The following is a 144,179-nucleotide window of genomic DNA, read 5'->3' as shown; positions in this document are numbered from 1 at the left end:
TTGTCTTACTGCTTTTATTTTGTAAACTCCCAGCTACCTTGTTTGTACCACGAATTTTATTTACTGTAGAGGTTTTTAATTGTTATGAAAAATATAATTCTGCAATAATATCTAGTAATCAGCATCATTTTATCCAAATACTTTTTGGACATTACATGTATCATATTTGCTATTTTTTTAAATTATGTATATTTCCATATACAACGTTAATCTTGTTTAAAAAAAACTCATATTTTTGCTTTACTTGCACCTTAAATGGAACTGGGTTACACAACTCCAGGACTATTCAAAAATATTTTTATCCATATTGACGCAACAAGCATTTAAAACTTGATATTTCAAGTTCGTACAACCTATAATCTTTATCAAACAGAGTCGCTGTCACCAAAAGTAGTGGTTTTCATTGTTGATAGTACCATTGCTTTACACAAGAAAAGTAGATTGCTAATAAGTATAGTATCCAGTAAGTGACATAATGGTATCACGTACACAAATCTATATAAACTATATATGAATATATAAAAACAGCAATTATAACACTGCTGTAGATGACAGATTTCTTTAAAGTCAGATACAAAATACTCCTGTTTCTTTTTACTCGGTCAGCCTTCACGTATTCGCTACTGCCTATGGTTATTGTATATATAACATTCTTTACTCCATCATAAATTAATTTGTATTAAAATTTATTTGTAGTCACCATAAGCAAGTCATATCTGGGACTCTACCGGTTAGTAATTAGCATTTATGTATGAAGGATAAAGCAAAATATAGAAAACACGCCAATTTCAGAGGCTTCCCTCGTCCTTACGTATGCCAGATTTATATCGACCATACACGGGACTATTCTTCGTACCTCTTGTTGAAGTTAGGCAGTGTTTCCACTGGACGACTGCATCCGGTTTATAAATGTTTAAAAGTCAATAATTGGTATTGACGGTACTATTTTTCACACAAACAGAAATATGTTACTTAGTTTAAAATTTTGTGAAATCGTCTATTAGAATATTTGGTCGTTCGAATTCAGCTGCGACACTTGAATATAAGATGATTGTTTGCTTGATAGTGATGACTGTCGCGACAAAATTTTCAACTTCTGTTAAACTAATATCGGATTTGAGGACGCCAAAACAAGAGCCATATATTTCTGGCAAAACACGCCCGTTGTTGAACACTTTTGTTATGTCCCGGATATATAGTAGTCGCAACTTGACCGCGATGGTTGACCTTCGGCTGATTATTCATATCGATTATTTCATTGTAGAAATATGGGGTGCTTAGGGTAGCCGTCAGTTTTAAATTTATGAATGTAAACAGCTGAAGCGTTTTACTTACACTCCTTTTCAATAATAGGTTGTATTTAATTATGTATTATAATGCAAAGGTCAACCATCGGGGTCAAGTTGTGTCCACTACGTATACTTATAGTGAAGCAGCGGGTGTATAGTTTAAACATATTTAATCCCAATAGAACATTACAGATTTGTACACATACAACAAGTTAACATTAAGGAAAGGATAAGAATGAATGACAATGTCTTATATACAATTCTTCTCGGTGTAAAAGTCAGTGACAACACTATCCTAAAATCATTCAAAATGGGTAAAAACAGCCTATACAAGCAGCTTATCAAAGCAGGTCAATAGAGCGACGATGAAAAGCAGTGAAAATGTTTGGTTTGGAATGTCAAGGCGTAGTAAAACTTTCTGTTTGTTGATATTTGTAATTAAGACATCCTGCTTGCTTTTATCAGAGACTTAAAGCACTACAAAGTTCCGAATAACGATATCAAATGTTCATGTTTGAAACCAAAAACAAATACAAAAGCAAAACGTTTCAATGGTGGGGTGATTAATTATTATAACCAATAGAATTTTTACGAAATACACATAATTACCTTTGAATAGATGATGTGAAACTGAAAAAGTTCATTAAGATTCCTAATTTGGTTTTAGGGACGATCTCAGTATAACAGACTGCATATGTTTATTACATACTATTATTCAGAATGTATTGCATACTATTATTCAAAATGACACAAAAAGAGAATTACATAACATCTACTACATTCCCTTTTCTGTGACAACAAAGGGATAGGACCTGTAGGACAACAGTAATTTGTGACACGCAACGAGACCAGCTGCAGAGTCTTCTATATGTCACATTCTGTTTTTGATCGGATTATATGAAAAATCTTTGTTTAAACAAATTAGTCACAGGGTGGCACGAGGACTGCACCGATACCTATTAGCTAAATCAGCGGTATTTTATTTTGTTCATAAAAGAAGTTAGTACTGTCAAATTTCAAGAGCAGACCATTTAAAGTGAAATAAAACCAGGCTATCATGTGGGACATAAACATATCCACTGCCTTTATGAGTACAAAACATTAAGACCAAATGACTAACACAGTATGACCGATCAGATTTTTGTTCATTTCCTTAATGGAATGACAACCTTACGGGCGTTACATTTCTGTTTCGACTTCGCCAAACAACGTTACTAATCTGATGTGGAACGATTGCGAATGCGCTCTGTTATATTTTTGTGGAACAATATATCACGTGCGTTTCCGCTCATACGTTGATGTCAAGTTTGTTGAATGATTCATTAATATGTTTGTATTAATGTTACATACAGAAAATGTTTTCCATTTAAAGTTAAAAAAACATGCCTAGAGTATTTATTTTGGTTGTTGCTGTTGTTGTTGTTTTATTAATACCCATTAAACGTATAATGCCTTATAATTGTTTACTGAAAATATTTTTTATCACATTTTGCTTTTCCACGAAGTTATACCCGTGTTCGACTTAGCTCTGTTTGGTTAAGTCATTGCATTAAAATAGGTATCTCAATAACCACCTGTTCGAATGAACTTAAATTTCACATACTTCTGCATCGGCAATAATACAATTTGCAATGTTTATATTCCATAACTCAGGTTTGTTTGTTCACAAAGTTATGCTTCTTGTTCAGTTAAGTTGTTACATGTAAGCTAGTATTACAGAAACCAACAGTGTGATAGAACTCTTCTGATATGAAATACACATATTTCAAAACTCCAGTTTTTTTTTTTACAAAGTTATACCTATTATTTCGACACTGCAATTTTTGTTTAAATCTTGTGTCACAGCTTTTGAAATTCCATACGATGCTGTTTTCAACAGATCTTGATATTTAGAAGGACTTCGCTTTCATAATTTTCCAGGAGAATTTCTGTAAAGGTCTGGTACATATGACCCATATGGTTTTGCCGTATAGAATATAGTTTGTTTCGTTTTTCAGATATCGACTGACCAATAAAATTTCCATCTAAAAGTTTACTTTGATCTTGTAAAAAGCCAGCACTGTTATTTGTAGTAAAATGCTCGTGCACTTTAATGACCTGTAACAAGGAAGTTTCCTTCTAATATTTACAGAATAAACTGTCAAGAGGGCAAGACGTAAGTATCAAAGTTGGATGGCTTACAACTGAAAAGTTACTGCAAACAAGTAGCATGGTCAGTACATATTTTAGACTTTAGTTATCATCATATTTCATAGTTATCTTTTCTGTCAATATCAATAAATTTACCTTCCGATACATCATATTATTCTTAAATATAGTTTAATCCCCATGACAGTCGGGAAACTGAGATTCAAGTGCAGGCATGTACCTTGCAAATAGTTTGATCTTGATGCATGAGCATTCAATTTATATACTCGTCTGTCAGTTACGGAAATCAGCATGATTTGTTTTACCTTGTAAAGATCATCTACCTATTAAATTGCTTCATAATGTGACAGTGGCTGCGATAACGCTATTTGTTTCTTTGAAAAAATGAGGTGTAATTATATTCATTTCATGATTTTAATATCATTCTGTAATTATACGTTTTCATTTTAATTGCCATGTACAAGTAAAACATATTTCAGTGCAAAGTGTATCTGTATTTCCGCCAGCTGTGTCAATGGATTCCTGGAGTCGGAGTCCTCAGTTACTATGGCAAACACAAATATATCAAACCAATCAATATATACAATTATTACCTGTTTTGTTTGAAAATTGTTTGCGCATTGTAAGAAATATTTTAAAGCATATTTGACAAACATCTATTACAATAAGCAAAATATTTCTATATCATTTCATCTATATCTCATATAATGTCATGTAATGTCAGAGGTGAAATTTAAAGAATAAAATAATAAAATATATAGAGACGCTGTCGGATATCGAACCTACACCGACAGAATATAAATTTTACAATACTTGCACTTGTCTGCACTATCACGAGTGTTAATGTGATATATTTTGGTGTTGTCCGTATACTGAGTATTGACCTGGCAGTTATGAATATTCCGCATGCTTTCCGTAAATTAATTTCAGTGTCCTGAATTAATTAACATCGTCATGTCGCATGTGCAGATATAGCTGTGTAGACAAAACATTCAGCTATCAATCTCGATTGAGCCCTGTCTGGCCATATTATTTTTTATTTCATCTGTAATCTTAACAGACAGGAAAATTGTCACATTCAATATGATTTATCGTTCATGAATGCGCGTTAAGCATTCGTTTAACTGTATATTAAACACAAATGTTATATTAAAGAGTTCACAAAACATTAATATGCAACAGAAACAATGCCATCTGATCTTGTTTCAAAATGTTTGAGGTTTTCTCGAGCAGTTTGCGTGCTGAGCTGCTCAGTATGGCGCCAGGTTTTTGTAATTATCGACAAGCAATGCGTTTGTCGATAATAAACATTCAGTAAACAAGAAAAAGCAGGATAACGATCGATAATAAACAAGAAAAAACAGGTCAGGAAATCGGGGTTCTTCATATGAACTCGGTATCGCAAATTATCACAAAGTGAACATTATTACAGCGCTCTGTAAAACAGAAGCGCGGCGAATATGATTTTATAGCATCCCCTGTCCAAGAATTCAGCTAAATATCTATTGTAAACATGTAATTTTGCTGAATACCCAATAGTGATCAATTTACAGGCAGGTACTTACTAGCGGACAAGATAATTTCAAAGCTACGGCGGACCCAGATCACCTTCTAAAACTACTTGAACAAGAATAGTCTAGATATGAAATCCCATCTAAAGTGGAGAATCGTCAATATATAAAACCGTTTACTTTTCTTCTTTGATTCGACTTCTAAAGGACGAAAACATTCCGCTTTTAGCCGAAAAGAAGTATGAGAAAATGGCAACAAAATTAATTTTCAAAACAAAGTCCATTTTCAGTATTAAATGAATTTGCTAAACCATAAACATACGTTATTAACTTATTCTTCTATATGCTCTTTTAGGACTTGACAATGTTTATACTTATTATTCATCTAAGACATAAATTTCTATGCATGTGGATACAAGGATATTGCTTGAATCGTCTTAGTTCACTTCACGTAATAAAGGCAAAAAATTATGTTTCGATTTTGATACTCTGTTGTTCCAGGCAGTCATTATTTGCATTATAACAGCCAGGAAAGTTCAACAGCAATTTCCCAATTCAGAATGTAAGCTCATCAGAAGAAAAAATAAACTAAAGTATAAAGTTTTGTAACACTATTTTTTTTTTTTTTTTTAAATCTATCCTTTATTTGCCCAAAATCAAATATAATTTACACAGTATTCTAACGGTATTCTAATCCATAGAATATTCCTGTATAAGGTATTGACCCTTGAAAAAAAATGTTTTCCAATTTTTCCCATGGATGTGTCATGTAACACCCTCTATGGCTCCCTTCGGATATAGCTCCCCTTAAAGCTATATTCAGAGCACGTTTTCGTATATAGCTCCTTCAAATAGAGGAGCTGTATGAGAACGCAAGTATGTGTGAATCCAAATATGACACCCTATACATTAAGATGCTATAACATTAATATCAGTCAGTCAAACCAGAGTTATGGCCCTTGACTTATATGCATAAAAATGCATAAAAGTTGCTTCACTCATATCCCAAAAAGTATATGACATAGGGTTACGAAACATCTATTATTCAGCATGTGAAGTTGTGTATCTGTGGTTTTGCTTTAGATATTTATCAATCAGACCAGAGTTATGGCTTTTGATCGTCAAAAATATGTATAAATGGGATACAAGTTTGTGACACGTGTATCTCATAAAGTATTTGACTTAGAGTCATAAAACATTTGGGGATTGTTATATAGCTTGTGAAGTTGCACACCTGGTGTTCTGTTAGGGATTTCATTTAGTCAGATTGGAGTTATGACCCTTGACTTTGTGAAAAATACACATAAAGTACTTGTGTTGCATATATCTTAAAGAAAATTTCACTTACAGTCATGAAACCATTTAGTAACATTATTCAGCATGTGAATTTGTGCATCTGGGTTATTTTTTACTTCGCAAGACCAGAGTTCTGGTCCTTGACTTAGTCAAAAACTAAAAGTTTGTGCCGCATGTATGTCAAAATGCTTATGACCTAGAGTGATAAAAAATTAGCTCTAACTTGGCAATCGACACTTAATCTTTCATAGTAATAAATGCATGCCGAGATAGAAGTTTTGCACCAGCTGTTCTCTTTGGGAATTTACCCAGCTAGGGCAGAGTTATGCTCCTTCACTAAGTGAAAAATACACATAAACTTCTTAACAGTTTGTCTTGCAAACACCTTAAAAGTGTTTTACCTTGAGTCATAAAACCATGTGCAGTGACAGGAGGTGAACACGTTTGTCCTATGGACACACATCTAGTTTAATATCACTTTCGATTTCTGTTGTTGCTGATTCTCATAAATGTTTGTAGACATAAAAGCATGGCAAAATCGTATAGAAAAGATCTTTTTATTAGTAAACACAGTAAAATGCCTAAATAAGTAGTAAAACGGCACTCAATAAAATGTGGTATTGTCACACCTATAGCTCCTTTAGGATATTACTCCTCTGGGAGCTGTATTCGAAGCACGTTTTCGTACATAGCTCCTGCGGAGCTATAGTCTCCGTATATGGCTCCCTTGCTAAAATTGGAGCTATACACGGAACACATGTAGCTCTGTTCCGTATATAGCTCACCGGTATCATTATGCAACATAAACCACGTTTTAGATGCTGAGGGCGACTTGACATATCTGCATTCTATGTTCAATTATGTTTGTGAAGTTGGCTCTAGGACTTGCATTATTGAGTGAAAAACAAATGCTGAACTAGAATGCCACTTGGCCATCGGTATTCGAAATATATACAAATTTATATAGCAAAACAAAAAAATACAGAGCTCTAATGCCTAAGTTGGCAATCGACACTTAATCTTTCATCTAATCATTTAAATGTCTAACCTGTAGTCATGCTCATTGTGTCACGACATTGTAAGACATACTTTTCACTTTTACAGAGAGTGACAATTTCGACAATTTAAGATATCATTGAAATATCGTGTCATCGTAAATGCAATGTCGCGTGTTCTTTCAAAGAAAGTAACCGCATTATTCCTGTGCAAACAAACAGTCTGGTTGTTTCTCCATGCAAAACTAGAATTCAGCCGATATGATACGGATGCCCCCACTTTGCCACTTTTTCAAAGAACAAAAACATTGATATTCATTCTCCTTGAGACTACATGCAATTTGTGTTAAATAAAAAGAGGATATTTGTTTGTTTTGAGTGAATATGGAATATATCTCACTGAGAAGTGAGACAATTTCAAATGTTTTCATGAGCGCGTAGCGCCAGTGAAAATGTGAAAATTTTCTTACCTTGAGGTGAGATATTTTATATTTACGAAAAACAAACAAATTTTCTTTTTATTTTATGCTTAATTACGTTGAGATATGCATTTGTAACAGACGCGCGTAAACGAACATGATGTCAGACGTGTTGTGACGTTAGAAAGACGCACACGACATAAAGTTGCAGTTTATTTTATTTCTTGCAACATTACGTTATGAAATTCTCATTAAGTAAAATAATTTTAATCGAGAAATATACTATAAAGAACAAAGTGCGACTACAATTTTCATCCTGTTTAACGCAAATAATTTAAAATTTATACACAATGTACAAGTATAGAAGATGTGTCACAGTATGATCAAGTAGATTCTATGTATTTGGGCTAAATATATGGCCACGACTGCCAGTCCAGACCCAGATGCCTAACTTCACTTGCCATTTATCATTTCTGTAAAGTTTGGTAGGTACCCATTTTCGAGACGTGCGTACCTCTCTTGCTCATTCGTACGCACGCACGGAGAAAATCTATATGTCTCCCCCGCATCCCGAGGTGGGGGGCGGGTGGTGGGGGTGTAATATCATATGTCCAAAAAGCAAGTCACAAGAACAAATGATGAATGGTCAATTTAGAAGCCAAATTCTCTCAAAACACTTTCGCCAAACTAAAAAAAAATTAATCGTGAAACTTTCAACAACAGAATGTTCACATACAGCTTCTAAAAACAATTAGATATCAACGTAACGCTTACTTGTGAGCTTGTATTCAAATGAAAACTATTCTGGAAGACCAGTATTATTCCAGGAATGACCGACAATGCGATGATCCTCCACATATTTCCATTTTCCATAATGGTTTTTGAACGTTTACTCTCCGCTTTAACAACTTTTTGAAATCCAACCATAGATATTCAAAACCAGCATTTCTGAAACAAAAGGTCAATTACATAACACAGCAACAGTCATGTTTTATTTTTAACTGTCAGAAAAAAATTCAGTTGTTGCAAATTGCACTAAAAGTGGACGATGTTGAACATTACTTCTAAAATTATTTCACTTCATTAATAATAACTATCACTCGAATGAAATTACAAAGACACTAGATAACATCGCAATACCTACCGCAAAGTAAAGTCAGTGCGTTATGTATCACAAAATATCTGTAGAAATCCAATATCGCGCCTAATGAATCAAAGCTTTATTGAAATATCGAGAATTGTATCAGAGTGCTAATGTTATGTAATTGTCAAGAATAATGCAGCATTTACAACATATTCCGTAAGACTTTTCATTAAATGGGATGAAGTTTACAAAATAAAAAATAATAGTCGCTTCACTGAAAGCTTTGTTGTTTGTTTTAGGTTTAATGCCGTTTTTAAACAGTATTTCAGTAATGAAACAGTGGGCAGTTAACAAAACCAGTGTTCCTGGATTTTGTGCCAGTACAAAACTGTTCTCCACAAGTCACTGCCAATTTCCCCCACATGAATCGTAGGTGGAGCACGAATGATTTCAGACACAATACATTTTATCAAATCGTCACGGAATACATACGCCTCAAACAGGATTCAATTCACAACCCCGCGATCCGTAGATCTGCGCTCTCCCTATTGAGCTATGCGTGCGGACTCCCTGGAAGCATGGGCACAACAAACACAATAAATCCCACAGGACAAACCAGGCTAACGACATATTGACACTGTTGTGGAAATATGCAACACAATAAATGCTTCAAAACCTATAAACAAGACATGTTTTTCATGTCTCATGAAACTTATATGAAAGAGGAAGTGGTAACAACCAATAAAAAAGGAAATGCATAACATATACTGAACAAAACAGCAGATCCGTCATTTAATATTAATTTTTGGCAATATCTTAAAAAAGACATATTATTATTATTATCATCATCATCATCATTATTTTCATTATTTTTTTTATTTTACCAGATTTATATAGCGCCCTTTTCATAAACATGTTCAAAGGCTTCACATATAGCAAATGCAGCCACACATGGCGCGGAATTCATCCTCTACTAATACATACACAGAATGATCTGACCAGAGTGACAGAGTGAGGTAAAGCCCCAAAAACAGATAAAGAGATATCCTTTTTAGATACAGGCCTGTCCGGCTAACTTAGCCTAGCTCTTTGCGAATAGACAGCCTGGTTCTTTAACGTGTCCGGTATATAGCACCGATACACGGGAAGTTGTCTTTCCTGGCAAGAACCAGTACAGGCCTCTTAGTTAGAAAAACGACAAACGACGTCGAGGTAATAATGTCTGGCGCATGGAAAATTCAGAATTAAACAGGATGTACAGACAGAAAAGATTTGGAGATGCATCTATGAACATATGATTCATTTGAAAATATTTAAAAGAAGCAGCAAATTCAAAATATCAGTAAGTATCCTTTCTTTGATAAAAGGTCATAATGGTTTGACGCCCTGTGCCTCTGTGGGCAGTTACCCTAACCAGTGTTCTTGGATTCTGTACCAGTACAAACCTGTTCTCCGCAAGAAACTGCCAAATTCTCAACATGAATCACCGATGGAGAACAAATGATTTGAGACACAATGTCTTTTATCAAATCGTCACGGAGAACATACGCCTCGCCCAGGGCTCGAACTCCCTATTGAGCTAAGCGGGCGGGTTGAAGGTTCCATGTGCACCGCCGTATGAATACATCTGCGGATGTCTCTAAATTATATTCTCGTACTTACAACATGTGTAAATCTTGAGTTCAGCTCAACTCGGGGTTATAGGGCGTTGACGGTAGTTTGCATTTCCACTACCGTCCATGAACAGGCTCAATCAAACCGAGCGTTTATGTCGTGTTGGGCGGTCTGTGGTGTTCCACATTTTTATTTTATTTTAACAACCTCGCACTTGTGAGAGGATCCGTTGTCGTGTATAAGATGGACTCCTGACCATCCTTTGCTTGGACGTTTCTTATTGTACAACTTTTTCACTTTCTTCAGTACATAGTTCTTGTAGAATCATCCAGTGACTGTATGACCAGATGGACAAGACACTTGAACGACTAGCCCACTAAAAGCGTACTACATCTTTTTCGAACTTATGGTTCTATTAGCAATACAGGGGCGTTTTTAATCTTTTCTTTTCCATTGCTTATTATCAGCCCTTGTCTGTGGTTCGAACATGTGCACCCAGGTTTCGTCACATGTTAACAAGTTAGAACCCGACTACCACAGCTTTTGTATGTTTTCAAAAGTTCCCGGGCACATTTATGGCGTTGTTTCTTTTGCTCCTCAATGAGCAAATGAGGTACTCATCTAGCTCAAACCTTTCTCAGGTCCAAACCCTTTTTCAGAATTGTTTGCACACTGCCTTCTGATATGCAAGTACAATTGGCTGTATCTTTCACCGACAATCGCACATCCTGTTCGACCACTGCTTTTACAGCAGCGATGTTTGCCTTGGTAACAGAGATTTTAGGCCTACCAGAACGGGTATAATCTTCGGCAGATAATTTCCCAGCTTTAAAAGTTCTAACCCACCTAAAAGATGTGCGCATTAAATGGCCTGATGTCCATATATACCACACAATTCATCAAATATCTGCTTTGAATGTATATCAAGCCTAATGCGGCAAATAATACAGCTACGAATTTCAGTCTTTTCGTCCATTTTACAATGTGACAAGTAAATTGGTCCGTGTATATTACTGCATGTATTTGGCCTAGAGTTACGACTCCAAGCCTCCGTATTGTTTTCGGTTATTTTCCCTTCCCAAATATAGTCGTGCCGGGAAGTAGAGTATAGCGGCAGGATGTAAGGAGTCCACTTATTGGTCACACCTACATGCTTCGGTCCAACGGGCGCTTGCGTTTTATGACAGTCTATTATTAATTCGAGGGTGTTTCACGAACAATAATATGATAACAAAATGTAAATCAATTACATATATTAAGATTTTATTGAAAATGAAGCTCGTTTCATTTCCGACTTTGCATATTTCAGTTATTTTTTTTATTAATATTGTAAAGATTTTTTATGGATATACCTGTCATAGTAAGTACATCCCTGAAATAATGTAATCTCCCAAATGGGTATCTCAGAGGAAACTTTTCGCCAATTTCTTCGCTCACAATGTGGCCGAATACATTAGTGTTTAAAGTAATATTTTAGCGAAAGATTGCTACTACACCTTAACTAGCCAAGCCATTCATTTTTTAAAAGGAAACTTTATTCAATTTGAAATAACTCGGTCATTTGAAAAGCAATTTACACGAAATAAACGGATATCGTTAGCTATTGAACACACCATTTATGTGCAATGAAGCGTTTGAAAAAAAATACCTGGAATAAAACTACGGAAGCCCATTAGTGTAAGAACTTTTTGCAGGATCCTCGTATGCTTTAATGAATGGAACTGAGGTGGGAAGGTTGGTGGGAGAGTGAAACGCGTTTTGGGATTACACTACATTCGACTTGTTAGTCGAGACAGTGAAGATAAAGCTATTTTCTTCTTAGCTGAGACCCAGTGCACGAAAATAATATTAAATATAACATATAAAGAGGGACAACCAGAGGTATCAGAACACAAATGTACTTTGGAAGTCAGATCACTTAAGCTTAAGCATGCATGACTAGGCAAGTCAGCTCTCTCCTTTCGTAAAATGAAAAGCATGGTGAACTACTGTAAGTATTATCAAATAGGAAAGCTTAGTGATTTGAATAGTCAGAAGCCTAGGACTTGCAGTGTTATTTAAGATATTTGCAATACATCATATCTAGGGATGGCAACGAATAACATTTTTTGGTATTCGAATTTTCGGTCAACCTTCCGAATGCATATTCGAATATTCGGTCACCAACACTGATAAACAAATCAACTCAAAATTTGATGAGATTTTCATACCTAAACCGGCGATTTGAGTAAGTTTTACTTTTGTTTACATTGGAAATAATTCAGACATTGACGAATTAAGACTGACTTATCGTTCTCATCACTTGTTCAACATACTCGTAATCTGCCTTCATGTAGATTATAAAATCTTAAAGAAAGAAACAAAATCTTCCTTTATTTACCAATCCCGCTTTCATTTCAATACACGCGAAAATGGTTTCCGTTATTGTCTGACATATCATTTCCAAGACTGTACGTCGTCATGGTGATGACAGTGCACCCTGTATAGTTAATTGTAAAAATTGGAATACAAACCGTCTTTTTTCAGTACGTGCGATCCATTGATAATTAAACCATTGATCAGCACTTGATCTATTAACACAGAGATGTATTTTCTAGTAAAGAAAAATGTCAAGAAGTGTAGAAAACAAGCCAAATCTAATGTATATATACAAACAAAAACAGTGTACCTAAGCCAAATGTTCATTTATATTGCCATCACCAGGTCTCCCACAGTTGGTTGAAAGTAGTATTCAAGCTATTACGTTTATCTACTGTCAAAATGCTACCTACATACCTTCTGCCATTAGGAAGTATTTAAGAAGTCGACTGCGTGGAATTTGTGTAAAGAGAACCTTACTTACGTGTGAGCTATATCCCTTTCAGAAATAAAACTCATAAAATTTAAAGATAGCATATGAAAAAGGACAAAATATTATATAAAGAGACATTTGTTTCCTCTATCGTGGCATATTTTTAAATTTTCGTCCCTTCCTAAGCTTTTTCTCTTTCTTCATTATGCAAGTAAAAGCACTACATGAACTACTTTGTTTATTGTGTTGATAGTTGTGGGCGCCGCTTTACGAATTAAGACCTTTAAAGAAATATTTATTTTGTATTATATTTAAAAATAAAATAAACATATACATTATGGAAAGATCCTTTAAATCTCTAAAAGGTCAAAGTATGATTGATCTACAGAGCGATATACCTTACTAATTGGAACATAAGCATGTAATTTTTATTGTATTTGATACAGCATTCCCTGCTCGTTAGAACCATGCCACAGACTGTCAATCTTTTAAGTCCATATACAAGTATATGTTAAAACGGGGTTTATCATTCCTTTAACCATACAAGAGAGGTTATAAAATTGAAACAAGTCATTTTTTGAAATATTTGACGCGTCCCCAGCAGAAAGAGACTACTGTAAAATGCAGCAAAAACTTTTGGATGCAAAGACATATTTATTGAAACCTAATTTATACAAAACGAGGGCAAATAAAACTATAGAGTACCGTTTTGAAACGGCCAGTGGCATAACGCTATTGAAAAGTACACAAAGGTTAATGGTGCATAAAATCTCACTCATAGTCCTGAACATGAGATAAATGTAATCTTCCGTCTGAACGGGTGTTGTATACCTATACAGGTTACAGATATGACCCCAAGGAACTGATTCGTTTTGTTCACTTTCAAGTACTAGACCAGGTTAATGTCTCGAAAATTTACTTTAAATTATGTTACACTGGCATTAACCAAATAATGTTCGTGCGTTGTGATCGCCTCAGTGTGTAATCAACAAATATTGCAGACAGTCACAGCATATGTGCGCACGGAAGGACAATTTTCTGAAGTTATAAACATTGAGATTGCTTTTTTCTCCCGTTACGTTTTCTAATTAATAGTCTAGCAAAAAAGTAATACAAGTAGGCTTTCTGAGCCAGTTATCATATCACTCTTGTCATTTTTTTGTTCCAGTGCATTCATTACTTTTGATAAAATGTAATGTGGTTAAACAAAAGTTTAGAATGTCAGCAATATATTACGCATACATTGACTTTCTTATATAATCGTATTTTAGTTAAGACATGTAAATTAGTTTACTAATGCTAGAAATACTACCTGTCTAAAATCTGATTCTTCCTTTTTCCTCGCCAGTATTCATTTAAATGTAAATAAGTGCAATGTTCACCTTAAGCTTCTTAACGTTCCGGAACTTCCCCAGGGAAGTTGAACGGAAATTAAGCTCGCTTTGAATGAACGTCAGTCGATCAACCGGAAGTTTGATGATATCAGAAATACAAGCTTTTATGACAAAGAGGGCATAAACGAGAACAATGTTATACAAAATGGTGAGGACGGTTTTCCTGTCTTACAAAAAATAAAGAGAGTTGTTGCATTGTGTCGTCCTTTCGCATCATGGAGCCCTACGTGGGGGCGAGATCTTATTGCCTCCCGTGAGCACAATCAAACCAAATCTGATATATTATTTTGCTTTGTTGTGTTGTGTACTTCCAAAGATTGTTTAAATAAATGATAAAAGCACGTCTTCGTTGAAAACAGTTGGTTAGACAGCATGAAGGAGACCTATAGTGCAATTTTATTCAATTGTCGATAATTATCATTATTATTCATACATCCTGCGCATGTCTAGGAAGCAGAATGATGGAAGTATTATCCTAGTGCGAAGTCAGTCGCTTTCTTACTGGACATTTACCTTTCTTATGAAAAAAAAGCCTAGCAGGAGGTGGATGCCGACCTATGCTTTTCCACTTTTTTATTCAAACATAAGTTAAAGCACAATTATTGTTGTCATAGATTCATTTTGTTAGCTTTCTTTAGTGACAAGGCACTGAAATAGTCGAACTTTTGTTGTCCTCATTTGGGTTTGATATTTGCCCCTTTTCAACGGGCAAGATGGATACAGTCGTGAACTGATTTTCAAATTTATAACAGAAACCTATATATAACCAAACAAGCAAGCGGATAATTATGTTTTTAAAAGGGTCTACCTATATGCCCTTAAAATGCATGATCGGGAGACAGCAAAGATTTTTAATGAGGCCCTATCATTAGGTAAACTAGCCGCAATGTATAATTGATAATATTATGTATTCTTGCAACCTTTCATAGGGTAAAGTACTAAGCTTGTGCGTTTGAATTTCCAACAATGATGAATGGTGTTCTCTATTGCTTTTCTTAGCTGTCCCTCTCCCACTTGGTTTTGGGTGAGGAAAGTTCATTGCTACGCAAATGAAAATTATAAAAAAGGAACATATTCAATAGTAATAGCAACGTTCTAAGACCTCAGTGACTTAAAAAAAAACTTACAACAGTGTATACATGGATGTGTACACAAAAAATGCATAGACAAACCTTAACGTAAATATAACGTACAGGAAATTAGGCATCGCCTTGGAATTGTCATTACCAAAACCACGCCTTGTAGAACACATGGAAATGTGATCAGGTAAACTTGTCACTAAATTTTCAACCTATCGCTTAAGGTATTTCTAGCAGACCAAAAGCTATCTCTTTACTGTTTTTACATACGTTCATGTCATCTGGTATCCATTTCAAACAATCTACCAGTTTGACAGCATTAACGTTGGTTTTATTTATCCTTGTTTTTTTTATTATTAAATACACTAGTTAAACAAATCACAAATTTTGACAAATCATATTGATCAATATATGAGTATTTCTTTGAAAGTATACGTTTCTATTTTATATGCATGTACATTTAAAACAGATCTAACGAATGATTTATAACTATGCTTCGTTTGTCGGTAGATATGTTGTGCAGTGAAAAATCAGAAAAATCGTTAAAAAATCAGATAGCACAAAATTGTATATCTCTTAACATAGAAAGCACAATAAGGATAAATTATTCAATAAGTTTATGTTGCTAAAATTTTAAATAACGAAAATTCTTTTTATGTTTTCATGACACTTGTCAAAACTTTATTGTTGTCTCAACTTTGACACATTTATGCACTTTAATCTTTGATAGTCCAGAATGTGCTAAAAGGCTTCTAAATCTATTTGTGATAGGGTCATTGTGACGTCTGGATAATTTAAATGTTAAGACTTCCTAACTGATAAGGCGTTGATTGCTGTCAAAACTTGTTGATATTTTAAATACTTGTAATTTTATTACCATGTACGCTTTCTTGAATTTGATTGGTTTATACTGTTAATTACAGTCACAATAAGGGTCATTTTAATTGGTCAGTTATTATATGGTGAGAAAAATATATTTTCAAGACAGCAGATTTTTGAGCAGAATAGATTTGGATTTCCAAGTTGAAACACTGTGGTTTTCCACTAGAACACTAGAATATTTTAATATTTAAAGCTTTTTTCTAATTGTTATATTTTACGGATATCCGTTGGAAAACTGTTAATTGTGACTTTTAACTGTGTGGTTTTCCACTGAAGAAAAATAAAGAAGATAATCTGGAACCGTGTTTTATCATTTGAACATAACAAGTAGTGCCAGTAACTTCATAATACCTTTAACATCCATCATAATTAATCGGCATTACAGATATATCCGAACATGTGCTAACCGATTATGTTTGCAAAATGTGAAAATGTTACCCAGAAACAAACATTAAAATCTTAAAATTAGCAGTTAGAAAAGGTAAGTCCAAACCGCAAACATCCGAAGAGACTAAGTTATCAACACTGCTGACACTTGTTATCCAAACCGTCACATTTATGTTTCCACGTTAACGTTTAGTGTCCTTTTGAATATGTTGGTGCTTTGCACATGTCACAGTTCATGCATACTAGAGATTATCATCGAGTATATTCACACCAATTAAGTCGAATTAATTTCATTTAACTAACAATGAGAACGAAATCTCGGAACATCTGACACGAAACTGTAAGATTTCTATGAGGTAAGAAGGTATATCTATCGCAATGCCAGGGTTACTCATTACAGTCTGTTAACAGAATTTGAAAAAGACGTAGGGCGCATCTTTAAGAACTTTCGTTATGTCCCATTGATTTTTGTTTGAGCGGCCATATTGAACAGATCCAAACAGACTGCTACCGTTATAGTTACCACACAGTGTGAATGTGTAATATATCCACTTTTCGTTTCTACTATTCAAGAAACAAATATATTACGTTCAAGCACGTGTGCAAGTAGAACCTGCCCTTTAACAATTTTGGCCTTTCACAGAGGGGCAAAGCTCAAACTTTGCGGATAAGAAGACAAGATACAAAGTCTAAATTTAAGTCATAAAATTTAGTTACGTATCTCTAAATTTTAGGGCTACGTTAGGCAAAATTTCAAGTTACTTAAGTATCTCAAAATTTCGAGTAATTTAATAGCATGCATATAGCACTTATGTTTGGCCGTAGCAAATAATCTCTACATGTTTTCTAATACTATTTTTATGAGAAACTGTCATAAAATTGAAATAGTGCTTACATATTGATCAGTTTCAACCCGCAAATATTTATTTCAGAAAATGTATTGTTTCTATATTTAGCATTTTAATGGAAATTACAAAATGATAACGTGCAGGCTAATATTATATGACTTGTAAGAGTAATCCTTTTTTTCATCTTATAGTCACTTATTTTGCCATGACATGTTTTTTCTTTTACACATTTATCAGAACCGGTTTAACAGTTTCGTTTCGTTTGATGGATTATCAAAAATATATGGTCAGGTATTTTTATACTATCAGCTAGTAACAATGTGATAAAATTTGTGATAGTCTGACTGTGATAATTTCAATTTGATAATTTCAATTTGAGATAAAGACGTAATTTTTCATTTAAATAGTATGTTTTAATGTGTCTCTCTATGTCATGCCACTAATGCTAAGGACCACAATGGAAATAAGAGCTTGCTCTTTATTGTGTTATCCTTGGTATGCCATGGTTTTCTTTAGCATAATGTAGTATTTAATGATGCTTATTGTTTTATTCTATATTGCGATTGTTAATCATGTAATTGTTATCCTTTGCCTAAATAAATCTATCTATCTAATCGCCAAATATTGTTCATAAAATCGCAAGCGGATTGAAACTTTTGCAGTTTCATTTGATATACATAGAATCAGTTATGCGCTTAATGTACTTTGTAAATCAGTTATCAAGTGATTACTTTTGTTGTTGTATTTGTTTTTAATTTAAAAATGTAGATTTTAAAATGTTTTGTTGATAAGTCATGCAAGAGCATAAATTCAGTATACTTATTTGCTGCAAAAGAAATGCACTTGAAGAAGCTGTCCTGAGGGTTTTAAACATTTTTTGTGAAATATATTATTTTTAGTAGGCACGCAAAGACTTATTTTCTATTTAGTGTTATTATTTCAACACACCAGGTCTTGCAACATACTGCCACGCCGATATTTAGTGCCTTTTGTAGACAATCTATCATGCCAAGAACTTTCAAGCTTGCAACCAAGTGTTCGCAGGCTTCGTTATGGATTCTGTGGACTTTGAACAATTAAAAAGACACTTGATATTTACATAATATCAGGAACGTTCAATTATGCATGAAGTACAAACTTCTTCCGCGTGTACTACAGTAAACACGCGTGCAACAGTGCACTTGTATATTTTTCTTAAATAAAGAAAGCTTAAAAATATCATTTTAAAAACTTAAATTTATTTGACAGTCGTGATATGGCTAATGTCCAATAAACAAGTACAGGAGTTGTCGTTTTCTGTTTTGGCAATGTCGCTCAAACTTAAACGATAACAGATGTAAAATTCTATGTAACCGATTTTATTCACGTCGGATGATTTACTATTATTTATGTTCTTAAAGCACTTTATTCAAGTTACTGTTTTTATTTCATTAATGTTAGCACCAGTGTACATATATGGAGTGTACCAATTAAATAAAGTGTGAAAGAAAAACATTTAAGAGCTTGACACTTAACCAGGTCATTTGAAAACAACAACAGTACAGCCTCTTCAGAACGGCCCTCTATTAAGCAAAAAAAAACTCTCTATAACAACATCATTCAAATTTCCCTATGCTGAAATATACTATCAAATTTACCTCTCCAGAGCAACAACTTCTACATAACAGTCAATATTTGTATTTCCCAAACGGTGTTGCTCTACAAAGGTTGCACTGTACTAATTTTGTATTTTAAATGACTTATAAACAACAAAGAACACATCGAAAAGCAGTATGTTCTAATGGATATTTTTTCTCTTTGACATGAGGTACTTCTAATGGCAACAGCCGAAACCTGTACTCGAATGTAGTCCATATCAGTATATAGTGCCACTTCCCCGTCTAGTAAATGCCCTTTTCATGCAAGATGTAAGATTTATTGATGCTTTGTTGCACCTCAAAATGATAGCAGCACATTTTGGTAGTTACTACCAAATTCGGCCAAGTTTTATTAGTCGCTACCAAAATGCGTTTACACTCAACGCAATTTGGTAGTTTACAAAAATGTACTACCAAAATTCGTTTGATATGTACACATCTAACGCAAAATGGTATTAATAATAATCTCATGATTTACAAAAAGAATATTTTGTGACGAATGGACAATTAAATTAATCAAAGAAAGCCATTATGGAACTTAGTCACTCATCTGACCTTTACCTTTTGACCTTGAAAATATAACGGCCCTAGATTTAGTGAAGCATGACCATTAGAACACACGTGAGAGAGGTCAATGCAACTCTAACTTTGACATACGTCCAGAGATATTGAAGGAACTTGGCACAACTGTCCACCACTATTTGATGTGTCGTTCGCATGACCCTGGGACAGGTTTCACAAACGCTCATAAGTAAGTATGGACTGTTTGAGATTAAAATTCAGGAGATTCACGAGAAAAGGTCACATAAGATGTATAATATCTTTTAAGGTATATGCAAGGTAAACATGCAACATTTATCCACCAAAAATCTTTAGAATAGTTCAATGTTGTTTAACATAGTGAAATACAATTAAATAATCCAACCCTGTAATGAATTTAATTCCGAGGGTTACCGAGGGTCGAGTAAATATCAGGACATAACTTTCGCGTATTTTCACCTGGTGCTGGAAAATTTTTTCTTACACCCCGGGGTGTATGATTGCCGTTGGGCTGAATGCACAAATGTACGCTCCTAAATTGTTATATCTGTTTTAAAGTTGAGGTTCAGTAGCATAATTTATTAAGAGACTGTCCATTAATCGACTAAATGTTGGTACCTTGGAAACATGAGCCTTATTATCATAACTGAATATTCAGGCTAAACTCTTTATATAACACATTAAGACCTCCAAATAGTTTTTAGCTCAATTATTTCATTTTTTCCAAAGAAATGAGCACAGCCTCTGATGTAGAATAAAAGTACCAAATTACGTCCCATTCCATGATCCTTAACACATCAAATGTACACTTGCAACGCATTTTGTCGCTACCAAAACTCGACCGAGGTGTAACAATGCTTGATTGTAAAGAGGATTATCTGTGGATGATTTTAAGCGACTTTATATGCTTCCACGTTTGTATCGAAACTTCTGGGAACAACTGCAAGCCGGTATTTCCTGTTGTCTACCTACGCAATATTAGCGTTTTATCACGTCTCTCCGTTACATGTCAATGGTTTCCGTGCATTATAATTAACTTCTCTTGACTACCTAAAGACAAATCTTCAAAACAAGTGTAGCCTCCGAAGACTTGGAAGGCTGAAAATGCTGATAAAGAAGATATTATACATTGTTATTTTGACATAAAAAGTAATAGGCTGAGCATTTTAACTTTTTGAGTTGAACTAATTCCAACATAAACATTTTGTGTGGAATAAGTAGTATGTAAGAAAATAAAACGTAGAAAAAAAGTCCTCAAAAATATCATGTCAGATTTTTGAGATATATGCATCTGGAATGCTGAACTAACGTCTAATACGTATTGTGGTCATTACTGCGGATCATATGCTGTATTGTTCTTCTACTGATAAACTACAGCATAAATGTGTTCTTTGGATATCAGTAAAAAAGATTTTTTAAGATCTCTAGCACTTATTTAAAAAATTGGTAGCCTACCATCTTTGCCATAAAGCGTTTGGGTGTCAAAATTCAGAACATTGAACAGAATTTCAAACCAAATTTATACATACGTATTTCAAAAACAGACTCGTCGGCATTTGAGTTAATAGGTTTAAACATCTAACATGTGCATCTCAAGGTCAGAAAGAAGATCAAATATTCATAGGGGATTCGTGAAACAAACATGTATTAACAATGTCAATGCAGATGGGTGGGGTATCAATATTTGCACGAAATTTATAAACGGTAACGACAATTATATATGCTTCTTGAACTGCTTTATTATGCAATGTATGCATGTGAATAAAGAAATGATGCTTATATTTTGTTTAATTGATTTTATTGTAGATAAATCTGCAATACGTTGTGAAATTAAAATCTAAAGGAAGCCGCCCTTAAATATCACCTAATTTTCAGAGCTTGGCTTTGATTTCTTTTGAGGACCTTTTTCCTGCATTGTATACTTAACTAAAGATTATGAATCAGCAATAGAACTTCATACTGGAATTAGTTTGAGGTTCGGATATTTTGCCTAGCTAAACAACCGGTCTATAATAACAGCGGAGATAGTTAGTACAGGTATAATTTAAACAGTTTCAACAGTACATGTACAGCGTATAGGTAACGTTAACCGTTTCGATATATTTATCAGGCTCTGTCGACTCTTAAAAATTCAAGCTAATTATGGTTACTTATTTTGCTAAGTAATAAATATCCTTCAATATATAAACATTTAGGCCAGACAAAAGACAGTGACCTTGAAATATCTGATCTAAAAAGATTCAGAAATATGTCTTGTAACGGACACTTTCTCTTGTACAGTGGTAATTGTACAAAAGTTATTTTGAAATCCAATTATACGTGCTAAAAGCCGAACACGATTTTCGCACACACAAACACAGGGACGTACTCCCCCTCCCCCATCCACCTAACACACACACGAACAGGAGAAACAATATATTCTACCTTCATTTTTTATGGCTTAGACATAAAAATATGTTCAAAATATAAATATTTAGCAGACAGAAAGTGTCGACAGTATGGCGATTGGACAACCAGAAAAGAACAAGACATGCCCAGACATGTTAATGTTAATAGAGAGTAACCATCATTTCTTCTTCGAGTGTCACCACTATGATAATATCAGTTCGTCTTCTTGAAACTACTTCCAGCTATTGCACTATAACACTTCATACTCTACTGAATGGAGACCGAAATCACAGCGATGAAATAAATGTTAAAATATTCCAAGCAGTCCAAAGCTGCATCCGGGAAAGCAGACGATTTTCATGAGCATTTGTTCACTGAATGCTATATGCTATACTGCTCCATTGGCGATCCGAATGAATATATTTTTCTATTCATCTTTTTTCGTTCTTTTCGTCTTCTGTGTTAACGTCATATAATTTACCTATTAATTTAATATATATATATGATCATCACTCTTAAGTACTTTAAAAACTTATGTTCTAATATTTCGTTCGTTGATTAAAGCTCTACTACTCCTGTGTTTTTTGTTTTCCATATTAAAATGTGTTATTTCAGACAAGATAATAAGCACTGCCATAGCGTATTTATTATAGTACTTAATTATAGGAGAAGACCTTTATAAGCTTCAGCTTTCGGATCTAATCTTTTTTCATACATTTATCTTTTGTACTGCGTAATGTAAATTTGTATATGTTGTACCATTGTTTGAAATAAAATTATGTTTAAAAAAAATAAAAATATTAGCTGAAATCTCAATAGATGACTGATCTTCCTCTAGTTGCTTCTTGTCATATACCGTACAAGTGCTAAAGATGATACTTTTGACTCCCATAACATTTTTGCAAACTCAGCTAAAAGTTAATTCATTTTCTCTATTCCCCTCAATATGTTTCAGCCAGTGTTGTAAATATGTATTGCAGTTCAATTCAACTCATCTAGGTCATACTATCAAAATTCTCAAAAGCATAAATGGCAATCTATAAATCGCTTTAATGTAGGGATAACGCATGCTTTTTCGTATTATAACATCTGCAGAATCCCAAGGGATCGGTTTTGTGAAATGCGAGGGAATGTCTGAATTTTTTTCACGTTGACGTCATTTGTTTTAAATTATCCGTTTTGGGGCCGTAATACGTTTACGCTTTGCCATGGAACGCGCATATATACATAGGTGTTTAACAGCACGCGAGCGCTAGAAAAACTCGTTTTCTTTCCTATTAAAAACACCCCTGAAAGGTGACAAGAACAGCAGTTTTATGGTAGAATTTTCCATATATGATTTGTTTTGATGCCGAAATCCTTTCGTCTTCATTTCATAGAATACCTAATCACGGTAATTTACAAACTATTCTAACAGTTGTCTGGATATATTTTCTGCTAAAGTTATGTATTTGCCACAGTAACATGACAGTTTTAATCAGTCTTCCATTTCATACAAGGCTTCCTTTCTACATCTTGTAATCGCTAGTGAAACCTCGCTAATGAGACAGAAAGTTATACAATTAATTCGTTTTCTTCGAGTTCAATTCCTTGCACAAGGTTCCCAAGAGCGCTTGTGTTTGGCCTAAATCTAGACTTCAGCAATTCAATGTTAATATCCTTCACTCGAAAAGCCTTCGACTGAATAGATTACGACAAATTGTTCCATTATTCATGTAAATGTAGATAAGTACAGTGTCTAGCTTAAGCTTCTTAGCGTTCCGGAACTTTCCCAGAGAAGTTGAACGGAAATTAACCTCGCTTTGAATGAACGTCAGTCGATCAACCGGAAGCTGGATGATATCAGAAAAACAAGCTTTTATGTCAAAGTGGACATAAACGAGAACAATGTTAGACAAAATGATGCGGACTGTTTTCCTGTCTTACAAAATATAAGGGTTGTTGCATTGTGTCGTCCTTCGGTGTCAGGATACGAGTTATAAGACCCAGGGAAGTGCCTACGTCTTTAGTATCTTGAACAATGAAATGGGTCCAATTGCTAAAGTGACTATGTCTTAGACTAGCTGACCAACGAAATAGAATGTCCTTTGTTAAAACGTATAGCTGGTGAGACCAAATACCTCATAAAATATAGAATTTTCCTCTGGCTACCTTGCCTAAATGATTCGTGTACCAATGATTTGTGAATAATTTCTATTATGAGCTAAATAATTTCAGGGATCAGGCAAATCACTAAATGTTTCAAACCAACAATCTTCAATAAATTGATTAGCTCAAACTCCTGAGTACCATGTAGGTATATCCCCGATGTATTGGCTGTACTTCGACAATAATGCTGAACCGTCTATAAGCTTGAACTTTCCTACTATGTCAGTAGATTACCAAACTCTGGGTCTCTGTCTCAGCTTTCCGATGCTCAGCCTATATTTGCTATCGTCTATAGCATTCAACTACCCTTAAGGCTGAACACCACTAAATCCAGCTGTTCTTTATTTCATATAAAATCCACTCACTTCATAACGCTGTTTCGACATTTTCTAGCATATCAGATTTCAGAGACTTATATTCCCATAAAGAACTAGATCGCTACTTTAGAAAAACAAAAGAAAAGGGGTGTTAACTTTTTATATAAGAAAACTACAGTTCGTTTAAATACAACCCGCTGAATTACTACTTTTCGCTTCTTCAATTTCTCATTTCGTGACATTAAATTCTTACGCCGCCATTTTTATCTAGCATGCGATAGGAACATGCCGATTTCATTAGAATGCAAAGTGATACATACTGAAACGCGGTAGGGTAAAAGTAAGCACGTTGCTGCCGAGAAATGCACTAGGAAAGGAAAAAGATTAGTGCTATTTATATTGGACTACTTGTGACTAGACCTGCGGAGGCTTACATTCTATTTGGTAGTGATCAGCCTATAAGAAAATTTTTTATTTGATTTTTCCATGAATTGCATTCATCTCAAGGTACACCTATTTCACAATGATTCTGCTTTGTTTTGGTGCAAAATATCGAGAAAATGTAGAGAAATGACAATTCATTACAGGTCACCCCATCCCAAAAATATGCAAAATTTAGCCCTGTCCAAGCAATATTTCAATTAATTTTACCTTATCGTGCAATTTACATTTAACATCCATTTAATCGTTACGATGTTTGTCATTTCATTCAGAAACATGCTAATTTCAATATTATTTAGACAACTGAAGTGCTAAAATGCAAGAAAAGACATTTACTAGGTCCGAAAACGAACCAAAATAGTGCCACCTGGTCGAAAATTCGATCTAAATTCCAAAAACACACGAAATTTAAGCGTTTTTAGCCATTTGTAACCGTTTTACATCATAAAGAATAGATTAATGCATTTCCATTCATTTCGAGGGTTTCAGAAAAAACATGTATTGCCCCTTATAGGCTGAACACCACTAAATCCAGCTGTTCTTTATTTCATATAAAATCCACTCACTTCATAACGCTGTTTCGACATTTCTAGCATATCAGATTTCAGAGACTTATATTCCCATAAAGAACTAGATCGCTACTTTAGAAAAACAAAAAGAAAAGGGAACTTTTATATAGATCTACTACGTTCGCAAATCAACCCGCTGAATTTCTACTTTGCTCTTTCAATGTTCTCTTTTCGATGACTTAATTCTTCGCGCCATTTAGTATCTAGCTGGCAAGTTAGTGAAATCCAATTTCTATTTGAATCAAATGTATTATACTGAAATCGCTGTAGGTAAATAATGCCACGTCTGGAGAAATGCCTATGAGGAAAAAGAATTTGTTGCCTACTTTTATACTGGACTTATTTACTAGACGTCGAGGCTTACATTCTATTTGTATGACAGCTTTTAGGTAAACTCCTAAAGGTGCCCATAGTTAGTAAAACCTTTGAAATTTCTCACTTTCCTAGTCTTAACTTCAAATGCTTCTTTTAATATTTATCGCCTTCTTGTAATGAATAACTTCCTATATCTAGATAATGGGAGAATTCGAAGGAATGCGAAGTAGTAAATTCAGCGTTGTATTACGAACTGTAATTTCTTTATCCATAATATTAAACCTCTTTTGTCAGTACGTCTATTTTATAGTATAACGTCTCTGAATTGTTGCTGATGTCGAAATTTATGACATGAGTGTTTTATTACACGAATGTTTACTTCTAACAAATATCTGGTTCCTTTTAACAGTTGTATATGACATAGTGTGTGATGCTGGGATCCAGCTATCATCATAATGAGCCCAAATTAGCAAGAAATTACCCAAATCCTATTATTTACAGAAATTCAACAATAATTATAGCCATGACACCATGAAAATGGAGTCAAACACTATCTGTGCTTATATCTTACGTTATCAATATATATGATATACAAATTATTCTGACATTCGGCATCATGGAGCGCTATGCGGAGAGGTGGCGTGAAGGGTGCTGCACATCTTGTTACCTCCAGTGAGCACAATCAAGCCAAATCTGATATATTATATTATATTTTGCTTTGTTGTGTTGTGCACAAATGTACTTCCAAAGATATATATTTTGAAATAAATGATTAAAAAACACGTCTTCGTTGTAAGCAATTGGTTAGACAGCATGAATAAGACCTATAGTACAATTTTATTCAATTGTCGATAATTATCATATTATCCATACATCCTGCGCAGGTCAAGTAAGCAAAATGATGGAAGTATTATCCTAGTGCGAAGTCAATCGCTTTCTAACTGGCAATTTACCTTTCTTTTGCAAAAAAAACAAGCCTAGCACAAGGTGGATGCCGAGGGGAAAATGATGCAATGAGTTCAGTCATTTCCCAATTAAAACACCGACATGATCACTGTTTATTTTACTTTTTCACTTTTGTTCTCTTATGCTCTTTAAAAACATCAGTCACTGGTTTGTTACATAAACTTATCATTCTTTTACAAATTGATACTTTTTTACTTTTTTACAGAATTAATGAAACCAGTGATGAAAATCTGAAAATGGCACATTTGACATCCGATTCTTCGAAAATCAAGAGCTATAATAGATTTGTTTATCGTTGCATATTAAGGTAGACGTAAGTTTCAAGTGTATGCTATCAAGTAACTTACTAGAAATGTCTAGTTACATGGCTCGATATTTCAAGTTCATTTAGTCAAAATTTCGAGTAACTTAGTCGAAATGTTGAATTACATATCTCAAGATTTTGAGGCTCCTGGCTGTGACAAGATACCTTACACGGAAAGACCTCGAGGGCCATATCAGATGACCGGGCAGTGTTCGCTGTTAACAAATATCGTCGTTTTCATCAGATTTTAAAGGTAAACGTTATTGACCAAGTTTGAGCTCATTTGGCAAGAAAATATAGATATACTCCATATTAACGTATAGTTTAGTACGGTCATTGCTTCCCTCTGAAAACAAGATCTGATACCTTGGTAGCCCTACATTTTGAATAAAGGTCATAGATGGTGACTGGGTAGTTTTCAAACATTGAATATTTCACTATTTTGACCATATCTAGAAATAGTGTTCGGCTTGGTTCTAATCCCTACCACGTGCACTGGGACATACTATACAAGTAAATATAGGAATACAGCCTGGAAACAGTTTGAAATCTAGGGTAGCTTTAGAGCCATACATTGATGTAAGGTAGAATATGTTCAAGTCCCTTATGCTTGGTATCATATATATATCACTGTATGGTAACTACACCATTAGCTGTGTGTTTTGACCCGAGCAAATCACGTAAGTTTTGCTGATTTACACCATTAACACACATTTTTTACATATGAATTTATACCATTTTCACTCGTCATTCTAAGGTCCAAACTATTAGATAATAAATAATCAAAGCATTTAAATTATTCTAAAAGTGATAAAAACGTACAGATTATGGCAATCCAGAAGCGAAAATGACATTTCATTTTTAAATGATGTTAATTAACTTCATGCAATTGTATCATCAGGAACATGCGGTTAAGAAGTAATCGAAGAACGGTTTGGATATATTATATTTAACGATTTGGATAGCCACTACAAATATATTCACATGAACGGTGTCAAGGCTGATAAAACCAGACACAACTACAACTATCTCCTTGACTAATTTCTAGAATATCTGAGTAATTTTTATATGGATGTCATAAGAATTAATGAATTGGATTTTACGGCGCATCGGCACAGAATGGTCATATGTCACAGAGAATAAATTCTAGGGAAAGAAGTAATCTGAACGTCAAAAAAATACATATCTAAGCTAAAAGAAAAAACTGTGCATAAAAGATTCGAAAATCAACATTGTAAGTAATTAGTTCTATAACTATTGAATAAGAATGTGTTACATGTAATAAAGGAGTTATTTCCAGGAAAATGTTTAAAATGAAGTACTAATCCTGACAGATGGGTCAAAACGACTTTTAACACATAATGTGTAAGTATATTTGAGCAGGCAATCCAAGTTTCGTGGTTTGATCACAAGGCAGTCTAATGTCTCGAGCAAAACAAATTCTTTTAAAGTTCATTTGACTACAAGCTTTTCTGTTGCTTTTCCAGAACAGTGATCAGTAAATGAATTGAAACTAGGCCCCTTTTAAATACGTTTGTCTGCCGTATTCCCTACCAATTTAAAAGCAATCGCCCTGTACAAATTAGTTTTTCGCTTTCTCATTTAGCATTATACACTATTATAGGATCGGAACGTTTTATGGCTTTATTTCCTTTATTTAGGTTACTGGCCGTTCCAAGGTGGTGACCCTATTTTCAACTGGTTGTCTTGTATTGTCTGTTGCTTATGTTTTCTTGTTTGGTGTAAGCGTTTCTCCTCCGCCCACTCCCCCTATTGCCCTCTCTTTTCCCTTGCATTTACGCTACTTTTTGCATCTCCTCCCCCTTTACTTTTAGTAAGTTTTCGTGGTTCCCCTCTGTTTTGGCAACCGAATTCCAAGACGGTACGTGATTGTTTTTTCCTATGTGTGTGGGTGCGTTTGTATGCTTGTGAGTCTATAACGGTACCCAACTGTTTCCTGATGTGTTGCTTGTTCGTTTTTCTATGTTATTTAGTTGATCTAGTTGTGTGTTTGTCTTTGGTACATGAGAGTCTGCGCTATTATGGTTACGTTGTAGTGCGACTGTTTTTAAAGAACATGGCATTCCCTTGTATATTCGTCCTTGTTCAACTTTCTCCTTCGGATTCCTTCCCCCCCCCCCCCCCACCCCCACACCGTAACCATTTCGCCCCTTGCCGTTCTTCCCCCTCCCCGCCTTCCCCATCAATATTTAACATAATTTAATATGTACTTGTTGGATGTTTGAAGCAACCCGTCTGAAATATTTTTCGATTACAGCTTCTTTTTGTTGTGGGCCTACTATGTAAATGCGTGGCTCTAGGGCTGTGTTTTTGGTGCTCTGTGCTTCCGAGAAATCTACCCTATTATCTTTTAACATAAGTTTAAGCAAAATTGTTGATATCATAGATTCATTTTGTTAGCTTTCTTTAGTGACAAGGCACTTAAATAGTCGAACTTTTGTTGTCCTCCTTTAAGTTTGATATTTGCCCCTTTTCAACGAGCTAGATGGCCACAGTCGTGAAATGATTTCCAAATTTACAACAGAAACCAATTTATAATCAAACAAGCAAGTGAATAATTATGTTTTTAAAAAGGGTCCACATATATGCCCTTGAAATGCAGGATCGGGAGACAGCAAATACTTTTAATGGGCCCTATCATTAGGTAAATTAGCTGCAATGTATAACTGAAAATATTATGTATTCTTGCATCCTATCATACGGTAAAAAACTAAGCTTGTGCGTTTGAATTTCCAACAATGATGAATCGTGTTAACAATTGTTTTTCATGGCCGTTCCTCTCCCACTGGATTTTAGGTGGGAATATTTATTGCTATGAAAATTATAAAAAGGAATATATTCAATAGAAATAGCAATATTCTCAGACGACATCATGTGTACACATAAAATGCATAGAAAAACATTAACGTATATATAACGTACAAGAAACTGACTGTCATTACCAAAATCACAACTTGTAGTACACGCGGAAAGATGATAGGTAAACTAGTCGAGCGTTAGCCTTGTATAGCAGCTACTTAATTTTCAATCTGTGGCTTAACGTATTTCTAGCAGACCTAACGCGATCCCTTTTACAGTTTTAAAACACATTCAGGTCATCTGGTATCCATTTCCAACATTATTGAAAAGACTGTCTACCAAACTGACAGTATTAACGTCGGTCAGATTTATCCTTGTTATTTATCATTAAATACACTAGTAAAATTAACAATTCATATTGATCAACATATGAGTATTTCTTTGAAAGTATACGTTTCCATATTTCAAGCTAGATTTTCATTCAAAGTAGCTGATAAACATACGTGGGTTACCTAAGGAATGATAATAATATCAGACTTATCGTATTATAAATATTTGTTAAACATTTACGTTAACAAACATTTGAAATAAAACTCGTATTATCACTTCCTTTTGTTTAACTAGGTTGAGCAACCAAGAGGGATTGGACCAGAATGAACTGAAAAGCTACACGTAGACCTATAACCTACCTATAATGGTTCATGTTGTTGAAATATCCGAAAATTTATCAAATGCCCATGTAAAACTAGTCAATATACTGAAATATAGAAGTTCTCGGTTTTTCAAAAGCTTTCATTGGTTTTCAATTAGTTTAGTACTAATAAATTGTTTCAACAACCAGATTAAAATCTATTTCTTTATATCGAATAAGAGTAGGAAAATTCCACCAGTAATATCTACTTTTTACAATCAAACATTGAATGGCTCACTACAAGTTTTTAGCGGGAAAAGGATTGAAATATATTTTGAACAAACAATAGTAAAACAAAAACTGTTGTGGCCAATAAATCGTTTTTAATTGCTGAATAAGAATTTAAAAATAAAATGATGCACAAGAACAATGTTACTTTTCAAACAGTGATAACACATGTTATATATATAAACAATGTACACATAACACAAATAAGATAATGAGATAAATAAAATGCAACGTAGTGAGTATATTCATATTGTAAAAAAGCACGTGTAGCTAACTGGGAATAGGTAATGAAACACATTCATGGTAACACACAATCTTCATTTTTTTCTCTCCAGCAATATGTCTCACCTAAGGAATTTCTAAGCTGTTTTGATTTCAACCATGTTAGCACCAATTTACATATATGGAGTGTTTATATGGAGTGTACCAATTCGAAAGAAAAAAATCTAGGAGCTTCACACATAACCAGGTCATTTGAAAACAGCTGCTGATTTTATACTTTCAAATGACCTTTGACCTTTAAACAACAAAGAACACAAATAAAAGTCCATGTATGTTCTTACTGTTCTTTTCTCTTTGACATGCCAACACTACAGAACATCTTTCATACAAAAACCTGAAATACGGGCGTGATAAGATTTGTTTACACTTCTATAACTGAAATATATCATTGCATATGCTACCAAAATGTCCAGTATACTGCAGCAATGAAATAAAAACTGCAACTGGCTTACATAAAAGGTGAAAAGCGGAATAAGCATAGGGTTATTAATTCATATCCCAGATGTGCTGCTGCCTGATTATGTATTTACTAATGTAATATCTGTAAACGAAAACGCACAAACGAACTGAGATTCTGTAATTTTGGTAAAAATGAGGTACTTCAAATGGCTTCAGTGCTATACGTCTCAATATATAGTGCCATTTCCCAGTCTTAATGCAAGATGTAAAATTTATTGATGCTTAATTACAAAGAGGAATACCTGTGGATGATTTTAAGCAACTTTATATACTTCCGCGTTTGTACCGAAACTTCTGAGAACAAATGCAAGCAGGTATTTCCTGTTGTCTACCTACGCAATATTAGCGTCATGTCACGTCTCTCCGTTACATGTCAATGGTTTCCGTGCATTATAACCAACTCCATACTTTTGTGTGTTTTTTTGTCTTTACTGCCCAAAGATAAATTTTAAAATTAAAACAAGTGTAGCCTCCGAAGATTTGAAAGGCTGAAAATGCTGATAAAAAGATGTTACACATTGTAATTTTGATATAAAAATAATAGGCTTGTCATTTTAACTTTTTGTGTTGAACCAATTCCAGCATAAACTTTTTGTGTGGAATAAGTAATATGTAAGGAAATGAAAAGTAAAAACAAAGTGCTAAAAAATATCGGGGCACATTTTTGAGATACTGCATCTGGAATTCTGAACTAACGTCTAATACGTAATGTGGCCATTACTGCTGACCGTATGCTGTGTTGTTCTTCTACTGGTAAACTACAGCATAAACCGAGGGCTTTGAGCGAAACTAGTCTATCTGCTTCTATTTCTATATACTGATAGACCAGTTTCCCTCTAAGGCCTCGAAATGTTGTCTTTGGATATCAGTAAAAAAAGATATTTCAAGATCTCTAGCACTTATTTGTAGCCTACCATCTTTGTCGTAAAACATTGGGGTGTCAACATTCAGAACATAGGTGTCAAAATTCAGAACAGAATTTCTAACTAAAAGTATTTATACCTATTTCTAAAACAGACTCATCGGCAATAAAGTTATAATGTTTAAACACCTAACATGTGTATCTCAAAGTCAGAAACAAGAAAAAAAAAACATTCATAGGGGATTCGTGAAACAAAATGTATTAACAATGTAAATGCAGATGGGTTGCAGATGGGTTATCAACATTTGCACGAAATTCATAACCAGTTACGGCAATTACTTATAAATGCTTCTTGAACAGTTTTATTATGCAATGTATGCATGTAAATAAAGAAATGATACTTATATTTTGATTAATTGATTTTATAGTAGGTAAATCTGCAATACGTTGTGAAATTGAAATCTAAATGAAGCCGCCCTTAAATATCACATAATTTCCAGAGTTTGGCTTCGATTTCTTTTGAGGACTTTTTTCTTGTATTGTATACTTAACTAAAGGTTATAAACCAGCAATAAAACTTCATATTGGAATTAGTTTGAGGTTCGGACATTTTGTCTAGTAAAACAATCGGCCTATAATAACAGCGGAGAGTTCAGGTATAATTTAAACAGTACATTTACAGAGTATAAAAGTAACATTAATCGTTTCGGTATATTTATTAGGTACTGTCGACTCTTAAAATTCTGCAAGTGAGAAATGTTCTAATTAAGGTTAATATTTGTAAGTATAAAACAATTATAGGCTGGACAAAAGACTGTGACCTTAAATATCTAATCTCTAAAAGAGTTAAGAGATTTGTGTCTTGTAATCATTGTAACGTGACACATTGTCTTGTTACAGTGGTAATTGTACAAAAACTATTTTGAAATCCAATTATACATGCTTAAAGCCGAACACGAGTTTCTCACACACAAACACAGGGACGTACTCCCCTCCCCCACCCCGCCTAACACACACACGGACAGGAGAAACAATATATTCTACCTTCATTTTTTATGGCTTGGATATAAAAATATGCTAAAAAAAATACATATTTAGCTGGCAGAAAGTGTCGACAGTATGGCTATTGGACAACCAGGAAAGAACGTAATCATAAATTAAAGTACAATCCGCAATATATACGCTATGTAGAATACATAAACCGATACATGCGAGGACCTTCTATTCATATAAACATTTTGAGCAGATTCTGCGTTAACTTTCGCATGCCAATAAACATTTTCTCAAACACGTTGCTACATTTACTGCAAAGAGTTAACGTTTTTCATCCATACAAAACTTCTAAAGCTGGAGTATGTAAGTATAAATAAACAAAGAAATGTCAAAATCACAAGGCATACAAATATTTGATTATTTACACTGCTTTCATTTTCCATGTTTGCTACTGGATATCTTTGTCATTAACCTCATTTCACAACTTACCGAATCAGCTGCCTGTGTTTCATTACAAACACTAACTAAATCTAAAAGTCAATAAGATACCATGTGTAAAGAAATACTCAATATCAGTACCTAGACATGTCTTTGTTAGTAGAAATTTCAGTAGAAGACTGATTTCCTCTAGTTTCTTTTTGTCACTTCTGACTCCAATAACGCATTTGCAAACCCAACTAAAAGCACACTGATCTCCTCTTTCCCTCAATATGTTACAGCCAGTGTTGTAAATATGTACTGTAGTTCAATTCAACTCGTTTGTTACCTAGGACATACAATGAAAAGTATCAAAAGAGTAAATGGCAATCTATAAATAGCTTCCAATGTTCCATACATGTATGTGTTCTGAAGCCGAAATCCTTTCGTCTTCATTTCGTAGAATACTCAATCACGGTAATTTCCAAACTATTCTTACAGTTGTCTAAATATACTTCTGCTAAAGTAATGTATTTTGCCATAATTACAGGATAGTTCAATCAGTATTCCACTTCATACAAGACTTCCTTTCTACATCTTGTAATTATCTTCATTTTAAACCTCGCTAGTGAGACAGAAAGTTACACAATTACTTCATTTTCATCGAGTTCAATTCCTTGCACGAGGTTCCCAAAAGCGCTTGTGTTTGGTCTAAATCTAGACTTCTGCAGTTCAATGTTAATATCCTTCACTCTAGCCTTTGACTGAATGCACTCTGACCACTCGTTCGCTCCTGAAGGAACGAAATCATCATGTCTAAGCAGCCTTGTGTTGCCTTTATCTTGGCCCTCTATATCGGGTTCCAATGGTCGGTAATTATCAAATTCCCGGTATTGTTTCGGCCGAATATTGCGATTTCCAACCATTTTGTCCTTTTCGTACAATGGATTTTTATATCGTCTTAAATTTTTGAAGTTTTCCAAGTTTTCATTATTTGTTCTTTCTTCAATGAGTTCTGGAGCCTTGGTCCATCGTCGGATATCCTGACTCTGTCGACGATGCCAAACAACCAGCAAAACTACCGCCACGCAACCAAGCAGTCCAATGATTGAGCACAGCAGTGGTATTAGAAATTCTTTGTCTATAAACGATAAAAAAGAGCATAACAAAAATTATAGATCTACTGAGTAGCATTAACTAGAAAAATACTCTGCATGCCCACGGGCAGAATGTCGAGCCCGCCAGCTGTCTAAAAATGTATCACGTATTATACTATTTGGCGGTGTCAGAACTGATTTACACTAGCACCTGTATTTGCACATGGATTTTTTTTTACCAAATATAAAAAAAATCTATATAATATAAGTCAGATAAAACTCCTTACCAGGTAGAGATAGGTCAAAATACACTGAAAAATTGGATGTAACATGCATGCTGTACCACAGAAAACTGGTCTCAATTTTTCCCCACGGCCAGTGATAAAAAAAGTTACAATAAAAGCTATTTATAGTAAAACAAAGGGAAGTAATTTTAAAAAAAAAGGTTGTTGAACATATGTGCCAAGTAACATCAAAATCCTCTTATGCATGAAGAAGACATGCTCCAGACAATGTCATTCTTGTATCTGACATTTGGCCTCTTAGTGTGAACTTTACCTCTGACCTAGGGACCTGGTTCTTGCGCATGACACTCCGTCACATAAAGGTGAATATTCATGCCAAGTTACATCAAAATCCCACCATGCATGAAGACAAGCTTCAATTTGACCTTTGACCTCCAACTGTGACCTTGACCTTTGAGATAGGATCATGGGGTTTGCGCATGACACTCCTTCTCATTGACGTTAACATTCATACCAAATATAAACAAATTTGGTCCATGCATGTCAAAGTTATGGTCCGGACAAACTTTATTTGCCTTTGGCCTCTAACTTTGACCTTGACCTTTGAGATAGAAACATGAGGTTTGCGCACGACATGCCTTCTCATTGAGGTAAATATTCATGCCAAATATAAACAAGATTGGTCAATGCATGCCAAATATAAACAAGATTGGTCAATGCATGTCAAAGTTAAGGTCCGGGCAAAATCGGACGGACGGTCGGACGCACGCACGCGCATACTGCGACCCGCCAAAGGTGACGACTATATCGAGCTCACCGCAAGCGGGCTCGACAAAAATATTTTCAGAAATAAGAAACTTTCAAACGAAGTGCATTGGTTAGCTCTATGTTTTCAGAGATGCTACATTCATCTTTTTAATTTTGTACTTAATTGTAAATATATAAAATAACTTAAGATAATACAAATTATATACATAATAGGAGCGGGAAAATGTGCAGCCCGAACCTGCGACCTTCTGCTTGCAAGTCAGATGCTCTACCAACTGAGCTAATCGAACAATCGATATCATAGACTAATTATATACATTATATACACACTGCTACACTCCTCTCTCCTTTTTTTCAAAGACAAACTGAGATTCTTTTGACTAACCCAGCCATTGCTTCACCCTAGCTCAAGGATTCCAACAATGTAACAGGAGCGGAAAAATGTGCAGCCCGATACAGGACTCGAACCTGCGACCTTCTGCTTGCAAGTCAGATGCTCTACCAACTGAGCTAATCGGACAATCGATATCATAGACTAATTATCTTGTAATAAAACACTTACTGAATGGCTTGTTTCAGACCTCTGGCAACAGTTTTCACTATTGACAGGAAGTCATTCTATTTGAAAGTGTATATTATATAGAATGAATTTTTCGCTTTATATCATTTCAACGTCGAGAGCTTTGTGGAGTGTTTTATAAATTATACAGAATCAAAATCAGTGGAAGAGAAAGGATAAAATTACAATGGTTTGACATACCAGTATCATCATCTGTAGGAAATGGGGTCTCTACTATAACTTCCGTCACTGCTGCCAAAGCTGGATTTACACCCTGTCTACTACTGATGACAGCAGTTATTTTGTAGACAAATGATCGTAATTGGTCATCAAAGTGAGTTTTACCATCTTCCTCTATTGACTGTAATAAGGAGCACAAACACTAAAGTAACTTCTAGAATTTTACACCAGGTTCGAAGAACTGCTCAGGAGGACTTGCCCGAAAAGCTAGCTTTACGATAACATAAGTATATTTCTAAGGATATATGGAATTAAGAACTTCCAGCGCGCATCTATTGGCGAGGAAACCTTTTTTCTACGCAGTGAAGACAGAGAGCATCATTCGATAGCTCAAAAAAATATATAGCTCTTCAAGAGTACTACAACAGAGAATTCCAGTTAGCTGAATAAAAGAAACATACTTTTTTGCAAAAATGCAGGAAATATACTGGAGTAGGAACGACCTCAATGTTGGGAATGAGGGTTGCAAGTGGGGGCCGGCCGGCCGGCTAAACATACCCCCATGTTTTCCCTGAAAATTTTTGACAACAAAAAGAAAACGTTCTTCTCTTATTCACAAAAGATATAATTACATCAAAATGTTATCAGTACATCTAAGTGCTGTCTCAAATTGACTTTTTTTCTGTATCTACTGTTTGTTCTGACAAAAAAAAACAGTAGTTTGGGTCAAAAGACACTAAATTTTAAGTTAATGTTTCCATTATACATTTGGTTTAAAAATGTTTTCTCGAGAATTTGATATAAAAATGTTGTCACGTGAAATAATTTCAAAAAATGACTCCAAATCCGCTTGAAATTTGCTGCTCTCTAGTGTTATGAGCAAATATCTCAAAAATAAGCACACGAATATTGGTAGAAAATATGTTGATTTTTAATTGTGGAGAGTTTCATAAAAATCTACGTCATACTTTAAAATGTGATTTTTTCCAGAGACTACCTTTATGAAAACTTGCGCTGGGTTTCTGTTTTTTTTAAATTAGTCTAGCAAACAATCAAGCATATTTTTTATTTGCCGGATGTTCACAGTATATTATGAAGTTCCAGAGTATAATCAAGTCTACCTTGTAGAAAAAAATATCCGAACGTGAAGCACTATTTGGCGTCGTATTTTACTATAGTGAGTCAATCGACATTTATAGGTTATTAACTTTGTATGTGGATATATGCTCGAGTTCTGCAGCGGTAATATTGCGCGACTTTAGGAGCGCAATATTATCCGCGAAAGAACAAATGCATATATCCGCATACGAAGTTGATAACCTTTTTATTACATAGCTACTATCAAATAATTAATTTATATCTAAATTATCGTTCTGTAGCGAAAGACAGGAAAATACAAAAAGAATGTCTCCGAAAATGTAATATTGCACGATCGCGGTCCATTGAAACTCAATGAAAATAATTTTAGGTATGTAATAATTCAAGATATTAATGAAAATGAGAGGACAGTTATTGTTTGTCAGAGGAAATATTGTCTGTGGTTTTCTGTCCTACTTTTGTTGTTGTTTTTTTCTGCACATAAAAATAATACGGAAATTTATTGGAATCTTACCGCAAGAATTTGTATAGAACTGTGCTGCACTGAATCCATTGTACACGCTAAATTGATGGTTGATGAATTAATCCTCCGTTTCGACGAGGCAATCCTTTCAATTGATAAACAAATGCTTTCCACCGATGTTCCCTGTATTATGGAAACGAATTAGATTGAAAAAAAATCAATAATGGCAAAAGACCGTTTTTTCATAACTTTTCGTCAATAGGAAAACACTGTCAGTTCACCTAGTAACACACCTAGATTTGAAATACGGAGGGTAACAACAATGTACGTTTATGGACACGGACATTGTAAGAGTACAAGCGCCGAAAGGATGTGCGGGACTACCAAACAAGAGATGCATCAAGAAAATCAAAAATTCAAAAGAAAATCTGTAACTGTAACGATTCCGTGAATTCTTTAGTAATATATAAACAAGAGCGCCGCCAAGCGGGGCAATATATGCCCGAAGGGTTACATCAGAGGATGGGAGAAAAATTTAAAGAACTTGACTGTTGAAGCCCAAAGGACAGGAACAACAAAAAAGAAGAAATTACAAAAAAAAACATTTTCTAAGTCCACAAAAACATTCTTACCAGGTAAAGTTATGTCAAAATACATCTAAAAATTGGATGTACCATCCATGTTGTACCACAGTAAAGTGGTCTCAGTTTTTCCCTACGGCCAATAATAAAAAAAGTTTCAAAATAAGCTATTTATGGTAACAAAAAAGGGAAGTAATTCAAGAACAAGAGGACCATGATGGTCCGGAATCGCTCACCTGTCCCCACATGACCCAGTTTTGAACTGGCGTCGTTTTTCCTATTATGTGACATAGTGACCTAGTTTTTGAGCTCATGTGACCCAGTTTTGAACATGACCTAGATATTATCAAGATAAAAATTCTGACCAATTTTCATGAAGATCCATTGAAAAATAGAGAGGTCAAAAGGTTTTTCTATTTTTTGACCTAATGACCTAGTTTTTGAAGGCACGTAACCTAGTTTTGAATCTGACCTAGATATCACCAAGATGAACATTCTCACCAGTTTTCATGAAGATCTCATGAAAAATATGGCCTCTAGAGAGGTCACAAGGTTTTTATATTTTTAGACCTACTGACCTAGTTTTTAACTGCACGTGACCCAGTTTCGTACTTGACCTAAATATTATCAAGATGAACATTCTGACCAATTTTCATAAAGATCCATTGAAAAATATGGCCTCTAGAGAGGTCACAAGGTTTTTCTATTTTTAGACCTACTGACCTAGTTTTTGACCGCAGTTGACCCCGTTTTGAACTTGACCTAGATATTAAGATGATCATTTAAACCAATTTTGATACAGATCCCATGAAAAATATGGTCTCTAGAGAGGTCACAAGGTTTTTATATTTTTTGAACTAATGACCTAGCTTTTGGAGGCACGTAACCCAGTTTTACACTTGACCTAGATATCATCAAGGTGAATATCCTCACAAATTTTCATGAAGATCTCATGAAAAATATGGCCTCTAGAGAGGTCACAAGGTTTTTATATTTTTAGACCTACTGACCTAGTTTTTGACCGCACCTGACCCAGTTTCGAAACTGACCTAGATATTATCAAGATGAACATTCAGACCAATATTCATACAGATCCCATGAAAAATTTGGCCTCTAAAGAGGTCACAGGGTTTTTCTATTATTTGACCTACTGACCTAGTTTTTGACCGCATGTGACTCAGTTTCGAACTTGATTTAGATATCATCAAGATGAACATTTAAACCAATTTTCATGAAGATCCATTTAAAAGTATGGCCTCTAGAGAGGTCACAAGGTTTTTCTATTTTTAGACCTACTGACCTAGTTTTGGACCGCACGTGACCCAGTTTCGAACTTGACCTAGATATCATCAAGATGAACCTTCTGACCATCTTTCATTAAGATCCCATAAAAATGTGACCTCTAAAGTGGTCACAAGCAAAAGTTTACGGACGGACGCACGGACGGACGACGGACGCTGCGCGATCACACAAGCTCACCTTGTCACTTTGTGGCATGTGAACTAAAAATTATTGTAAGAGAACAAAAAGGGATCTGCCAAATAAAAACAAGAGCACTGCAATGCAGAGCAATATACACAAAGCAAAGTCATATATGACCTTTGACCCCTAAGTGTTACCTTGACCTTGAAGCGAGTCATCCAAAACATGCGCTCTGCACGTCACCTCAGTGTGGTGAACATTTGTGCCAAGTTTCTTTGAAATCATTCAAGCAGTTCAAGAGTTACAGAGCGGACACGAAACACACTCATATGACCTTTCACTCCTAAGTATGACCATAACATTGAAGCTAGTCATCCGAAACAAGCGCTCTGCACGTCGTCTCAGTGTGGTGAACATTTATGCCAAGTTTCTTTGAAATCCTTCAAGCAGTTCAAGAGTTACAGAGCGGACAGGAAACACACTCATATGACCTTTGACCCCTAAGTGTGACCTTGGCCTTGAAATGACACATCCAAAACATGCGCTCTGCACGTCGTCTTGGTGTAGTGAACATTTGTGTCAAGTTTCTTTGAAATCCTTCAAGGGTTCAAGAGTTACAGAGCGGTCACGAAATTGCTAACGGACGGACGGACAGACGGACACCGGGACCATAACATAATACGTCCCTTCGGGCGTACAAAAAATAATAGGATGCTGGTGAAGTAACACATATGCGCACAGAAAGATATTCCTACTAAAGAAACACTAATTAAGCACGTCATGGTCGATTCAATTTCAGTAGAGTGCAAACATACACTACGTTTTCAAATGGGGAAAACGGAAATTCAACTGTAAACTAGATTTTGCTCTCTTGACACTGAATCGTCATCACGGTGCCTATACCACGTGACTTTTATGGCTATGTGTGGGTATAAAAAACATAAACAGCCGTCGATTCAAGGAACATTTTTCATGATAATTTTCTTCATCCTGCACAAATTTTATTCAAATAAAGACGAGGGCCCGGCCATTAGAAAGATACAATCACGGCCCATCAGTTTGAGAAGAATAAATTCGTATTTTTGTCGAAAAGTGCAACCGCACATTTTTCAGTCAGATTGCCGACGTGCTAAGTGTGGGTGCATTCTGTTAAAATCGTTTATAAAACTCTTAAAAATGCGTTCAGCGACAGTGCAAATGGAACCGAGAATGTAATTTTACCTTGTTTGACAGTTGCAAAATGATCGTTAAGAAATATAGCGTATTCCTCTCGTTTTTTAAATAAATAAAAACATGCTAGGTGTGGGTGCGGCTAAATTTATGCTATGTGTGGGAGTAAACTCATGAAAATGATACCGTTGCATGAGATACTTGCACGAAGTGAGTTTTAACTTACTCGTGTTATATTCATAGAAGAAATGAGTATCCATCTAGCATAACTGATCTTTTTTATTTTTATTTAGAAAGTCGCTGTGTTATAGAGAATAGCGCGTCAGATTCATTGTTATTATTGATTACGAGCGCGTGTTATCAAACATCTTTGTAGGGATAACGCATGTTTTTTCGTGTTATAACATCTGCAGAAATCCGAGGGATGCGACTGGTTGGTACCCGAGCCCGTAAGAGCGAAGGTACCAACGATTCCCACGGGATTCTGAAGATGTTATAACACGAAAGGAATATGCGCTAACGTTATTCTAGCATAAAACCCGTTAAAATGAATATATTGTTCCTCAACGTCATTGAATTTCCATGAAATGCGCGGTAAAGTCTACGTTGTTTTGTCACGTTGACATCATTTCATTTTGAATTATCCGTTTCGAGGCTTTAATCAGGTAATGCGTTTACGCTCTGCCATGGAACGTGCATATATAAAAAGGTGTTATAACAGCACGTGAGCGCGAGAATCTCTCTGTTAACACACGTTTTCTCTCCTGTTAAAACACCCCCGAAAAGTGACAATAACAGCAGTTTTATGCTAGAATAAACGTTAAAACTCTGATATATGTTTGAAGTAAAATTTATGAAAAAGTTATTTCCAATCTCCTTCAGTTGTGTTGAAGTGGGTTTTTTTTTATCTTGATGCATAAACAACGTTTTTCATAAACACGCAATTGAATCAGTGTTCCTAAGGTAGTTTTAAAGGGCAGTATTTGTGACAATATACTAGTAGTGTAGAGCATAGATCGTAGCCTTGGATGCTGCTCCATTGTAAATTCCACTGCTCACCTAGTTCGTGGTTAGTTTCAGCTAAAATTGTATTTATTGTAGCTTTGCGCTATACGTTTGAAACAACACAAATTACTACTACTACAGGGTTGTAGTTCAAACCACTTTTCAAGCATAAAGAAAGGGCTTCAATCCCTCGGACGAAAGTAAAGTACCTGCGGTAGTACATGTAAAAAGCTGCTATTAAATTCATACCACACACATAACACATGGAGTCATTTCATCAGAGTCGCTAACCTATTTAAGAAATAATATATCTCATCCAGTGATTTGTCGCTGAATAAATCATTGTTTGCAATTCAGATGCAAAGGAATTATATCACGAGGGCGCAGTCTTGTTAGAATGAATGTAGCGCGTCTATCGCTAAAAGTACAGCCAAATAATTTTAAAGAAACACTTTATCAATTACATTTCTTGATAATTAAAATTTCAGTTTGTGATTTTAGAAGAGTTCGTCCAAGGTCTGTTGTGAGATAATATCTGTCATAGCTTTTGTTTTTTGTGTTGGTTTTGTAAGCGCCTACATTCATTCTAACAAGACCATTGCAGAAAATAAGGCTCCAAAGAAATTATCAAACAAATTAAAAATAAAATTGTTTGTAATGAAGTGGGTGAACTGTCCAAGGAACTTCTCTTAAAATTATCTAACAGACATAATTTTACCAATATTTTGATTGTCTTCTACTTTGTTAGTGATATAGGACGCTCCATTATACTTATCTACTGTGACCTGCCTCCTTGGGCGAGTGGTTAAGGTCGCTGACTTCAAACCACTGTAACCTCTCATTGATAGAGGACCGTAGGTTCGAGCCCCAGCTACCGACTATGTCTCCATATGTGAGAAAGTATGCAGTTGCTTACGGAGGATGGGAGTCTAGTATACTGGTACTTCCCAGGAACGATGGTTAGGTGAACTGCCCGCCTCATATGACTCCGACTGTTGAAAAAGGGCGTTGAAATCAAACGAACAAACAAACAAACTTACTGCATCACAACATACATGTCAATCCTAATATTAGTTATATTCACAGACGATATTTTGAACATCGTTTATATACAAAATATTTTCAATAGTAAAATGGGTAAGTCAGGCAAGTAAACTCTCCATGCAATATGATTCACCTTGTTGTTTGGCACGGAAGAGTTCACCATATTGTCTTACCTTTTTACTGTTTCTGTATATAAACTTTTGTCAAAATATCATTCTTAACTATGTGTTTATATTTTCGTGTGAACAGTTAAGACGCAATACTGACGTACAGTGAGTTAATAACGACTCTGATGAAATGACTCTATGCGTTATGTGTGTGGTATTAATTTAATAGCAGTTTTTTTACATGCACTATCGAAGGTACTTTACTTTCGTTGGAGGGATTGAAGCCCTTTCTTTATGCTTAAAAAGAAGGTGTTTGAACTACAACCCTGTAATAGTAGTAATTTGTGTTGTTTCACACGTATAGCGCAAAGCTACAATAAATACCATTTTAGCTGCAACTAACCACGAACTAGGTGAGCAGTGGAATTTACAATGGAGCAGCATCCAAGGCTACGATCTATGCTCTACACTATAATGTCACAAATACTACCCTTTAAAACTACCTTAGGGACACTTCAATTGCGTGTTTATGAAAAACGTTGTTTATGCATCAAGATAAAAAAAAAAAAAAACAGCACTTTAATACAACTGAAGGAGATTGGAAATAACGTTTTCATAAATTTTATTTCAAACATATAACCGAGTGTTAACGTTTAAATAATTATGTTTGATAACACGCGCTCGTAATCAATAATAACAATGAATCTGACGCGCTATTCTCTATAACACAGCGACTTTCTAAAAAAAAATAAAAAAGATCAGTTATGCTAGATGGATACTCATTTCTATGAACGTAACACGAGTAAGTTAAAACTCACTTCGTGCAAGTATCTCAAGCAACGGTATCATTTTTATGAGTTTACTCCCACACATAGCATAAATTTAGCGGCACCCACACATAGCATGTTTTTATTTATTTAAAAAACGAGAGGAATACGCTATATTTCTTAACGATCATTTTGCAACTGTCAAACAAGGTAAAATTACATTCTCGGTTCCATTTGCACTGTCGCTGAACGCATTTTTAAGAGTTTTATAAACGATTTTAACAGAATGCACCCACACATAGCACGTCGGCAATCTGACTGAAAAATGTGTGGTTGCACTTTTCGACAAAAATACGAATTTATTCTTCTCAAACTGATGGGCCGTGATTGTATCTTTCTTATGGCCGGGCCCTCGTCTTCATTTGAATAAAATTGGTGCAGGATTAAGAAAGTTATTATGAAAAATGTTCCTTGAATCGACGGCTGTTTATGTTTTTTATACCCACGCATAGCCATAAAAGTCACGTGGCATAGGCACCGTGGTCATATAAAAAACATGTGGCGTGTCTTTGTATTGAAGCGTGTTATAACTTAGAGTCTTTGTCACGAACATATCAAATTATTGGGAATCGTGTATCTTCATTGCATGCAGCTGACAAGTTTTATAAGACGCGGTGGAAATAATTTGTCAACATGTCTTTTCTGTCCCAGATGATATAGATTCTGCTAACAGCATACTGCTGTGAAGGATTTCTGGAGGATCACTGTAAGTGAAACTTAAACTGCTGAATTTTTAGTTCACTACCCATATGAATTTATCCCTAAAACGACAAGAAAAAATATTCGCCTTAGCGCCTGTGAAAAGTCCCTTATATGAGGTCATTATTATTCTATTTTCTAGACTTTTGGGATCGTGGAGTACGTCCAATTTCTGGGTAACAACTCCACTTAAGTGGGTGCTTGGAACGTGTGGTTTGAGCATTGTACTTTCCATTTCATCTCATAAACAATCAAACCGAGTATGCTTTTATTTTTCTTGGTAGCATTCTGTGCTTCCAAAAGATCGTCTTGTTGATTTATTAGCCGGCAGGGGTCTAGCCGGCAGTGATCTAGACGATATATTTTAACAATATTGTATAATACTAAACAGTACATGCACATGTAATATTAAAACTATCTTCCTAATATTTACTTAGTATATCAACCAGCCATAACATGACATTGAATTAATGAATGCCCAAACCATTTTGTTTTCATTTATTTACCCTTAGACTTTATTGGGCAGATTGAAATGATCATAAGTCTATTCTTAATTGAAATAACACTGAAATAAGCATTCAGTTGTTTTACATACAAGAAAATATAATTATAAATCAAGGTCGAGCTCTTCAATGATAAAGTACTCACAACTGGAAGCTTTGATTTATCAAAAACAAGCGTAATCTTGGCACAGTTTCTTTTCATCGTTTGGCCTTCATGGTAACAGAAGTGTTCGGGGGAAACAGCGGCGGCGGCTAATGTGTTACTTGTCGGCTGGCATTCTCCCCATGGTAGACACGGTGGCGTCAAACATGTAACATGCCTCTGAATAACACACGTCTCGCCCACTGCACACGGTACCACGTGACTAGTAATGTTTGGAATTGTTGCACAGTTTTCTGGACCACACTTAAGCTTGAAGAAACAAAACAAATTTACCCGTAAGTCAGATCTTTTGAAAAACAGTGAGATTGAATGATTCTTTGTAAAGGGCACATGAGCAGTTAGATAACTTATAATGTGAAGGACCGATCCTGAATAACCGTGATCGTTTTGAAAGAATTAATTCATAAGACAGTCTCGACGTAAACATTTGCATGCTTTTGCGTAAAATTCTTTAACGGCTTCTTATCAAATGAGGCTTAATCATACCGAGTCTTGCATACAGATGTTATTGAAAAATTAAACAAACAAGAATTCTTAAAATGGCCTGTATAAGACCCCTAACAGTTAAATATGAATTTTGCTTATTTTAGGAAGTAAGTTTAACCACTCACAGACGCCCGGAGTACATGTAATAAATTTCAATGTTGATGCTTTACCAGCACCAATCAGTTGCAAAACTAGAAATACTTGTTGAAAAGGTCAGTGGTAAATGTGTTCGAAATATTAAAATATATTTACGAATATTTTTAAATTTGTGTTTCCTTAGGATGCTCATGTGCATATACATTATGCATTATTATTATATATACATGTATTAAAGCACCAGAGTTTGAAATATACTGATTTTTACAGGAAATGATGTTCTATTACATTTGAGCCGTGCCATAAGAAAACCAACATAGTGGGTTTGCGACCAGCATGGATCCAGACCAGCCTGCGCATCCGCACAGTCTGGTCAGAATCCATGCTGTTCGCTTTTAAAGCCTACTGCAATTAGAGAAACCGTTAGCGAACAGCATGGATCCTGACCAGACTGCGCGGATGCGCAGGCTGGTCTGGATCCATGCTGGTCGCAAACCCACTGTTGGTTTTCTCATGGCACGGCTCATTTCTAGACTCATGTGTTATACTGGTAAATGAAGAGACTTTTTTTCTATTTGTTAACATACAACCTAAATGTTGAATATTCTAGCATTCACTTTCATTTATCTATGAATGCAGACAGACAAATTATCTGCAAAATCTAACTAAAAGACACTGAGACGAAAACACATTTCTGTTCTAATAACAAGGAAATTTTACTTATTGATTAATAAAGATTGTGTAGAATATGTAAACACAAGTTCATGCAAATTGATTAGTTTCGGCAAGTGGTGCATGTTATACACGAACATTTCCGTTTTAAATTTTTGCCAAAAAAAAGAGAACATCTTAGTCACTGATTTTACAAAAAAAAATATGTTTTTGAAATCCAAGGGATACATATACTAGCTACATGTTATGATAAAATCTACACAATATCTGGATCATTTCTTTTTTGGGCAAATCCCTTAGGCAAATTCATATAAACATATCAGTTGTCCTTTCGCAACTAACGAACAGAACAGAACAGAACAAAACAGCACATAGAAATCTCTCTGACTTGCACAAGGTACATCATCAATCATATAAGAATATAAGTTTTTTTAACAATACATACAGGTCAAACGCGATCTATGGTGTAGTGTAAACGTAGCTTATAACAAATATTTAAATGCGGCATTTCAAATTATCTAAGGATGATTAGTATAATGAAAAAATACCTAAACGTATTCTATGATAATGTTATATTGCAGTACATTATTAAAATCGAAGTTTTGGTATTTATAGCATTTTTACAATATATTGCTAATTTGAATAGCATTTCTCTGTTGTTACTTTGTATGAATATCTGTTATGTGCTTGGTCTGGTATAGTATTATTTTTTAATATATTGTTTTTACATCTTTGTAACAGGGACACAGAAGAATATAATTAAACTCGTCTTTCAAATCTCATTCATTATACCACTGATTTCTCTGTAATCTATTTCTTGTGTACCGTCCAGTATGTATTATAAGCCTATGTGCAGAAATCTGCGGCAGTAGTGTATTCTTTTAAACAATGTGATTGGTCGTTTAAAAAGAAACAACAATATTTAGTTTGCTCCGAACAATAATGATAACATGAACTATTTTAGCTTTATCAAAAAAAAACATTATTGATTGTCTTAAGCATTATTCCTGTTGTTACTATTTATAATAACTGAAGATGAATAATAAATTCTGTTTTACTTCTTTATAGGAAAGTTCCCCGTCATCACAAGAGTAAAGCTTGCAGTCGTGTTTCCATGTTTGTCCAGACCGGAAAGAACGTCTGTTAAACACACATGATTGCGCTGCCGGTTCGTGACCTCTGACCTTCTCACATTTGTCACCTGACCTCCCGATAGGGCATATACATTTGTACACTCCTATCCCATCTATACACGTGCTGCCGTACGTGCACGGGTTTGACAGACACTCATTGATATCTGATAAATATCAAAATATACACGTGTTTACTGCTGGTTCATGGGGCATTTTTTTACGGTCAGGCATAATAAATTTCATAAAATAACAATACTGTTAATAAATCATTAATTTAATTTACTTTGACTGTCAAATATACAATTTACCATATAGCCATGACAAAAATATACATGGAAACTGATTGTTCACTTACTGACTCTACAGTCGGGACCGGAAAACCCAGCAGGGCAATCACATGTATACCTGTTGATACCGTCTACACACTTCCCACCATTATAACTAAAAGTAACATGCGAAGATTAATTAAGAATATATATATTTATAGTAAGTAGGAATATGTATAATCTTAGTTTTTTAATTTTACCAAGGTAAATCCGCTATAATTTGTATTCAGCAAGATTACTTAGTACAAAATAATTATATTATATACATACATGAGGTCTATCAAAAATACGGGTTGTATTCACTGGAGCCGAATACAGCATTCAAGATCAAGCTACTATTGTAATAACCCTATTACATTCAACATAAATAATCTGAGATATCAGCATCGTAGGAAAATGTGAATACAAACTGGTCACTGTCACCATATCCTAAAAGCACAGTAACTTTGAACGAGTCGTAAATTAGATTCATGCTGGAACAGAACTATGAGCATTGGTTATAAAATCGAAAACTAGAAAAAAGGTATTGTCTACAAACCAAGGGAATGGATTGCATTCGTCGATATTTTCCTGGCACGTCCTTCCTTCAAAGCCCAGGCTACAGATGCACGTGAAACTGTCACCACTGTTTACACACGTGCTGTTATTTTCACATGGGCTTATGTCACATGACCTACCAACAGCTTCAATGATTCAAAAATGTGTTGAAAGATACAAATAACAAAAAATATTCCATGGAACTTTGTACACACCAAATAAATTCAAAGTTCTCTATCAATCTTTCTGTTCAATTTTTCTTGTGAATATGAAAAATAGATTTTTTTATTATAAAGCGGCATACAATTTTTGGTCATGTACAATATCAAAAGTGGAGCAAATATTTTTCTGTCTTAAATTTGTTGATAAAAATGTTGTCAATACAGATTTTGTCCAGAGTGGTAAATGCATTGTTTAAACACATTCTGAAACACATTTTTTATAGAAGACTTACGCGTATGGCAGGTATGACCTTCCCAGCCTTTAGGACATTTACACGTGAATGTGTCACCAAGATCCACACATTTGCCTCCATTTGCACACGTAAATACATCGCACTGACTATCCCCTGCAAAAATAGTTTTCAGGTTTACTAGGGTCAAATAATCCGAAAAAAAGATAAGTTCAAGACAGGATTTTTTTACTTCCAAATTTAGAAAGCTTTGTTGCTATGATTTAAAGGGGGGCGTCTCAAGATTAGTATATTGATATTTCTGTTCTGCTTTTAAATGGTCACAAAACAGTTGTTCTTGTTTTGTGTTTCAGATCATAAAATTTCATTTATCAATAAGCATTTATCCAGAGCACTGCTAACGTATTGTATCTATACATGTACAGTAGTTTAAAAGAAGTATGGGCTTTCATTAAGGAATTTTGTGATACATTATAATCGCGTTAATCATTCTCTCTAAAACATAAATAAGCGGTCCTTAACACTTACGCAATGTGCATGTCTTTCCTTTCCACCCAGCCTGGCACTGACAGGCGTACCCAGCAACAAGGTCTATACAGTTACCATGGTTACGACATGGATTCGGGTCACAGTCATTTTTATCTGTAATTATACTTTAAATTGATGTTGTTCTTTTTTTTTAATTTTATCAATATGTGCATGATAAAGACAAGATCTTTTGGAAGCATAGACAGCAAGCAAGGAAAATAATTGCAAACTCGGTTGACTGGGTTTGTTCATAATTTGATTTACTTTTTATTTCAGTTTAACTAATGTACATTATGTAGCATAACGGTTCAGTTATATAAAGATAATACGCTTTTGTTTTATGAATTAACGTCTGCAGAAGCCGCAAGATTGTTGGTGCCGGTGTAGCGTGATTATCACACGGTCGTGACCAGGTCCACGGTTTATATATGTTTTTCAAAACCTGCCCAAATGCTTATTCTTTGTTCAATATTTGCAAAATTTTGCATATTAAATTCTCATAGATAGCTTTTGTAAATTACATAATTTGATTTTGATTTTATATTCCTGAAATTTAAATATATTGATTTGAATATGCCCAATTTGACGTATTTTACCGGCTTTTATGGTGCTTCAGAAAAAACTTGCAGAACACAGTAACTTATCTTTTTCACGAATCAGATTGTCTTAAAACTTGCTAGAGGTGTTAAATATTGTGCATGGGACTGTTGTTTGTGAATAGCTACGCAAAATAATAAGATTTACACGCTCTGAAAATCACCTTTTTGTCTAAAAATCTACGAAAAACATGGCCGCGGTGCGCAAATAATGAGTTGGTTATTTCAAAAATGTCCTATTATTCTTCAGTAAAACTTCTTGTTAATTTAAGACTCTAATAACTTGCTTGACATACCCATAGGCAAATATCTGTTATCGGTGTAATTACACCTTTGGAAAAAAAGCGTGATTCGCACGTTTTAATTTCATCATTCGCCGCCTGAAGAGACAAGATGGCGGAGCTTGCGAAATCGAAAGTAAGTAGATTTGCACTTTTGAAATAAAATCTTGTAGATTCTAGATCTTTCTGATTGACAGTCACTTGTTTATCTTACTTATCTGTTTCCACATATAATATGGATCTAGTAGATTACATACAACCAGTTTAAAATAATAACACCTACAGTAGTGTGCGGGTGCTCTAAGACTTCTTGAAGTTCTTCAGCCAAAGCCTGGCCAGAGTGACATAATTTTACAATATAGATCTAGGTCTACTAAGCAGTTGTAATTGTGATTTATTAGCTGTTTTCAACTAATGAAATTCGAAAAAAGTGATCCGTAATTAGATGTTCAGTTGGATATGTAATCCAAAAATTTAAAACGGGATCCATATCATATGGAACAGAGGAGATATTGAGATATTTTGAAATTAATTTAAAAAAAAAACATTTTTCAAAAGGGGATTCTGTTAAAGGTAAATTTTATCTAACGTCGCTTTGTGAAACAATGAACATAAGCTCTGTAGAGCTTTTGAGCGACCCTTTTTTAAGAACAGTTAAAACCAATTATACCTTACCCCCAGCAATTTGCGAGTACCCATTTACAGCTGGGCCGACTGAGGCAATCATGATAAAGTGCCTTACCCAAGGTCACACCGCAATGGGAGTTGCCAGGAATCGAACAGCCCTATCAACCAATGCGTCCGCACGAGTTCTTCATTGATTTATGTTAAATTATGTGGTATGTAAGTTGTTGGCTCAGCTCAATCCAGGGGTCGTGGGTTTGAGCCCCAGTGGGGTCAGGACTTCTCATATGACACTAGTACTGGTTATTCCAAGAAGCGGACTCGAGAGTGGTTCCAGTAAGCTTAAACTCTGCACATTTAAAGCAAAATACTCTTTTTTTCATTACCAACATCTTACTCTCACCAATATTTCACATCTTGTGATGGAACCCTCTTCACAAAAAATGTAGTGAAAAAGGACAAAATTTTAATGTGGAACACTACAATTTCATAACCCCATTAGTTTTCTAAGTCCTAATGTTTTTCTAAGATCTTTATCCTTTCAGCTGTGAAGACACAGTATGTTTTTTTGTTTAATAGATCAACTTTCTCAGACATTTGATGAATGTATATACATCCAAAAATGTCCCCTTTGCAACTTTTTAGTTGTTAAGTGTCAGATTTCTTTTATTTTTTTTTTTAAATAAAATTAGATTATACTTTATTTGAGCCGTACCATGAGAAAACCAACATACCATAATTGGTTTGCGGCCAGCATGGATCCAGACCAGCCTGCGCATTTGCACAGTGTGGTCAGGATCCATGCTGTTTGCTAACAGTTTCTCTAATTCCAAGAGGCTTTAAAAGCGAACAGCATGGTTCTTGATCAGACTGCGCAGATGCGCAGGCTGGTCTGGATCAATGCTGGTCACAAATCCACTATGTTGGTTTTCTCGTGGCACGACTCATTTTCCTTGAAAGGGAGTTACAGTTGATAAAAAAGCAGCTTTCAATTTGACATATTAAGGACTGTTCAACATTCAAAAAGCCAAAAGTGATGTCCCCTGTGCACCCTTTTTTGACATTCATTTAATTTACCATTATATAAGAAACTCTGGACAATTTAAAATTCATTGTTTGCATTTTTTCAGAAGTAACCAGTTTTCAAGTTAAAAAGTGGAAACATCAATTGTTTGGCTTCTCAAGCTCTTAAGTTTACCCACATATATGTAAATGTTCACACGTGAATATTGTGTAGTCGAGAAAAAATGTACTTACTATGAACATATTCTATGAATATATATTTTGCTGCAGTTTGTCCCCTGTGCATCTTCTTAGTAACATAATAAAGTATGTATGAATTTTACTGTCACATTTTACCATGCATGGCATTTTGTCATTTTCTACTCTCTGTAAGCAGTGCATGTAGAATAGATGATTTCAATGTGTTGGTTATGTTTAAAGTCACTTATTTTTCATTTAAAGGAACACATGCTGTTGAATAAGCATGTTTGTTGTGAAATTTTTTTTATGAACAGTAAACTAATAATGCATGAATATTATACTGATTTTCAGTATGTGTCCCCTGTGCATCTGCAATATAACTCAATTTTGAGTTGAAAATTTTAGAAATTAAGACTACTGGACATTCTTGAAATTTGGCGTGTTTTAAACATTCAAAATTTGAGGAAAAAATTGGTTTTATAATAATATGTTAATTAATTTTCATTAAGCAACAAATTTTCTAGGTAAAATTTTATTTTCATGTCAGATTTGTGCGGAAAGGCTGATTTTAAAAACCAATCTCCGCAAACATTTGATTGAATAAGTTTCAAACCATACACATTACACCTATATCTTATATGTTGAAAATATAACTGTTAATATATTTCCTTATCATAAAACACTTCAACATTTATCACCAATCATACTGCAATTGAAATTCACTGAACTTTCAAATTAAAGGCTGAACTATTTTCTGATAGTTTTTTCTCAACACGTTCCCAAAGTTATTTCCTTGAATTTTGAAGTATTTGCTATCATATAAAATAGGTGACCACCATAAGAAATAGGTTTTCAACTCTATGTCCCACTTTTTCTTCATTATTTTGAAAACCACCCAAATATAGAACAATCTGAATGTCCAATTATTTTGACTAAGTTGGAATACGTAAAGGTAAAGGTAATTTTTATTTATCTTTGCTTTGTGAAACAATAAACATAAGCTCCGTAGAGCTTTTTAGCGACCCTTTTTCAATAACAGTTAAATACACAGAGCTAACTTAATTCTGTTTTACTGTTACAGTAACTAATAATTAAAGACACTGATTCTGGTGTGCCTGGTATGTGGCCTATGGGGATGATAAGGTCTGGTATTGGAGGTAAGGGCCAATACACAAGTCTGGACCATTGATAGACTTGCTTTTGTTTATCATAATAAGCTACTGTATAGCTACTGTGCAGTAAATGAATTGCAGGTGATATTTCTCACCTTTGTAGCAAATCAGTTCTCAGCTTTATAACCAGTTTGGAAAGCTTGATTGAATTAGGGCTAAATTTAATACACAAAGTGATAAGATAAAACAGTGTTTTTATCATATTTTTGATTTACATCTCATCATTGCTGTTTTTTTTATCAAAAATGTAAAAAATGCATTCAGGCACTTAGCTTTTAGAAATAATAAATTATGTGTATTTTGAACAATGATATATCTTTATTGTTGGATTTATTATACATAAAAGAAACGTTATTTTAGAATTATGCATTTTTTAATATATAAAATCCTTCTGTCCATATCCCCTTTTTATCTATTAAAAATGCAACTGACGGCTTCTTTAATTTCTAATAAAATTCAGCAATTACAATTTTTTGCAGGTTTTATTTTGTTACTTTTGATAAAAAGATCATAATCATTGAATAAACAAACTTGTAATTTCTCTTAAATAATTATTTTATTGTTAAGGAGTGAGAACTGCTTTGCTATAAGAGTTGTAATTTAACTGGCCAGGACATTACTCAACATGACTGAGCAATCAGTATTAGTATATTATCAGTTAAAATAATTTTGTGTACATTCTGAAAAGAAAAAAGAAAAAAACAGCAATGGCAATATCAAGTCTATAGGGGTTTTATGGACCCTAATCTGACTGGACCAGACAGGATCTTGTATATTGGGGATTAAAAAGTCTGGTATTTGAGGGGTGGGGGGGGGGGGGGGGGGGTCACTTATGTTATAGCTACATTAACATTTTTTTCAGAAGGGCTCTCATGTTGTTACTGATACATTTTTATTAAATAAAGCATGTGATCCAGATCATTTTACTCAGGAGTTTTAATGTATATATAAGTTACTACAAAATTAATGCTAACTAAAAAAAATCTTTCATCATTATACATTATGTTATCTACGGTGAAACTTTTTATAACTAAGAAAATGACCATTGATACTTTCCCATTTATTGATATTGAGTTGAATTAATATTAATTAGAAAATAGTATGTTCCAAGTGGTGATTTTTTTTTCATAAAATAAAATTGTTGTCTGCATTTCAGATATTTCCTCATAGCTGATCACTCCACTGTAACAAACCTATATTATCAACACATATAAATGTATATTTCAGATTGGTACTTGAAAGTCAATGGTTGATCATGATGACCATCTTTAATTTAATGGGGAAAGATTAACCAATATTTGCAGCTGGAGAGGCTATCACCACAGTTCAATGATTTAGGTAAGGATGGACATTCTTACAGATCTATATGAACATGGTGAATGGTTCTTTATAAAAGTATTTGTAAGTTATACTATATAAGTTACAATCTCATAGACTAGCCACTAGACTGATAATTAAGAATTATTAAAAAAAAATTCAAACTTTGTCATTTTTCTTACTTTGATGTAATAGTGTCAGATGCCACTCTAATTTAGTGATTTTATTTTGGAGAAATTACTTTTATGTAATCACAGATTTTAGACTAGCTATATTCACAATTTTAGAAATATTTTTTTAAATATATTATAATCTAGGAGCTAGTATACAGATATCAGTGTGTTTACTGGCAAACATGCCATTAGTGCATTATATAAACATGATAATTTGTAGTGTCAGTATTACAGATACTGGTTTGTTAAAAGGAAAAGTATGGCAATAGGATTTGGAAAAAAAACTTTGCCCATATTTATCAAAGTTCTTAGACTTAAAAATCATTCTAATGTTAAGATTTAGAGAGTAAAATACTTAAAGTTTGTAAAGCAGTTAAAGTGTTTTCATTATATATTGTATGTATGGTGACAGTTGACATAAAATATTTTTGATAATGCAAAATTTCTCTTATAAGGATATCTGGAGAACTTTATGAATATTGAAATCTTTGTCTTTGAACTTGGAATACTTACCAAAATGTAGGTACAGTGTATGTAGAAACTGAGTCCTTTATTTGCTTTTATAACATGTTATTGTTTTTTTTTTACCTCTGTGCTTTATATCATCTTTGCACTATAGATTTTTTCTTAAAAGTAATCTAAAAAATTAATATACTTCCAGTTAAGACAATGAAATAGAAGAACTTCATGCTAACACTTGCATCAGTGGAAGTACTTCTTATTGGATAGAGAACTTTACAAGGTCAGTGATGTTTGTAATGTTTTATATCAATATTTTGTTTTGCCTTTTTAAACTCATCTTAATGGAGCTGTGAACTGCATAGGTGGATTATCCATCATACACAATGTTTAGCTCGACTACTCAACCTGGCGTAAGCATTGGTTCAAGTTTATTTCTTAAGTTTTGTATATTTTAGCTTTCAAAAGATACTGTATGCACATGTTTGACAAGGGACACTGTCAGCAATATTTTCAGAGTGATGCCCCATTTTTATTTAGAAATTTGATTAACAATTTATCCATAATGATAATTATCTCTGCAATGCATTGCAGTAAGGGCCAATTTACAAGGCTAGACTATTGATAGACTAGCTTCTGTTTTATCATAATCAGCTACTATAAAGCTACTGTTCAGTACACAGATTGCATGTGACAATTTTCATCTTTACAGCAAATCACTTCTTACCTTTACAACAAGTTTAAAACACTTGATTAAATTAGGGCTTAATAGTGATAAGATACAATAGTACTTTCATTTTATGATGAATCAAGTTTTATTACAATGATATTTAATTAAAATGCAATGGAGCACTTCATTAATTTCTAATAAAATCCAGCAGTGATAATTTTTTCTGGTTTTATTTTGTTACTTAGATTAATCATAATAATTGAATAAAAAGTACTTGTCACTTCTCTTATTGTGTTTTAAATACATTTTAATTATTTTTGTTAGATACAGGTAAAGTTTTTCTAAAAGGATGAGAATTGCGTTGCTGTAAGAGTTAAATTTTAATTGGTTGGGACATTACTCAACATGACTGAGAAATTACAATTAGTATATCATCAACTAAAAAGTGTGTATATTCTGAAAAAAGCTGCATTTCAATCAATAAAATGCAAAACACTGGAAATAACCAATTATGTATGTACATATCTCTAAAATTTATGATCCTCTGACATGGACAACATTTCAAATCCACAGGTGTTTTATGAATCCTTATCAAACTGGTTTGGACAGGATCCTGTTTAGTGGGGATTATAAATATATAGGGAATAAATTTATGCTAGTTGACCTATAAGAAAATGTAGGCTAAAATTGTCCATATGGCTAGTTTGGTCAGAATTTGGTAGAAAATGAGCATTTATATAAGATCTTGTCATCAAACCTATCGAAAACCAAGGTAGGTAACTCTTGGTTGAAATTTTGACTTAAAAGAATTGAGCACAAGAACTTTAGAACACTATCATATCATGTGTTTTCTTGTTTTTTTTTCTTGTTGTTGTTTTCTTGTTCTTGTTTTGTTTTGTTTTTTTGCTACATTCAAATGTTGAATGTCAGTGTGACCTTCATATAAAGTAGCATATTATTAAGCAAAAAGCAGACTTGTTAAAAAAATGATTTTAAAATGAAAATGTTTTGGATAAAACCAAATTTAGCTATTTCAGTATGCAATATATTTGTCATTTGATACTGCAATTAACTTAATTAAGTGACATCATTATAAAATATTTTTCTATCTGTTTTAGGTCAGCCATCAGCTTTTGAAGTTGCTTTCTTGGCACATCATGCTGTCCAGTGGAGTTCATACCATATGCCAGGCCTTTATACATGGTCAAAGAAGATGAATTTGTTATTCAATTTGTGAAATTTGATTTAAGGAGGACTTTCATATATGATGATTATATTCAGCAGATTATCTTCAAGTGTGCACTTCATAGAATCACAGTTTCTAGGAGGTTTTCAGTTTAAAGTTAGATTAATTGAAAAATACGTAAACCTATCATACTCACCATGGCATCGGCATTGGCATTACACCAGTTTTAAGTTTTTCTTACCAGTCCATATTTTAAAAGGACCTTTTGAAAGTATTGAAACTTACAACAGTAATTTATCATCATTATACCATGTTTTAGGCAAAAGTACATAACTCCATCAAGGATTTGACTGAACTATGGCCCTTTGAAACTTTTGTCACTTGTTTATAATAATAGTCTCTATAGGCAAGAGTTAGTAACACTGTAGAGTAATTTGGTTGAATTATGTCCCTTTTGGACTTTGAAATTGGTTCAGTTTTTGTACAAGTACACATTTTGACATATAGCTTTGAATCTTTCAACACTAAGTCTTACCATTACAATAATATAACTTAAAATAGTTGTTCAACATCATCACCCACATCATATGACACAAGATGCATAACTCTTGCACCAAAATTTAATAAATTATGCCCTTTTTTGCTTAAAATGTACTTGTATAGTGTTTTGATACACTTTATCTTTTATCTCTCATATTACATAATATTTTAAAACAGACTTAGTTATTATGCAATGTCTTCATCAGCCATTGGAGCCATTAGTTGGTGTTTAGATCCTATAATTGTAAAACATAAAATAAATGTTGAAAGTTTCATAAAAGATCGTTTCTTTAATATGATTTTCCATATAGAATCTAACTCCCATCCAGTTTAAACCCATCCAGTTTGTTAAACACTTCTTGAAAAATATTTTTAAAGAGTCTTAGAGTTTCATACCCGATAACTATAATTGAGCCGCGCCATGAGAAAATCAACATAGTGGGTTTGCGACTAGCCTGGATCCGGACCAGACTGTGCATCCGCGCAGTCTTGTCAGGATCCATGCTGTTCACTAACAGTTTCTCCAATTCCAATAGGCTTTAAAAGCGAACAGCATGGATCCTGACCAGAATGTGCGAATGTGCAGGATGTTCCGGATCCATGCTGGTCGCAAACCAACTATGTTGGTTTTCTCATGGCACGGCTCATATTTTTTGATTGACCTACTTAAATAATTATTATGTTAGACTTCATTTACCCGAGGGGTAATATATCGAACGTCATGCTGTAATCTGACGTCATAATTGATGTCATAATGGTCTCTTACCAGTCCATGCGTCAACCGTTGTTTATCGCAGAATATATAGAGCTTTATTTCCTTGTTTATTAGTAATCAAGGCGTAAGTCCGGGTGGTTAAATACTGAAGCATCAGAACGATGAACCTTGGTAAATTAGAAAATGAATAAAAAGAAGGCCTCGATTGTTTTCATTCTGACATGCACATGCACACTTCGGAGAAGGAGGGGTTTATTGTTTTGCAGATGTTTGTCAGTCGGTCGGTATGCAGTCGGTTTCCGGATAACTCAAAAACTCTTGAGCCTAGGATCATTAAGTTGATAGAGAGATTGGTCATATAAGTCCAACTTACATAAAATATATAGAAAAAAAATGAAACTGTTCTAAAAAGAAAGATTGGGGCCTCCGTGGCCGAGTGGTTAAGGTCGCTGACTTCAAACCACTTGCCCTTCATCGATGTGGGTTCGAGCCTCACTCGGGGCGTTGAATTCTTCATGTGAGGAAGCCATCCAGCTGGCTTACGGAAGGTCTGTGGTTCTACCCATGTGCCCGCTCGTGATGACATAATGCACGGAGGGGCACCTGGGGTCTTCCTCCACCATTAGAGCTGGAAAGTCGCCATATGACCTATCATGTGTCGGTGCGACGTTAAATCCAAAAAAAAAAGACAATTATTTTTATTAAAAAAATCACATTTTTTCAAGGAATGTGGCTTTGATGCACACGCCCGATTTGATACGCGCCTGGATACCCAATTATTTATACCCGTTGGTGCAGAAATCATTCCTGAATATAAAAATAAGTGAATGGCCTGATTCAATGGTGAAAGTTTGATTACTCAGCAATTTTGTCTTGATTTATTTTGTTTATATCAAGTACATAATCATATAAAACGAGTTTTATATATAAAAGTAAGAAAAGTGCATTTATTTAGAAATTATCAACAAACAATATATCACTGATCATTTATATGGCATATAATTTTATATATCATAATGGTATATAAGTCTAAAAGCTAAGACCGCCCATGCGATTATCACAGCAAAACCCGAAACCGTGTGATTCTCAAGCCGTTTTTTGTAGAGCCCGTTGTCCAAATGGTTGTTCGGTGTCCGTCCGTATTTCGTTGTCCTGACCATAAGTTTGTCATTGATTGATTGTGGGATTATAAAATAACTTATCACAATTGTTCACCAATCATTAGACGGCGTGTCGCGCGCAACACCCGAGTAGACATCTTACGGTCAAGGTCACACTGAGTTTAAAGGTCAAATACGGCCATTATTGACTTTGTCTGGACAATAACTTCGTCATTGAATGTGGGATTATAAAATGACCTGGCACAATTGTTCACCATCGTGAGATGGTGTGTTGCATGCAACACCAGCGTCAATATCTTAATGGTCAAGGTCACACTTGGAGTTTAATGGTCAAATATTGCTATAATTGACCTTGTCATTGAATGTGGGATTTTAAAATAATTTGGCACACTTCTTCACCACCATGAGATGGCGTATCGCGCGCAACGCCTGTGTCAATATCTCAAAGGTTTAAGTCAGACTTGAAGTTTAAAGGTCAAATATGGCTATAATTGACCTTGTTCGGACAATAACTTTGTCATTGAATGTGGGATTATAAAATAACCTGACACAACTGTTTTATTTGGCACAAATGTTTGTCTCGGTGAGACAGAGTTTCGTGTGCAACTCCCAGTCCTTTTGACAGCCGGCAGGCTCGACACGTGCCCTTGGGCATCTCGTTTTCAAAGTATATATGTCTAATACTAAGACCGCCCGTGCGATTATCACGGCTATACCCGAAACCGTGTGATTCTCACGCCGTTTTTTTTTTAAGGATGTGGCTTTGATGCACACGCCCGATTTGATACGCGCCTGAATACCCAATTATTTATACCCGTTTATGCAGAAATCAATCCTGAATAATATTATTTATCATAATGGTATATATGTCTAAAACTAAGACCACTCGTGCGATTATCACGGCTATACCCGAAACCGTGTGATTCTCACGCCGCCGCGTAGTTATCGCAAGATACGGAAACCTTAAGACAACTTTTAATATGAAATACTTTATTACTTTTCCCATTTTTTTTTTCAAAATATGTTGCTTTGATGCTCACTTTAGAGTTGCTACGCACCAGAATATTAAATTAATAAATGAATACCCCGCAAAAAATGCCTAGTACCCGCCCAGGCCCTGGATTTTTTTAGTAGTTTATCAGCTCGTGGTTATGTATTTCAGTCCAATTTAGATGAAATATGTTGAATAACTGAAACTATTTTAAAAAGAAAGGCACATATTTTCATGAAAAAAAAACTTTTTTTTTCAAGGTATGTGGCTTTGATAATCACCTCCGAATTGATACGCGCCTGAATAGCCAATATTTTATACCCGTTGATGCAGAAATAATTCCTGAACAATTTTATGTATCATTTTGGAAAATATGTGTACAACTAAAACCGACCGTGCGATTATCACGGCTATACCCGAAACCGTGTGATTCTCACGCCGCCGAGTATTTATCACAATATACGGAAACCTTTTAAGACAAATTTTAATATGAAATACTTTATTAATTTTCCATTTTTTTAAAATATGTTGCTTTGGTGCTCACACCCGAGTTCTTCACACCTGAATATTAAAAGAAAAAAATACGCCATTAAATGCTGGAATTATTCTTGAAAAAATTAATGCATCGTACTCGTATTTTATATATGTCTTAAACCAGGAAGGTCTAATATGTATCAGTTGTTCCAGCTTAGACTAACAACGTCCGTTCGATTTTAACGGCCACACGCCGAACCGCAAAAATGCTAAGTAACCGCCCTGCCCTGTTTATTTTAATGAATCAACTCGTCATTAAACATTGATTTTAATGCACTACACGGAAAAATCACGTCGAAATTAATCCCACAGGATGTTGTGTTGCCACGCAGATAATTGCTCAATACAGAATAATTTATTTCTTTAAATAGAAATAAATATATTTTCATCAAAATGTTATTACATTTTAGTGTGCACCCTTGCGATGGCCTCAAGCCACGCATCAGAAAATAAAGTTTTAAAAATAGATGCAGAAGTCTTTCTGAATCATTTTTGCATTATATAGGTAGATCATATATACCTACAATTACGCCGCCTGCATAGACATTTATCGTAGTATACTCCTCACTAGCCGCCCCTGGATTTTTTAAAGTTCGTATCAGTTACTAGCCGCCCCTGGATTATCAAAGATTGTATCAGTTCATAATATTCGGTTTAAAAATAAATGTACGGACACGTGTTAACACTATTCTTAAAAGGTCTGAAACATTTTGTTTATGAAAAAAAAAAACACTTTCCTTTTTCTTAAAACTATGTTGCTTTGATGCACACACCGAGTTGCTACGCACCTGCATATTAAATATCATTCCTGATAACCTGGTACGTGGTTTTTGTATATATGTCTAAAACTAACAACACCCGTATGATTTTAACATACGCTGTACGTCATATTTCTCTATCAAAAAGGCGTCAATTATAATCCGCCCCTGGTTTCTATAAAGACCTATTAGCTCATCATAAAACATTTCGTTTTATTGCAGTACACAAACATATTTATAATTGATTTCGAAGATAGATAGATTTCTTTATTTCTTTCAAAAAAGAAGAGCGTGCAATGCTATAATTATGTTTCCACGCACATAAATAGTCCGCTTATACAGAGTATAATTGTTTCCCTTAAATAAACATTTTACCAAAATACTATTATATTTTAGTATGCACGCACGTGTTTTCCCCATCATTGTCCGCCCCTGGATTCCTAATATTCATGTCAGTCCAATTCAGATAAAATATTGAAACTATTCTAAAAAGAAAGACTTAATTATATTTATGAAAAAAAAATCCCATTTTTTTTAAAGTATGTGGCTTTGATGCACAACCCCGAATTGATACGCGCCTGAACACCCAATTATTTTATACCCATTGATGCAGAAATCATTCCTGAATAATTTTATGTATCATACTGGTATATATATCTAAAGCTAAGACCGCCCGTGCGATTATCACGGCTATACCCGGAACCGTGCGATTCTCACGCCGCCGCGTAATTATCACACGCGTGGTAATATTACCACGCGTGTGATATTCACGCGACACCGGCATGACATTAACCATATTTTTGCATATATATCACTTGAAAATTCGGTAAACAGGAGCGCAATTTCAAGAAAAATAGTTCTACATTCGAGTGATTTTGAGTACGAAGCGATTTCAATGTGCTGAAAACGTACCGAGATTTATATCAATTCTGTATTATATTAAATAAAAACATACTGATTGTTACTTTCCAAAATCGTTGATTTGCAATTGTTTCCTAAAATAATCAGTCGCATACGCATCATGCGTTTCAATACATTCACGGTTTTCTTAATGCCCAGTTCGGCCCTGACACAGCATGTCAAAAATAGAAATGATGTATTAACAGCACGTGAATTGTTTGTTAATAAACTATTTCCAGTTAATATCCAGTGAAAAAAGTAGTTGTTATGCAAGAATATGTAAAAGTACAGACAAGGTTATGTATCACGTAAAATGTGTGTAATGTAAATACAATACTTGGTGTACTAACTAATATTGCAGAGTGCCCCTTCCCATCCGTCACCGCAGATACATTGGTACGAGTTTATTAGATCCACGCATGTGCCAGAGTTGTAGCACGGTGAACTCGAACAGTCATTGATATCTGGAATAAAACATGCACGAATTGTCTAGGCTGCTGACATATTTCTTCTCAGTTTTGTTGGAGAATATTAGAAACTATTTGTTGGAGAATATTAGAAACTATTAGTATTTCAGATGGAGAGAATTAACTGGTCTCTACAATCTCAGAAATTTTCAACTTAAATGACAAACGTGCTGCCAATCATTTCAAACAACATGTAACGTCTACACTACATTCTATTTTTTATTTACAAAAATTAATGTTGTAATGTGATATCTGAAACTGCTTGTTACAGTACTGTACATTACTTAAAAGATATTTTCAGTTTTTAAAAACACGAAGTCAAGGTATTTGTGATAATGCGTGTATCTTACTCTCATGACAGAACTGTCCTGTAAATCCGTCTGCGCATGAGCAGTCAAATCTCCCGCCAGGTCTACTGGTACACAATCCATGCTCACCGCAAATCCCGGAAGATATAAGTTGAATTCCGCCTACCATGTGACTGTTCGGTATCGACATCGTGCAACTGTCAATATCTTTAAAAAAAACACCTTAATAAACAACAGTCTATTCCTTTTCTTTACATGCTTCACGTAAAACTTTGTCTGGTAATGGTCTGATACAGTCAGTTTGACTTTATGTGTGAAATAAAGTGTCTTAAAACATTGCATTGATAAACATTCTAGGAACTGAATATGTTTTGTTCTCTGTCGGCATTGTTCATTGTTTTATATTCCAAACCAAAGATGATACTACAAAAATATTCACGGTTACTTTCTTTTTCCCCAAGGAAATACCAATTATCAAGGTTACGTATAACTTGCCAATCTGTCTTCAAGATGTTTTTCATCTTCTAATACCTTTTTCGAAAATTAATATTTTGTTGATCAAACTAAGATATTACTCAGTCTGGATGAGGAAGTGGAAACAAGACATTGACTGTTCGTTATGAGTGTGTAACAGTGTCTTAAATCGCCCACATACACCAATAACAGCTCATTAATTCAGAATTTTAATTCCATATAATACGTGTAATGACAACTTCTACATATTTGACCTTTGCCTAATTACGAATAAGGATTTCAATAATTCTGGATCTGCAGTTCTATTTCTTGTATAAGTACGTATCTTATCCACCAATTATTTATTTATTTTGTTGGGCACCGACACAATTATAGGTCATATGGCGACTTTCCAGCTTTGATGGGTGAGGAAAACCCCAGGTGCCCCTCCGTGCATTATTTCATCACGAGCGGCCTCCTGGGTATAACCACCGACGTTCCGTAAGCCAGCTGGATGGCTTCTTCACATGAAGAATTCAACGCTCTGGGTGAGGCTCGAACCTACGTCCATGAGGGGCAAGTGATTTGAAGTCAGCGACCTTAACCACTCGGCCACGGAAGCCCCATCTAATCCGCCAAAGAGAAATGTAAGTGTAACACAGTGACTTACTTTGTGCTATTATAGACTTTCTGTGCTGGCAGTTTTTCCCAGTGAAAGGATCTGTGCAATAACAGAAATAATCATCCGTTACGTCATTTGTGACGTAGCACGTGGCTCCATTATAGCATGGATTCGGGCTGCACGGGTCAATATCAATCTGAAACACATGTCGTATATGTTTTAGCCGTTGTTATCTTTTTTATATTTTATTTTATGAAAAGACATTATAATATCGTTGTCAAATGTCAAGCGATCTTTAAAATACAAAACATTTTTCTCTGATTTTAGACGAAACAGTTTTATTTACATTTAACAAATGTCATAAGTTGCCAGTAAGCTTTTGAAATAATGTGTCAAAGATGATTTTATTAAGTAGACCAGAATAAAGGACCTACGTGTACTATTATAACCTAAGCATGGCTGATCACAGATTTTTATACTACTAATAACTAATGTTATCTACAAGAAGATCATTGGAAACATAGTACAAAACCAAGAAATATAAAATTGTTTGCAGAAACCACACGACATATAAAGACTACTGATGTGATGGTTCATTAAAAGAAATGCAAGAAGAGCCTTTGGTAACAGCGGGTCTTTTCTGGAGATAAAACTGTACAAGCTGCTTTTTAATCTAACATTATAACTAGTACCTGGCAGTTGTAGCCGCTATAACCATCGGAACAATGACACGTGTAGCTGGCTATATGATCAATGCAAGTTGCGCCATTATGACATGGACTGCTGTCGCACTCGTGAATTTCGTGCTGGCAGTCCTGACCCTCAAATCCAGGCAGACAAAGACAGTAATATCCATCTACAAGATCCTATAAAAGTAAGACAAGATGTAAGCTGAGTTATGTTAAATAAATCATGCTATAGATTCATTTTATCTACTGTAATATCTATTGTATGAGATACAATAGCAGGCGTAAGTGCAATTGAAAAATAAAACTGAAGTGTCATTAATCTAAGCACTGTCTAGTATTTACACATTGAAGAAATCAGGGGGTTAGTTTGTGTTGATAAATTACAAGAATAAGTTAGTTGTTTATTTAATTTCAGAATCGCAGTACGTGTACAACACGGTTTGTCGATTCTGTAGACTAGAACAAAATCATCAGAAATAAGCGCATGAATGCTTGCTGCTAGAATGACAAGCCAATTCATTTTAGCCAAATAGGTCTTTTAAAGTCCTAATAAATTACTCCCAGGTACCCCCAAATTACCTCCAAATACTCCCTTAATTTCATTTTGAAGCCGACTGTAAATGGCATTTCTGTGCACAATAACTTATTTTAAAGGTCAACAAATATTCAACACTTACGATGCACTTTCCTCCATTATGGCACTGTCCATGACAGTCTTGGACATCTGGAAAAATGTATTGCAAATGTAAAACAAGAATCAGGATATATCGTTTTCATGTGAAATGATGACTATAATTTATGTTGAAACAAATTCTCTATAATTCAAAATGCTAAAACTTTTCCTGCTTGTAGATTTATAATAAATCAACTGATAACAGATGCAGTCGGTATACAGCAAACATCATTAAATACACAACTTTTCCATGCTAATGAAAAGCTATGTTATGTTTTGCAATAAATAAGTACCATTATGAAAACATAACTGCGATCGAAATAATGTTTTCTTCATGGATATTGCTACGAGGTTTTAAAAGACACGGTTTCTATAAAACAGACTTGGCTTAAAGTTATTCCAACATAAAACCAGCTTGATCAAATTACTGTAGAAAGTTCCCTTCAATATCTACGGCGACGTCCGTCCGAAAATATTTTTTCACCATATTTCGCCATGTATATAAAGAACTATGATGCTAAGTACGAGGGTCCTGCAAAAAGGTTCTGTCATTGGGTTCGGATTTCTTAAGTGCTACGTTTTATCAAAATTATTTCTTTTACAAACCTTCAAAGTATTCCCCCTTTCCCAAACACATTTTTGTAACTTTTTTTACCCAATCGCGAAATGCAGATACTTCTTTTGGTATCTGTTTGAGACACTGATAAATGGCGCTGCCAAGAGAACTTCTGGACAAATGCTTTCTTTCCAGAAAGCATTTTCATAAGCCTCGGAAATAAAAAAGTCACAGGGACTTAGGTCTGGTGAATAAGGCGGATGGTTTACAACTTCCACCTTTTCAGAAGCCAAAAATACTGAACAACCTCGCACTTGTAAGAGGAGGCGTTGATATGTATAATATGCGAACTTTTGTGAAACACTTTTTCATCGTACTAAATGTGTAAGAAGTTCGTACAAAAAAAAAAATCTTCGTACGAAATTTTGTGAAACAGGTCCCAGCTTGTCTTGCACGAGAATACCCTTTAATTATTTTACAAGTTACCAGAATAAGGAATCGTTCTACTTTCAGCTTAATTAGGTACCACTAATTTCTAAGTCTCTAAATATATATATTTATGATTGTACAGTTGGTAACTTCTCTAAAGAAATGTCAATAACTGGATTTAAAGTCAACTCTGATTCACTAACATTATTTGGGTCAAATTTCATAAAACCTTGTAGCGTAGTGTACCTGAAGCTTATCTTGAACACAACACATTACAACAGTTCTAACATTTATTTTCTACGAAGAGCAATGCACAGTTACTTATAAATGTTCAGTCTTATTTCATGAATATAATCAATGTTCAATAAGTCTTTTAAAACAGTTCTGTTTACTGATCTATTTAACAACATTTCTTAATTATAAATATATTTCAAACTAGCTTTTAACAATATGCTTATTGAGTTTTAGCTCATGAGAGCGGGAACAAGTCCCGTAGCCCGCCACTTGGGCAGTCTTTTCTGATCACAGAGTGTATTGAGTTTATAAAGGATTATACAGGAAAACACAGCAGACACATTATCTAATTTCCCGGTCACTTAAGGATACCTACAAGTTCAACAAGCCTTAAGCTACTGAAGATTGTCAAATCTTGTCTGACTTGTCAGTTTATGAAATTTACAGTTTTCATCTTCTATAACTTTTAAAATCTTAAACTTCTGAAAGAAATACCCGAAATAAAATACAAAACACCGGAGCATTACACTACAACCTTTGTGTTCTCGTACTTGTGTGTAAATACTTAAAGATGCACCACAGAATAACTGCATTCTTTTGTGTTTCCGCGTGGTAATTATAGACGATGACATTTATTCGGCCAATTCTCGTAATGAAGCTGTATGAAGAATCTTTCGTGTATATAGTTAAGTTGAGACTAGACTTTGATTCTATATTGTAAAATAGTTATTCGTCTATGTTTTTAGGATGATACTGAAAAGACATTGACCGAATAATTTAGCAGATGAAGCTGTAAAAGACATTTATAGGAAGGGCATAAATAGTCCACTTGTCGTCATATCTATACTTGTGTTATTAGAATGCTTTCCATGGCAAAAATAAGTCACTAGGTTGTGGCGGATCTCCAATTATAAGACTCGGTTTTTCAGGATAAAGAGAAGTAAGGTAACGAGTGAAGATATATGAAAATCTAGCATATTACATATATAATTATTATCTTATACAGAAAAATACTACTTCATAATAATGACAAAGTGATAAGCAATTAGACAGAAATTTCTGTAAACTCTTGATATTTCGCAACTCCTCGGATTGCATTACATACTACAGACTACCATCATAGTTGCAATTTTACTATCACTCATAAAAGTCAATGTATGCAGAACACACGTATAAAAATATCAAAAACTTTGTACATCATTTTTAGAAATTATAACTAAATCCGTTGGTGAAACAAAAACACTAAAATGTAGTTACGATCAATATTTGCCGTCACGTTAACAAAATCACATGACAGATCAACATGAAGCTTGGAAGGACGAATTAAATTAACTTTCTTTCTTTTAAATATACGCCAAAAACACGCGACACTATTTTTCTTTCACAATGACATAAATATTCTAACTGAACAATTCACAAACACGTTATTTCTTAATACCGAAAATGTTATAATTATGTGTAAACGTAGACTATCATTAAAATGTTCATTATTTGATTGGTGAACAAGTTCTTGTAATATAGATAATGTCTCAGTTGACAAAGAACCAAATATTTTATCCAATATATTCAAAGATTAATTAAATAATGAGACAGTATGGGGCATGATAGACTTACAAAGTCTGTTGAGATCCAAAAAAAATCTGTAATAATGTTCATTTCTTTTTTCATACTGACACTGATATTTTCTCAGAAAACCATTTTCTCTCTACTCATCTGCACAGTGTCAGAGATAGGAGATATTGTAAATTTTTCAAGAAAGTGCTATTAAAGAGGTTTTTATGGTAGAAATATTTGTTTCGAAGAACTCGAACGACTGCTGCCAGTCCAGAGGCATGAAACTGAACCTAACAATGCACACATGCATTAAGAGTAATGTCCATTCTATCAGCTTATACAAGTATACTCGGAAAGGTGTAAATAGGAATTTACAGAAAAGCAATATTCAGGTTTTCCCTCTACGTACTAAATAAAATTATAGGTAAATGTAAGTAACTCTGATTGTATTTTGATGGCGATAAAATGTTTTGTTTCTGAAAGCTTACTAATATTACAATCTTTTCCAGTCCAACCATTCTGGCATATACACTGGTAGTCTCCTAGCAGATCTTTACAGGTGTGTGCGTGAACACATGGTCGTCCAGTGCATTCATCAGTGTTTAGCTGGCACTGTGGCCCCTGCCAGCCAGATGCACACAGACATTCGAATCCGTTCACGCGGTCAAAACAGGTACCTTGGTTCAAACATGGATCCGACGCGCATTCGTTTATTTCTGAAAAATTAAAGTCTCAAATAAAATATTTTCATTGTTATTGCAGAGACATGACAACGAAATTTTAAAAGGATGTCAAAATAATAAAAAGAACATAATAACTGGTATCAATCATAATACTTTACAATATTGTGTTGTTTTGAACACACACTCCTATTACGATAGTTTTTATATTTGGAAATACAGAAATTGGGTAGGCACTTCACAAAGATGAAAAGTAAGTTTGTCTGGTATTCTACATATTGTGCCACAATCTGATTTGGATTCTTCAAATTAAACACAATACATATAGGTTATTATATTTGTATCGAGAAATATGCACGAGTTCTGCAGCGGAAATATCGAGCGATTTTAGGAGCGCAATATTAATCCGCGAAAGAACGAGTGCATATTTTTCGATGCAAATCTAATAATCTTTTTACACATACTACACTTACAATAATATCAATGATATGACTTTGTTCTTTAGCCTGATTGTCGATAAAGGGCTTTTAATTGCGACGGAATGCATGAAACTGACGTCACAAATGACGTCACGCTCCCGATATGAAATTTGAACGTCAATATGGAAAATGTTGACGTTTCAGGTTCGTCTGTAACTTAATTTACATTATTGTGTTTCCTATCAAGAAAAGCATTATGTGAGGTCTGAAATATAAAGGAATATGTCAGTTTTATCTAAATGTTCACATTTTTAAAATATTTAACAAATGGAAGCATAATGCTAATTCAAGAAGTTAGCTCACGGTGTTTATAGGAACTACCGCAATACATTCAAAACCCAATAAACTCAAAAGTTTACTTTAATCGCAAAATTTTGCAGGAATCAAAATAACTCTTCACAAATCCGTTTCTAAGGCTTGTCATAAATCATCTTTACGCGAGACCGACATCCAAAGACGTGATTATGAGAAACAAAAACAGAAAGGATGACCTTTAGAAATGAACGCCCCGTAATTAGTACCGTTTGTTTTCGCTCTGCTCTTGTGATTTACCTTAAAGTCCAACAGTGTAATAAAGCTTCTAATTTAAGGTCAAAAACAGATAAAGCAAAGAGACAGAGTATGCAAAATGTTCATAGTTAAGTTTAATATCAGCGTTATAAAGGGAGGTAATCAAAACAATAGATTCAATAATTCTTCCTATTAATTTAATTGATTTTTTTATCTAAAAAAAATGCCAAAGATATGAGAAAACAATTGCATGAATCAAAAATGTCATTTGATAAAGATTAATGTATTTTATGTTTATAACAAAAATGTGGCAGCCACGTTAAAGGCCTAAACACATTATGAGCCTTAAAGATGGCGCTTTAAAGCAAATTAAAGCTTTTTATATACTTTATATGTAAATTTAAAGGTACTCGGGAAAGCATTCCTGTCTGAAACGTCTAGAAATCAAATGATGCGATTTAGAAACAGTGAAATTGTTTGAAATCTAGTCTTTGAACGCGTCTTAGACACCTTAGTACATTTTTGTTTCGAATGCACTGAACGCATGATTTAGGCGGAGAATTTTGCTCAGATTACATACTTAATGTTAGCAAAAAGACGAAAAAATAAAAGAAGCACAAATGGAAGAAAACATGAAATTGAAACTACACCCTCACCAAGGTTACACGTGACTCCTGTCCATCCAGGCGCACAGTTACAGATAAAACCATGAGAGGAGTGAAGGCAGGTCCCAGCATGGCTGCATGGACTTGAGGAACATGGATCATCAACTTACACGTGTAAATTGAATATTATTAGACTTGTAATAGATAAAACGTTTTAAATACACTGATGCTCAAATATCCTTGAAGTTATTGAAATGCATGTACATTCTTTAAAGACATACAGTATATTACTCAAATATTATAAATCACAATATAAAAGTATATTGCCGCCCATATAACGAGTTATAAGAGACATATATTACATTTAACATTACTAAACTTTATTTTATTCAAAGAGATACACTGTTTACATACATTTTGTATTGCTAAACACAAGAAGTAACTACGTCTTGTCAGTTCGCTGTCACGTTCAGAGCACCTCTAGAGCGCTTTGATTTAGCTGGAGGCGGGCATTTTAGCCCAGTCGAAATATGAACAGAACGAAAGAATACTAGTTATAGAAATACATTTTCTCTCGTTTTTAAATTAAGTTTTTATAATGATAAGTTATGAGACTATAATTATGGTTACATTTTAGGTCAGTTAGTAATATGTAAGTAAATATTCCACTAAAACACAAATTAATCTTTTTCCTTGGAAAGGATATTTCAGTTAGTTTACTTCTAGCCTGGTCTGTGTAATGTTTAACCTTTATCCTGCTGGCGGCAATTTATTCTGCCTTTGCGACCAGTGCAGACCAAGATCAGCCTGCACATCCGTTAATTATAAGTGTATGTTAAGTCAGATGTTATACTCACCAATTTCACAATTTCTTCCAGAAAAGCCCTTGTTGCAGACACATGTATAATTGTCCGGTTCATTATTTACGCACAATCCATTGTTCAGACATGGTTTGTGACGACAAGTGTTCAAATCTGAAAATACTTAAAAAGTGGTTCACTGCACAAAAACGCTTCAGGGACCAAGTACGGTATGTCAAATTGCTGAAAACATGTCATAATAACATAATACGTTTTATTAAAAGAAGATATAGTGTTTTATTATTGGTGAAGGACAAATTAATGTGCCATCACCCGACATGTATTAAATATAACATAGCATAGCAAGTTCAATCATCCAATTTATTGTCGATATGTTTTCTCATTGGAGTTATTTCTCTTCTCTCTTATATATGACTTGTACGGTTCGGCATTCAGTATTAGATATTACAAGCACAAGACAAATACCATTATCCTGTAGGATGCTTCCCCTGTTTGAGGCACAGTTACTCACAATCATTACCTTTATCCCGTAGGATGCTTCCCCTGTTTGAGGCACAGTTACTCACAATCATTACCTTTATCCCGTAGGATGCTTCCCCTGTTTGAGGCACAGTTACTCACAGTCATTACCTTTATCCCGTAGGATGCTTCCCCTGTTTGAGGCACAGTTACTCACAGTCATTACCTTTATCCCGTAGGATGCTTCCCCTGTTTGAGGCACAGTTACTGACAATCATTACCTTTATCCCGTAGGATGCTTCCCCTGTTTGAGGCACAGTTACTTACAATCATTATCTTTATCTCGTAGGATGCTTCCCCTGTTTGAGGCACAGATACTTGGGTGCTCTCTTTTCAGATTCGTTCAAATGTAACATCTGTGCAGAATTCTGTTAAATGATAACCAAACGGAATATCATCACAAACCGCTGGTCCGGTGAAAAAAAAGTTTCTTAGGTGACTCTCAACCAAATTTTTACAAAGCATTATGCTCTGTTTTCAAAAAAAAAAAACATGCCCGCCAGGTGGTAGTGCTAGATTTCCCTATATGCTTTATGGAAAAGTTTGTAAATCTTCTCCTCTGGAACTGGTTGCCCGATTTTAAAATGCTTTAACAACACCGTTCCCTAAGTTACCCTCTACCAAACTCCTTCAGGTCATCTTGTCTCGTTAAAGCATGGCCTGCAGGTGTCTGAGCTCGTTTTCACTATATGGTTATATTGAAAAATTAGAATATTCTCCTATGAAACCGCTGCTTCGTTAAAAAAATAAATTGACAGTAATGTATCTGTGACCCTCTACCAAATTCCTCCAAGCCATATTGATTTTTTAAACGCCGTAGGATTCTGTATGGAAAATTTTAAAAATCACCTCTGAATCTGCTGGTCCGAATTCAAAATAAGTTCAGGGAAAGGACAACCGTAAGCTAATAAGCTGTTTGTCCAACTCACTTATCACTGTTATTGCAAATTATTCATGTAATGACTTGAATAAATAACGTATGTTAAAATATGTTTAAACCACAATAAGTTCACACGGTGAGCATAGTGACTCACAAGACCCTACCTTTTTCACATAGGATACCCCCTTGATCAAGGCATAGTTGCTCACAAGACCTTGCCTTTGTCACATAGGATATCCCTCTCTTGCTCAAAGCACGGGTACTCACAAGACCTTACCTTTGTCACATAGGATATCCCTCTCTTGCTCAAAGCACGGGTACTCACAAGACCCTACCTTTTTCACATAGGATACCCCCTTGATCAAGGCATAGTTGCTCACAAGACCTTGCCTTTGTCACATAGGATATCCCTCTCTCTCTTGCTCAAAGCACGGGTACTCACAAGACCTTACCTTTGTCATATAGGATATCCCTCTCTTGCTCAAAGCACGGGTACTCACAAGACCCTACCTTTTTCACATAGGATACCCCCTTGATCAAGGCATAGTTGCTCACAAGACCTTGCCTTTGTCACATAGGATATCCCTCTCTTGCTCAAAGCACGCATGGGTACTCACAAGACCTTACCTTTATCACATAGGATATCCCTCTCTTGCTCAAAGCACGGGTACTCACAAGAACTTACCTTTACCACATAGGATACCCCTCTCTTGCTCAAAGCACAGGTACTCACAAGACCTTTCCTTTGTCACATAGGATATCCCTCTCTTGCTCAAAGCACGGGTACTCACAAGACCTTACATTTATCACATAGGATATCCCTCCCTTGCTCAAAGCACGGGTACTCATAAGACCTTACCTTTGTCACATAGGATATCCCTCTCTTGCTCAAAGCACGCACGGGTACTCACAAGACCTTACCTTTATCACATAGGATATCCCCCTCTTGCTCAAAGCACGGGTACTCACAAAACCTTACCTTTATCACATAGGATATCCCTCTCTTGCTCAAAGCACGGGTACTCACAAGACCTTTCCTTTGTCACATAGGATATCCCTCTCTTGCTCAAAGCACGGGTACTCACAAGATCTTACCTTTATCATATAGGATATCCCTCTCTTGCTTAAAGCACGGGTACTCACAAGACCTTACCTTTGTCACATAGGATATCCCTCTCTTGCTCAAAGCACGGGTACTCACAAGACCTTACCTTTGTCACATAGGATGCCGCCCCAGTTTAGGTCACAATCACACGTCCAAGGGGAATCTTTACATGTACCGTGTTTACACCCGGGATATGGTATACATCTGTCACACAATGGGCCCTGCCAGCCAAACCCACACCTGCAAGCATTCAAATTTAAGTCCAATCCTATCTTTTTATCTCAAAATTCCAGGTTTTCAGTAATAATAGCATGACTTTTAGTGTGACCGACTGAGGCATGTACAGTGTTTGGCCTTTTTTATATCTTAAACAGAATGTGATGGCAATCGAGTTTTCGACCAGCTAAAACTGTTCACTGTATTTAAAACTGTTTTCATTCCCACTGCCATGACACCCTCATATTGTTGTCATGTCGGTTTGTTGTTGTTATGACTGGGGAGTCATTCTGTCTCCTCGCCAACTTTTCATTTTGTTGTTCTGCTGTTGCAACGTGGTTGAAAGACAATACTTCGAGATTATAAATTCTTTCACTGGTCAATGGTGCGGATGTTAATATTTGGCTCGAGGCTGTTTAGGCGGTAACAAGGCTCTGCCGAGATACCGAGTTTACAATTACCCAAAAGCCAGATATTCTCATGTACAATTACAACCAGTGATAGAATCTTATTCTTGCATGTCATATTCAACAAATAAGAGTGAAAACAAAATGAAACAAATGAATATTTAACATAGCGCGGGAACTGTCATAAAGTACGTCATGACGTTATAAGTAATAGTTCCACTTTCGTTCTGCTGTGGTGTGTCTCGTTCATTTGTAAGAACGACACATTTAAAATCAGCGAAATATAATTCTTTTGTTTTGGCAAAACAACGGGACTGCAGAAATCAGTCACGACATAAATAAATGCCCATTTTCAAATTCGCACCGTGATCTTTTGTTTCGTCTAGGGAAACAATTACCCTGAAAATATAATACATCCAGACACATCAGAGCACTTACCTGCATTCGCCGGGTCGATCACAGGATCCGTGGATTGCATGACATCCCGTCTTACAAATGGCTATAAAAGGAATGCAGTCTTCAAAATAATAAATCAGAAATTAATTAAAAAGAAATTCGACATCAATATATAATATTTCAATATTTCCATTAATTTTCATTATTATCTATGATTACTTATATTACTACTATTTTATCTAACTTGAATACACCAAAGTTTCCATTTAAATTTCTCTTCTGTTACCATCCATTCTTGACGTATAGTTACCAATATCACATTCTGAGCCGAGCCAGCCTTGCAAGCACACGTTGTCGCCATTTACATTGCAAGTGTAATGTCCGAGACGATCATTCCTAGGACGACAGAACTTCGAGCACGTGGTATTGTAGTAATGTTCGTCACACTTTACACGTATCCTGTGCAGTAATGGTTTAGAAAACAGTGTAAGTATTTGGATAAAACTCCTTGGTTTATAGATTAATATAGAAAAAAAATCACTTGACATGAATAAAATTTTATGTTCTTGATATAATGATGCAGTTGTACTAGAAATTAGGATGAAAATGTTGAGAATGACCGAGTTCATTTCTTGAAATATGATTATGTTTTTGGCCAAAGCCATACTCAGTAATTCAAACAGACAGAAACACACAGTGGCCCTTAAGAGCTATTCGAGGAATATTAAAGTGTAGATTACCTGTAGACAAGTGTGGCAGTCGGTCCGTTATGTGTGAGTGTGTGCCAGGATGGACCGGGTAAAATGATACCCGAGTGTGCGGATCTTTCAATCACCCGCTCAGCTGAAACAATCGACCATATTTAAATAACTATGTTCATACGTATTTTACGTTGATAACAGATTTATTTTATAATATAATATGAGTTAACCTGACAACTTGTTTTTAAGAAAGAGCGATAACGTTAGTTCTGTGCTTGAATTTACTGAGAAATTTACTTAGAACAACATAGTTAGTGTACATAAAACAATAGTGCGTGTGCAGGAAAAAGTGTTAGTTTGTGCCTTTGTATCTTTATCATCTTTATGACAGTTTTACACTTGCACAAATTTTGTCTTAATTATGGTAACGTTCAAGAATAAAACGAGAATCAATGTGTTGTTTTGTAAACAGTGTAGAGGCAATTTGTTAGGAGCATACAGAAACATCAAAGGAATGTGAATGCGTCTGTAGGCTAAATCAATTGGAATCTGCATGCAACAGGCAAGAACTAAACTTTGTCCTGCAGACACTGAAATCACCGGCAAGGCAATAAATCACCCACAACGACCAATAACCACCAGAAAACATCGGAAAGTAATCTAGCAAGGAGTTAATGTTAGCACGCGATGTGACGCCTCATTTCACCGTATCATGTGTACACGTAACGAAGAATATTTTGTCGTTTTTTATTATTTTTAAGGTTGATATATGCATTTATGTAGATGAAAATGGCCATGACAATGGTCCAATCACCTGTCTTCCGGGGAAGAAATAATTAGACATTGATTTGCCATTGGTGACATCATCAATCATATTGTGTTTATCTTTCAGGATAATTGCAATTTCCTATAAGACCTGAATGCACAAATATTGATTAGAGCATTACGGGCTATTAAATATATACTGTTGAAGTTTCGCTTTCAACTGCATAATGAGCGATTTTATCAGATAATTAGCTTTCAAGAAAATATGCAGCTATTTCTGCTGGGTATTTTCCTCCTTCTCTGTGAGATACCATTTACACGAAATAATACCTGTATAATTTAATTGAACGTACCTGAATATCGTTGTCTTTTATCAAAGGCTGTGACGATGATGGTATATGATCTCTGAAAATAAAAAGGGAACTTTCTGTTATGGAAGCAGCGGATATTTTTTAACGTAAAAATGAATGAAAAAAATACCGTTCATCATGAAATCAAAGAGCGACATCACGGCTACAACATCGTTGTATAAATATTGATAAAATGAGGCCACGCCAAACTGGTCTTCTGTTTGTCGGATTTCTTCTATCTAAATGTGACTGGGGCACGATGGAAGATGAATTAAAAAGTGCCCATTTCTCATTGAAATGGTCCAGTATATTTTCCCTTTGTGCTCTGTTTCTGATAGTATACCTAGGGGTATGAACAGTGGCATTTTCTTTCTGATCTGGTGCCATTGAATCAAACAGGGGCAACCGTTGTTTATCGCAAAATATACAGAGCTTGATTTTCTTCTTTGTTTCACTGGAAATCAAATCGAGCCATGTTAGAATGTAATACTAACTGTTTATTATTGTACAACGCCGCTGAATATGTTTTATATGTAGAAGTAGGCGTTTAACCAAATAAACAAGTTTCAAGTTTCGAGGAGTTTGGGCACCGTTTTCCAACCGTTTGCAGTAACACTCAATTATAACCTTGCTGACTGGGAGCAAATATTAAATATTTCTTCTAGAGTGTCATAACTCATTAACTGCCATTTCGTCATGTTCTTTTCAAATACTTTGCTAAAAAATGTAATAATACTCATCAACAGAAAGAACTCAAAGGATGGTATAACGAGCTTTTTTCTAAGATATATTCAATAAATCATGTTTAGAAACCATTTAGAAAGCGTATTTTCCCTCAACTGTAAAGTCATTCATCACCAAGGTCAGTTTGCTTTTAAATTATAAATGTTATGAGGGAAGATGTATTAGGATTAATGTCTTAGATTTAACAAGAGCTGTCTCCGTAGGATGACACATGCCCCCGATGGCACTTTGAATGAATAGTTATGGCCGATGTTAAGAGTTTAGGACCTTTGACCTACGGAGCTGGGTCTTGCGCGCGACACATCGTCTTACTGTGTCACACATTCATGCATAGTTATCTTAAAATCCATGCATGAATGACAAAGATATGGACCGGACATGCCCATTAATGTACTATCATGAAAAATGATCTTTAACGTCTAAGTGTGACCTTGACCTTTGAGCTACGGATCTGGGTCTTGCGCACTGCACGTCGTCTTACTGTGGTACACATTTATGCCAAGTTATTTGAAAATCCATCCATCGATGACAAAGATATGGACCGGACACGCCCATCAATGCACTATTCTTTAACGTCTAAGTGTGACCTTGACCTTTGAGCTACGGACCTTGGTCTTGCGCACTGCATGTCGTCTTACTGTGGTACACATTCATGCCAAGTTATTTGAAAATCCATCCATCGATGACAAAGATATGGACCGGACACGCCCATCAATGCACTATCTTTTAACGTCTAAGTGTGACCTTGACCTTTGAGCTACGGACCTGGGTCTTGCGCACTGCACGTCGTCTTACTGTGGTACACATTCATGCCAAGTTATTTGAAAATCCATCCATCGATGACAAAGATATGGACCGGACACGCCCATCAATGCACTATCCTTTAACGTCTAAGTGTGACCTTGACCTTTGAGCTACGGACCTGGGTCTTGCGCACTGCACGTCGTCTTACTGTGGTACACATTCATGCCAAGTTATTTGAAAATCCATCCATCGATGACAAAGATATAGACCGGACACGAAAATTGCGGACGGACCGACAGACTGACAGACTGACAGACCGACAGACAGACAGACGGTTCAAAAACTATATGCCTCCCTTCGGGGGCATAAAAACTTTTAATCTAATTCTCTTTTCTGGTTACCTGAATTAGTGATACATTTTGTATTCTGTTTAAGATAGATATAAACAGATATAGATTTGTTCAGTATAATGAGTTGTTTTTGTTTTATTTGGCATGTAATATAAGAATAGGAGTTTTTAACTGAATAAAGTGATTGGTGTTGAAGTTTTGAATAAAAGTAATATAGATCTACGTTCTTATTATTGGTACCTCAAGTTCTAGCTGTAGTCTTGCATATGTGACACCATGACAACACATTCGTTTCTGATTGAAGTAACTTATACTAGATTCTACATATAATTGTTTTATCTTTCTACTGTTTCTCTCGCTCCAAAAAAAAAACCAACTCAAAATCACTTTTTGTAGGCCATAGCGTCGAACGCCGAAGTGGCACAATGGGAAAGAAACCCAAGCATAACTGGCAAGTATTTGGCGGATGCCATCAAGGATATAGATATTAATCTTTACTTTCGTATAAGAATCGAAATGATAGATCTAAGATAGTGGTTTTCTCTTGAACCGTCTTTCTTACAACTTTGCAACATTAAAATTTTTAAGTGTATGTTGTGCGTAAACTAGTCGAAATCTTCTTGAGAAAAGACATTGATTAACTTATTTTTACAATGCATGGTATACAGTATCTTCCCCAAACCTTCATCAAGAAGTACATATCTATCATTCCTTTTAAAATTATTGTAAAATGCTGGTCTATGGATTTTTACTCGTGTAACATCAATAGATAAATATGATAATATCAAGGATGTACGTGCGTTGTTTGTTTTTTTTTTTCAGGATATCCGCCATTTTGAAATATGTTTCTTCCAATATTTCTTTCTAACAAAATTTATGCCAACAATATGCTAAAAAATTAAAATATGGCTAATAATGTACCATTTTACCAACCAGATTTCACTAGGTCTAGTTCAAGCTTGATCGTAATGTCAAAGATACAAGGCTGTCTTCAATAATAAAAAAAAATGCGTCTTTCAATTCTGTGGAAGATTATCTTCTTTACCTCAAGTAGTCCTAAACAAGAGTTGCATCATTTTTGGAAAAATAGTTTTGTTCATACTCACAGCATACTATCGCCTTAAGCGTTTGATATGCATCTTTGCAACATTCTGTCTGGCTTTTGTTTTTACCATAAAACACAACAAAAAGTTTATGGAAAATTGTTGGGTGTCAAATAACTACAACAATGATTCTACGAATCTATTTTTGCGGATAATATCCTTTGCATTCTGAACTTCGTGAACATTTCAGCCTTGAACTAACATTCTGGCAGTCATACAAGAATTGCAAAACTATCCTAGATATTTACTACGAGCTACTACACAAAGCTTTTACTGCTGTAAATTGAACGAGAATTTAGATAAAACATGCAAATAAATTGTTAGATAAAACCTTGCACTGAAGAGGATTCTATGAAATTATCATTTACTTTACTGTTAATATATTTGCACACGCAGCGTTTTAACTGAATTAAAGACCATTTTCAATGCTTGTGCAGATTATCATGGGCAATCACTGTCAATCTAGCATAATTTTTTCATCAAATGTAACTTGATGCGTAACAGAAAATGTGCAATGTCGGAGATACAAAAAAGTGAATAGAAGCGTCATAGCAATGACATTTGAGCCGTGCCATGAGAAAACCAACATAGTGGGTTTGCGACCAGCATGGATCCAGACCAGCCTGCGCATCCGCGCAGTCTGGTCAGGATCCATGCTGTTCGCTTTTAAAGCCTACTGGAATTGGAGAAACTGTTAGCGTACAGCATGGATCCTGACCAGACTGCGCGGATGCGCAGGCTGGTCTGGATCCATGCTGGTCGCACACCCACTATGTTGGTTTTCTCATGGCACGGCTCATTTATAACAGTTTTCATATTACATTTTCATCATCTTTGAAAGTGAAATTGTAAAGAAGTAGATCTATAACTTCAACTTTTTAAGATACGAATGAATTTTTCCTGACCTTTTTTATACATAAATTGAGATTATTCATAACGTAATAAATAAAACTCATTCAAATTTTCAATTGCCGTTAGGTTTTCTGGCATGCTGTACAAAGTTGGCACAAGTTTAACCTCTCAGTTTTTCTCTGAAAAAGAGTTAAGCAACTCTCGAAAAATTAATTGAATTTTCTCTCAATCCGACGAGAAGTCACCGTGGCGCCCCTATCTGAAAGACACATGTGTGGATATAGAAGAAAATTAATTAAAATGTAATTACGGGTAATCTTTATTGATTACATTCAAATTTATCTTGAAGCTGCACCAACTCGTGATAAAATTCTATCATCACGACCAACAGTTTTGTTGTATTAAAATGAAAATTCAATAAATACTGAGGATTTGTCACCTACATGAGATAAAAAGCAATGCCAGCTATTCTATTATTTTAAGGCCTAGAACCATTTCCCCTTCTTCAAATATGTATAAGGGTGATTTTCTTTTTTAATATAATTTTTCACAGTTATTTTTGGTGAGGTTTCTGTTAACCAGCTGGCACAGGTAAGGTTTTATAGGGCGGAAAATATACCGTAAAGGCTTGTATTTGTGGGTAGAAACTAGGGGTAACATGCATTGATGTCTAGGAATATGATACTTATATTTTTTCCTATTTTCCTATTTTTTGCTATCATACAAAACAAACGAAACTATTGCTCAGTCTAACCGCCAAAACATAAATCTCCGAATGTCATTAAATTTTCATAGCATGTGTTTATCATGTAAACACCATCATATAATTAAATATAGTTTCTTGGAACATCTGATCCTTTATTTGGTTCTTCATTAACACGTATTAACAAAACAACTATCACCAGTGTGTCACATGACCAGTATCCAAGTTCGTGGTGGTTTCAATGTCAGTGCTAGTGTTGAGCGTTATAAATCAATAGTTAGCACTCCAAATATCCGAGCTTGCACAGTAACACCGAAACCCTATCAAATTCTGAGAAATGTTTTTAATATAACTTTTTATTATGTATAGAAGACGAAACCGTTTTATTTCTTTGTAAAATAGGGTGCTAACTTGAGTAAATTCTTATTTCGATGGGTGTGTTAAAATTTAATTACTCTATTACCACTGTTCAGTCATAACATTTATGGAAAGTGCAGATAAAAATGTCAGAAGTTTTCAAGGATCATCTTTTGTCGTGAATACAACACCCACCGTTCCCGTCCCCTACCCGAATGAGAAACGCAAAAACAAATGCTTTAAACACAAATGTTTCTCTTTCAGGGAAGACTGGTAACTAATGTTAGCAGAATTTACGCGCCGGTCCTTTTGCATAACAAGAGTACAAATGTAATTACATGTACTTATACAATATATAGGCATAAAATGGCACTAAAATATTGACGAAATCATATCAGATGGTTGTATCTTTTTATTATTTTTGGAAAGTACTTCTTTATTTTATTTAAGTCTCTTCTATGTACTATACAAATCGGTATATAGCCATACTTATATCAGAATCATAAGAGACTTATCACAGATAAAAATCATACTTATTACAGGAATATATACATGTTGAAAAAAAAATGAGGAGCAGTTGTTAATATTGATTAAAAATAAAAGGAGGATTTATATTTGAAAAAGCAACGACTTTTACAGCTTATAAAAGAGGAGAATAACTTTTACCAACCTCAATATTTATACAAAACTTCAAATTAATTTCAGTACATGGATTGGAGGTTATATCTACCTAACAGTACAGAAATGTCATAAAATCGGATACTTTTTACATTATATTATATAGCGAATAAGATAGCATTTCATGGATCATCTGGCGTCACTTTAAGTAATTTATCTGAAATGATGTTGGAAACTGGCGAGAAAACTAAATTGTTGAATTTAACAAATGTTTTGTGAAACGATATAACGAATATCAGATTTACTTCTTTAATGAGCCGCGCCATGAGAAAACCAACAAATTGCATTTGCGACCAGCATGGATCCAGACCAGCCTGCAGGATCCATGTTGTTCGCTTTCAAAGCCTATTGCAATTAGAGAAACCTTTAGCGATCAGCATGGATCATGACCAGACTCTGCGGATGCGAAGGCTGGTCTGAATCCATGCAGGTCGCAAATGCACTATGTTGGTTTTCACATGGCGTGGCTCATTTGGAAACTGAAAACAGCGAACAGCATGGATCCTGACCAGACTGGTCTGGATCCATGCTGGTCGCAAATGCACTATGTTGGTTTTCTCATGGCGTGGCTCATTTGGATATATCACCTGGGAACATACCCTTGATCCTGGGTAATTTTTGATAACCCGGCATATGCGTATTTCTTCAAATTGATAGTAGTAATATTTGTCTTAATGCTTATTCTATTACCTATCCGAACGTGTTTCCTCATGCGGTTTATGTAACCTCTGACAATACCTGGCACTGAGGAAATAAATTATAGAAAATATGAGCCGTGCCATGAGAAAATCAACATAGTGGGTGTGCGACCAGCATGGATCCAGACCAGCCTGCGCATCCGCGCAGTCTGGTCAGGATCCATGCTGTTCGCTTTTAAAGCCTATTGGAATTGGAGAAACTGTTAGCGAACGGCATGGATCCTGACCAGACTGCGCGGATGCGCAGGCTGGTCTGGATCCATGCTGGTCGCAAAGCCACTATGTTGGTTTTCTCATGGCGTGGCTCATATGCTTTCTTACAGGTTAAAAATAGCAGCTCGTGGGAAAATAGTAAAATAGTTCTCGTACCTGGAACAAATCAGTACGTCAGCTGTGTATAACATGATTTAGCACAAATATTCTATCCTGGAAGATATTTTCACGTTTAATGTTATATTAAGTTTTTAACATTTTTACGTTCGAAACGAAAATAGATCAAATGAGTGAGTTTTCGAAGAAATTATATTGAACAATAATGCTCAAAATAACGCGCAAAAAGTGTTTTGATAAATCTCTTTCAACTATTAACATTCAGTTATATGTTTTCTTTGCACAAACAATCAAAAGCAAGTCATATTAAAGGGAAAGAAATGCCTGACAACAACTTAATTTTATATGAAAGCCATCCTCAAGCCTTTCATTACGCAGAAAAAAAAATAAAATCGGCCACTGTTGAAAAAGATATGGCAGTTTGAAATTTAAGAAAATGGCTGATCATGTTGGATTTTTTATTTAGCAAATAACCTTTTTAAATGGATTAATTTCATATGTTTCTTGAGTGTAAGATGTAAAACATGGTAATTTCTTTCATCCAGTATAGCCTGAACAAGTAGAGAAATTATTTTATAGAAAAAAAAGTAAATACAGTTCAAACATGTATCCAGAAATTTAATAAATCCGCCATTTTGTTTTTGTTGCCATGGAACCAAAAGGGCCGCCATTTTGAAAAAATATTTAAATGCTCATAACTTTCTCATTTTTATGCCGATTTTGAAAATTCTTTCACTTCTTTAAATGATTTACGAAATCCTGGCAGAAGGTAACATAAGAACAACATTGCCTTCCCTTTAACAAGAAAAACACAATCCTGTCATATCTTGGATATAAATCTATTTGATCGTAATTATATTGGTGATAATTCAATGTTTACATCACCTTATAAATGATATTTACTCGTTAAATAAAAACAAAACAGGAATCTATGAAATTTCTAAAATGGGTAATGGTCGGAAAATGTAGGAATTGGTATTTACTTTCTGTTTTTCCCCGGCATAGTTTCTTAACATGTCTGTCTAAATATCTGATTTATTACAGATACATACTTTTAGTATTATGAACGATGTTGCCAAAACTATGGAGGGGATGTTAGAATGTTCGTGTAACGTAGGCCTATGTTTATTTTATCTCGTACTGAAGTCATCTGCTACTTCAAGTGCCGCGTTATTATGATAAAAGGTAGGCCTATTTCGCATTTTTACACGTGAAAAAATAACAACCTTAGTTTTATTGGAATAAACTGTAAGTTTCCAAATATAACAATATTCTGACATAACATTTAATGCAGTTTGTAAATCATTTTCAGATTCTGCAAATAATACTGTATCGTCTGCATAAAGTAACAAAAATAACTTGAAAACATTTCTGAAATATCATCTAGCAGGTCATTTACATTGTTTGATCATTCCACTAGTCCTGAAAAAAATAGGCATACGTGAGACTGAATCATTCAAGAAAACAGAAAGTAAGATCGATGATAAATTTTCACCTTGTCGTACACCAAAGTGAACTATAACGAAGAAACTTGATAGACCTTGGCTACTCTTTACACAAGATTTGGCTTTATCATATATTGCATATTTAGCCTCAAAGACTTTGTCATTAATGTTATGCTGCAGCAATTCATTCCATAAACACACACGATCGACAGAATCAAACGCTTTCTTGTAATCTACAAAGGCACAATACAAAGGCACAATATAAGAGCAGATTGGTTTGTTTATACTTTAACTTACTCCCCTTAGATTCATAATCACCATTTGCAAAACAGAATTAGCAACAGACGATAAGACAGGTAAGATGATATTTTGTTAAAGTTTAAGTATCAGACGAGCTGTAATAACTTTGAAATGATGTACAAAAAGTTACCCAGAGCAAGCATAGGGTGGACCCAGTTCACCAAAATTTTTCGTCGTTTTCGTTTTCTTTTTTTTTTTTTTTTTCATTTCCCATCCTTTTAGCTCTGATTTTCAACATTTTGATAATAAGCAAATTTCTCGATGCTTGAATTGTTCGACAAACCTGCAAACCTGCTAAACTTCATGTCCTCTTTACCTATCTTAAATTTAATAGAACATCACTTTTTCCAACACCTATTTTTCATGAAAGCTCTATCATAACTTAAAATAATGATGAAAATAAAGAGGGAGTGTAATAGTTAAATACCAGTCAGTTGTGGTCTGCTACCCTAAAATATGCTCATGTCCGCACAATAAACCCCTACTTTCGGTTTCGATCCGCAAAACTTTCAGTGTGGAGTGTAGGCCTATAAACATAAACCATCACATTTCATGCAAACATGATGTATTCTTGCAGTAAAATGTGTGATTACAGCACTTGTGCCATACGAATTTTCGAAAAACAAAACATGGAGAAATAAGGATCTGTTTACTACCGGCTTCTTTCGACTACTTTTCGGCCGAATTACTGGCTTTATTCCTCAAAACGAAGCTTAGAAACATGGGTCGATCGCAATGAAATATTCGACAAAAAGCATAGAATTTCTGAACAAATTTTATTTTGTTTTTGCTATGAACATTTTATACCCCGTAACAACTTAAATAACAAGACAAAATGTACGGAAGCAATATCCAATTGAAAATACACACAAGAATGTGTCTATGTAGATGGATCTTGATACTAAGTTGATAGCGAATTTGAAGCGATGTGAGAAGTTTTTCTCCGGATAGGCTGCTTCCAGTAGCTGGAGGACATAAAAGACCAAAGTTTTATCTTTATCTTGGCTGGTCATTGCAGGTTATCGCTAAATTAGAAAATGGGTCTGCCTCAATGTAATGCTCATTTCAATAACGAGGACGGTATCCGCTCGATTGACAGAAACAACGAGGATGGTACCATGGTACATCGTCAGAGGTATCTTTTTTTCTACACACTGTCTCCGAAAAAATCGATCTAATTTTACTGTGATTCCAGTTTTTGTGAAATGAAAGTAACGGCTATCAATAGAATGACTGCTTTTCATTTTCCTAGCAAAAATTTCCTCATATAATCCGAAATAATACCATCAATCGTGAAAATATATACCATCGCCTTAAAATATCTTCATTTTCGCAGCAAAAAAAACGTATTTTTTTCACAATTATTCAGATTATATTAGATAGATATTTTACATGGATATAGAAAAAAAAATCTAGTTAAGGTATGTTCTTACACATTCAATACTAAAACTGTTCAAATCTTCAGTTAAATACGGTATAATAACCTGTTTAAGGTGTGAATTTCCTGTTCACCAACATGTACATAAATCACACGAGGGCGGTATCGCTCACACGAGTAGGTACCCGAATAACCAGTGTGACTTTTAAAACAGTATTGAAACGATAATTCGAATGATAACCGAAGAGTTGTCATTGGTGAAGATAAATATGCCTGTGGAAATTACTGCAAAACTATTGTCTTTACTCTATTTTTACCATTTTTAAGAAAATTTCATTAAGAACAGAAATGGTGCTATTCTGTCTTTTATTACAGAAATCATTTTACCCCTTAGGTTTTTTACAAGACGATTTTGAAATAAATGCCTGAATCCATCTGTGTAATGTAACTTTAGTACCGGTACGGTGTCAACTTTGTCAGTAAAATTAGACAGATATTTCTCGTTGATCATTTATGCAATAAAATCACGAATTTTTAGCGCTAAGGGCTGACGCGCCAATTTTGTCTTAATTTAGCAACACTGATGACGTATCTTGATTTTCTGTTTATAAAATCTTTACGATAGAAGAAGAATATTTTATTAGACTCTAAACTTTACAGTTTCTGGTCTATAACAATATGCAGTCATTTATACAAATATAAATAAAGGTCAATCTATGATAGATTACTTATTTACATGAAGGTGGATCAATATCTGGTTAGAATCTATCCTTTTCTTTAAACGCTTTCTCCTACACATACAGTAACTAAGCACGTAACATGTTGATATGAGGAATAAACTATATAATGTAGTCCATTTATGATTGTCCGACCAGATTTACACTGCACCAACAAAACTTCTCCAGTGTATATTTAAATATAATTAAATATTTTGAACACCACATTTTACTAATTCTCCTATTATGAGAGGATTATACTTAACCTTTACCCTGCTAAATTTCTAAAATGGACTGGTCTACCATGCAGTACCATTTATAATTCGAAGGGGTGTTCAATGCAAATTTACTGACTGAATAGCAAAACACCATATCAGCCTGCACACGGACGTGCAGACTGATCTTGGTCTGCACTGCTCGCAAGGGCAAAATCCCTTGTAATAGAGATCCATAGTTCTTCAGTAGTTTATGTTTTGCACGTTAGCCTATTTGCAGTAAGCGAACCCATTTAAAACCATCTAACGTTCTGAAAACAAAGAACAAAACATGAAACCTTTGCATGAAATATAAAACTTATGCTTTTAGTTGTTTTAAACGAACAGTTGGAACAGTTGGACCAACGACAACACTTGAAACGTCTGTATCAATTAAAATGGATGTATCATCGGAAACCCGTCAGACAAAAGAATTCTTGCGAAGTGTGCTGCGAGTCCGGTTTTTTTAGCATTAAGTATGCGTTTGAAATTAAAGCGAATGACTTTACAAATGATCTAACACAGCCTTTCTAGCTGTTATGACAGAGAAAAGTTTTCAGATATTATACTTTGCTGTTGTTTTACCAAATAAGCACTAAACGACGAATGCATTATAATGTAGAAAACATGCATGTTAGAAATAGTTTCACAACTCCCGGAAACGCAGGTCGCAATTAAGAGTAAAATAAAATCAGCAGTTGTCGTATCAAGTTAACTTGTAATAGGAAATGTAATCTCTGGGCTGGAACAATCTGCACATGCTGCCTAGGCGGCTGCATGACGCATTCTAACTAACATTATACACTGGTCATGCGCAATGCAATCTAAGAAAAAAAATATGAAGTAAAACAATTTTTGCCAAAAAAGCTGTTGTTTTGTTTTTAAATAACTCTTCAGACTCAGACATTAGTAGGGTACATAACAAAAATGAATTAATTTTCTTCTGTTTATTTATTTGAACACTATCCTAAAATATTTTGGTTTTATTTCATTAATTGTCAAATGCCTTGGACATTTTACAACATCTACAAATGTAGTGAAGAAATACACTGTACAAATATCTATACAGGCAAGAAAAAACATTCACCTTTAAACTGGAATGGAGGGTATCATGCATTATTGTTATAATATGATTATCGGATTCATAATTAAGATTCACTCATTTCTAACAACAACTGTCCTATATTATTACTGTGCCGAGATTATTCTTGATTTGATGAAATATTAAAATGGGCAAGAAAAACACTTGTTACATTTTGAACAAAGGGAAATAGTCACATCCCTTGTATAAAAACACACGATATCAAATTACTAAGACACATGTCTTCTTAAATCAAACTTTTGTTCTGTTATGCTGTTTTCCCCTCACCTTGTATAGATGTGCATTGGAATTAAAGCCACAATAATTGAAAGCACTACACACTTACAGACTAGAACTTTGTTCCGACTCGCATTTTCTTGGATTTTATTCTCTGTTTATGGGCGCATTTACAGTGTTTGCTTTTTAGAAAATCAACAATTCCAGTTGTGACAGTTTATTGCAACACCTTTATTACAATAACTGTCACCAATCAAATTAATTCAAGTTTTATTATGTCATATTTTACCGCAGAAATCGTTCATATGGCGCGACAAAAGCCATAAACTTTGAAACTGGCATAACCTTAGAACATTTCGTATCAGATTCCATGCAAATTTACGTGGATTTATCTCGACACCTGCATGTCGCCTGATAAGAACGCTAATTAGAAATCGATTACTCTCTTAATGTTGTATTATGTTTATTGACCAAATATAATACAGTACAGGAACTTATTTAATTAGAACCGGATGGGTTTTCTATAGAATATTAATCAAAAACCGATAAGACGTTCATTCGATTTGTGTTGTGTGCATGCCCTTGGCGACATTTTACATTCTTCTCAACGATTGACATTTTATTACGTGTTTTCTTGTTGCGACTACAACAGTTATTAGTAGAGGTGATGTCGCTGCCGTTAACTTTGATTTGTTCCACTACGAATGTAAAAACCTAAAATCATTGCAAACTATACAATTGTACTTTATTGCTAACATAAGGGCAATGTACACGGATACATATAACAAGTCTAAAGCAAATGAGCTTGGCCACAAGTTTTCGTAATATTAATGACGGTCCTCCCCTGAAATAATCAGTTGTATTCAACATATATAAGGTACTAAGTAACTTGTTTTATATGCAGTATTACGAGAGAAGAAGTTGGGCAGTCTCCTCTCCCCCAACTTTGAGTGGCCAGGGCAGCATATGCTTCCTCTCCCTTCAACTTCTGACATAAATTATTGTCCAAGTGTATAATAATAAGTAAAGGGAAAACGTTTTGTTTCTTCTTATCGGTCCCCACTTGCCCCAACCATACTCGCTCCAAAAACTTTGGAATCGCTCCTACACCAGTGGCTTAAATAACACATTCTCAGTCTCGCGAATTGTTTAAAGTAATGCATTACGTTTTCTGAAAGCGTATTTGCGTAAATCTTCGGACGTTTTTTAAAGTTTTATTTCATGTAGAAAATATATAGACCTATACACTTTTGGAAAAGTCTGACTCAGATAGTGTCACGAACTTTTGATATCTGTCTTAAAAGTCATTTTATTGTGGGTTATACCCCCTTGACAAAGCAGTGACACAAATGCCTCATGCAGGGACTAGTATATAAATTGCAGTAAAACTTGTGTGTATAGGTTTACACTTCTCTATAATCCTTATTTAAAACTGATGATGGTGAAGACAATACATTCCCTTTAGTGGCTACCTTTCTGAAGTCATATTGAATGACTAGTTTAGCTTCACGTGTTAGGAATTTTAAAGACCTTTCCAAAACATGTATAATACTTGAGATGGTTTCTAAATAAAACTAGAGATTGATTTTCACGAAAAAAAGACGTATGTCTCCCACCACTTCCACGCAGAAATTGTAAAATGCCACAAATTAAGGATCAGAACTCCAGTGAAAATCCTTAAAACCATAACATTCAAACTATTATGTAACTAGGCTTGGAAGTGGTAACTTCTGTGTGAAGTTTGGTGGAATTCCACCTCCAGTGTGAAGTTTGGTGGAAATTCCAACTAGTGGATCGAAGAAGTAGCACAGATCAAAGAATTTGACAAATCTGAAAATAGTTTAATGTTTGGTGAAATTCAGCCTAAATGTATACAGCAGGTAGTGTTAACCCAAAACTCTGCCGAAAATTACTTAACCGGAACATGCAAATGATATGTATGACTAACCTTTCCACTCTGTAAGGTTTGGTGGAAATATGCTCTATGGTGAAGGAGAAGTTGCCAAAATATAAAATTTTACAAATAAAGGGCCATAGCTCCCCTGAAAATCATTGAACCAGAGCATGCCGATAATATGCGTAGTAAGACTTGGCACTGATCACTCTTGTACGGTTTGGAGGAAATCTGCCCTAATATATAAGAGAAGTGGCTAAATATCATAAAATTTGACGAATCTAGGGCTCAAGATATACACAACAAGGCTTGGCAATGATGCCTTTTGTGAAATTTGGTGTCAATACGTCCAGTGGTCTCGGAGGAGATGCGTGGACAAACTTTGTGACATACAGACGGACAGAGAGAAAGACTGACTGACAGACGAACACAACTAAATCAATATATCTCCCACATGTCCCCCACTGCATGTGGGAGACTTAATAAATAGAGGAAGAGGAAGATGGCCATATATTGCTCACCTGTCGCTTCTTACAGTGCAGCCAGTTGTTTTAACATATAAGAAAGGCAAACGTTCATGATTTCACGCAGTCGAGGGTAAAACGTTTGAAACAAATCACCATATTTGCATTTTCAATATAGGCTTCAAATATAGCAATTCAATAAAGTTAAAAATGAGGAACAAAGATTCTACTTACCGGCCAGAAACTAATTCTCTATACATTTAAGTAAAAGCAGCGTTGGCCTTGAAACCCAAAGGCATGATATTATTTTAGATTTTGACCGGTGCTGTCTGACCTTTTTACAGATTTTTTTTCAATATATCTCTAAATAAAACAAGGCCAATTTTGACCCGAAGGGCAGGATTTGCACTAATTTTGAAGGGAATATCTTGACCTTATCTCTAGGCCTTAAAGTCCTTGACAAAATGATATTTTAAGCGTTTCTTATATAAGCCGATATAAAATGTTGGGTCAATTTTGAACTCTCGGGAATTATTTGAAGGAACTTGGTACATAATGATACATGCCAAATATCTAAGCTCACGGCATTACAACTTTAGACAGCTTTTGCTATATAAGTCTAAATATGTGAACCCAATGGCGTGGTTAGTTACCAAATTAAAAGCATGATTTAAAAGACTTGGTAAAGAATCGCTACACAATATCTAAACTCAGTACAAAAGCAGATCATTAAAGTTTTTCCTATATAAATCTTTGTAAAATAAGTGAACACCAGGGCGGGTTAAATTTCAATCCAAGGGGCAGGATGTGTACAAATCTGGAAGGCCATTACGGTTTTAGACAAGAGTTTATCCTATATAATTCTACGTAAAAGAGGGCTCCCATGGGCGAGGCCAGTTTTGAAACCAAGGTGTGCTTTGAGCACAACTAGACAACGCCAAATACCAAATATCTAAGCTCTTGGTCTTGCGTCTTCAGACAAAAATACTTGCTTTTTAACGATTCAAACCTTTGATGATTTTATCGAATAAAAAAGCGTCATACGCTGCCTTAAAAAGAATTCCTTTTCGAAACATCGGAATAAAGGATTTACACATTATGTAAAGCTAACCTTCTATTATGTTTAGCGCTCACTAAATTTAAAATATGGTCGTTTCGTCCTGTAATCTTTATGAGCCCATGTGAATTACTGCCATGTTCTGGCGCTTAGCAATATGACAACATGAAATGAAAGTGATATGCTTTTAAGACTCATTAAGATATCTATTTCAAATGTTCAGAGAGCGTCGCTCGATCGTCAAATGAGATGTTACATTTAGAAATAAATTGAGTTAACATCTGATTTGTTGTATTCATTTACAAATGTCGCCATTGTATAAACTTGTTGAAAACAGTCAAATTATAAATTATGTTGTATGCCTTTATCAAAGAATGACTCTACAAGAATATTGCTGGCTCAAAACAAATATCAACATGACTGCTTTTATTTTACTTATTTGCGTGTGGCCATCTTAAAATAGGAAAAAGGTGTTTGATGAGAGTCTTTTTTTCAGTTTAGTACTTCGTCAACTTTAGACAAGTAGGTAACGCACGCAAACATTCATTGTGTACCACAATGCCCCGTATTTTTTCTATTTTTCTCCACCAACCCGCCCACCACGTGTTGAATTATTTGTTTCTTTTTCATCTATTTTTTACGAAAATGCAAAATACTGGCAGAAAAGGAACAACCACTCATCAAACAAACAGATTCTTTCGTTGTCAGACGTTTGATCTGTAGTAATAGGCTTAGAGCATTGCCCGAGAGTAAAGCAAATACCAAATACTATACAATGTTTCACAACTTATTTGTCCTAACCATTGATAACAATCATTGAACTGCTGTACAACTTGTGCAAAACAGACAGGTGGCTAATGTTGTGGAAGTTTGTTTGAACATGTACCATGCAATAAAGGTATCGTGATGTCAAGGAAAAGGGCATGCATGTTTGATGCCCGATTTGCGTAGGCAAAATACAACAAAGCCTGAATGAAATTAGTTAAACTATAATAAATATTCTTTCTAAAAAGGAATGAGTTGGTTAGTTGAGGAAATAGAGTCCAGAGAAAGAAACTGTTTTGGCTATTAAATGTCTGGTGTTAGAAAATGTAGTATGTATGTACACAATACCCTGCAAATACATTTTTTAAAATCTATTTGCTTAAGCTGTATGAAGATTTATGTTTTATAACAAAATGGTAGGAACCCATATTTGACAAACAAAAAGATTTTGATTTTTAAGTAAGTATCACGAAACAATCATAAGTAGATCTGGTTGCTTTTTCTTATCGGGAATCTTTCTTTCATTTACAGTTTTACTCTTCTCTACCTTTGATAAAGAGGCAAATCTTATTTTTTCTTACTTTCGTCTGTTTCGATATTCGTTTGATAACATAAGTCAGCGAACATTATCAGGAGCACCAAACTACATTACAGCGAACATTGTTGTAACGTCAACTGGAAAAGTTGCCGAACAGTAAAAAAATAGATAGTAAACAGAAAATTGCTATTTTTCGTTTAACTAATATGACGCACAATTATACTGGAAATCAAGCAGCATTCTATATTTAGCGAACCCACAGTGCTATTTTAGACCTTATATTTTACAAATAAAGCGAACCATCCATTGGACTGAAACAGGCAGCGTTGACCAATCGATTGAATATTAATACTTTCCCCCTTGTTTGGATTTTGTCCTGGCTTAATGCAAAATAACAAAAAAAACAATATAATGGCTTGTGATCATGTTGCTGTTAATAATAGATGACTTTACACCCAGCATGTTCCTTAGTAACAAAAGTAAAATTTCGCGCATGCGCACTCAACGTAAGGCAAAAGACACGACCGCAGAGTGTAATCCTCGAAATCACAAACGAGTCCAATGTTACGGTCTTGATCACCAAGGTGACCTATGTTTTATCATGTCAGTTGCATAATAATTACTTAACAATTTGTCTTATATTGCTGAAAAAATCAACTACAGTGACAAAGGGCAGCGTCCCGTAAAAAATAATAATTATCATTCGAGTCCGAGAAAAATATATTCTACGACTACTGGAAGAAAACAAGAGCTGTCTCCATAAGGTGACACATGCCCCCGATGGCACTTTGAATGAATAGTTATGGCCGATGTTAGAGTTTAGGACCTTTGACCTACGGACCTGGGTCTTGCGCGCGACACGTCGTCTTACTGTGGTACACATTCATGCCCAATAATTTTAAAATCCATGCATGAATGACAAAGATATGGACCGGACACGCCCATCAATGCACTATCATGAAATATGACCTTTAACGTCTAAGTGTGACCTTGACCTTTGAGCTACGGACCTGGGTCTTGCGCGCGACACGTCGTCTTACTGTGGTACACATTCATGCCAAGTTATTTGAAAATCCATCCATCGATGACAAAGATATGGACCGGACACGAATGCACTATCATGAAAAATGACCTTCAACGTCTAAGTGTGACCTTGACCTTTGAGCTACGGACCTGGCTCTTGCGCGCAACACGTCGTCTTACTGTGGTACACATTCATGCCAAGTTATTTGAAAATCCATCCATCGATGACAAAGATATGGACCGGACAGACCGACAGACTGACAGATGGACGGTTCAAAAACAATATGCCTCCCTTCGGGGGCATAAAAATGTTTTTTGACAGATCAAATTTAAAAAAATATTACATTTTCAAATGTAAGGAACAAATTTTGTGTTTGTTTTGCGAGTGAATTCTCTACTTCAGAATGCTCGCTGACGGACAAAAATTAAGAAATATGAGGAACCTCAGGTATTAAAGATATAATTAATTACAAATGTATTTTAATCAAGCCAATCCTTACAATAAATTGTGTGATCAAAATCTTTTTATAGTGGCTATACAATTCGTAATATAATGATGATTTAATGTAGGTTTACATATTGTTCAGCGGTCTTTTTGCCACACGTAAAATGCGCATGCGCAATAACATCTGGTAAAACTACAGGGCAACCAACCGCGTTGTAAATTCGTCTATAAGTTTCTTGAATCCGGTAATCGTAAGAATGTAATAACTAAATTTATAAGAAGGTCCTTTAAAAGTATAAAACCCAGTATAGCAAAATAACAGCAGACTCAGTTTGATCGAAGCAATACTTATCCTTTTTAAAATCTAATCATTTCGGTCAAAATACTGGCGAAAAAGAACTGCAAACCATATACATGTGTTGAGCGTGGTTTATGTGCATTTTTCACATACAGTTTTAGGTAGCTCGGCGTAGAACAGATGATTCTTGTAAAATTATATTGAAAACTCATTCAAGGGAAGATGCACTAATACTAGTAAATACAAGTTAATCGCCAGCTTACAAAAAATGTTACAGTAACGTAATGACTTCACCAGCTTTTACCCTCTTATGTTTTAAAAGGAACTTCGACATTTCAAGATGCTGAAATACACTAAATTAATTTCTTTACTTTCAAATGGTATTCTTATAGATTTTATTTAGAATGAGTTTGTCTACTTCCATGCTAGATGCTGGAGTATTTCAAAAACACTATAAATCATATGGAATAAAAGGAATACATTCTGAAGGACGCAGTTCATAGTCGAATATTATTTTCCATACAGGAAAGGGATTCATTTATAAATCAAAGCGTACACATTTTTATAAGTATTTACTAAATGTATGCTTAACCATACCAAACATTGAATATTCTTAGACAATTTAAATAAACACACTAAGTTCTAGTAGACTAAATGTATTTACATTCTGACAAACGCATAGAGTATGTTAATAATGCAACAGATAAATTCTAAACCTTTAAAAATAGTGTTTAAATCCATAGATATTTTTAAACTGACAGCTAAGCAAAATCATAAATATTCAGGTTTCTTTTACCATTTAAATAAAGCATCTACACTGTGCATCGTTGTACTTTATTTATATATAAATAGTTTTTGAACATAACGTGAACAGTTTTGTAAGCATTTGAGGAGCGTAAATTACAATTTTCTTGTAAAAGGAATCAGAATGTTATTCTATTGGTAACATTAAACTACTATTCAGTTTATAAAGACTATGATCATAATGCACAAAAAGGTTCGCACTTGCTGTACATATTAACTACAAATTGTTATATCATATTTGTTTGATAATAAATTGTTTTATATATACCGCGTTTAATCAGTTGTTACGGGGGAAAATACCTTTACCCTGCTGCCGGTAAGTGATTTTGCCTTCGCGACCAGTGCAGACCCGTGTAGACTGATCTTGGTCTGCATTGTTTACTATTCAGTCAGTAAATTTTCAGTAAACACCCTTAAAATAATAAATGGTACTGCCCAAATTGAAAGATGGACCAGTCCATTTTAGAAATTTAGCAGGGTAAAGGTTAAATTAAGCGTTTTTCAAAGGAAAGATTATAGTTTGGTGTGTATGTATCGTTTGCTAAAATCATTTAAACCTGTAAAATTAAGCAGAAATTCGTTCACTTCTAAGATGTCAGTAAAGCAACAAAATATTCTGCAATCGTTGTTAAATTATTCAAATTACTTTGAAACGATGGCTCATAAAGTGAAAGAAGATAAATTTGATGACACCTGATGTAACGCTTTCTGCATTTCTCACCCGAAATCCTAGATATATTTTACTACGTTTTTACTTCTCATTTTTAAAAGTAAAAGTTCCTGATAGTTTGAAATAATCTAATTTGAAATCGAGAAATATATTGTAAGGAATAAGATTTGATTTTTATCTTATTTTACATAAATGATATATTATTATTATGAATTAATGGCTTAATGGGTCGTCGTTAGTTGTAATATACAGCCCGAGAGTCGCCTGGCATGGGGGTGCATATGGGGTTCGCCAACACGGGTAAAATCACCGAAAACCCCAGTCTGGTGTGCAAGAAGTTTGTTTCCGTACAACGTCCAAGTGCCCTTAAAAACATGTATATGCGACAAATAACAAACTTCTTTCACTAAGATGTGGTGATCGTTCCTCTCGCAACAGCATGATAACTAACAGGCCTTTTTCTTAATTCAGTGTTAGATCCTGTTATTTTACTGGACTCATGATTCACCTTTTGTGAATCATGCCACTATAGAAAAAATAAACCTAACTGCTATGTACTTTTAAAGCAAGAGGTGACTAATCTAAAGTTGCGGCCAGCATATATCTACAACCGAAACGCCAGTGATGTCAGCATGTTTGATAGCTCATATAGGCTATATAATAAAGTATTTTATATGATTGAATATTTTAATACAGCGAAAACAATGATAATGGAATAAAATCTAGCTTAAAAAAATACTTCTAAATAAAACGCACACATAATATTTCATTTTGTTTTTTAAAAGTGCACGCGTCCTACATCAGTGTGTGGGTATAGTAAAGTGCACGAGCTAGCTGAAATACGCGTGGTTTCTACAAACAGCTGCAAGACTCCAATAAAAAAAGAATAATTTATTTCTATGTAAACCACTGTTTTTTGCAATTTTTCTTACATTTCCCCATTATATTATTTAACTAATACTTAACATGGTAAAATATTCATTTCCTTTTTTGAGAGATAATATTCCTTTCATACTTCAAAAAAGCTGAAAGCTGAATAAAGTTTGAAAATACACAGATATTGTTAGAGTACAATAATATGAAAACAGTAATTATGTATGGAAATTTGTATATATAGGTTCGTTTTCCTCCGTTTCCGTGGAAATTCGTATTTATATTTTTTATTTCTAAATACTAAAAAGGCTAATTTTCCTGCATTTGGACAGCTAAAATTCTCAAATGGAGTTGTTCTAATATTTGGACAGAAAACCATAAAAACAAATATAGATGACACTGCTATGACATGTGTTGTATCCCATACTTTGTCGGGTATTTACATTAACGATTGAACTATTGGAAATGAAATTTGGATTGAAATGTAATTAATGCCTTAACAAGCTATCATTGTCATTATATCTGAAAATTAATTGATATTTCTTCTGCTAGGTAAGTCTACAAAATGCGTCGTAGTCGAGTAGAATAAACTGTATCTCGTTGTGTATTCCACATGTACTTTTTTACGCCAAAATCACAAACATCAAATGGAATGTCGGGGCGGTAACTTAATATTTGGATGAAAACCACTTCAACTTTTAATCACTGAAGGTAAAATTAATGAAGAAGTGGTTCGACTGTTTTAAAACGTATGATGGTAAATCGAGCATATTTCTTTCTTGTGTGCAAATATTTGGGGCAATGTTATCAGAAGTAAATTTTACACCAAGTATAGTAATTTGTTGCAATCCGTTGAATAATTTATCTCAATGTCAAGCTAGGGAGAAATTTATCCATATTAGATTGTGCAGCATGCAAAACAATAATCCATTATAAATCGACAAAAGGAAATTATGAAGAAGAAAAGAAAAAGATAGTATCAACACTGAAAAAAAAATCTGATCTTCTTTAAGTCAGAATATTGCGATTTCAGTATTTTCCCCCGTTGAGCTTCCGGCTCTATGTCAAAATACCAAACACTTAGGTTTGATATAATAAAATTTAATCTGTAATCATGCCATTGCAGATTTTTATACAAGATCAGTAGTTCAGAAGCCCGTGTCTGAAGGTTCGAAAGTGCTCAACGATGTTAAAATGACACACAGGCTGCAAGGCAGGACTTAAAGTGTACCATATGAAGCTACGAATTATTGAATAATATATGACACTTGAAGTCACGAGATACAAAATCAAGGCAGAATTAAGTTATGTGCTATTGACATGCAGTTTGCTAAAGGTAAAAGGAGCTATGATTTTATCGCAGTAACAACAGACAATATTGTTTGATGCTTGCAGACAGCCCCAACCGAGATAGACCAATTACTCATTTTTCATAGCGTTACCATGCAAAGTAATAAGGATTTGAACATGTAAATTGTTGTAAATATTTATAAATATAATAAAAGTTTGAAAATATTTTTGAAACCTATCTTTGCGAACAGTACAGTTAGTGGGGACAGGTATTCAATAGCATTCTCGGATTTTCTACACACTAAAAATAAAAAGCTTTAATTTCAACGTCTTTTGTTTTCCATTTTGACTGTGAGATTTCAGCTAGATTTTTACCGAGATATTTTAAAACTACCATTTTTAGAGAAATTCCTTATAGCTATATTACAGGACTCTGAAAAGTAGGCATAGGTAATGCTCTTTCAAAAATACAAGACTGAAGTATTGATATAGAAAAAAGAACAGTGCATATGCATGAAATTCATCACTTACCGTCCATGAAAATTGGAAAGGTAATTTGACGGGGGCTGCCGGCACGCCTGCTGCATATCTAAAGGAGTTTCCACCAAGGACAGGGGTGGTTCGATTTCCAAACGTACAATGTCCGCCTATAGTGACCTGTGCTTGATACTGTTTTAGACATATCTGAAGATAGGTTTCGCACTCCCCACTGCAAGTGCTGTTACTATATGTATCGATACGTGCACCACAACACGTGCCATTTGTCAGCTCCCCTCGAATGTTTTCAATAGATATTATTTGAATTTCAAAATAACCAGAGCCCGAGCAACTGTCTAAAAATGCACAAACAAAAAAAAGTTTCCAGACAGTCATCTTTGGTTCTGCAACTTTAAACTGTTAACATTGAAGCTTGTCCTAATCACCGCAAGGGCATCTTTGCAAAATAATTAAAGTCCGAAAGAAGCCGGAATAGTGTCCTTTTCATAGCACGTTCACTTTTACAAAATAGTATTTTATTAATAAATATCCGGATTATTTTTCCGTTTGCAAATATCTCCCGTTTACCATAATCAAGAATGCAACTTATTACATGTATTAAGTCAATTATTTAAAAAAGCAGAAGGATTATCTAAGAACATTTATTCTATCCATTACTTATATTTATATTTGATTATAAACTAAATATATATATAGTTCTTCATCCAGCTTGTTTTGAAATATTGAGCGATTCTTGGAGTTCTCCAGAAGTATTTACTCCAGAGCAACCTCACAAAAGATAGTAGCCGAGTTTGTTTGTATAACCTGTGTTCCACTCAGATATTGGGTTAGTCGCCCCGTATAAATTGCTTTGGAACAATTAGCCCAGACATTATTGAATTGCCTTAAGGGGGTGACATCCATAAATTATAAACATTGTCGTGCTTAATGAATTTATATGGAAGCAAACACTAGTTGATAATTCAAAGATCGGTTTCTTGAGTAACATTTTTGCTAAGGACCAATGGAATGCCGCAATTGCGCGTAACGATTGTTTTCTTTGCACGTGTCAGAAATACGTGCGCACGCTTGCATACATGTGCATAGAATAGGTGGCACACGCTCAGGCTCAACCCCTAACCTGATTAAAATTATAATACAGAATCAAATATTATTGGCACTGGAAATATATAGATTTACTACCATTTGCGTTTACACATAAACATTTTACCACATTCAAAAATTTACCATTTGTATTGATAACATAATTATAATATACCTCAAAGACCATAAATGTTGAAGGAACTTTTAAGTTCAATAAAGGCATACGAAACTCTTGTTTACTTTTTCTTAATAGACTGACAAGTTGTTATTTGTTGCTTTGTTTTTTGTTGTGTTTAACGTCACACCAACACACTTATAGACCATATGGCGACTTTCCAGCTTTTCACGACGGAGGAACCAGGTGCCCCGCCGCGCATTATTTGGAACCTTGGTAGAACAATCAGCCCTGCGTAAACTAGAGAAGTTTCGAAGCGACGGCGGTGAGGGCAAGTGAATTGAAGTACCCGACCGTGGAGGCACCTAATACATCACCAAGGATATCTAATACAAACATGATATCAAGAGTGACCCTTTACGAAATCCTGCCTGATATTCATTCATCAAACTACAATGTTCTTCAGTATTTTTTTGTAAACGGATACACCGAGTACCTACTGATCAGCCGATATTACTTTTTTCTAAATTAACTTGCAGAAATAAACTGCCATAACATACAATATTCCAGGTAACGCTCAGAATCGTGGGAAAAACTAGCTTTTGTAGTACATAGATCGTTACCTTGTAAGATATATCAAAACTTACTATATCATCTGTATTGTATTGTTATGAACAATTGTAATAGATTATTCTCAACATATTGTTCTCATTCAGTTTACATCTTAACATTTTACGAACTACGGCATCTCGTTCTGCTCGAGCAAATGAAATATTTTTCTAATAAAACTAAGAAATACAATTATTATGAGTGTGTGTACTGCATCGTATTTGATATATTAACAGGTAACAGTAAGGTCAATATATTATTTTCTTGCTTGTATGACATGCAAGTAGAGTGAATCATTTTTGAAAACGTAGGAGTTTTTACCATGTGCGTGTTTAAGAGATAGGCGGCTGGAAAAGCAAAAGGGACACGACTTCAATCTATCAATCTATTTTTGAAATCTATAGAAACCATTTTCATTCTTTGGTTATTATAAAAACACTTGTGGCGTCCGTTAAACTATGCTGAAAAGTTATCTACTGCGTTAATCTCGCAGTACAAATTAAATGAAAGAGAAACGAAATTTCAGCTGTTTTATATTTCGTGCTCATAAAATATGATTTTATTATTTATTGATTGATATTTGATATTTCATGTATGTTGTTTTCTGTTTTTCAATTTTTTTATCTTGATGTTCATGTAGAGACATGTCCCTGTAAAATCTCATTGAAACTTCTGTAATTGTGTTTCTGTTAGACAGAACTGTTAGAAGTGGTGGAAAATTGACAACATATAGTGTTTGAACAAGTTCTTTAGCACGTTAAAGGCCTTTCATAAACTTAAAATTTGTGGCATTTAAAGTCAATAAAAAGAAAGTGTTTGTCGAATTATCATGTCAAGCGTTTTCGCTAATTAAAGTTAATGTCGGACTCCGAACGTGAAGCCATAGTAACCTTGCCTATTTTTATCGTATTTTTGCGTGCTTCTGGAAAATTCCACTAAAGTGTTCTAATTAACTCCGTAATTAGCTTTAATTGGTGTAGAATTTACACCTTGTGAGCTTCAAGCGAACACGTGCCAGAATCCTATTACTTGCAGCGTTCCTCTGCTTTTTGTAAGAGACCATAGAGGAAATGGGTTTTATTTACATATTGTTTCATTTCCGGTACTGCTGAAATTCTTGACTTCGAAAAAATAAAGCGCTTCCACTTTTGTGACAGATTAAGCGTTTTTTTTATTTATTTATTTATTTTTTTTTTTTTTTTTTTGGTTAATTGTGTGTGTGTGATTTTAACAGGTATACCTTATTAACTTGTTCCCTGTCAAGTAGCACATGCACGAGATACAAGGTACGAACAGACGCGTGGTCTCAAAAGTAAAATCCTACCGCGGCCAGTTGGAAAGTTTAGCTCGAGCATAAACCAGTGACCAGGAGCAGGATCTCAGTATACTTGCATTTAAATATTTACATTCGTAAGGACGTATTGGGCTAAATGAAATATGCCTAACAAAATCCTTACTGATTGCACGTGTATTCCATTCTGTGTCGCCAGTGTACCCTATGATATTTTTCTATTGTTTTCAGTGTGTTCGCTACCTGCTTAAGTTCGCTGTATAGTAGATTGCTACAAAAATGTGATGTGTTCCTTGAATTAAACAAGCCACAAAATCCCAGAAATATAAACTTATGTTTTCAAAATGAGTTTAGTCTACCGACAAAAATAATGCTTAAAGATTTATGTGATTAAAAGATATTTGTTCACTAACACATTGCAATTTTAATATACTAATTTACCTGCATATTTTTATAATTAAAGATGATTATAGGTTATTAGCTTTGTATCGGGAAATATGCATGAGTTCTGCAATATTCCTCCGCTAAAGACCTGCAAAGATACTAAACTTTATATTACATACGTATCTATTCGTATAAATGTAATGTAAATATTATGAATTTGTCCAATAGCCTGAATAAGATTGACAATACTGAACAAAACAAAGAATTAATGCAACGACGCACATAAAATTACGTCACGCATCCGATATAAAATTCAGGCGTTAGTGTATGGAAAAAATATTGACGTTTCCGGTACCATTGTAATTTAACGGGGAAGAAAAATGAGTATGTAATAATAGTATAATATTGTTGTTTTCGTCAACATGCAACCTGCCCGGTCAATGCAATACATAAAACATCAGTCGTCGTCACCGCAACGTAGGATGGGACCCAGGGCAGGGTGTATAATTTCTTTGAATGTTTACAGTCATCCGTCCCTCGGCCACCTGCGCACGGGCGGTAACCCGGCTAGCCTCGTTACCTCCCAATGCACAGGTGCCCTTGGGACTGATATTTCTATCTGATTCGTAAACACATGACAGATTTTAATATTCTTACTTGCCAGCATGAATAACTGAACACTTTGATTATTTCGAACTTTAACTTTATTAACACTGAAATAAACATTTGCGTTAAGCGTTACAAAACCTTTTCTATTAGATATATTAAGTAGAAAAACAAAACAAAAAACTCTAAAATCATGCATAAGAATTTCTACTTTATGCACACATTGTCAGTGATTGTATTCATATCCAAATAATTTCTTAATTTCTAAAATTAATTATGTGTCTTGTAATGAGAAGGTTTCAATTACGACAAAATGTGCTCATAAAAGATAGTGAAAGGTATCTCGTATGCAAAACATTTACACAAGTTTACTGCGAGCGCCAATGTAATATGCATTTTTTTGCCAAAAATGACATACATTATTTTTCTTAATTCCATTTTTTTTTTCAAATTTGGACTATGTGGAAACTGAGCATTTACTGTAACACCAGCAAAATATTTAGATCAAAACATCAAATAATAGGTTAAATTCTATCATCAGTTATCGGTTTTCGTCAGTACCTATAGTAACATAAATATCTTTAAACAAGTTAACCGCTAATATTTTTTTATGTAACTGTAACATTAATTAACATAGTAACTTCAATCATTTACATGATTCAATTTGATACGAAACTAACGTAATACAGTGCGTGTTCTAAAGTCTTAATACAAGTAGCATTCTGTGGTCTTTTGATAATGCGACAGAGAACATATCTGTGACTTATTTTTCGATGGTTTAGTTTCCTCTAGATTCGAATATAGCTGTATTCTTATAACTTATGTAACAATCTGTTCAATAAATAAGACTGAAAATATATGAATTCCACATAACAACAGAAAATATAATTGTTGGTGTAGTTTTGAAGTACATCATAACAAGTTGTAAAGACTTAAAACTCGCTCGAACACAGTTTAACTAATTCGTCGTAATATTTTTGCAAAACCTTCTGAATGGATAGTTTTTCAACAGGAGCCATCTAACAGCAGACTCTTCGTTAGCACTTGACTTTAATGTTTTAAGGATCACATCTAAAGGAGTAGTTGGGAAAAACACCATCATTCTTGCCACTGCAGTCGGAAAATCTATTTCAACAGAAAAGTTTTCAGTCTTGTCAATCTTTCTCATATATCGTTCTTTACTTTCTTTCCTACGTCTCTGTAGGTAGGCTTTCTGAATTTCAGCCTCTCGCTGAATTCCTGCCAATCTCCCATACATGTACGCGCTTGTCTGAATATATCTGTCGCCGCGACAAGTTCTCACAAAGATGAAAATCAGACATGCAAATGCAGCAGCTGCCAGAACGATATAGTACCATTGGTCTTTAAACCAGATTTTAACGCTATCTGCATCATCATTCGTAAAAACTTTCTTCAGTCTGTCCATCGTGCTAGTCTCGTCAACTGATATACATTTACCTTCTCCATTACAAAATCCTTGTTTTGCGTTGCAAGATGTTCCACTTGATAGTGCTAGATTTTCATTCTTGTCATTTTCGTACGGAAAGCATTCTGACAAATTATTTAGGCAACAGATGAAGCAAGCATTCTTATCAGTACATGTGCAAGGCTTTAGACCGATAGTTGCACAGGCACTACCAACACATACACCACTTTTGCAAGATTTACTACCGCCAGCACATGGTGTCGTGTCTGGTATTGTTACTTCAGCTGGACATTCGCGCGAGATGCCGTCACATATGGACTGTTCTGTACATTCTGATTTAGCTTTGCATACTTTGTTTACGGCGGCAGTTACTACTTTACAGTCATCTGTGCAACAGTGTGATAATTTGGGAGAACATCTACTACCTTGCGACCTACGAAATGTGCACGGATGATCAGGATCGGTGTAGCTAATGTCACTCGGAGTACAGCATGGATCCACAGCTGCGCATGTGGCCGTTGTTCCACAATCACATTCCTCATACGCTTCACGAAAACCATTGCCACAAAACGAAACCACCGACTCCTTCAAACAAGTACCTTTATTTCTGATTACTGGATACATATAGTTAATACTACATAGTGAAAATATGTTATTATTTGGTTTGCCCCCTTCAGATGCATACGGATACATCAGATAGTTTCCATAGTTCCCTGCTGGGGCACAGTCTTCACTTTTTATGTCATCATGTGGACTACCGAAACTATGTCCCATCTCGTGCGCCAAAGTCAGAGCAGCAAGATATGACGGTATTCTTTTTTCATTGTTTATGTTTGTTATAAGATTAGTGTTGAGACACATTCTCTTTGATTTGTATAAGATACGGTGTTGGCAGATTCCACCAGATGATCCGTGCTTGCTCGAGCTTCCTACCCATGCCAGTCCGATAACACCTTTTGCGAAATTTCGACTGGTAAATGCAGTAGCAAGACAATAATCGGAAAAATCATATTCAGACAACTTTTCTAGATACAACTCAACACTTGCAGCATCCGCCATTTTATAAGAATCGGGCTCAGTGTAAATCGAAACTTTCGATGTGTAAAATCCAATATTATCACCTGACTCGTCTCCGTCAAAATCTGTCCCTCTAAATATCAAATTAGCCTGTAAAATGATATATGTTATCTCTGAAATTGTCGTAAGAATGTCAGATTGTCCAGTGGTTTGATAAAACATGTGATCGGCAACCACGTGAAGCGTGCACTCAGTCTGAGAAGAGGTGCGCGTTTCTCCAGAACGTTTGACTCTACCACTTGATTTCGTTTCACCGCTGTCAACATTTGATGGTGTTACATTTATAAGTCCTTCCCACAAAATATTTAAGCCATTGAATCTCATCCTTACATCAGTTGATTTATAAAATATGCAGCGAAATTGTAGATCTAGACCCATCCTTTTTGTATTATAACGAAAGCTTTGACTGTGATTTGGTATATATCTTGCAATAGGTTCTAAATAGAAATACTTCTTTCCACAGATCAGAATTCCATCTAACCCTTCACTTGTGACTTTCATATGAGTAGAGTAATTGCAGAGTCTAGAAGTCATGAATCCTTTATAAAACCTTATACCTTCAGTGAAATTTGACATTGGAATGTGAAAGTTGTCATTTACAGTTATAAGTAAATTCCTGTCTAAATACTGGGGCATTGTTTGTATCATATTAGATCTACTGGAAAAATTCTCATCAGTTACACTGAAGTGAATTTCGGTCGCAGGTTGTTTATTTTGTAAAAAGTTCTCATTGACGCGCATAAAAACAGTTACCACTTCATGATCGGAAAACCATGTTTCCGTGCCGATGGTTCTATTACTGTTGTATGCTTTGCAGACCGCTGTTAAAAGTGTACAGAAAAGAACACAGTCGATAACCGACTTCAAATTTCCCGCCATCTCAACTTGAACTGACAACGTTTTGCTAACCAGACTAATCCTCATCATTGAAGCGCTTACTTCCGCCTTTCAAAATTGGTTCAAAATTTACAGAATGACGACGTTGATTCACAGTTTTAGTTCTCGGCAAGTTTTGTGCATAGATCATATCGATTTCAAAACAGTTGGAGATTTGAAATCTTACCTTGCCGCAGAAAAGGTTTAATAATTTCTATAATTTAGTATCTTAACGAGTTTTCCTGTAATGACGCCTGTTTTCGCGACACGTTTCTTTTTTTTTCAATCTGGTCAAACACATTGGTGACAATCCGACTAATAGTTAGCTTTGAAGAAATGAAAATAAAGACTGTTGACTATACCAAACTCCTAAGGCCCTGATCCCGAGACATGCCATGGACTTTTACTTTTCATTAGTCCAAACACAGGAGTCTGAAATTCTATCAATCACAGACACTTGGGGTCTGGAACTCCCGACCCATCCAGCCCAAACTACTACGCACCTCTATATATTTTTATCATCATCATTTAATATCCAGACAGATTATAATCACACAAGCAATATTAAACTTATTTGAACTAATTTGAAAATACATATAATCTCCCACTAGCTTAAAAATACACAAGATATAAATGTTCGCCAGAAATATCTCGCACACCCACCTTGAAAAATCGTCCCATGTTTACTATTTATGCAACTTTCCCATAGAATTTTGATGTTCTTTAATACAATACATATTTTTCTTCACGATGATGTTCATGATAATTCATAATTTTAACATGTCCAAGACATTGGGGAATGATACTTATTTCACTTGGGTAATGATTACATTTTACTCGGACTTTATCATAGACTTCCTGTGTAAAATCTCAAACTTTCAACTAAAATAAAGATATTAAATCAATATAATATTTCAATGAAACTTCAAAGTTTTGTTGTTTGCAGCATCATATGGGGCATGTGCAGAGTGAAATCTTAATTTGATTTCTAAAATAGTGTGTTATTTATTTTTAAAGTCACTATATGTTCATTGTAAATATACTTTGTTATACCCAAGTGGAAACTGGCAGGTACTCGAAAATGCAGCTCTCTGATTGGTCAATTAGGACCCCTAATGTACTATGATGTCATGATAAAGTTATGAATACTTTATCTTCACTGCTGTCAACGAAATACGTGAGAAATATTATAATTGTGAACATTTTTGTTCCATTTACAAAATCTTTCGACTATGTAAGCTGTCCGGCTTCGTACAATAAATAAACATCGCGTAATGAATATGGGAACCAGCTGGTTCCAGTATTCACTGCGCGAAAAATATTTACGATACGAAGCCGGCAGCCATTGCTGACATATTCGAAAGATTTTGTAAATGGAGCGAATTTTTTGACAATTGCAGAAATCCTCGCATATTCTGTTGACAGCACAGAAAATCCAGTACTATCGTGAAATTAGTTCAAATAAGTTAATATTGCTTGTGTGATTATAGTCTTGTGTCTGGATATACAATGATGATGATAAAAATATATACAGGTGCGTAGTAGTTTGGGCTGGAGGGGTTGGGGGTTCCAGACCCCAAGTGTCTGTGCTATCAATAAGACCCTAGAAGTCTATCTTTTAATAAAGTAAACACCAGGAATGAAACGTTAAAAACCCAGGGTGACCTGAAAATATAAACATAAAACAGGGTGATTGCAATTTAGTGAGCGTGCTCAAGAAAGAACACTAAAATATACCTACCACACTCGAGAGTAGATCTTCAAATCTGATACACTTTATGAGATTAATTCAGACATTTTCTGAGGTTTTCAGAGATTTTCATCTGTCGCCGAAGCCATTGACGTCACAACAATAAGCGCCGGGATAAATATATAAATGTAGCAATTCCCCTAATTTCTTACCTTTAGATTACATAACAGACATTACCATATTGCTCTATTCATTAAAAAAAGTCATGTTTTATCAAGTACAAAATTTTACTACTGAAATTCAGATTTTCCACTGTTCAAAAAAATTCTCCCATGAGTAACGTCCCCTTTATGGGTTTTCCCAGTCAATTTTTTTAAATTATTTTTTTATTAGCTCACCTGTCACAAAGTGACAAGGTGAGCTTTTGTGATCGCGCGGTGTCCGTCGTCCGTCCGTGCGTCTGTAAACTTTTGCTTGTGACCACTCTAGAGGCCACATTTTTCATGGGATCTTTATGGAAGTTGGTCAGAATGTTCATCTTGATGATATCTAGGTCAAGTTCGAAACTGGGTCACATGCCATCAAAAACTAGGTCAGTAGGTCTAAAAATAGAAAAACCGTGTGACCTCTCTAGAGGCCATATATTTCATAAGATCTTCATGAAAATTGGTCAGAATATTCACCTTGATGATATCTAGGTCAAGTTCTAAACTGGGTCATGTGGGATCAAAAACTAGGTCAGTAGGTCTAAAAATAGAAAAACCTTGTGACCTCTCTAGAGGCCATATTTTTCATGAGATCTTCATGAATATTGGTCAGAATGTTTACCTTGATGATATCTAGGTCAAGTTCGAAACTGGGTCATGTAGGGTCAAAAACTAGGTCATTAGGTCTAAAAATAGAAAAACCTTGTGACCTCTCTAGAGGCCATATTTCTCAATGGATCTTCATGAAAATTGGTCAGAATGTTCACCTTGATGATATCTAGGTCAAATTCGAAACTGGGTCACGTGGGATTAAAAACTAGGTCAGTAGATCTAAAAATAGAAAAACCTTGTGACCTCTCTAGAGGCCATATTTTTCATGAGATCTTCATGAGTATTGGTCAGAATGTTCACCTTGATGATATCTAGGTCAAGTTCGAAACTGGGTCATGTGGGGTCAAAAACTAATTCAGTAGATCTGAAAATAGAAAAACCTTGTGACCTCTCTAGAGGCCATATTTCTCAATGGATCTTCATGAAAATTGGTCAGAATGTTCACCTTGATGATATCTAGGTCAAGATCGAAACTTGGTCATGTGCGGTCAAAATCTAGGTCAGTAGGTCTAAAAATAGGAAAACCTTGTGACCTCTCTAGAGGCGATATATTTCATAAGATCTTCATGAAAATTGGTCAGAGTGTTTACCTTGAAGATATCTAGGTCAAGTTTGAAACTGGGTCACGTGGGGTTAAAAACTAGGTCAGTAGATCTAAAAATAGAAAAACCTTGTGACCTCTCTAGAGGCCATATTTTTCATGAGATCTTCATGAATATTGGTCAGAATGTTCACCTTGATGATATCTAAGTCAAGTTCGAAACTGGGTCACGTGGGGTCAAAAACTAGGTCAGTAGGTCTAAAAATAGAAAAAACCTTGTGACCTCTCTAGAGGCCATATTTCTCAACAGATCTTCATGAAAATTGGTGAGAATGTTCAGCTTGATGATATCTAGGTCAGGTTCGTAACTTGGTCATGTGCGGTCAAAAACAAGGTCAGTAGGTCGAAAAATAGAAAAACCTTGTGACGTCTCTGGAGGCCATATTTTTCATGAGATCTTCATGAAAATTGGTGAGAATGTTCACCTTGATGATATCTAGGTCAAGTTTAAAAGTGGGTCACATGCCTTCAAAAACTAGGTCATTAGGTCAAATAATAGAAAAACCTTGTGACCTCTCTAGAGGCCATATTTTTCAATGGATCTTCATGAAAATTGGTCAGAATTTTTTATCTTGATGATATCTAGGTCACATGTGCTCAAAAACTAGGTCACTATGTCAAATAATAGAAATAACGACGTCATACTCAGTTCAACACTGGGTCATGTGGGGATAGGTGAGCGATTCAGGACCATCATGGTCCTCTTGTTGCAAAAGGAATCTAGTGGATATTATAGACTGATATTAGCAGATTAAAATATTCTAATATTAATGTACTCGATGTACAAATTTTAAGGCATAAAATAAATATTTTCTATTTATCCCTGCACTGTAATTGTTGTTTTTGTTTTATTTGTTTCCAAAAATAACATAATGTATGTCAGAATGTCCATGATATCCCCCATAGAACTTAACCATCCCCATTTGGCTATGTATGCCTTGACAGTGAGGCCTGCACCCTTTACTGCCACCCCTCCCACATTTTCGTGGCAAAGCATTTTCAGATGTTCTTTTTACCTTTCCACATGAAGAATGTATTTAAGCAAACTAAAAATGTGACTTTATTTTCCAGGGTATTCCAAAAGATGCAGCTTTCTTCGTATGTAATGGTAGAATTGTCAGTGACACTGAAACTGTTGAGAAGAATGTGGTTTACCACACACATCTTAGGCTTCCAGGTGGAAAGGGAGGTAATTACATCACTTGATATTGCTGGAGTTTTGAGTTCTGTTGTCAGTGTGTGATATATTTAATCTAACAAATAAAGTCTCTGGTCGGTAGAGTATATATTCTTCTCATAGGTTTGTCTTGTAAAGGCATATATATTTTAGTTTATATTCAAAATGTTGATCTTGAATGCATTTAAAGGGCATCAAACTGATCACCTCGGTCTTTATGCTATGCAATATTATTATGCAGTAGGTACTGAAATACCCAATGTTTCACAATTGAAACGACACCAGTTTGAAAAATAGAGCAACATTTTAAGGGCTCTTTCTTATGAATCTCTTGCATGTATATTGACTGTCTTTAGTGATCAATATTAAAAAAATGAAAATCTCTAAATGGCTTTTTTCTCATGAATGCAGCTTGTTTATTCCTTTTAATTAGAAAAATTTGATAGAAAAAAAAATAAAATTAATTTTTGAATTTTTTTAGCTCATCTGTCACGTAGTGACCAGATGAGCTTTTGTGATCGCCCTTGCACACAAGTTGTATTGGCATAATATCTCGGTTCCTTTTGAAAACTGGCCAGATCCCATCATGGGTTCCAGTTATGGCCCCTTAAAGGGCCAAAATTTACCATTTTTGGCTTGTGAATAAGATAGAGACCACATTTTGCAATCAACTTTAATCAAACTTGCACACAAGTTGTATTGGCATAATATCTCGGTTCCTTTCGAAAACAGGCCAGATTCCATCATGGGTTCCAAAGTTATGGCCCCTTAAAGGGCCAAAATTTGCTATTTTTGGCTTGTGAACATGATAGAGAGCACATTTTGCAATCAACTTTAATCAAACTTGTACACAGGTTGTATTGGCATAATATCTCGGTTCCTTTCGAAAACTGGCCAGATCCCATCATGGGTTCCAGAGTTATGGCCCCTTAAAGGGCCAAAATTTGCCATTTTTGGCTTGTGAACATGATAGAGACAACATTTTGCTATCAACTTCATTCAAACTCGCACACAACTTGTATTGGCATAATATCTCGGTTTCTTTAGAAAACTGGCCAAATCCTTGAGTTATGGCCCCTTAAAGGTCCAAAATTTGCTATTTTGGCTTTTGCAGCTATATAGCATGTATAGAGACTTCATTTATGGTTTGATTTGATAGAAACTTGCAAAATATCTTCAACAACAGTACATTTTGGATTCCATGACGAATCTGTCAGATCCAACTATAGGTTCCGGAGTTATTTTATATCTAATTACCTCCCCTGATTTTAATAAAAATTGATTTATAGCTGTAAGTACTTATAGGACTCATTTGAAATTTTATTATTGACATTAGTTGAACTAAGACAATCAGGGTAGATAACTGTGGACAGATTTTATGTCAAATTGCCTCCCTTTATTTCAAATTAAAATGGATATATCTCCATAACTAATGAAGATACTGATCTGAAATTTTATTTATTCCATCAGATGGACTTGGACAATCAGTGAAGATACATATTGACTGAATTTATGACAAATTACCTCTCTTTATTTTTTATGTAAATGAATATACCTTACCAGCTTCTAATGAGATTGGTTTGAAATGTTATTTATGTCTTCCATGGTAAGAAATAGTCATGTTAGATAACTCTTGATTGAAGGTTTATAGATATGAATACTTTTCTAATATATTGTTGTTAAGGCTTGTACTCTGTATTTTCTACATGCATATACCAATGCATGATAATCTCCCCTGATTTTAATAAAAATGGATTAATCTCAGTAAGTATTTATAGGACTCATTTGAAATTTCATTATTGTCAGTAGTTGGGCTGAGACAATCAGGGCAGATAACTATGGACTGATTTATGTCAAATTACCTCCTTTTGTCTGAAATTAAAATGGGTGTATCTCAGTAACCAATGAAGATCCTGATTTGAAATGTCATTTATGTCATCAGATGGACTCTAACAATCAAAATAGATAACTTTTGACGGAATTTATGACAAATTACCTCCCTTCATTTTATGTAAATGAATATACCTCACCAGCATCTAATGAGATTGGTTTTAAATGTTAATTAAGTCTTCCAGGGTAAGGAATAGTCATGCTAGTACAAAAATGCAGCATTTGAGCCTAGGACCCACAAACTTGGTATCAAGATTGGCCCTGACTATTATGTGACCCACAGTCACTGTTACAAGAAAATATTTATCCTGATGATATTTAATGTGTATGCCTATGTGATCTGTGTCAAAACTTGATCTTATCATTAAGAGCAATGGTACTCAGGTGAGCGATATAGGGCCATGATTTTTTTACTGCATTGTTTTCATGCTATTGATAAAGTCACAGCTCTATTGTATAGGACTTATCTGTCATATTCTGTCCTTTTATGATAAATGTGCCATGGCATAAGGTTCTGATCAAGGCCAGGTGAGCAACTTAGGGCCATCAAAGCGCTCTTGTTGATGTTAGTCATATAACATATTTATAATTTATGTAAATATTTTGCAGGTTTTGGGTCAATGTTGCGTGCTATTGGCGCACAGATAGAAAAAACAACCAATCATGAGGCATGTAGAGATTTGAGTGGTCGTAGAATGAGAGATGTAAACAACGAGAAAGAGTAAGATATATTCTCCTTCAAGTAAAGTACAGACCGTTCCATAATTTTTCTGGTTTTGTATACTGTGCTTGATGCTCCCAGGGAGTCTGCTCTTACCTTTTAATATTTGATTCTGATCAAGTCCATAGATGTGTTTAAAAAAAGCTATTAAAATAGAATTATTGTCATCCTTCTTAGTCAGTTTATATGATAACAAAACATGTATTTGATCAATATTTGATTGTTTGTCTAGTATCTACTGTATATTTTTTTACATACAGTTTATTTTCTACATATTGCAAGTAGATTTAAAGTAAATTCTGCTTGTGTAGTCATTTCGTCCGAATCAAAGTGTTTTTTATTTGATAGCTTAAAAGAATGGTTAGGAAAGCAGGCAGAAAGAGAACGTGAGCGTGAGCAGAAACGACAGGACCGTATTGCACGTCGACGAGCCATGCCCAATCATAAATTTGATGATCCCCTGTATGATCAACAGAGGTCATTGTTAGCTGAAAATCAGGAAGATGCCTTGCAAACTGGTAAGGCATAAATGTAAGCTTTGAACAAGTGTATAAGAATTGTCTAGAAAATCTTTTGAAGTTTGTTCAAATGATTTCAGCTGGGTTCCATTTAAGGGCTGCCAGAGCTAAAAATAGAAAAACCTATGAACTACTTCTTATGAACTATTTGATGGATCATCCGCAGACTTGGTCTGTAGCAGTTTTGTTAGGTTCTTTCTCAACTTGTTACTTGACCAGACCACATTGACTGTGCTGAAGATGAGCTGTTGTGATCATTTGCCATCTATCATCTGTCTGTCCATAAAAGGTTTTTGCAAAGAACATCTCCTCTGAAACAGTTAACTGGAACTAGATAAAACATAGCATTGATATTCCTTGGACGGTCCTCTTTCAAAGAGTTCTGCTTGGTTCAAAAGATAAAAGTAGAAGAATCTTCAAACAGCATCTCCTCCCAAACAGCTTGTCCTATTTTGAGGATGTTTATTCATCAAAAAGCATGGCCACTAAGGTGCATAGTCTTACCTTTTCTTATATGTTTATAGTGGAATTTTTAAAACATTTTGTTAATAGAAGCTTCTTGCTGATTTTAAGATAATTTCACAAAAATTATCCTTGGGTCATACTCCACCAGCATTGTTCAGAATATTATGATTTGCCAAAACAAAAAAAATAGCAGCACTACCAAAAGGTATTGTCACTTTCTCCAATATGCATAAAGTAAAGCATACAAATGTTCCTTCGGTGGCCTTTTACTAAGAAAATTGAAGTTTTTCCAGTTCCTCAAAAAACATGGCAACCTGAGCTTAAAAAGAAAATTCTTTAAACATCTTTCAAAGAACTTTTCCAATTTTAAATTATTTTGTAGAAATAATCCTTGGATGATCCCATACTGAGATTGTTCAAATTATTATGACTTATGATCCTGGGTCACCCTCTACTTAGATTGTTCAAATTGTTTACATTAATCAGAAAAACATGGCAGTCAGAGGGCTAATATGTATATGGCGGAAACCAAAAAAATAAATCTTCTTGTCATAAACTACTTGCCAGGTTTTAGATTAAGTTCATATGTCAAATGAGCCTTACTTGACTGTCTACCAAAGAAGTTCAGATTATTCTGATTCATGAAAAAACATGGCTACCAGTTTCCCGATACCTACATACTGATGGAACTTTTAAAAATCTTAATGTCAAAAACTGTTTGGTCACATTTTTCACTGAAATGTTCCTTGGATGAGGAAAACAGTATGTACTGGAATCTTGTTGATGACTATCAAGCATCTAGCTAATGTGATCATAGTGTGGTACTGAAATGGAACAGGGCAGATTTTAGAGTTATGAAAAATAAATCAATTGTTGAGATGCTTAGACATCTCTGTGGGTTCATTTTCATTGAATTGATAATTGTTTTGTCAGCATCGCACTCATCCTGCTGCATGATCACTACAGCAACTCTCCTCAGTTCTTTCCATTTCCACCAGACCCACCAAGATGCCATGACTTCCACCAAACACACCAGGCTGCTCAGCTGCCTGGATTTCCATCAAACCGACCACCCTGCATGGCTGCCAGGGCTTTCACCATACAACCCATACTGCTTGTCGGCCTGAGCATCTACCAAACACAATACCCACTCAACTGCCCAAGCTTTAGAAGATGAAAAAAAATATTCTGAACTGATTCACTGATATTGACTATATTCTTGCACGTTTTGTGACAAACTTAATTATATATTACTCCTGAACTGCTGCAGATTATACAAACAGTTCACCTTTCTTCAATATTTCAGGGTTGAAAAAGTTTGTAGCCAAGCCAGGAACATCTGCAACAGTGACCTCAGAGGAAATGTTGGGAGTGAAGAGAAAATCAGAGACACAGGGTCCTGGTGGATCTGGTATCACAAAGAAAAAGAAGGATGTAGAATGGTAAGTTAACTGGCTTAAAGAAACAACCATATATACATTATTTAGGTTTAAATTTTCCTTTTGGCCTGTGGAAGATAAGTAGTTCTCCATAGAGAAACAATGGTATATTTATTGTTTAGTTTTATCTTGTCCATTTGGCCTGTGGCATATTGGTAGTTCTCACTTGAGATACAACAGTAAACTGTAACTATAGAAACATCGCGAACACTGACTATATTTTGCATTTTTATGACATTGCGCGATTTAGCAGCTACAAATATTCGCAGAAATACATCGAATATGAATTACGCTGGATATAGCTGAAACACATAACAAACAATCATAGGTAAAATAGCATGTAGGACTGTAGAAAAATTTATCATATAATGGGTCACATATTCTTAACTCATTTTTCAATCTACCAAGTTCTGTGATTGTGGGCGAAATTTACGTTCCACAATATACCATTAGCAGTTATAAATCATTGTATACTAGTACATTCGAAAGAGTGTTAAAAGTGGAAACTGTGTGATTGTTATATTAAGAGTACATGTAGACCTACTTTGATATTCACTACTTTGACCACCAGTGAAAAAACTACAAACTCAAGTTTTCACAATAGCTGACTGTTCTGCGACTACAAGACTGAAACCTACTGACCACAAATGCTGCTAGCTTAAGTAGAGCAAAACTATTTCTAGGTTTACAGTAAACATTGTTTAGTTTTACCTGTTCCATTAGTCTTTGAAGGTTGATAGTTTTCCTTAGAGATACAATATTATAGACATTGTTTAGTTTTATGACCGCTTATGAAAGCTTACTATTAGCACATGTTCGACTGTAGATATAAAAGTGTTCAGAAATAGAAATAGATCTGATACAGCAAGGACAAATTTAGACATTTTCTCTCTGGAATAAAAAAAAACAAGTCTGTTATTGTGGTGAACAATTTCAAAATGTTTTACATTATCTGGTGACACACTCCTCTATGTAGTATATTGTATAGACTTTATACATATTACTAAAATATTGTTCCCATTTCCAGGCTTGGTGTAGATATAGACAACCTGAGTGACCTTGACAGTGATGAAGATACCTCCAACAGTGAAGAGTCAGGACAGAAAGAGATGGCACCAAGTTCAGAAGAAGACCAACAGTTTGTTGAAGAAGACAGTGATTCTGTGGATAGTGCAAAAAATAATGCATCTCAAGAAAAAAGAAATGAACAAGATTCGTCTGAAAATGAGACAAATTCCACTTGCAAAACTTGTAATAAATCAAACATGGATACAAGTAGTGACCATGATAAATCATGTGATATTGACAGTAAAACTAATGAGAAAGCTGAAACTGAAGAGATTGTGGAAGAAACAAATGAAGGAACTGGACCTCAACAATCTGAAGAGGTGAGATTAAGTTATTTGGCTGTAAGGTTTGAGAAACAAAAATATCTTCTATGAAACCTGACTTATGCATAAAATTTATCCAGTTCCAAGTTAATACAAAATTTTGATACTTTTTTGTCTGACAGACTAGTTTGTGAGGGTCAGCTCAAAATAGCCATAACTGCATTGTTTCTTTCTTCTTCCAGTGTTGTCTATCAATAATTGCATCAAATGACATCTCCCATAAACCACTTAACACCAGTTTCAACTGAACCGTACTGAAATATTTTATGGTCCTCTTTCCAAAGTGTTCAAAGAAATTCTTCCCATTTTGACCTCTGGTTGCCATGGCAACACAAAAAAAACTTAAAGCATTTCTTGTCAAGAATTGCTAACTTGATTTCAGAAAAATTTCACAAGAATTTTCACTAGCAGGGTTTTCCATTATGGACATATTTCTAATTTTAGCATATATTCCCAAATGAATGCTAAAAATAATTCTGAATACGTCATTAATGACACAGATGGACTTGTGACAAAATATTCACACCAATTACCATATCTATTCAAGTATGCATTGGTATGAATTAGTAAGCTGGAGTGTGACCAGTATTTAATTATCAGATACACTTCAGGGTCGCTTATATATTGTAAAATGTTCTATACTACTTATCAAAGTAGACTGCATAGAAAATTTAAAGTCTGTATGGTCTTTATTAGCAGCCTGCAGGAAGGTCCTTCTCAAAGTCCTGCTTTAACAAACCTTAGGCGTAAAAAAAAAAATTGTTTGTTTCCGGTATCCCGACCTTCCCTAAATTTTTGGCCCGACCCTAAATGTTTTTATGGCCTTGGAGAATATTTTTTTCAACTTTTTAACAAAAAGATGCAAAACTGCACTTTTTCTGCTTTAAACATGGCCAGTGATGTTAGAAATCAACTTACGGATGCTGTAAAGGCATAACCCCCTTATTTGTAATCATTTTTTGACAAAAAAATAATTTCCGAAAAGTCTCCCTTAATAAAAAAAAATTCCAAAAAAAAATAATTTTCCGACCTACCTACCCTAATTTTTTTGAGCATGTTACCGGAAACAAAGAATTTTTTTTTTTAGGCCTTACTGGCTTGTATAAAAAACAATGAAGTATCTGTCATGTAAACATTGTCACAGCAACTTGACCTAGCCAACTAGTTTACACTTATTTATCTTTCCTCCATTTTAAACAAATAATTATAAGAATATGACCCCCTAAAATTGAAAATGACCCCAAAGGCAAACAGTAAAGATTTATGATGACCCTCAGTCTGATTAAAATCATCTCTTGTTAATGCTACCCATTGAATCAGAGGACAGGATATTGAGACTCGTGTTCACCAATCAGAGCGAAAGTAGAATTTTTTAAAAACCTATATTTTACTTTTGATTCCAGTTTTCGATTATCAGGGGTTTATAATTTACTGGTTGCGCCCTCGTGTTTTTTCTTTAAATAAGAAAGCTTATGGAAACACATGAAAACTAGTTGTTTCTCCTATTTTTACCATTCAAAATTGAAAAACATTTGTAACAGAGTAACAGATGTAAACTGCCTTAATCATAAAGCTTTATATTTAACCATCGGTAAGGATGTGTTCCTCTTGGTGTATTGACCAAGATCATGGAGGCGCAATTCAATTCCCGGCTCAGGTGCGATTTTTCTTGATCTCACATTGTTATGCCCCCAAAGGGAGGCATATTAGTTTTCAGCTGTCCATCCGTTTGTTAGTTCATTCGTCACGTTAACTTTTTGCATGAAGGCACTTTACTCACAAACCACTGCACCCAGGACCTTCATACTTCACATGCTAATAGTACTTATAGAGTACACAACCCCTATTGACTTTGGGGTCTCCAGGTCAAAGGTCAAGGTCACCAGGTCAAGGCGCTGCGGGGGCATTTGTCACCATTAGTGACAGCTCTTGTTTAAAGATAGTTCAGAAACAAAATTTCATGTTCTTATGTTCATAATATGACGAAACTTTTATTCTAAAGAAAAATTATTTTAGCCAAAATCTAGAGTCCAGTCCCTTTTTGCCAAATGCTTGTTGAAACAAGTCATCTGATTGGTTGAAATAAAAATAGATTGGTGGAAATAAGGAAATCCAATTATACAGAAAGATGAATTTGAATTGGCTGCCATCAGATCTAACTTTTAGGAAGATGGAGTACTTTTGTCAGATTGGATGACCCTTTGTTGAAATTTCCAAGGGAAAACCCTGCATTGGTTTATCATAATAATATAATATCTTGGTATTGTCAGTGGGTAACTCATTTTGAAATTTATAGTTACCTTGAGCATGTTGAGACTGAAATCCTGATTCAAGTCAGAGATTGTAGAATGTTGTTTGTATAATGGGGTTGGGGAAATAAAAATGTTCTTTTTAGCTCGACTATTCGAAGAATAGGGGAGCTATCCTTCTCGCCCCCGTGTCGGCGTGAGCGTCACACAAATGTTAAAGTTTGCGTACCACCCCAAATATTTTAAAAGTCCATTGAGATATTGCTTTCATATTTTGCATACTTGTTTACCATCATGACCCCAGTCTGTAAAAAGGAGGAAGCAACTCTATCAAGCATTTTGACTGAATTATGGCCCCTTTTCAACTTAGAATAAATGTTAAAGTTTGCATACCACCCCAAATATTTTCAAAGTCCATAGAGATATTGCTTTCATATTTTGCATACTTGTTTACCATCATGACCCCAGTCTGTAAAAAGGAGGAGGCAATTGTATCAAGCATTTTGACTGAATTATGGCCCCTTTTCGACTTAGAATAAATGTTAAAGTTTGCTTACCACCCCAAATATTTTAAAAGTCCATTGAGATATTGCTTTCATATTTTGCATACTTGTTTACCATCATGACTCCAGTCTGTAAAAAGGAGGAGGCAACTCTATCAAGCATTTTGACTGAATTATGGCCCCTTTTCGACTTAGAATATGCTTATTGTAATGTTAAAGTTTTACTCATTGCTTATATTATACTATGAAGCACTGAGAATAGTTGAGCGCGCTGTCCACTGACAGCTCTTATTCATTCAAAGACTTGTGTTAACCTGCACATTTCACATTCATTATCAAGTGCAGTTTTTCCCAGTTTTTTACCTGTGATACATAAATTTACATAAATAATTTTCTTTGCTAAGTTTGCTCCAGATTAATTTGCTGTAACATTTACCTTGCAGAAAGGGAGGCCATTTTGTCTGGATGATATTTCAAGTATAGAGGAGCTGGTACAACTTGGCCTAGATAGACTGAAACAGGAACTGTTGGACAGAGGGTTAAAGTGTGGTGGTACGCTGGAACAGCGAGCAGAGAGACTGTTCTCTGTCAAGGGACTTTCAAGAGATCAGATCAATCCAGACCTATTTGCAAAGTCAGCAAATGGAAAGAAAGTGAAAAACAAAAAGTGAAAGTATTGAACATACCTGTCTGTTTCTGAACCTTTTGGCTATCTTCAAGGAAAGAAGGTTTATTGTTTCTTTTAAAAGTTTTAGAGATGTTTGTTTTTAGCTCGACTATTCGAAGAATAGTCTAGCTATTCTACTCATCCTGGCGTCAGCGTCGGCGTCACACCTTGGTTAAGTTTTTGCATGCAAGTACATACAGCCATCAATTAAAGGCATATAGCTTTGAAACTTATTTTTTCTTTTTCTAGGTCAATTACCAACCTCTCTGGGTCAAGTCCCATAACTCTGACATGTATTTTGAGCAAATTATGCCCCCTTTTGGACTTAGAAAATTTTGGTTAAAGTTTTACATGCAAGTTACTATCTCCAAAACTAATGCAGATATTGATTTGAAACTTCACATGTGTCTTCGGGGTTATAAAACTAGTTGATAGCAGCAAGTCCCATAACTCTGACCTTCATTTTGGCCAAATTATGCCCCCTTTTGGACTTAGAAAATTCTGGTTAAAGTTTTGCGTGCAAGTACATACAGCAATTTCTAAAAGGCATATAGATTTGAAATTTATTTTTTCTTTTTCTAGATCAATTACCAACCTCACTGGGTCAAGTCCCATAACTCTGACATGTATTTTGAGCAAATTATGCCCCCTTTTAGACTTAGAAAATTTTGGTTAAAGTTTTACATGCAAGTTATTATCTCCAAAACTAATGCAGATATTGATTTGAAACTTCACATGTGTCTTCGGGGTTATAAAACTAGTTGATAGCAGCAAGTCCCATAACTCTGACCTTCATTTTGGCCAAATTATGCCCCCTTTTGGACTTAGAAAATTCTGGTTGAAGTTTTGCGTGCAAGAACATACAGCTATTTGTAAAAGGCATACAGATTTGAAACTTATTTTTTTTTTTTCTAGATCAATTACCAACCTCACTGGATCAAGTCCCATAACTCTTACATGTATTTTGAGCAAATTATTCCCCTTTTTGGACTTAGAAAATACTGGTTAAAGTTTTGCGTGCAAGTACATACGGCAATTACTAAAAGGCATATAGATTTGAAACTTATTTTTTCTTTTTCTAGATCAATTACCAACCTCACTGGGTCAAGTCCCATAACTCTGGCATGTATTTTGGACAAATTATGCCCCCTTTTGGACTTTGAAAATTCTGGTTAAATTTTTACATGCGTGTTTCTATCTCCAAAACTAATGCAGATATTGAATTGAAACTTCACATGTGCCTTCGGGGTTATAAAACTAGTTGATAGCAGCAAGTCCCATAACTGATATGCATTTTGGTCAAATTATGCCCCCTTTTGAACTTAAAACACTTTTGATATTTAACCTTTTTGGGTAATATTTTCCTGCTTCTGGGACAATATTTCGAATAGTCGAGCTTGGCTGCTTACGGACAGCTCTTGTTAAATAAAATGTAGGACAAGTTATTACATTACTTAAAACACCATGTAAATGGAGAACTACACATTAAAACACCAGGACAGGTTTAAATGATTTTATTTATGATGTACCGGTTTCAGTCTACAACGACCTTCTTCAGAATAGTTGTAGTCGGAAATTCAGAGCTAAAGTATACAAAATGTAGATAATAAATTGCAAAGTTGTAACTAAAAATAGTATTGTGTGTTACTAAAAATAAATCAGATTTGGCATAGTTCCAAAGGTCATTACATTAGTTTAAATAAACTAGATGGCATTCCTGAGTTTCAAGCCATTGTGGCATAGTCAGAGGGATTCCAACCACAAGATATGGGTTCTTTATTTGATCTTAAAAATAAACTGTTCTTATATTGTTTTTATCAGTACTAAACAATGGTAAATGGCAGAAATAAAATCATCAGTAAAATTAGTGTTGTTTTTGCTTTGAAAAATATAATTTCTTTCATGTGGGGAATCCAGTTTTATAATGGTTGGTGGGCCAAAAGTAGCTATTAGCATGATTAAAGATGGTCAGTCACAGTTGAGCAACATTTTATGACATTTTTCATTTTTTGTGTATTCTGTTAGATTTTTTTTATTGAACAGAAAAGTTCATTACATAGAGTTAGATCCCTATTAAAAAATAAAAATGTATGTTGTTAATATGAAAGTCTTCAAGCAGAGGACTATTTCTTTTGAATTCAATATATTAAGTATAGTTTTACATAAATTTGCATTTGATAAATATTGAGACATTCCAATAATCTTGACCAAAAGGCAAGTTTTAAAACAGTATAGCTTCTGAATTCATTTATTTCATCTATCCCAGTTGCACATCAAAGATATTTAAAGGGAGGTAATGTTAATTTTACCAACTTGCATTTCTAATGAAATTTGGTTAAATATGTATTTGTTAATGGTAAAATTTGACAAATATACAATAGTTCTTATATTTATATAATTCCTAACGCAAAGTATGTTTATTAATTTTTTACATGCATCATCATGTATGCTAAAAAAATAATTACATCATGATTAGGCAACCAGGATAGGAAAATAAATTTTTAAGAGTATCACCAATGAAAATCTAATATGTATTAAACAGTCAGTGAACAGAAGTAAACGCAAATGATCATTTGTTAACGTATCAAACAAGTCTATTACTTTATCAAATTCTGATTACCGTAACCACCTTTAAACCTATATTTGCACGAGGATGTAGCCTAAGTGCTCTCTATCTCTCTAATAACTGGATTGATTTGTTTCAGACTTAAAATAGTTATTCCTTATCATCACCCACATCTTATGACACAAGGGCCATAACTCTGGCACCAATATTTCATGAATTATCCCCCTTTTTAGCTCACCTGAGCACAAAGTGCTCAGGGTGAGGTATTGTGATCGCTCACCGTCCGGCGTCCGTCCGTTGTCTGTCCGTCCGTCCACACTTTCCTTTAAACAACATCTCCTCCTAAACCAACAGGCCAATTTTGATGAAACTTCACAGGGTTGTTCCTTGGATGGTCTTCTTTAAAAATTGTTCAAAGAATTGAATTCCATACAGAATTCTGGTTGCCATGGCAACCAAAAGGAAAAACTTTAAAAATCTTCTTCTCAAAAACCAGAAGCCCTAGAGCTTAGATATTTGGTGTGAAGCATTGCCTAGTGGACCTCTACCATGTTTGCTCAAATCATGACCCCAGGGTCAAAATTGACCCCGCCCCAGGGGTCACTTGATTTTACATAGGAAAATCTTAAAAAATCTTCTTCTCAAAAACCAGAAGCCCTAGAGCTTAGATATTTGACATGTAGCATTGCCTAGTGGGCCTCTACTAAAATTGTTTTAAATTATGACCCCCCCGGGGGCAAAATTGACCTTGCCCCAGGGGTCACTTGATTTTACATAGGAAAATCTTCAAAAATTTCTAAAAAAAAACCAGAAGGCCTAGAGCTTAGATATTGACATGTAGCATTGCCTAGTGGACCTCTACAAAATTTGTCCAAATCATGACCCCACCCCAGGGGTCACTTGATTTTACATAGGAAAATCTTCAAAAATTTTCTAAAAATAAACCAGAAGCCTAGATCTTAGATATTTGATATGTAACATTGCCTAGTAACTTCTACAAAATTGTTCAAAAACATAACCCCCGGGTCAAATTGACCCCGCCCCATGGATTACTTGATTGTACATAGAAAAATCTTCAAAATAAACCAGAAGGCCTAGAGCTTAGATATTTCATATGTAGCATTGCCTAGTGGACCTCTACAAAATTTTTTTCAAATCATGACCCCCGGGTTAAAATTGACCCCACCCCAGGGGTCACTTGATTTTACATAGGACAATCTTCAAAAATTTTCTAAAAATAAACCAGAAGGCTTAGATCTTAGATATTTGACATGTAGCATTGCCTAGTAGACTTCTACAAAATTTGTTCAAATCATGACCTCCGGGGTCAAATTGACCCCACCTCATAGGGTTATTTGTTTAGCTTTAGCAAAGAATTTATTTCAAGAAAGCAATTAAACTCAGGTGAGCGATATAGGGCCATCATGGCCCTCTTGTTTACTTAGAATTTCAGGTTAAAGTTTTGGTGCACTTTCACCTTATCTCAGTTATTACTGAATGGATTTGATTCAGACTTAAAATAGTTCTTCCTCATCACCACCCACATCTTATGGCACAAGGGCCATAACTCATACCAGTATTTTATGAATTATCCCCCCTTTTTTACTTAATATTTCAGGTTAAATTTTTTATGCACTTTCAATCTATCTCAGATATTACTGAATGGATTTGATTAAAACTTAAAATAGTTGTTCCACATCATCACCAACATCATATGACACAAGGTGCATAACTCTTGCATCAATATTTCCTGAATTATGGCCCGTTTTTGCTTAGAATTATACAGTATTTTGATACATTTTATCTGTACCTCTCTTATTATTTGATATTTTTTAACACAGACTCAAGCTATTGTGCAATATTCATCCACTATTGGCACCAATTTTTCATGAATTATGCCCCCACCCCCTCCACACACACACACACACACACTCTTTACTTAGAATTTAAGGTTAATTTTGATGCATTTTCACTATGTTTCTGTTATCACAGAAAGGATTTGATTAAAACTTAATATAGTTGTTCTACATCACTATGTCATATAACACAAGGGCCATGTGTTTCATGAATTATACCCCATCCCCATTTTACTTAGAATTTCAGGTTAAAGTTTTGGTGCATTTTCACTGTATCTCAATTATTTCTAGATGGACTTGATTCAAACTTAAATAGTTGTAAAATGTCAGGTTAACGTTTTGATGCACTTTCACCCTCTCTCTATTATTATCCCTTGACGAAAGTCGGAGGGATATAGTTTTGGCGTTGTCCGTCCGTCTTTCCATCCGTCCGTCTTTCCATCCTTCCGTCCGTCCGTCCGGAGCCATATCTAGGAAATGGTTGAGAATATTTATTTAAAACTTCATATACATGTTCACCACTATGAGTTCTTGCGGCCCGTCAAGTTTCAGTCAGATTGCCCAAGTAACACCAGAGTTATGGCCCTTAGAAGTTTCTAGTGTTAACTATATAGGGTACTATAAATATGGCAATTTCTGCATCATAACTTTTGATATATTTCACCTAGAACTATGAAACTTAAACAGAATTTAGATCACCATAATGTGGTTGTGTACACACAATTTCGTTTGGATTAATTGTAAATTTAGAGTTATTGCCCTTTAATTTTATAAAAAACCACATATTTGTACATAACAAACTTACCATTTGTAGAATTTCATTAAATTTCTTTCATTCTTTTCCATGAACATTTATTGTAAACATGTGAAGTTGTGTACCCACAAACCTGGTCCACCCCTTACCTTGATCACAACCCCTTCCCCACGACCGACCCCCCCCCCCCCCCCCAAAAAAAAAATTCATTATTTTATATTTTTTCAGACTAACTTCATAAACATGTTCCCACATGAGGTTAGGGGCCCATCAAGTTTCAGACAGATTGCCCAAGTAACACCAGAGTTATGGCCCTTAGAAGTTTCTAGTGTTAACTATAATAAGGGTACTATAGATCTATAGATATGGCAATTTCTGCATCATAACTTTGATATATTTGACCTTGAACTAAAGAAACTTTAACAGAATTAGAGCACTATAATGTGGTTGTGCACACACAATTTTGTACGGATTTCGGAGTTATTGCCCTTTAATTGTCTAAAAATCCACAATATTGTACATAGCAAACTTACCATTTGGCAGAATTACATTAAATTTCTTTCATTCTTTTCTGTGAACATTTATTAGAAACATGTGAAGTTGCGCACCTACACCTGGTCACCCACACCCCCTCCCCCTCCCAACCCCGCTTCCGCCCCCAAAAAAAACAATAATATTTTTCTTTTCATTTCTTATTTTAGATTTTTTTTTCAAACCTTCCATGATTATTTATCAACATGCAAGTTCCCCCACCTCACTCCTCCATACAGTCATGCCCACCACTAATCATGCATCCTCCTGCCCCTCCCACCTCCCCCCCCCCCAACTTCACCCTTCTACCCTTTTTTTTTTTTTTTTTTTTTTCATTTTAATTTTCCATCAATATTTATAATCAAACATGTGAAATTTTGTTTCCTCTCCGTTCCCCTGCACCCCCACCCCCTAAAAAAATAAATATGTACATATATAATTATCAGGGGTGGTATAGTACGTCATCAACAGGTGCGCGCAACACTTCCCGATGCGGCTTTTTTATGTCAAAACACCTCGATTCGGTGAGTAAACTTGCGATTATTTCATTGGTAACGTATAGATTTGGAAATGACCTATAGTCTAAAAGTACCCGCATGTGTCTCTAGTCTATCACTGACGTTTGCATTTTTCAAGAAAGTCTTACGTTTAAGAGAACATTCGAGCACAATGCACTTCATGGAAACACTCCCCATTCACCAAACCATATTATATCGCATAAAAAAGTTTCATGCATTTCTAATGACTAAATACCTTGACGGGTGTTTTTATGGCAACAGAGGTCAGTGATACCTTAATTAGTTATTTGGGAAACTATAGTTTCAAGAAATCAGACTATAAAATTTTGCCATTCCCGGTTCAAACCCGGTAAAACGATGCACTTCCCGGCCACCGCCCGTGTGGCATTGTGTTTGACTTAATAATAAGTAGCCTTTCAATTTTTTTTGACGCATGGTACTTCGGTTACCATACCAGCAAAACTATATTTAGCAATGACGTTTATGTCAGTAAAACAGTGTTTAATTTTACTTTCAAGGGCTATATTATGACATATTTACTGTTTCTTTTTCAGATCACAACAGAACAACCTGAGATATTCTGTTATCAGAATTAAATTATGAAGCTAAACACTGGGGTTTAGCAGTATGATATCCATAGACAGATGAACATAAACTGCATATAGTAATTCATGCATTTCTCGGAATATAAAATGACACAATTCAAAAAAAATCAGAATTGTAGAAAGAACAATACCCGCATATTGTGGATGTTTGTGAAAAAGTCAGAAATGAAGACAACAAAAGTAGTCGTTGTTTGAGGTTCACTCACTGGCAATATGTGCAGACACCGTTTAAAACAGCTCACTGTTATGTGTGATCACTACTATGCCCCAACGATAACTTGATATTTACAAACATGACTATAAATAGATTAAAATGGAACATAGGAAATTCAGCATTTTTAGCTCATCTGATTTTTTGAAAAAAAATGATGAGTTATTGTCATCACTTGAGCGGTTGTCGGCGTCGGCGTCGGCGTTGCCTGGTTAAGTTTTATGTTTAGGTCAGCTTTTCTCCTAAACTATCAAAGCTATTGCTTTGAAACTTGGAATACTTGTCCACCATCATAAGCTGACCCTGTATAGCAAGAAACATAACTCCATCTTGCTTTTTGCAAGATTTATGGCCCCCTTTGGACTTAGAAAATATCAGATTTCTTGGTTAAGTTTTATGTTTAGGTCAACTTTTCTCCAAACTATCAAAGCTTTTGCTTTAAAACTTGCAACACTTGTTCACCATCATAAGCAGACCATGTACATCAAGAAACATAACTCCATCTTGCTTTTTTTCAAGAAATTATTGCCCCTTTTGGACTTAGAAAATCAGTTTTCTTGGTTAAGTTTTATTTTAGGTCAGCTTTTAATCCTAAACTATCAAAGCTATTCCTTTAAAACTTGCAACACTTTTTCACCATCATAAGCTGACCCTGTACAGCAAGAAACATAATTCCATCCTGCTTTTTGCAAGATTTATGGCCCCTTTTGGACTTAGAAAATATCAGATTTCTTGGTTAAGTTTATGTTTAGGTCAACTTTTTCTCTTAAACTATCAAAGCTAAATTTCTTTAAAACTTGCAACTCTTGTTGACCAACATAAGCTGACCCTTGTACAGCAAGCAACATAACTCCATCCTGCTTTTTGCAATAATTATTGCCCCTTTTGGACTTAAAAAAAATCATTTTCTTGGTTGAATATTATGTTAAGTCAACTTTCTCATAAACTATCAAAGCTATTGCTTTAAAACTTGCAACAGTTTTTCACCATCATAAGTGGGCACTGTACATGAAGAAACATAACTCTATCCTGCTTTTTGCAAGAGTGATGGCCCTTTTAGACTTAGAAAATCATGGGTAGGACAATATTTCTATTATACAAAAAAAATCAGATGAGCGTCAGCACCCGCAAGGCGGTGCTCTTGTTCTAGCATGTTACAATCTAAATATTTCTAGATTTTGTTCCAATTACAAATTAGCTCAGTGGTAAAGCATACTCTCCATGGTCAACAGATCTTTTGCCGTGTGGGTTCGAAACTCAGCATTGAGAATTAATTTTTATTTCACTTTTGCATAAAAATTTAGTTTCCTTCATGAGCTCTGTGACAATACGACAGAGAGGTATCTAAAGCCGATATGGCAGATCAGAATAGTTTATTAATATATCAAAGATGATAGATTAAATGCATGCACTCAAGCCCTGCGAATAATGAACATGCTATTGTGTTATATAAAGACATATATACAAATTCAAAACATCAAAGAAAGAAACAAAAGTAATGAAATAAAAATGAAAACGAACAGAAAAAAAATCTGAAAAAAAACCCTCATGAAGATTCGAACCCACAAAACGATTTGCTTATATCCAAATGTCTGCAGTTTACCCAACTGAGCTATGTTGCCATATACATAGTGGCTATTTAAAATGAAAGAAATACTAATATTTAATTGTCAAGTAAATGGGTAACCATTATGAATTATTATTTCATCAGTTATCATGAAATAGACTCGTCCTTGCGTTTCGGCGGGAATCGCGTTATCATTGGGGATTAGTACCGTACAATATTGAGCCATGGACAGCTTTTGTAGAAGGAATTTAATGTGATTTTGCGTGACTTCAAACAATTGTGATTTTTTTTATTGAAACATGTTTTGTTTTGTCTGTCTGTGTTGAAGTCACAGAGTCTTGTCAGTGCCTCGCCTTTCTTCTAAATAACATTTGACAGATTTTGATGAAAGGCAACAGCAGTATTAAACTTTGTATAAAATGTAGTTGACACTAATGCTCATAATGGGTAAAACACAACAATGTAAGTATTCTTGTTATCTCTATGTTTAGGTCAATAAATGTTCACAGATTATACTTTGTTGCCACTTTATCAATTTTTGTGTGTTTTTAATGAAATTTCTGAGTTATAATTAGTGTAACTGCGCAAAACCTCAACATTTTCCAGTTTAATGGTTTCAAGAGTTATTATATTCTGATTTTTGTTGATTTTGAAGTTTAAGCAGTGCATCTCCACTTCATGTCTTTCTGTCGTGTCTGAATATTTCCAATTGTTGAGAATATGTGACATAGAGATGTACACTACTTCTTGATCGAAGAAAATTAAAGCATACAATGTGGAAAGAATTTGTCAGATATGCGATCTTTATGAAACTTAAGGTGAATTTCATTTTTTAGCTCGACTATTCGAAGAATAGTCTAGCTATTCTACTCACCCTGGCGTCGGCGTCGGCGTCGGCGTCACACCTTGGTTAAGTTTTTGCATGCAAGTACATACAGCTATCATTTAAAGGCATATAGCTTTGAAACTTATTTATTCTTTTTCTAGGTCAATTACCAACCTCACTGGGTCAAGTTCCATAACTCTAACATGTATTTTGAGCAAATTATGCCCCCTTTTGGACTTAGAAAATTCTGGTTAAAGTTTTACATGCAAGTTACTATCTCCAAAACTAATGCAGATATTGAATTGAAACTTCACATGTGTCTTCGGGGTTATAAAACTAGTTGATAGCACCAAGTCCCATAACTCTGACCTTCATTTTGGCCAAATTATGCCCCCTTTTGTACTTAGAAAATTTTGGTTAAAGTTTTGCGTGCAAGTACATACAGCTATTACTAAAAGGCATATAGATTTGAAACTTATTTTTTCTTTTTCTAGATCAATTACCTACCTCACTGGGTCAAGTCCCATAACTCTGACATGTATTTTGGCCAAATTATGCCCCCTTTTGGACTTAGAAAATTCTGGTTAAAGTTTTGCGTGCAAGTACATACAGCTATTACTAAAAGGCATATTGATTTGAAACTTATTTTTTCTTTTTCTAGATCAATTACCTACCTCACTGGGCCAAGTCCCATAACTCTGACATGTATTTTGAGCAAATTATGCCCCCTTTTGGACTTAGAAAATCCTGGTTAAAGTTTTACATGCAAGTTACTATCTCCAAACTAATGCAGATATTAAATTGAAACTTCACATGTGTCTTCGGGGTTATAAAACTAGTTGATAGAATCAAGTCCCATAACTCTGACTTGTATTTTGGGCAAATTATGCCCCCTTTTGGACTTAGAAAATCCTGGTTAAAGTTTTGCGTGCAAGTACATACAGCTATTACCAAAAGGCATATAGCTTTGAAACTTATTTATTCTTTTTCTAGGTCAGTTACCAACCTCACTGGGTCAAGTTCTTTAACTCTTAACATGTATTTTGAGCAAATTATGCCCCCTTTTGGACTTAGAAAATTCTGGTTAAAGTTTTACATGCAAGTTACTATCTCCAAAACTAATGCAGATATGGAATTGAAACTTAACATGTTTCTTCGGGGTTATTAAACTAGTTGATAGCATCAAGTCCCATAACTCTGATATGCATTTTAGTCAAATTATGTCCCGTTTCGAACTTAAAACTCTTTTGATATTTAACATTTTGGGTAATAATTTCCTGCTTCTGTGACAATATTTCGAATAGTCGAGCTTGGCTGTCTTACGGACAGCTCTTGTTTAAATGTTGAGTTATAAAGAATTACGTCCAAAGTTAATGAAACGTTATCATTATACTCGTATTTATAAGTGTGTATAAAATTTAGAATTGCTACAATCAAGTAACAAATCTACTTTCGTTGATTTGTGTAAATATATAACATAAGCTGATAAAAAGGAAGATGTTGCTATGTCTTGAAAGTGTACGTGCGTATGTTTGTGTCACAACGGCTTCCACTGTGTAAGGGTTTAAATAAAAAAATCAGTAAAATTTCCTATTTTAAATAATCTTTTATACAACAACATTTTCAACAACTAAACAGTTTAAGAAAAGCAAAATAATTTACATTGCAAGTAAAATTGTTCTACCACTGTTCAAGCTCACTTCGAGTTTAAAACATGTAACTGGGTGCACTAAGATTTACAAGCAAAATCTGAACATTAGTCAAATGTTAAATCCTGAACCGCTTTCTAGTGTAGATTCAATCGATGTCCCATTTACGTGGTAATTATAACTCAGTTGCAGTCTCTCTTGGTCTTTCCCTGCGCACATCTAAAACTCCTTAAAAAGAACATTTCGTTGGCGCTATACAGTAATTTCTCATTTTTCCCGAGCAATTGTGATAATCACGTGGCCTGAAACGTTATACAGAATTAAATAGTAGCATATCATTAAAAACTAAACTGCATTGGTGCGACTTTATACCTTTAAAGATATTTAAAAGGTTGCTCCTTTAAAAAACAGCACATGATAATAATTTAACTATATAATTTTGCTTTACTTAGCATATTATCAATGCATATTCTTATTTGTCTCATCGAGTCTTGCCTTGAACTCAAGTTCGGAATCAAAGCCGTCATACTCGACTATTTTCGATGACACGCATATAGTTTATCATGAAAAAATAATTAGAGTAACAAGTTAACTAATGGTTTCCAAAATACTTTCTATTTATATTATCATGTGTCGAAGTGCCTATCTAACTATACCCCTTATTAAGGTTTATCTACTGTAACATTATTGAAATTAAATCAGTTATTTATATCCATACCTTCAAACAGCAACCGACATAGTCGTGATAAAGTTTGGTACGGAGACCTAGTTGAGTGCTGAAATCCTTGTCTGGGGTAATTCCGTTAGAGGATGTTCTCCACTTCTCAATATTATGTCGTACAGCTTTTGGAAAATATAATACGTCAATCATGTCTTGCATGCCGATCACTCAGCAATCCTTTTTAACATATATTGACAATTCCATTGATGCAGACTAGAAGTTTTGTTTCCTTTTTCATCTTTCATGTACCTAAAATAACAAATATAAGGACATGATAGAACATATTTATATCATACATATGCACGTTTATAGTATACAACATATGTTCAAGATATGCCTCGTTCTTTAAATATTATCTTCAAATGTTAAATGAAGTCTACGGACCATCTAGTGCAAGCAATCTAACTACATGTATTAGTTATTCGAATTAATAGAACTTTCAGGCAAGCGTGATCACATTTACATGAGCATCAGCCCGATGTTAGTCATGCTGGAAATTGGTGAGCCGGGAAGGACATCAATTCAGTTGGTGAACCGGGAAGGCGAAATTTTAGTTTACTGATTTTTTGGAAAGTTTAGATTCCAATGACTAATCAAGGTATCACTGACATCTGTTTACCATAAAAGAACCCCCGTTCAATGCTTGGATTTATCAGAAATGCATGTAAACTCTTGTTATGCGATATAATATGGTGTGGTGAATAGGGAAGTGTTTCCATGAAGTGCATTGTGCACGAATGTTCTCTTAAACGGAAGGCTTTCTCGAAAAATGCAAACGTAAATGATAAACTAGACGCATGTGCGGGTACTTTCGACTATATGTCATTTCCGAATCTATTAGTTATCAATGTAATAATCGCAAGTTTACTCACCGAATCGAGATGTTTTGACACAAAAAAGCCGCATCGGGAAGTGTTGTGCGCACCTGTTGATGGCGTACTATACCACCCCTGATTATATTTCCATTCCTTTTTTTTTTTTCTTTTTTTTAAATGTTCAAACCTTCAACATGTTAAGTTGTGACTGCACAAACCTTGCCCACAACCATGTTCAAGATATCTTACCTGTGTTCTCTTAAGGACATCTGTTCTTTTAAGTTCAAATGTACATGTTAATCAGCAACACCTGGTGCCAAACCACTCAGAGACAATATTTCGTTCCAGTTAAACTTCAAGTTCACATTTCAATTAATTGCATTTAATTTTAAAAGCTAAGCTTATTACAATAAGCATATCCCATTTAAAATAAATTCTTTAGTCAGGATCAAAGTATCATACATTTATTGTGTACTCTTTAATTATGTCTCCCCCAGGAGACATATTGTTTTTGCCCTGTCCGTCCGTCCGTCCGTCCGTACGTCACACTTCATTTCCGAGCAATAACTGGAGAACCATTTGACCTAGAACCTTCAAACTTTATAGGGTTGTAGGGCTGCTGGAGTAGACGACCCCTATTGTTTTTGGGGTCACTCTGTCAAAGGTCAAGGTCACAGGGGCCTGAACATTGAAAACCATTTCCAATCAATAACTAGAGAACCACTTGACCCAGAATGTTGAAACTTCATAGGATGATTGGTCATGAAGAGTAGATGACCCCTAATGATTTTGGGGTCACTCCGTCAAAGGTCAAGGTCACAGGGGCCTGAACATTGAAAACCATTTCCGATCAATAACTGGAGAACCACTTCACCAAGAATGTTGAAACTTCATAGGATGATTGTACATGCAAGGTAGATGACCCCTATCGATTTTGGGGTCACTCCATTAAAGGTCAAGGTCACAGGGGCCTGAACATTGAAAACCATTTCCGGTCAGTAACTTGAGAACCACTTGACCCAGAATGATGAAACTTCATAGGATGATTGGTCATGCAGAGTAGATGACCCCTAACGATTTTGGGGTCACTCTGTTAAAGGTCAAGGCCACAGGGGCCTGAACATGGAAAACCATTTCCAATCAATAACTTGAGAACCTCTCAACCCAGAATGTTGAAACTTCGTAGGATGATTGTTCATACAGAGTAAATGACCCCTATTGTTTTTGGGGTCACTCCGTTAAAGGTCAAGGTCACAGGGGCCTGAACATTGATAACCAGTTCTGATCAATAACTTGAGAACCACTTGACCCAGAATGTTGAAACTTCATAGGATGATTGAACATGCAGAGTAGATGACCCCTATTGATTTTGGAGTCAGTCAACTAAAGGTCAAGGTCACAGTGGCCTGTTCATGTAAAATCATTTTTTGGAAATAACTTGAGAACCACTTGACCTACAATGTTGAAACTTAATAGGATGATTGGACATTAAGAGTAATTGACCCCTATTAATTTTGAGGTCACTTGATCAAAGGTCAAGGTCACAGGAGCCTGAACAGTGACTTGAGAACCACTAGGCCCAGAGTGTTGAAATTTAGCAGGATGACTGGACATGCCAAGTAGATGATCCCTATTGCAGCCAACCATCAGTGTCTCTTTGACTTTCGCTCCTGACCCCTATTGACTTCTTGCCTATAGGACTTTGCATTTGGGGAGACATGCGCTTTTTAGCTCACCTGAGCAATGCTCAGGTGAGTTTTTCTGATCGCTCGATGTCCGGCGTCTGTCGTCCGTCGTCTGTCGTCCGTCGTCTGTCAACATTTAGCTTGTGTATGCGATAGAGGCTGTATTTTTCAATTAATCTTCATGAATATTGGTCAGAATGATAACCTTGATAAAATCTAGGCCGAGTTCGAAAATGGGTCATCTCGGGTCAAAAACTAGGTCACTAGGTCAAATCAAAGAAAAACCTTGTGTATGCGATAGAGGCTGTATTTTTCATTTAATCTTCATGAATATTGGTCAGAATGATAACTTTGATGAAATCTAGGCCGAGTTCGAAAATGGGTCATCTCAGGTCAAAAACTAGGTCACTAGGTCAAATCAAAGAAAAACCTTGTGTATGCGATAGAGGCGGTATTTTTCAATTAATCTTCATGATTATTGGTCAGAATGATAACCTTGATGAAATTTAAGCCGAGTTCGAAAATGGGTCATCTCGGGTCAAAAACTAGGTCACTAGGTCAAATCAAAGAAAAACCTTGTGTATGCAATAGAGGCTGTATTTTTCAATTCTTCTTCATGAATACTGGTCAGAATGATAACCTTGATGAAATCTAGGCCGAGTTCGAAAATGGGTTATCTCGGGTCAAAAACTAGGTCACTAGGTCAAATCAAAGAAAAACCTTATGTATGCGATAGAGGCTGTATTTTTCAATTCTTCTTCATGAATTTTGGTCAGAATGATTGCCTTGATAAAATCTAGGCCGAGTTCGAAAATGGGTCATCTCGGGTCAAAAACTAGGTCACTAGGTCAAATCAAAGAAAAACCTTGTGTATGCGATAGAGGCGGTATTTTTCAATTGATCTTCATGAATTTTGGTCAGAATGATTACCTTGATAAAATCTAGGCCGAGTTCGAAAATGGGTCATCTGGGGTCAAAAGCTAGGTCACTAGGTCATATCACGTAAAAAACCTTGTGTATGCGATAGAGGCTGTATTTTTCAATTGATCTTCATGAATTTAGTCAGAATGATTGCCTTGATGAAATCTAGGCCGAGTTCGAAAATGGGTCATCTCGGGTCAAAAACTAGGTCACTAGGTCAAATCAAAGAAAAAATTTGTGTATGCCATAGAGGCAGTATTTTTCAATTGATCTTCATGAATTTTGGTCAGAATGATTACCCTGATGAAATTTAGACCAAGTTCGAAAATGGGTCATCTTGGGTCAAAAACTAGGTCACTAGGTCAAATAAAAAAAAAACCTTGTGTATGCAATAGAGGCTGTATTTTTCAACTGATCTTCATGAAATTTAGCCAGAATGATTACCTTGATAAAATCTAGGCCGAGTTCGAAAATGGGTCATCTGGGGTCAAAAACTAGGTCACTAGGTCAAATCGAAGAAAAACATTGTGTATGCAATAGAGGATGTATTTTTCAATTGATCTTCATGAAATTTGGTCAGAGTGATTGCCTTGATGAAATCTAGGTCGATTTTGAATATTGGTTTTCTGAGGTCAAAAACTAGGTCACTAGGTCAAATTAAAAAAAAATCTTGTGTATGCGATAGAGACTGTTTTTTTCAATTGATTTTTATGAAATTTGGTCAGGTTGATTGCCTTAATGAAATCTAGGTCGAATTTGAATATGGGTCATCTGAGGTCAAAAACTAGGTCACTTGGTCAAATCAAAGAAAAAACTTCTGTATGTGATAGAGGCTGTATTTTTCAGTTGATCTTCATGAATTTTGGTCAGAATGATTGCCTTGATAAAATCTAGGTCGAGTTTGAACATGGGTCATCTAGGGTCAAAAACTAGGTCATATCTAAGAAAATGCTTGTTTTATCGCAAGAGACCAATTTTTTGGTCCAATCTTAATGAAAATTGGTCAGAATATTTGTTTCCATGAAATCACTAGGTCACACATGTTTTACACTGTTATGGAGTGTTTCTTAGGTGAGCGACCTAGGGCCATCTTGGCCCTCTTGTTTACAAAAGCATTTTCTAGTTAAACATTTGTTTTCTGTTAAATTGATTTTGACTACTGAAATTATTTGCTTCTTATTAACATCCTTAACTTTATAACGGATATATTTTTTTGCCATTCCTCACCACAAACCCTTTCGGCGGGGGATACCAATTCATCGAATTTGCTTGTTACTAAATAGATTTTATTCAAAGTTAAAATAGTTATTCCACATTGTTATTCACATGATATGACACATGGTGCATTATTAGTCCCCTACTGGTTGAAAACCAGTTTTGGGGACTATAGGAATGCACTTTTCCGTCATTCTGTCATTCCGTCATTCCATCCATCCACAATTTCGTGTCCGGTCCATAACTCTTTTATCCATGAAGGGATTTTATTATTACTTGGCACAAATGTTCCCCATGATGAGATGACGTGTCATGTGCAAAACCCGGACCCCTAGCTTAAAGGTCAAGGTCACAATTGGAGGTCAAAGGTCAACAGGGCTTTTTTCCTGTCCGGTCCATAACTCTCCCATCCATGAAGGGATTTTAATATCACTTGGCACAATTGTACCTCATAATAAGACGATGTATCATGCACAACTTTCAGACCCCTAGCTCAAAGGTCAAGGTCACACTTAGTAGTCAGATGTTAACATGGCATGAACAGGGTCTGTTTCGTGTCCGGTCCATAACTCTGTCATTCATTAAGGGATTTCAATATTACTTGGCACAGATGTTCTCCATGATGAGACAACATGTCATGCGCAAATCCCGGTGCCCTTGCTCAAAGGTCAAGGTCATACTTGGAGGTCAAAGGTCTAATTCAAGAATGACTTTGTCTGGAGCATTTCTTCTTTATGCATGGAGGGATTTTAATATAACTTGGCACAAATGTTCACCACCAGGAGACAAATTGTCTTGCGCCAGAACCAGGTCGCTAGGTCTAAGGTCAAGGTCATACTTAGAGGTCAAATGTCAAATTCAAGAATGACTTTGTCCAGAGCATTTCTTCTTCATGCATGGAGAGATTTTGATGTAACTTGGCACAAATGTTCACCACCATGAGGCACACTTTTTTTACGCCCGTTTGAAAAACGGGACGTATTATGGGAACGCCCCTGGCGGGCGGATGGGAGAGCGGGTGGGTGGGCGGCGTCCACAGACCTTGTCTGGAGCATATCTTCTACATGCATGGAGGGATTTTGATGAAACTTGGCACAGTTGTTCACCATCATGAGACGGAGTGTCATGCGCAAGAACCAGGTCCCTAGGTCTAAGGTCAAGGTCACACTTAGAGGTCAAAGGTCAAATTCAAGTAGGACTTTGTCTGGATCATATCTTCTTCAGCATAGAGGGATTCTGATGAAAGTTGGCACAATTGTTCATCATCATGAGACGGAGTGTCATGCGCAAGAACCAGGTCCCTAGGTCTAAGGTCAAGGTCACACTCAGAGGTCAAAGGATACAAGAATGAAAACTTTGTCCGGAGCATATCTTCTTCATGCATAGAGGGATTTTGATGAAAGTTGGCACAGTTGTTCATCATCATGAGACGGAGTGTCATGCGCAAGAACCAGGTCCCTAGGTCTAAGATCAAGGTCACACTTAGAGGTCAAAGGATACAAGAATGAAAACTTTGTCCGGAGCATTTCTTCTTCATGCATGGAGGGATTTTGATATAACTTGGCACAAATGTTCACCACCACAAGACGGAGTGTCATGTGCAAGAACCAGGTCCCTAGGTCTAAGGTCAAGGTCACACTTAGAGGCCAAAGGTCAGATACAAGAATGACTGTCCGAAGCATTTCTTCTTCATGCATAGAGGGATTTTGATGTAACTTGGCACAATTATACACCATCATGAGACGAAGTGTCATGCGCAGTTCCCTTCTTTAGAATTACTTCCCTTTGTTGTTACTATAAATAGCTTATATTGTAACTTTTTCATTACTAGACGTAGGGAAAAATCGAGACCACTTTTCTGTAGTACAACATGCATGTTACATCCAATTTTGAGGTGTATTTTGACCAATCTCTACCTGGTAAGGATTTTTGTGTGGACTTACAATTTTTTTTTTTGGATTTTTTTTTTTTTTTTTTTTTTTAAAGATTAACTTCCCTTAGTTGTTACTATAAATAACTTATATTGTAACTTTTTTATAATTGACTGTAGGGAAAAACCAAGACCACTTTTCTGTGGTACAACATAGTTGTTACTTTCTAATTTTAGGTGTATTTTAAGGTATCTCTACCTGGTAAGGAGTTTTTTTGTGGACTTAGAAAAACAAAAGAATTACAATGATTACTAAACAACCACAAAATTAAAATTACATCTGCAAATACAGGTGCTAGAGTAAAGAAATTTGCTGTGACGGGCGTATATTGTGACATTCTGGCACTCTTGTTTAGAATTACGTCCCTTTGTTGTTACTATAAATAGATTACATTGCAAGTTTTTAATCACTGGCCGTAGGGAAAAATCGAGACCACTTTTCTGTGGTACAACATGCATGTTACATCCAATATTTAGGTGTATTTTGATCTATCTCTACCTGGTAAAGATTTTCTTGTAGACTTACATTTTATAGATTTTTTTTTTTTGATTTTTTTTTTTTTTAGGATTAATTTCACTTTGTTGTTACTATAAATAACTTTTATGATAACTTTTTGTATAATAGGCCAAAAAAATTCCAAATGAAAACAACTGTACGTTTTTATATATGCAAATTTTAATCCAAGTGCTTTGTTATATTATATTGTATATATAGTACAATATTGTTTATACATCATTGACAGATATCAGTTTATTATGTTATACTGCAGTAGAGAAAATTAGGTGCCTTCCAGTAGGGGACTTTGTATTGCATGGCAATACTTCATTCACTTGTTCTTGTAGAAAGTTTCCATGAATTATGTCACTTTTATACTCATTTTGATACACTTTTTTCTGTTAGTACTTAATACATATCACACAGACTTAAGCTATTCAATGTCCATATCTTCATCCACTAAGCGTCATTAAACACTGCAGAGACAACTCTAGCTTCCTCAGATGTGCCTAATTTCACTATCCAGCATCGAAATAGTCAAGCGTGCTATCTCCTGTGAGAGTTCTTGTTAGGTTCTCTTCTTAATTAAATCAAGTGGACACAGTCATGACCGCTTTGAGCAGCAGCTAGAGCTAAAAATAGAGATACCTTTACATAACTTCTTCATCAAACTTAGTATGTAAGGTCTTCTACCAAATTTGTTGAATTGAAGGCTCTTGGGGTAGCTAGAGCTAAAACATTGAAAAACATTTAAACATCTCCTCCTCATGAATCGCCAAAGGATGTCCATCAATCATTGTCAGTAGTACTGTTATAAGGTTCTCTCCAAAAAAATTCAAATGGGAATACACATCCACTTCGAGTTGCAGCTAAAGTTAAAACAGAAATACTTCTAATGATTTCTTCTCATGAACTGCTTGATGAATCTTCAACAAACTAGGTCAGTAGCATTGTTATAAGGTCTTATCCCAGTTTAAGTAACTGAATTCAAATGGAGGCAGATGGAGCTAAAAATAGAAAAAACATAACTTCTCATGAACAGCTTGGATGGTTTTTGTCAAACTTTGTAGCATCATTTTAACCCTTAAGTTACTCCCATATTTCTTCAAAAGGGGTCACTTGGTCCCTTTTTGAAGGACCAGTAGATCTTTAATATGGAAAATACCTTTAAAAACCTCATGAAACGCTTGGTGGTTTTTCATCAAACTTGGTCTATAGCATTATTGTAAGATCCTCCCTTAAATTTGTTCTGATAGATGCACTTGGCCACTTTAAGTGGCCGTGATATCTTAAAAAACTTCTGCTTATGAACTGTTTGACAGATCTTCATCTAACTTGGTCTGTAGCATTATTGTAAGGTCTTCTTCCACATTTGTTCAGTTTTGGACATTTGGCCCCTTTTAAGGGCTGCTACTTCGGAAATAGAAATACATTAAAATGGCTGCTCATGAACCGATGTATAGATCTTCATCATTTGGTCCATAGCTTCGTTATCAGGTCCTTCGAATTCGGGAACTTTTTGAAGCTTGAACAACTTCTTCTCATGAAGCGCTTGTTTTATCTTCATCAAACGTAGTCTATAGCTGTCTTATAAAATCTTCTGTGAATTTTTCGCTCACCTGTCACAAAGTGACAAGGTGAGCTATGATGTCCGTCGTCCGTTGTGCGTCGTCCGTTGTGCGTCGTCCGTCAACAATTTCTAAAAAAAATCCTCTTGAAAACCACTGGGCAGAATTACACAAACTTCACAGAAATGATCCTTGGGTGCCCCCCTTTCAAAATTGTTCAAAGAATTGAATTCCATGCAGAACTCTGGTTGCCATGGCAACTGAAAGGAAAAACTTAAAAAAAATTCTTGTCTAAACCACAGGGCCTAGGGCTTTGATATCTGGTGTGTAGCATCATCTAGTGGTTCTCTACCAAAATTGTTCAAATTATCCCCCTAGGGTCAAATATGGCCCTGCCCCGGAGGTCACATGGTTTATATAGACTTATATAGGGAAAACTTTGAAAATCTCCTCGTACAAAACCATATGGCCTAGGGCTTTGATATTTGGTATGTAGCATCATCTAGTAGTCTTCTACCAAGATTTTTCAAATTATCCCCCTAGAATCAAATATGGCCCCGCCCTGGGGGTCCCAAGTTTTACATAGACTTGTATAGGAAAAAACGTTTAAAAACCTTCTTGTCTGAAACCACAACACTTAGACCTTTGATATTTGGTTTGTAGCATTGTCTTATGGTCCTCAACCAAAATTGTTCAAATTGTACCCCTCGGGTGAAAAGAGGCCCTGCCCTGGGGGTCCCAAGTTTTATATAGACTTATATAGGAAAAAGCTTTAAAAATCTTCTTGTCTGAAACCATACGACCTATGCTTTTGATATTTGGTATGATGCATTGTCGTGAGTCCTCTACCAAAATTATTCAAATTATGCCCCTGGAGTTAAAAGAGGCCCTGCCCTGGGGTCACTTATTTATTATGTGAGTTATATAGGAAAAAATGCTTAAAAATCATTTTATCCTATTTCCAAGAATGTTTAATTATAATTACCTGATGACCCCAAGTAATATGATGTCACTTGACTGTGACCTTGACCTACTGATCTACTTTCTTGTTGTTTTTTTTTTAAGATACAGCCTTGAAATTTTGATGACATACATAGTTTTGCACACAAATCGTAAAACTGAATTTCATTGACCATGAATGTGACCTACTGACTTTCTTAATATTTTATCATCAGTTTGACATTTGAAACATGTAGCTCATATTATTCAGGTGAGCGATCCAGGGTCATCATGACCCTCTTGTTTTCAAATGAGAGCACTTGGCCTCTTAAGGGGACACTAGAGCTAAAAAAGAAGTATTTTTAAATTACCTTTTCCCTTAAATTTTAAACTGTTTGGCAGATTTCCACTTAATTAGATCTGTAGCACCATTCTTAGGTCCTCCAGGCCTCCCAGGGTGTTGATTGTTAACAAGCTTTTCCTCTGATTTGAATGGGTGACCTAGTTTTTGATCTTTGGTGACCCAGTTTCGAACTTGGCCTAGGAATCATTTGGAACAAGGTTCTTGAAGATAGGGTCATAAATGTGGCATCAAGAGTCACACTGGCCATAGCTTTATCAGATCAAGTGGTTCCAACGTTGTTTGAGCGGTGAATTTTACGCCGATCAGATGGAGAAATATGGCCGATACTACAAATTTCCGGTATTGTAAGTATGATTTAAAGGA

At 35.0% G+C, this 144,179-nt stretch overlaps 3 protein-coding genes and 1 long non-coding RNA gene across 4 annotated transcripts; 2 read left to right on the top strand and 2 right to left on the bottom strand.

Moving 5' to 3' along the window:
• Positions 1-31,182: 31,182 nt before the first annotated feature.
• On the bottom strand, positions 31,183-101,349 carry LOC123544996 (protein jagged-1b-like). The gene is made up of 23 exons (XM_045331202.2): positions 100,517-101,349; positions 77,898-77,949; positions 76,819-76,921; positions 76,389-76,537; positions 76,121-76,181; positions 75,166-75,299; positions 72,592-72,708; positions 71,786-71,899; positions 69,949-70,176; positions 66,692-66,738; positions 66,018-66,191; positions 65,374-65,521; positions 64,293-64,457; positions 63,826-63,939; positions 50,236-50,349; positions 49,750-49,863; positions 49,297-49,441; positions 48,788-48,873; positions 48,358-48,596; positions 46,028-46,294; positions 38,576-38,707; positions 36,985-37,144; positions 31,183-35,255 (listed from the first exon to the last, which is right to left on the bottom strand). The coding sequence occupies exons 1-23, from the start codon at positions 100,856-100,858 to the stop codon at positions 34,756-34,758; spliced, it is 3,705 nt and encodes a 1,234-aa protein (XP_045187137.2). The 5' UTR covers positions 100,859-101,349; the 3' UTR covers positions 31,183-34,755.
• Positions 50,756-59,822, top strand: LOC123557449 (uncharacterized). Its single transcript, XR_008370384.1, has 4 exons — positions 50,756-51,248; positions 55,339-55,449; positions 56,263-56,343; positions 57,849-59,822. It is a non-coding gene; the product is annotated as an uncharacterized LOC123557449 (long non-coding RNA).
• A 3,308-nt stretch (positions 101,350-104,657) lies between the features above and the next one.
• On the bottom strand, positions 104,658-107,979 carry LOC123544997 (disintegrin and metalloproteinase domain-containing protein 10-like). The gene has a single exon (XM_045331204.2). It carries the CDS (start codon positions 107,951-107,953, stop codon positions 105,530-105,532), a length of 2,424 nt encoding a protein of 807 aa, XP_045187139.2. The 5' UTR covers positions 107,954-107,979; the 3' UTR covers positions 104,658-105,529.
• A 35-nt stretch (positions 107,980-108,014) lies between these two features.
• On the top strand, positions 108,015-122,182 carry LOC123544998 (splicing regulator SDE2-like). The gene is made up of 7 exons (XM_045331205.2): positions 108,015-108,152; positions 112,131-112,248; positions 114,736-114,847; positions 115,196-115,365; positions 117,137-117,272; positions 118,297-118,657; positions 121,856-122,182. Exons 1-7 carry the CDS (start codon positions 108,048-108,050, stop codon positions 122,081-122,083), a joined length of 1,230 nt encoding a protein of 409 aa, XP_045187140.2. The 5' UTR covers positions 108,015-108,047; the 3' UTR covers positions 122,084-122,182.
• The last annotated feature ends 21,997 nt before the right edge of the window (positions 122,183-144,179 follow it).

The sequence above is a fragment of the Mercenaria mercenaria genome, chromosome 1 (genome assembly GCF_021730395.1).
Source record: "Mercenaria mercenaria strain notata chromosome 1, MADL_Memer_1, whole genome shotgun sequence".
Taxonomy (NCBI): domain Eukaryota; kingdom Metazoa; phylum Mollusca; class Bivalvia; order Venerida; family Veneridae; genus Mercenaria; species Mercenaria mercenaria.
This window is presented reverse-complemented; position numbering and strand designations above follow the sequence as displayed.

Bases quoted from the DNA above. Each gene is read 5' to 3' on its own strand.
- LOC123544998 (XM_045331205.2), top strand. From the start codon at position 108,048: ATGACGACGTTGATTCACAGTTTTAGTTCTCGGCAAGTTTTGTGCATA. The intron at 114,848-115,195 runs GTAAGATATATT...TTTATTTGATAG, and splicing joins GATGTAAACAACGAGAAAGA to CTTAAAAGAATGGTTAGGAA. The intron at 118,658-121,855 runs GTGAGATTAAGT...TTTACCTTGCAG, and splicing joins GACCTCAACAATCTGAAGAG to AAAGGGAGGCCATTTTGTCT.
- LOC123544997 (XM_045331204.2), bottom strand. From the start codon at position 107,953: ATGGCGGGAAATTTGAAGTCGGTTATCGACTGTGTTCTTTTCTGTACA.
- LOC123544996 (XM_045331202.2), bottom strand. From the start codon at position 100,858: ATGACTGTCTGGAAACTTTTTTTTGTTTGTGCATTTTTAGACAGTTGC. The intron at 76,182-76,388 runs GTAACTATACGT...TTCCTTTTATAG, and splicing joins CGGCTCAGAATGTGATATTG to CCATTTGTAAGACGGGATGT. The intron at 71,900-72,591 runs GTGAGTATAACA...TACACGTGTAAG, and splicing joins TGGAAGAAATTGTGAAATTG to TTGATGATCCATGTTCCTCA.